The sequence below is a fragment of the Triturus cristatus genome, chromosome 8, assembly GCF_964204655.1.
Source record: "Triturus cristatus chromosome 8, aTriCri1.1, whole genome shotgun sequence".
In the NCBI taxonomy this organism is placed as follows: Eukaryota; Metazoa; Chordata; class Amphibia; order Caudata; family Salamandridae; genus Triturus; species Triturus cristatus.
Window position 1 is genome coordinate 1,509,508,326 of NC_140591.1, and position 144,179 is coordinate 1,509,652,504.

The window sequence follows — 144,179 nt, forward strand, 5'->3', positions numbered from 1 at the left end:
TCTTTATAGTCAATTTCTTACGGTACGATGAAATGGTACAAGGAGGTCTGGACTCAGGGGTCCCCTCGATTCAAGTCTCTCAAGGTGGGGAAAGGGGGTAGCGGGACAGTCTGGTTACCAGTCTGGTAGTTGAGATGGTATGGTGGATGGCTCACAATCCTCGAGCTCGGTGTTCTAGCTGGGACGGGCCGCGGCAGCGCCAGCAGGTCCCGGTGAAGAGGGTCGATACACGGTCCGCGGCAGCGCCAGCAGGTCCCGGTGAAGATGGTCGATACACGGTCCGCGGCAGCGCCAGCAGGTCCCGACGAGGATGGATGTTGCAGAAGGCCGCGGCAGCGCCAGCAGGCAGGACGTTAGTTCACAAGGTAGGGCTACGGCAGCGCCAGTAGTCCGTCAAGGCTGAGTTCTCTCGGTGTCTCTCGACTCCAGGATACAACTGTCGTCCTGCTCCGGAGCTGCCCTAGTTATAGGTCTGGCGCCCTTTGATGTCCGGACCCTCGCACTTGGAGGTCGGAGGGCCCGGGATGAAGGTGTCCAGACACCCAGCAGGGGGTGGAGCCAGTGCCTGGGGGAGCTGGAGGCGATCGGCACCTGGCGGGGGGAGAGCCCTTGACACTTCGTTCTCCCATTGACCTGCCAAGTGGTCCGCTCACCTCCTGGGTGGATGGTGGTGCCGGGATGTCGAGGCCGGCCAGGCCCAGGGCTAGGGTCGGGTGGAGGCCACGCGGCCTCGTGGTGCAGGGCCCAAGATGGCGGCTTGATCCGGCCGGGGGAGCAGGTGGTGGCTCGGTCCCGTGATACATGGAGGTCCGGGGGCAGGAGTTCCGTCGGGGGACGGGGTGCGGGTGATTCTTGTGGGTCACGCCTGGCGGGCCGGGGCTTGGGCCCTGTCGTGCGGGGAGGGAGCAAGCCCTTCGTGTGGCCTGTCCAACACTTACCCATAGGACTTATGTTGCCGATCACTATTGCCACCCCCACCCATAGGGGACTTGTTGCCCAGCACTAAAACCACCCCCACCCATAGGGGACCTGTTGCCCATCACTACTGCCACCCCCACCCATAGGGACTATGTTGACCAGCACTCCTGCCACCCCCACTCATAGGGTACATGTTGCCCATCACTCCTGCCACCCCAACTCATAGGGCTTATGTTGCCCAGCACTACTGCCAACCCCACCCATAGCGGACCTGTTGCCCATCACTACTGCCACCCCCACCCATGGGGACTATGTTGCCCAACACTACTGCCACTCCCACTCATAGGGTCCTGTTGCCTATCACTCCTGCCACCCCCACTCATAGGGCTTACGTTGCCCATCACTAATGCCAACCCCGCCCATTGGGGACCTGTTGCCCATCACTCCTGCCACCCCCACTCATAGGAGAGCTGTTGCCCATCACTACTACCACCCCCACCCATAGGGACTATGTTGCCCAGTGCTCCTGTCACCCCCTCTCATAGGGGACCTGTTGCCCATCACTCCTGCCCCCCCACTCTTAGGGCGTATTTTGACCAGCACTACTGCCAACCCTACCCATAGGAGACCTGTTGCCCATCACTACTGCCACCCCCACCCATAGGGACTATGTTACCCAGCACTACTGCCACCCCCACCCATAGGGGACCTGTTGTCCAGCACTACTGCCACCCCCACCCATAGGGCAGATGTTGCCCATAACTACTGCCACCCCCACCCATAGGGTTTATGTTGCCGATCCCTCCTGCCACCCCCACTCATTGGGGACCTGTTTCCCATCACTCCTGCCACCCCCACCTATAGGGCTTATGTTGCCCGTCACTCCTGCCACCCCCACCCTTAGGGACAATGTTGCCCAGCACTCCTGCCACCCCCACCCATAGGGACTATGTTGCCCATCACTCCTGCCACCCCACCCATATGGGACCTGTTAACCAACACTACTGCCACCCCCACCCATAGGGACTATGTTGCCCAGCGCTCCTGCCACCAACACTCATACGGGACCTGTTGCCCATCACTCCTGCCCCCCCCCACTCACAGGGCTTATGTTGACCAACACTCCTGCCAACCCTACCCATAGGAGACCTGTTGCCCATCACTACTGCCACCCCCACCCATAGGGACAATGTTGCCCAGCACTACTGCCACCCCCACTCATAGAGTCCTGTTGCCCATCACTCCTGCCACCCCCACTCATAGGGCTTATGTTGCCCATCACTACTGCCAACCCCACCCATAGGGGACCTGTTGCCCATCACTACTGCCACCCCCACCCATAGGGACTATGTTGTCCAGCACTCCTGCCACCCCCACTCATAGGGGGCCTGTTGCCCATCACTCCTGCCACCCCCACTCATAAGGCTTTTGTTGACCAGCACTACTGCCAACCCCACCCATAGGGGACTTGTTGCCCATCTCTCCTGCCACCCCTACTCAAAGGGGACCTGTTACCCATCACTCCTGCCACCCCCACTCAAAGGGGACCTGTTGCCCATCACTACTGCCACCCCCACTCATAGGGCTTATGTTAATCCATCACTACTGCCACCCCCACCCATAGGGCTTATGTTGCCCATCACTATTGCCACCCCCACCCATAGGGCTTATGTTGCCCATCACTCCTGCCACCCCCACTCATAGGGGACCTGTTGCCCATCACTCCTGCCAACCCCATCCTTTGGGGACCTGTTGCCCATCTCTACTGCCACCCCACCCATAGGCACTATGTTTCCCATCACTCCTGCCACCGCCACCCATAGGGGACCTGTTGCCCATCACTACTACCACCCCCACCCATAGGGACTATGTTGCCCAGTGCTCCTGCCACCCCCACTCATAGGAGACCTGTTGCCCATCACTACTGCCCCCCCACACTTAGAGCTTATTTTGACCAGCACTACTGCCAACCCTACTGATAGGAGACCTGTTGCCCATCACTTCTGCAACCCCTACCCATAGGGACAAGGTTGCCCAGCACTACTGCCACCCCCACTCATAGAGTCCTGTTGCCCATCACTGCTGCCACCCCCACTCATAGGGCTTATGTTGCCTATCACTACTGCCAACCCCACCCATAGGGGACCAGTTGCCCATCACTACTGCCACCCCCACCCATAGGGACTATGTTGCCCAGCACTCCTGCCACCCCCACTCATAGGGGACCTGTTGCCCATCACTCCTGCCACCCCCTCTCAAAGGGGACCTGTTGCCCATCACTACTGCCACCCCCACTCATAGGGCTTATGTTGCGCATCACTACTGCCACCCCCACCCATAGGGGACCTGTTGCCCAGCACTGCTGCCACCCCCACCCATAGGGGACATGTTGCCTAGCGCTCTTGCCAGCCCCACTCATAGGGGACCTGTTGCCCATCACTCCTGCCCCCCCCACTCATAGGGCTTATGTTGACCAGCACTACTGCCAACCCTACCCATAGGAGACCTGTTGCCCATCACTACTGCCACCCCCACCCATAGGGACAAGGTTGCCCAGCACTACTGCCACCCCCACTCATAGAGTCCTGTTGCCAATCACCCCTGCCACCCCCACTCATAGGGCTTATGTTGCCCATCACTACTGCCAACCCCACCCATAGGGGAACTGTTGCCCATACCTACTGCCACCCCAACCCATAGGGACTATGTTGCCCATCACTCCTGCCACCCCCACTCATAGGGGACCTGTTGGCCATCACTCCTGCCACCCCCACACATAGGGAACCTGTTGCACATCACTCCTGCCACCCCCACTCATAGGGGACCTGTTGCCCATCACTCCTCCCACCCTCACTCATAGGGCTTATGTTGCCCATCACTACTGCCACCCCCACTCATAGGGGACCTGTTGCCCAGCACTACTGCCACCCCCACCCATAGGGGACCTGTTGCCCAGCACTACTGCCACCCGCTCAATAGGGTTTATGCTGCCCATCACTACTGCCAACCCCACCCATAGGGCTTATGTTGCCCATCACTCCTGCCAACCCCACTCATAAGGGACCTGTTGCCCATCACTCCTGCCACCCCCACCCATATGGGACATGTTGCCCATCACTACTGCCACCCCAAAGCACAGGGACTATGTTGATTAGCACTCCTGCCACCCCCACTCATAGGGGACCTGTTGCCCATCACTATTTCCACCCCCACCCATAGGCACTATGTTGCCCAGCACTACTGCCACCCCCACTCATAGGGGACCTGTTGCCCATTGCTACTGCCACCCCCACTAATAGCGCTTTTGTTGCCCATCACTACTGCCAACCCCACCCATAGGGGACCTGTTGCCCATCACTCCTCCCACCCCCACTCATAGGGAACCTGTTGCCCCTCACTCCAGCCACCCCCACTCATAGGGAACCTGTTGCCCATCACTCCTGCCACCCCCATTCATACGGGACCTGTTGCCCATCACTCCTGCCACCCCCACTAATATGGCTTATGTTGCCCATCACTACTGCCAACCCCACCTATAGGGGACCTGTTGCCCATCAATCTTACCACCCCACTCATAGGGCATATGTTGACCATCACTACTGCCAACCCCACTTATAGGGGACCTGTTGCCCATCACTACTGCCACCCCCACTCATAGGGACTATGTTGCCCAACACTACTGCCACCCCCACCCATAGGGGACCTGTTGTCCAGCACTACTTCCACCCCCACCCATAGGGCATATGTTGCCCAACACTACTGTCACCCCCACCCATAGGGCTTATGTTGTCCATCACTCCTGCCACCCCCACTCATAGGGGACCTGTTTTCCATCACTCCTGCCACCCCCACCTATAGGGCTTATGTTGCCCGTCACTCCTGCCACCCCCACCCTTAGGGACCATGTTGCCCAGCACTCCTGCCACCCCCACCCATAGGGACTATGTTGCCCATCACTCCTGCCACCCGACCCATATGGGACCTGTTAACCAACACTACTGCCACCCCCACCCATAGGGACTATGTTGCCCAGCGCTCCTGCCACCACCACTCATACGGGACCTGTTGCCCATCACTCCTGCCCCCCCCACTCTTAGGGCTTATGTTGACCAACACTACTGCCAACCCTACCCATAGGAGACCTGTTGCCCATCACTACTGCCACCCCCACCCATAGGGACAATGTTGCCCATCACTACTGCCAACCCCACAAATAGGGGACCTGTTGCCCATCACTACTGCCACCCCCACCGATAGGGACTATGTTGTCCAGCACTCCTGCCACCCCCACTCATAGGGGGCCTGTTGCCCATCACTCCTGCCACCCCCACTCATAAGGCTTATGTTGACCAGCACTACTGCCAACCCCACCCATAGGGGACTTGTTGCCCATCTCCCCTGCCACCCCTACTCAAAGGGGACCTGTTGCCCATCACTCCTGCCACCCCCACTCAAAGGGGACCTGTTGCCCATCACTACTGCCACCCCCACTCATAGGGCTTATGTTGCCCATCACTACTCCCACCCCCACCCATAGGGCTTATGTTACCCATCACTATTGCCACCCCCACCCATAGGGCTTATGTTGCCCATCACTCCTGCCACCCCCACTCATAGGGGACCTGTTGCCCATCACTCCTGCCAACCCCATCCATTGGGGACCTGTTGCCCATCTCTTCTGCCACCCCACCCATAGGCACTATGTTTCCCAGCACTCCTGCCACCCCCACTCATAGGGAATCTGTTGGCCATCACTCCTGCCACCCCCACTTATAGGGCTTATGTTGTCCAGCACTACTGCCACCCCCACTCATAGGGGACCTGTTGCCCATCACTCCTGCCACCCCCACTAATAGGGCCTATGTTGCCCATCACTACTGCCAACCCCACCCATAGGTGACCTGTTGCCCACCACTCCTCCCACCCCATCATAGGGGACCTGTTGCCCATCACTCCTGCCACTCCCACTCATAGGGGACCTGTTGTCCATCACTCCTGCCACCCCCACTCATATGGCTTTCGTTGCCCATCACTACTGCCACCCCCACCCATTGGGGACCTGTTGCGGAGCACTACTGCCACCCACACCCATAGGGGACCTGTTGTCCAGCACTACTGCCACCCCCACCCATAGGGCTTATGGTGCCCACCACTACTGCCACCCTCACCCATAGGGCTTATGTTGCCCATCACTCCTGCCACAACCACCCATAGAGGACCTGTTGCCCATCACTCCTGCCACCCCCACTCATAGGGGACCTGTTGTCCATAACTCCTGCCACCCCCACTCATAGGGCTTATGTTGCCCATCACTCCTGCCACCCCCACCAATAGGGACTATATTACCCAGCACTCCTGCCACCCCACCCATAGGGACTATGTTGCCCACCACTCTTGCCACCCCCACCCATATGGGACCTTTTGCCCATCACTACTGCCACCCCTACCCATAGGTCTCATGTTGTCCATCACTACTGCCCCCCCACCCATAGGACTTATGTTGCCCATCACTTCTGTCACCCCCACCCATAGGGACTATGTTGCCCAGCACTCCTAACACCTGAACCCATAGGATGGGTGATGCGCCACACATCCATCATACACCAACATTAAGTATGTCACCAAAATACATCCCCCCTAACATCATGACAACAGTGTGTAATCTGTGACAAATGCCCACAACAGTGATTATAACTTCGAACATACAATGTAGCTACCATCACATGTGTGACCAAAATCTGAATGTGGCCTACACAAGGCAAGCATCACAATAGCACTGTGTCAATGTGAAGCTAACACCCCTCACTGTGTAGAACAAAAGTTAAACGTGTGGTTCCAAACTGCAGCAGATGTTGAGCATTGTGATTATGGGGTCTAAAACCCCCCTCATCACAGTGACCAAAAGGTAAGTGTCATCCTGATCAAAGCTGCAAATGCCAAACAGCATTTATGATTCCTGGTCCCTGTGAGAAGGTCGCCTGATATATGCTGTCCACTAGTTCTAGTGGGCACCTAGTATCAGTCCAAACAACCACTTATGGTGATAGGTTACAGACAATCATTATTGAAAGCTATCCTAGTGGTAGCTATGGAGAGCAGCATACAGGCTAAGTCTTGAAGGAATGTAAAGCAGCTTGTTTTACCAGTCTATATTCTATGGAATGATCAAATGAAAGGACAACCAAGCCAGCTATTTTCAAAATATATATATTTAAGATAAAACACACCCCTCTAGTCTCTTTATGAGACTGGAGTTCGAAGTACCTAATTTATAATTAGCAATCAACAGTAATAGCACAAATACACATTTGAACCCTAGGGGCGTACCAAACCATGTACCAAAAAAGTTGTATAAGAACCAAAACTTCAATAGACACAAGGCCTAGAGCCTATAGAATCGCTGGGACCCCAAGGAACCACCCAAGGTAAAGGTAATGACACAGGGGACCCACGGGGACTGTATGCAGTGTGTAAACACAACCGCGTGATCCCGTTATCTTCTATGGGCAATATCGCGGTTGGAAATTTAAAGATTAGGGACACTTCTAATCGAGTCAGGACCAAACCCTTTTGGACTTAAGAAGCACCCACGAGAGCACTGGAGTACTTGAGGTACCTCACCCAGGGAAGCCGGGTGCATAGGTGTCTTTTGGTGTCGGGTCGCGACGTCGATTTCAATGGAAGCCTGCAAAAAACTGCTGCTGCCGTGAAGAGGAAAAGTGTCCGGAGAGATCCAAGCCCGGATCTAGGATGGAAGGAACCTGAAAGCAGAGAGGACAGAGTCTGGGTTACTAGCCAGTGACCAAGGGCAGGATGGACCAATGCCCACAGATGTCGGGTGCTTCAGGTGAGTTGATGGGTGTCTTGACTCTTCAACCACTAAGCCCAGGAGGTGTCGACGAAGTCCACGAGCCGTATTCGAGCTGCCGACGAAGTCTGTTGAGGGCTGCAGTGTCGGCAACCAGAATGGACCCAACAAGCCTTGGCAATGGCAAGTCACTGGAATTTAGAGAAAGGACTGTGGTGCAGACCAGCAAGGTCTGAGGGACTGACCCAGCAAGGGTAAGTCAGGGCACGTCTGGAGCAACCAGGAAAGCCCAAGCAGAAAAGGATTCACCTTCGTGGAGACCTGCTAGCCAACGGGCTAGTGATCGCAAAGGAGCCTCGAGCGGTCGCACTTGAAACTGGCCCACGGGTCATTCATGGAGTGGAGGCCAGCAATCTTCAGTGCAGGAGGTGCTCAAGGCTGGGGCTACTCCGTGCCCAAAGCACAACTTTGAGAAATCCCAGGAAGATGCTGTTGCTGCAAAAGATCACGGTGTCCCAGGGTCACGGTTCCATGTCGCCCACGATAGCCACGGGCCTCAGCTTTGCTGTGGACTCAGGGTGGCCTCGAGGAAGTCTGGAAATCCACCTCTGATGATGCAAAGACTTTGGCGTCTGGTGGGAGCTTCAGCAATGCAGAACGGTCAGTTGCTTCTTTGGTGCCTGCCAAGCAGGGGAGTCACTCCTTGACCCCAAGGGAGATTTCTTCCATCTTCTAGTCGTGATAGAAAGTCGAAGGTCCAGGATATATGTTGCAGAGTTTCGTCCAGGGTAATCTCCAGTCCTAGGGACTGGATTCCTATACTTATACTAAGTTTTGGGATGGACTAACTCTAAGGCCCCACCTATGGGTGGGCTTGGAAAGAGGGGTGGTTACACCCATTTCCTTTGTCCAGTTTTGCGCCAGAGCAGGGGCAGGTAACCCCTGCAATCGGTTTGAACTGGACTATGCACAGGGACACCAAGTGTGCCCCCAGTGCATGACTGCAAAGCACCAGAGAGTGCTCCCGCCCAGCCCCAATAGAAATCTGCCTGTCTGGGGAGGTGGTTACACCTCCCTTTGACAACAAACCTATTGTCCAGGCCTCCCCTGCCAGAGTTTCGGTCAGCAGCAGGAGGCCTGACTCGTGTCTGTGGCAGAGGCATCCATTTTGTGATGCCAGGACTCAGGAAAGTCCTACCGGGTTTAGCCAGTGTGAACATGTCTCTCCCTATAGAAGGGTGGAATGCTACCCCCGCCGCCAGAATTGGCAGGGGGTAGTATTCCAAAGCATTTGACACCAAACATGACATGTTTTGATGCAGCCATTCCAAAGTTAACATTTACCACAAGGTTATAATGCACTTAAGAGTATATGGTATGGCTGTATCACAGAACAGCCATAAGGAAGGATTTCCAAATGCTGCAGAGGGGCTCAGATCATGCTGGGGCACCCTCTCACACGAAGCCAAGCACTCTGCCTTCCAGATTGTCAAGTCCTGCTATTGGAGTGGCTTATAGGTTTATATGTGTCTGTATATGTATGTGGATATAGGTAGCCTATACCACTGTAAGGGTTGCAAGCACACCCTTGCCCAGGCTGCAGTAGCAGACCTGTGGTGCCATTTTGGAGTGCTTCCCAGAGGTGGCATAATACATGCTTCAGCCCCTGGTAGGCCTCTGAGGTACCTATGCCCTAGGTACATAGTATACCATATAGTAGGGGCTTATAAGGCGCTCCAGAATCCAATTAGATATGTACCTAATGTACATGGAAACCATTTTAGAGAGGAAGCAGCTAGGCTGTGGTCCTGATTACCAGGGCCACAGCCAAACTAAGGTCGAAAAACAGTGAACCCCCAGCAAAAAGTGGGGTTACCCATGTGAAGCAGATCCTACTCTCCTACAGACCCAAAACATGAAATACGTTTGTGGCAAAGTAGTGGTTGTGTTCCATACCCCCAGAGATGTTGTGAGGCTAACAGTGCTGTGAAAACCTAACATACTCTCGGCCATGTGCAGACAAGCACCATCCATGGGGGCTGACATTGCATACAGTGTACAATGACACAAAAGCTGAAGTGACCATCACAAAGCATACACACATCTTGAAAATAGACACACAAATCAAAACATCATGTGTAGACTGTAGGTGTCAGGTCACAAACTCCCATTCAACGGCAGCAATGCGACCTAACAACCAGGATGAATGTGCAGAATGATGTGATATGACTCGCAGGGAAAATCACAAAAACAACATCCAGCAATACCAATGCGCTGGTTCAGATGCACAAACACAAACAGGCAACCTCACAATGCACATCTGACACAACATGTGTGTGTGTGTCTCAGTATCCACAGGCAACTACACAACACATGATGGGGGCTGAACCACAGTGACACAGATGTGGACAGCAGTGCCATACAAAAGTAACACATCCTTGGGTCCCCCTTAGTGGGCAATCAGACATTGTGAGATGAGAGGGAGCACAACAGACACATGTGACAGAAGCTGGAATGAACTGCAACTAACACAGCAAGAGACTGACACACAACAGCACTACCCCCAGGGACCAGACATTGGGGTGACACAAGCATGCATGATACGTCCACTGTGATGACAAAGGTAGATGTCATACAAACTGTGAAACCCAGACTTGTGTCCTGTGCCACAAACGTACATCACACCTACACAAACACAAATCACTCAGCATGGCCCGTCATCCATGGACAAACGGGAGCGAGGGGCCCATCCATGCAAACATTCACACCAGTCCACCCTCAATACCACAAACCCTGAACTGCACCAATGTGCATCTGTGAAGCCCACATGAACAGGTGACATTACACATGCACCCATGACAAACACGGTAATGTTGGGAGGAACTAAGGTGCACAGACTCATCATACAAGGACAGTCTACAACACAGGTGAATGACAGACATGCTGCATAGTATGCGGTACATGGCCATGACGTCAAATCTCCTGTAACCTTCGGAATCCCTGCCAAAGTCCCTGGACAATGCAGAAGCTAAGGAGAACCACAAGGCACACATGCTGACACCTGCCAATATTGCAGCCCTGAACCGGACGAGTGGGAGCAGTCACACCCACATACACACTGAAAGGTACCACCTAGGGACAACTACATGATATTGCGAACAAAGAAGTGCCTTGGGGACCCCTGACTGTGTCTCGTCTGTGTCTGACCACATCATCACCACTCAGAACTGACAAATCCCAATGATGAAACACCAATTAACAGTAGAGTGTCATGCACCTACACATCTAGTAGCCGAGGGCAGAGATGTGGGATGAACACAGTACAACTCAGCAAGCATCAACAACAGGAACATATCAAGGGAACACTGCCGGTGTATGAAAAGGGATGTGGACACACACACACATGCTCACACAACACACACCATGGGCCTATCCAATGTCACAAGACAACACACTTACTTGAGGGGACTCAACTTCTGTGGAAGCTCAGCTGTGCCAAACATAGTCCCTGAAGGCCTCAGTCATGTCAGCAGAACACTTGGTAAGTCAGCCATCAGTTACCACCCAATGAAGGCTCTGGGTACAACAGCCTGGGTATGGGAGTGTCCCTTCAGTCATCTGCACATACTCAATACATATGTCTAGCAAGTTGCACAGAGGACCCAGTTGCTCCTACACCAATGATGCCCACACCTGCATGTCCAGTGGAGATGCGCCAACAGTCAGGGAAATAGACAAATTGGACAATGGGAAGCACATTGTATGTGCATGTGTGCAAGCCACAGATGTGACCATGCAAATGAAATGTTTACAGAGATGTTCACAAATTGTTAATCATGACACACCCAGTTAGCTGCAAAGGATGACATGGATACCGACCAGAATAGGATACATATCTCATGGACCACATGGAGTATCTCACATTAACACCTGAGTATTCAACATTGGACATCCAGCATTAGAACTGCAAGGTCATGGTAAACATCATCAACATAATGTACAGCTTTTGAAATTCTGCAAGAGTAGATTGAATATTTAATTCTTCCAGATCTAAAAAAAGAATAGCGTCGTCTGCGAAAAGTTTTATTTTAGTCAACCCTGCAATAGGGGCTCTAATATTCCTATTTGAACGTAAACTAATTGATAAGGGTTCTATAAAAAAAGTAAACAAGAGAGGTGACAAGGGGCATCCCTGGCTAGTTCCACGATTAATTTTAACCGTGCCTGCTTCACCCCCATTGATTATAATCAGTGCCTGAGCTTCAGAGTAAATATTTTTAATCATCGTTATTATAGATGATGGAAAGCCAAACCTTAAAAGTGCAATAAATAAAGAGTCCTAATTAACCAAATCGAAGGCCTTTTCAGCATCCACCATCGCTATGCAAGCAGAAGTCTTATTGCTATTGAAATAATCGAGAGCTTGAATCAAAAAGCGGGTATTAGTTGACATCGTTCTTCCCGCAATGAACCCTGTTTGATCGCCATGAATCACTTCCTTGGCTGCCGGGGTCAAGCGCCGGGCCCAAATCTTCATAAAAAATGTATAATCTGCATTCAGTAAACTAATTGCACGGTAAAAGTTAACATTATTAGATGGTTTACCCTTTTTTTACGAAACTAACAACTATAGCTTTTTTAAATTCTGAAGGAATTACGCCCCCCATTTTTATATAATCAAACAACTTAACCAGAAAAGGAGTTAACTCTTTCCAGAAAGTTTTAAAAAATTCATTGGGGAGTCCATCCTCACCACACGCTTTAGCTGACGCCGATGATTTTATGACTTTCTTAATCTCAGCTGCGGTTATTTGCATTTGAAGTGTTGACACCAAGCTATCAGATAATTTAAGAACAAGAAGAGAATCAAAATAGCTCTCAATCAGCTCTTTATTTATTGGATTATTAATGGTATAAATTTGTTCGAAATGATCAACAAATATACGAGCAAATCTCCGCTCTATCAGTGGTTCTTAAGTGTGTTTGGTAATCTAATATTTCGCTAATGCATGCAGATTCTTTACGAGCTCTTGTAGAACAGGCAAGCATCTTCCCCACCATTTGACTTTCCGCATAAACTTTCTGTTGGTAAGTCTGAGAGCAGTTAATTTCTTCCAAAAGCAAGAAATCCCTTAACTCCTTCCTTGCTTGATCCAACCTCGAATGATTTAAAGTGCCGTCTGCATTAGCAGCATCAATTATTGACTGTTGAAGTTGTGCTATCTTATTTCGACGTTCCTTAGATTTATTAGCCATAATAGCGATCATCTTTCCTCATGCTGAAGCTTTGAACTCCCCCAAACAGAAAAAATGTCAGCCGTTCCTTCATTTATTAAAAAGTATTCATTTATCCAAACTCGAAATGTACTAATCCAGACTGGGTCCTGTAGCAGAAGCCGGTCCAACTGCCACTTGGACCTGCCTCTCCCAGCCAGATCCAGTACGACATCTACTCAAACATAAGAGTGATCGGAGAATGCATTGGGGCCTATACTTGCATCTTTGAAATTAAAGGAGGGAGACATTAGTAAGAAGAATATGCGTGATGCGGTTTTATACTTACGAGAGAAACAAGTATACTCCCGAGTGGCAGGATTTAAAACCCGCCAGGGATCAATTAAATGAAGATCTTGAATCAGAGTGTCCAAAAGCTTCTTTGTTTTGGGTTTTAATTGTTTTTTCCCTCTGTTAGAGGTATCGAGCTTTAAATTCTGAATATAATTAAAGTCCCCGCCTAGAACTATTCGACCCGGAGCCCCCATTAATAATTTATAAAGTGTGGATAATGCAGTGTCGTCGTCAAAAATTGACCCATAATAGTTTACAAAATTTAGAATCTGATTATTAAGTGAAACTTGTACCCAGAGCCATCTCCCAAGGGGATCTCTTTGTTCATGATGAAAAACCCAATCAAAATCACGAGAGAAATAGATCGCTACCCCTCGCATAGCAACTCCAGCAGAAGCAAAAAAGGCCCTCGAAAATATTCCTGGAATAAAATAATTAGGAGTATTAGTTTTTAAATGAGTTTCCTGTAGATAAAGAATTTGGGGTTTTAAGGTAACTAGCCATCTAATCAAACCTCCGTATTTACGTTTATTCAGAATGCCATTAACGTTAATTGACACAACTCGACAATTGCTAGCTGGAATCATTTTTGTTTTTTGTAGAAAATAAATAAATCGGAGAACATTCTAATCTACCACGAATTTCCAGTATAGTCCCTAACATAATATCCCAACAGCATCTGCTCAAAATTCTTTTAGAACCCTTCCCCCCACTAACTCCCCCCACCCAATACAAACCCTCCCTAAACCCACCAGGAATTATGGATGTTAGACGGCGACCTCAGAGGAGCCCGGAAGGGGGTCCTGACTACCCTGAGACCCACCCTCGAAGTATGGTAGCCGGGCACTAGCGGGAGACTCCCCAGGGGGAGGAATCTCGGATCTAGGATCGTACTTCTGGCACCACACGACACAGAGTCACCACACCGTGTGTTCTTAGAAATCAATCTTTATCAATTAGGTTAGCACTGCAAATATGTACAAGGAGAGCGCGGGCTCAATAAGTCTCGGAAGGGATAGGGGGTAGCGGGACAGTCTCTGGCAAAGGTTCAAGGCAGGGACGTACCCGGCTCACAGCTCACAATCCTCGAGCTGGGGGATACGCTTGTTGTAGTTGGGGTCTGGCGGGACCGTGGGAGTCTGTGGGAGCCGCGAGTCACCTCAGCGGGCTCAGGTACAAGTTCGGAGGTCTTACGATCTTCAGGGAGCCGCGAGTCACTCAGCGGGCTTAGGTACAAGTTCGGAGGTCTTACGATCTTCAGGGGGCCGCGAGTCACTCAGCAGGCTCAGGTACAAGTTCGGAGGTCTTACGATCTTCAGGGAGCCGCGAGTCACTCAGCAGGCTCAGGTACAAGTTTGGAGGTCTTACGATCTTCAGGGAGCCGCGAGTCACTCAGCAGGCTCAGGTACAAGTTCGGAGGTCTTACGATCTTCAGGGAGCCTCGAGTCACTCAGCAGGCTCAGGTACAAGTTCGGAGGTCTTACGATCTTCAGGGAGCTGCGAGTCACTCAGCAGGCTCAGGAGGGGTCCAAGTTCCAGGAGCCGCGACCACGTAGGCAGGCTCTCGTTGTTCCAGCGTCGAATCTGCCGGACAGACCCAGAGCACCCCTTGTTATAGGTCGACCCCTCTTTGATGTCCGGAGTCTGTGCAGGCAGGGGTCTTGTCACCTGGGGGTCACTTGTCGGGGTTTCCTGCCATTGTCTTTTGATCCTTTCAGGGCCGGGTCGGGAGGAGTCCCAGACACCCAGCAGGCATGGAGCCAGCCCTCAGGGAGGCCGGAGGGCCGATCGAAACCCATCGTCCCAGGGGAGTTCAGAGGTGCGATAGAAACTGCTCCTCCCTCTCTCATCCCCTGGCGAGTGTGATGTCCTCCAGCCGGAGTGGCGCCTCTAGGCCCGGGTCGCGCTGGGGCCGGGCGGCCATCTTGGTGCATGAAGTGGGCACGCGGGCCCGGGGTGGCCGAAAGGAGAGAGGCCATGGACGAGGATGTCCGGGTCGGGTGCGTGTGTTCTGGTGGGAAGGATAGGCTAGGCCGTGTGCTTGGGGCTGCAGGTACCAGGGTTAGGTGGTGCGGGGGCACATAGGGCCATGCTACGAGGCCGGGTCCAACACGCGTTCCCCCCAGCTGAAAGCCGGAGAGAACTGCCCATCAGCTTGGGGGGTTCTCTTCGCTGAGGCGGAAGAACCGGGAGAGGCCGTCAGCGTTGGCGTGGTCCGTACCAGGGCGATGTTCTACAGTGAAATCCATCCCCTGGAGGGAGATTGACCACCGCAGTAGCTTGGGGTTCTCTCCTCGCATCTGCATGAGCCATCGCAAGGGCCGATGGTCGGTTTGGACTCTGAAATGGGTGCCGAACAGGTATGGTCGTAGCTTCTTGAGTGCCCAGACCACGGCAAAGGCTTCGCGCTCAATGGTGCTCCACCTCTGTTCTCTGGGCAACAGCCGCCGGCTGAGGAAGGCGATGGGCTGGTCGAGGCCTTGGTCATTCACTTGGGACAGGACGGCCCCAATGCCATGCTCGGAGGCATCGGTCTGGACTACAAACTCCTTGGAGTAGTCGGGAGCCTGGAGGACGGGGGCAGTACACATGGCTTTCTTTAGGGCATCGAAAGCCTCCTGGCAGGCAGCCGTCCACTGCACCTTCTTTGGCTGTTTTTTGGACGTGAGTTCTGTGAGGGGGCCGACAAGGCTGCCATACCCCCGAATGAATCTTCGGTAGTAGCCAGTGAGGCCCAGAAAGGCTCGGACCTCCGTTTGGGTGTTGGGTGGTTCCCAGGCTAAGATGGCGTCGATCTTTGGCTGTAGAGGGGCGACCTGGCCGCTCCCGACCTGGTGCCCCAGGTAGACTACTGATCCTTGCCCGATCTGGCACTTGCTGGCTTTTACTGTGAGGCCTGCCTGGCGCAGGGCGGTTAGCACCCTCCGGAGGTGCTGGAGGTGCTCACTCCATTCTGAACTGAAAACGGCGATGTCCTCTAGATAGGCTGCGCTGAACTGTTCTAGCCCGGCCAGGACTCTATTCACCAGTCGCTGGAAGGTGGCCGGGGCATTTTTCATTCCGAAGGGCATTACGCGGAAGCGGTAGTGCCCATCTGGGGTGGAGAAGGCGGACCGCTCCTTGGCTCCCTCGGTGAGCGCAATCTGCCAGTATCCGCAGGTGAGGTCGAATGTGCTGAGGAACCGGGCTGCCCCTAGTCGGTCAATGAGCTCGTCGGCTCGTGGAATGGGGTGGGCATCGGCTCGGGTGACGTCATTGAGCCCCCGGTAGTCCACGCAGAATCGGAGCTCGGGGGCGACACCGGGGGCCGCTGCCTTCAGGACCAGGACCACGGGGCTGGCCCAGGGACTGTCAGATGGCTCGATCACCCCCAGGGTCAACATCTTCGAGACTTCAGCTTGAATGCAGGACCGGACCCGATCAGGGACTCGGTATGCTCGGTGTCTCACCGGCGGGCTGTCCCCGGTGTCCACGTCATGAACACACCAGTCGGTGACTCGGGGGATCAGGGAGAAGAGGTCGGAAATTTGTCTTAGGAGCTGGCGGCAGTCCGCTTGTTGCTGGGCAGTGAGGGCTGGGGAGAGGTTCACTCCTTCCACGGAGCCATCCTGCTCCTTGACACACAGGAGGTCCGGGAGGGGATCAGACTCATCTTCGGCCCCGTCATCGGTGGCCAGCAGGAGGCTCAGTTCTGTCCGCACGAAGTGAGGCTTGAGGCGGTTCACGTGAAGGACCCGAAGGGGATCCCGAGGCGACTGGACGTCCACCAAGTATGTGACTTGACTCTTCCGCTCAACCACTTTGTAGGGCCCAGTCCACCTGTCCTGGAGGGCGCCAGGCTTCACGGGGGCCATGACCCACACCTGCTGGCCCGGCTGGAACTCGACCAGAGTGGCATTCTGGTCGTACCAGCGCTTCATCTCTTCTTGGCTGGCCTCCAGGTTGGCCTCGGCCAGTTCTCGGAACTTCCTGGTCTGGTTTCGGAGGGCCAGGACGTATTGGAACACATCTCGGGGGGTGGTCTGGGGTGCTGCCTCCCACCCTTCCTTAACCACACTGAGGGGACCTTGGACGGGGTGTCCATAGAGTAATTTAAACGTGCTGAACCCTAAGGACTTCTGGGGGACTTCCCGGTAAGCGAACAAGAGGCAGGGGAGCAGGACGTCCCACTTACGCCGGAGGGGCTCTTCTAGGCCAGCGATCATCCCATTCAAAGTCCTGTTAAACCTTTCTACTAGGCCGTTCCCTTGGGGATGGTACGGGGTGGTGAACTTATAGGACACCCCACATTGTTGCCACAGGGACGCCATGTATTTCGAGATAAAATTAGTGCTGCGATCGCTCACGACCTCGCGGGGAAAACCCACCCGGGAAAAGATCCCCATCAGGGCCCGGCCCACCACGGGGGCCGTGATGGTGCGTAGGGGAATAGCCTCAGGATAGCGGGTGGCGTGATCCACTAGGACCAGGATGAAACGGTGACCTTGGGAGGTGGGGGGGTCCAGTGGCCCCACGATGTCGATTCCGACTCGTTCGAAGGGGGTACTGACGACTGGGAAGGGTTGGAGGGGAGCCTTGCACTTCCCTCCACTCTTCCCACTAGCCTGGCACGTGGGGCAGGACTTGCAGTGGGCTTCTACAGCTGCTCTCATTCTAGGCCAGTAAAAGTGGGTCACGAGACGGCTGTAGGTCTTGTCCTGACCCAGGTGGCCGGCGAGGGGGACGTCGTGGCCTAAGCCCAGGAGGAAGTCTCGGAAGCGGAGGGGTACCACCAGTACCCGTCCGGATCCCAGCTCCACCGACTTCTGCTCACTGTACAAAATGTTATTCTCCCTATAGATTCGGTGCGTTCCGGTTTGGTCACCTGCGGCTTGGCCCTCGGCCTGGCGCCGCAGCCCGACCAAGGAAGGACAAGTGGCTTGCTCCCGGCAAAATTCTTCCCGGGTGGGCCCGCCCTCGTGGCGCCATTGGGCCAATTCGGGTAGATCTCCTAACTCGGGGACCGGGGCGGGGTCGGACGGTGCGGGTTCGTCGCTGGCGACGGACCCTTCTGATGGGGGGACGGGAGGACCCTTGGCGGGGACTGTTCTGATCTCTTCGATCGGGGTGTTTTCGACTTCTCCGGGGGGGTGAGTCGGGCTGACATAGATCGGGTGGTGGCGCACACCCACTCGGGGAGTCCCATCATTCCTAGGTGGGCCTTGCGCTCGACGTGCTTCCAGGGAGAACTCTCCAGGTCGTTCCCTAAGAGGCAGTCGACCGGCTGGGAGGTTCTTACGGCAACCCTGAGTTTACCTATCACCCCTCCCCACTCAAACGGCACCAGGGCTACCTGACACATACTTTCTCTATTGTCTGCGGAAATTACTGGGCAAAAGACGTTGGGGAGGATCTGCTCCTCGGGGACTAAGTGCCTGAGGACACCGGTGATACTGGCCCCGGTGTCCCGCAGGGCCTCTATTTGGTGGCCATTGATCTTGACGAGCTGCCCGTATTTCTTCGTGTTGGAGGGCAGGAGGCTACCAGGGACCATCTCCCTATCTCCCAGGGATACTAGGGCATTAGCTGCGGGTTCCCACTCCCCGGTTTCCTCAACCTCCTCCCCCAGGGCTACGTTGGCTATCTGTCTCGCAGGGGTTGTAGGGGAGACTTGGGTGGCCATGGGGCACTCCGGGTCATTGGCGTAGTGCCTGGGTTTCTGGCAACGGAAACAAGTGACGGTTACCCGGTGTCCCCGTCTCCCGGGGGGCCCGGTTACTGGTGGGGGGGGCGCTGGGAAAGGTGGAGGTTGTGTTTTCGGGGGGCTAGGCTGGGACTCTCTCTGCCCTCCCTGGTTCCCTCCCCCTCTCTGGTGGGGTGGTCCCTGACTGGCTCGGGGGTATTCTCCTACCATGCCCCGGGAGACCCGGGTGTTGGTCCAGCGGTCGGCTTCCACAGCCAGCTTCCTGGGATCTGTGAGCTTGCTGTCGAGCAGATGCTGACGTAGTTCTACAAAGCAGTTCGCAGCCAGGTGTTCCCACAACATGAGGTCGGTGAGTTCGGCAAGGGTGGTTACTTTGCTGCCCTTGATCCACCCATCGAAGGCCCGACTGAAAAAGTTTACATACTCCACCCAGGTGGTGCCCGGGATCTTCCTGCAGTCCCGGAATCGCTGACGGTACATCTCTGGGGTGAGGCCGTATCTTGTGAGTAGAGCCTCTTTCATGTGGCTGTAGGAGGTCTGCAGGGAGAGGGGTAGGTCGAGCAGGGTGTCTCTTCCTTCGCTCAGAAACCGCCCCCACAACCCAGCCCCCCAGTCCTTCTGCGGGACCCGATAGGAGGTCATGTCGACCTCGTAGGCCCTGAACCATTGTTGAATGTCATCGTTTTTATAATATTCTTTGACCACGTCCTTGGGGATGTGGACCTTCTGTTCCGCTGGGGAGGCCGTCTCTCGGTTTCCCGGGGGCCTCCCTTCCTCGTTTCTGGCCTTGAGCTCGATTTCCTTCAAGCTGCGTTCGTGCTCCAGTTGGAGCTTCCTTCCTTCGTGCTCCCGTTGGAGCTTCTTTTCTTCCAGTTCGCCTTGTACACGCATTTGCTCTACTGCTAGCTTTTTTTCTGCTAACTTCAATTCGCCTTCGATTTTGAGTTTGGCTAACTCGAGTTCATGATTGCGACTTCTCTCTCTGTCCGCGAGTTCTTCCGGGGATAGGCCCCCGTCTGGTATGATGCCTCGCACCTGATTGCTGCTGCTTTCGCTTTGGGGGGGTTCGGCTTCGTCGGGGCGCTCCCCCGTGCCTTCCGGGCGGGAGGCCCCGGCCTCCACCCAAGCTTTCAGTGCTTTCTGCAAATCTTGTTTGGTGTTGAGACCGGTGGTAGCGATTTTAAGTTCTTTGCAGAATTGCTTTAGCTCTTTGTGTGTGTATTCTTCTAGTTGTTCCACCTGGAACACCCTGTTGGCGTTGGTTTCTGCGGGGCTCATGGCGCTTCCTTCCGCCATCTTTGTCAGTAATGCGTCCGTCGTTCACGGTACGATCTCTAGGTGATGGGCCCGAATCCCGTCGCTTGCCACCAATGTTAGACGGCGACCTCAGAGGAGCCCGGAAGGGGGTCCTGACTACCCTGAGACCCACCCTCAAAGTATCGTAGCCGGGCACTGGCGGGAGACTCCCCAGGGGGAGGAATCTCGGATCTAGGATCGTACTTCTGGCACCACACGACACAGAGTCACCACACCGTGTGTTCTTAGAAATCAATCTTTATCAATTAGGTTAGCACTGCAAATATGTACAAGGAGAGCGCGGGCTCAATAAGTCTCGGAAGGGATAGGGGGTAGCGGGACAGTCTCTGGCAAAGGTTCAAGGCAGGGACGTACCCGGCGCACAGCTCACAATCATCGAGCTGGGGGATACGCTTGTTGTAGTTGGGGTCCGGCGGGACCGTGGGAGTCTGTGGGAGCCGCGAGTCACTCAGCGGGCTCAGGTACAAGTTCGGAGGTCTTACGATCTTCAGGGAGCCGCGAGTCACTCAGCGGGCTTAGGTACAAGTTCGGAGGTCTTACGATCTTCAGGGGGCCGCGAGTCACTCAGCAGGCTCAGGTACAAGTTCGGAGGTCTTACGATCTTCAGGGAGCCGCGAGTCACTCAGCAGGCTCAGGTACAAGTTCGGAGGTCTTACGATCTTCAGGGAGCCGCGAGTCACTCAGCAGGCTCAGGTACAAGTTCGGAGGTCTTACGATCTTCAGGGAGCCGCGAGTCAATCAGCAGACTCAGGAGGGGTCCAAGTTCCAGGAGCCGCGACCACGTCGGCAGGCTCTCGTTGTTCCAGCGTCGAATCTGCCGGACAGACCCAGAGCACCCCTTGTTATAGGTCGACCCCTCTTTGATGTCCGGAGTCTGTGCAGGCAGGGGTCTTGTCACCTGGGGGTCGCTTGTCAGGGTTTCCTGCCATTGTCTTTTGATCCTTTCAGGGCCGGGTCGGGAGGAGTCCCAGACACCCAGCAGGCATGGAGCCAGCCCTCAGGGAGGCCGGAGGGCCGATCGAAACCCATCGTCCCAGGGGAGTTCAGAGGTGCGATAGAAACTGCTCCTCCCTCTCTCATCCCCTGGCGAGTGTGATGTCCTCCAGCCGGAGTGGCGCCTCTAGGCCCGGGTCGCGCTGGGGCCGGGCGGCCATCTTGGTGCATGAAGTGGGCACGCGGGCCCGGGGTGGCCGAAAGGAGAGAGGCCATGGACGAGGATGTCCGGGTCGGGTGCGTGTGTTCTGGTGGGAAGGATCGGCTAGGCTGTGTGCTTGGGGCTGCAGGTACCAGGGTTAGGTGGTGCGGGAGCACATAGGGCCATGCTACGAGGCCGGGTCCAACAATGGAATTAACCGCTGCCCATAATTCCCTCCCCCTGAACATATATTGGTGCCCTGATATTGCACCACCCAGTGGACTCACCACCCCCCGCAAGAGAAAGAAAGTAAGAAAAAAAAAACAAAGGCAGGCCCCAAAGACCAGAAACCAGAAGAAACAAGCAAACCAACTAACTATACAGTCAATATAACTCAGCAGCAGTCAAACTACATGAAAAATATACTGATACTACACGGTAATTGTTTTAAGCAGTTCCTGAGCTTCATCTAGGCAAGTGAACAGATGGAATTTGCCATGTACGAGGACTTTGAGCTTCGATTGTTGAGCAATAGAGGCTTGAGCCCCTTGAGCCTTGAACAAAAATAAAAGCTTGACAAACTCCTTTTGTCTTTTTGCTGCCGTTACAGACATGTCTGAAAAGATTCTACATCTTCCTCCATTTTCCGTTTCGAATTGACGAGCCTGAACTGCTGCCAAGAGAATTTTTTCCTTTATTCGGCAAAATTCACGAGAATAGTACGAGGAAATTTTGTGTTAGGAGGAAGGTAAGCAGGAACTCGATGAGCCCTGGTCAAAGTTAAGTCACCTGCAAAATTTTGAAGCACAGTTTTTTTAATAAACATCTCTACCCATTGGATAGTATTGGTCCCTTCAAGCCGTTCAGGAACACCAATCCGTAGATTGTTGCGCCGAGAAATTTTGTCCTCCAAAATCGATTTTTTCTGTAACGTTACTTCAACTTGCTGGAGGACAGCTACCATTTGATCTTCCAAAGTGGAAATCCTTGATTCAGCTTCAAGGAATCTAGCCGGGAGACTCAATACTGCTTCTTCAATTTTTTCCAGACGCCGATGAATAGCCTGAGTTTCGACAAGATGGATTTTCTTCATACCCCGAATTTCCTCCAAAATCAGATTCATCATAGTTTTAATATCCATCTGACATGCAAATTCCTTTTCTTCCTGAATTACCAACAGAGATTTTTGAGACTCTGCCTGTAGATCATTTTTAAATATTCAATCTACTCTCGCAGAATTTCAAAAGTTCGAACAAATCGGAGGGTATAAAATAAATACCACTAAAACTGAGATTTTGATGTTAAATACGGGGGTGGATTGTCTACCGGAAGAATTAAAATCCCAGGCGTTGAAAATCAATTCAGTTAGATATTTGGGATTTTCGTTACAACACACTACAGAGATTTATTAAAAAAGAATTATGAAGCAACCTGCGATAAGATCGCTAATCTTTTGGCTAAATGGTCCAATCTTCCTCTTACTTTGGTGGGTCGAATAGCTTTAATCAAAATGTCTATTCTACCTCTCTTGTTTTTTTTATTTAGTAATGTCCCGATTAAACTTAACGTTAGTTTCTTTAAACAAATTGATACTATGATTAGAAGTTTTATATGGAACAAAAAGAATCCTAGAATTCAGCTTCCAATTTTACAACTTGATATTAGTATGGGAGGACTTTCTTTACCGAATATTCGTTTATATTACGAAGCGGCACTATGTGACTACATGACATGTATTCTATCCAAACCCTATTCGCTCGACAACTTTTTTTTTAGTTTAATGACTCAAGAAGCTGGTATGCAACTTTCGACCTTTTTGAAAACTTCAAAATTGCCCAAAAAAAAACGTTATAAGACTCTAATTGATTTTTCTAATCGTTTATGTTTGTTTTTTAAACAAAGAGGTTTTTCTGGTTACTTTTCACTTAATTTGATTGAGTGCCACGAGTTTGGATTGTATATGCATTCGACAGAAATAAGAAAATGGAAGGAATCCGGATTGGGGATTCTGAGTAAATTAGACATTCAAGGGAGGGCAATTACTTGGGAAGAAGCCCAGGCGAGATCCTCTGGCTCGAATAGACTTTCTTTTTTGGAATATATTCAAATAATTAACTTTTTGAAAAAATATAATATAGTCCTTGGTACCCCTCCCAATAATATTGTTTCGGCACTTTATGTTGCAAGACTAACCGGCGTAGGTAATTGGTACCGTATATTGAATCATCAGGATGAATCCCCTCTGGTATCTAAGGGCCCGATTCACAGAACAAACTTAAGACAAAATCCTAAACTTAGTACCATTTAGGTATTCACAGAATGCACTTACTACTTCTGGTATTCACAGAATGAACTTACTACTTTTGCGATTCACAGAATAAACTTACTACTTTTGCTATTCACAGAATGGATTTAAGACTACTAACTTTACGTCCGCACTCGGGCCGGAAATTCCGGCCCGGAGGCGGAGCTTCCGGCCCAGAGGCGGAGCTTCCGGGCCAGAGGCGGAGCTTCCGGCCCAGAGGTGGAGATTTTAAATCTCCGCCACTGGCCGGAATCACCACCTCCGGGCCGGAAGCTCCGGCTCCGGCCCGGAAGCCCCGCCTCCGAGCCGGAAGCTCCGCCTCCGGGCCGGAAGCTCCGCCTCCGGGCCGGAATTTCCAAGTCTGGCTATCTAATAAAAAAAAAACATAATGTACAGCTAAATCAAATACACAAGGATAAATACAATTGCTTTATTCAGCCAAATTTCAATGCCAATGCAAATGTCCTTTCAAAACAAAGGCCAATGGCCAGTCCATATCCAAATGTCAACGATGTGATTTGAGTTACAACTGTCACACGTTTCTTGCCTGCACTGTTGAGGGCAGGGGACATCCCCTTGGAGGGTCATACAGCGGGGCAGGCCAGGCACCGCAGGGACAGAATCAGGGCTCAGCAGAAGGAGGCAGTGAAGGGGTGGTGGATGCAGGAGAATCTCTGGCAACTGCAGTGGAGGTGTCTGACATAGTGGGTGCAATCACAACTGCGGGGCACAAGTCAGATGGGGTGGGTGCTGGCAGAACTGCAGTGGGATGGTCAGATGGAGTGGACTGGGTCCCCAATGCAGTGCCCACGTGAGATGGGGTGGTCGTGGACTCCATTACAGCGCCCAACTGCATGGTAGCAGAATGGGATTAAGGTGAGGTCGGCAGGACAGAGGGGTGGCCATGGTCCCCACATCAGTGACACAAACAGTCTGACTGGGGGTGGTGGGGGTGGAAGAGCGAGCGGTATGTGGGAGGGCTGGAGCATTTTGGGGATGGTGTATCTGTGGGTGGGGGAACCTGGGGCAGGGTGTGGTGGGGTACCTCTGGAGTGGTGGCCTGGGTGATGGCGGATGGAGACTTTGTCGTAGTGCGGCTGGGCGGGGTCTTGCTTTTCTGGCTGCAGGGAGGCTTGCGGGTGGGGGCCTCAGTCTGACTGCGCCTTGGGGAGGGTGTCCGGGTGTGAGGGACACTCGGCTCTGCCTGTGAGGACTTCCTCTTCCCCTTGTAAGCTGGATCTGCTGGGTCAGTGGGGAAGAGGCCAAGGTCACAGAGGAAGAGCTTCTTGGGAGATGGGGTTGCAGGTGAGGCAAGGGAAAGGGTCTTGGAGGGAGAGGTATCGGAGGACTGGTTGTGGATGACTGTGTGCGTTTGCGAACCATCCCCTGTGAGTGTAGTATCAGTCCCCGGAGGTTGCTTGTGTGCACATCTGGACCTTGGTTTGGGTGTTTGTGTGCTGCCCGTGTCTGTGGGTTTGGGTGAATGTGCAATTGTGTGTGTGCTTGGGACAGGTAGGGTGCTAGGAAATGGGGGTGGGGCAGGGGTAGGAGGGCTGCGGGACTGTTGGAGGAGGGACACTGCTGCCGTCAGGGAGGAGGCCATGGACTGATTGTTCCTCTGTAGGGCAGACATGCCCGATGAAATGCCCACCATGAAGTACACCAATTGTGTCAACAGACTGGTGTGTGCATGGAGGACACTCAGCATTGATGTCTGCCCTACGTGGATCTGTCGAAGCAAGTCCACAGACTCCACACTCAGGGCAGCAGGGGACATAGGGGCAGGGGGTGTGGTGCCTGGCACAAAGGAGACATGCTCCCGAACACATAAGCCTCCACAGACTTCTGAGATGGGAGCCAATGGGAGGGTGGTGATGGTGGTGGTGGTGGTGGCGGGGACAGCCTCATTAGTTGGGGTGTGGTGGCTGCTGACACCTGCCTCCACAAGGGAGTCATCCTCCGAGCTGCTGTAGCCCTCAGCTGAGGTGGGTGGTGCTGAGGTCTCCTCAGTATGGCTCCACTCACCCTCCGTGCCACTGGGTCCCTCCAACTCCTCGCCTTCTGTCCCAGTCAGGCTCTGTGGCTCCTCCTGGTCTGTGGAGCTGTCCCCTCCTGTGGCCGTGGATGTATCTCGAAAAAATGTGGAAAAAAAGAACAACATCAGTCACCTGCACTGACCGCACACACCACAGTGAGTACAGCACATCACAGGGCAAGTCCTGGCATCATCAGCTGAACACTGCTCAAAGTGCTCACACTGTTTAGAATAAGCCAATTGTCAGTCTCATCATCAACCATGGCACTCATATCCCTCCTGGACTTGCACCCATATGTCTGTTGCATGTTGGATGATAATATCCCAATGTGCAGACATGCACCACCTACACATTTGTTGGACATGCAAGTGAACATGTAGGAGTATGTCATTATACACACATCACATCTCTTGCCACTGACGCAGTACAGGTGTCAGGATGAAGGTATGGCCAGAGTCTCATTTCACATGCTTGTGATGCATACCAGCAACACACACTATGATGCTCTCATGTCCTGATAGTCAATGCCACAATGGGGTGCATGGAGCACATTTGACCCCAATGCAGGATCACTCATAGCAAGTTAAATGCCATGGCACTGGCATGCCTGGAAAGTCAGTCATCACTTTCTCCTGTCACAGGGGCAGGGCATCCAGACGACAAGAACTATGCACTGTGTCACAATCATAGGTCATGGGTAAAGCAAACTCTGCAGCGGAGAAGTACACTTGTCCATCCACTGCAAACAACATATCCCGGACCCAGATGACCCCACATCATACAAAACAGACATATGAGTCTCTGCGAACACAACTCTCTTTACATGAGCACATCACAGTCTGCTGTGCATGAAACACAGCTGCCTGAAGTTCACAGTTGCATACACCATTGTGCACTGTCAAGTGATCGCACACCTATAAGTCACACAGGTCTTATCTCTAATAGTCACATATCAGATGTCCTGCTAAACCTCAAACTCATGAACACCACACTTGTCCAGAAAAGTAAGCCACACCACAATGACAGAGAGGCAGACACCTGAAGGCACATATCACTAAGCACAACCTGTAAGTTGATTCACAGGAGTGGGATTACAGAGTGTTTCAAAATGCCCTTGAGTAGGCATGACTGCCCAGGTCTACGTGAAACAGTGTATAGCCCTGGACAGTAGTCAGGTGGCTAAGCAGGTGTGACACACTTGATATACATACTCCTGAGGCCCACAATTTGGAGTCCCCTGCTGCATGGGTGTGTTTGAAATACCCCAGGCACATGTGGCGAGTCAGACTAGCAATTGGAACACATATCAAGGGCACACACAGATCACATGTCAGATCTCAGGATTTGTGTAAAAAATTGACCCACCCATGAAACACACAACAGAGTCACAGTGACAGATGCTGTCTGGAACCTGAAGCATAGCTGACTGCAGGGACACAGTGCCCTAGTGACACAAGCCACAGACTGTAGGGTCCTCACCTGTGGATCAGATGAGGAGGGTGCATCACACAATTGAGGGACATGAATCCTGGACTAAAAGACCTACGTAATGTGGAAGTGTGACCAGGCCAAAAGACTGCAAATAGCATGTCAGACATAGTACACAGATTAGGCATGGACTTACCCCCTCCCTGCTGCTGTCTGGCCTTCAGCTGTCCATCCAGGTCTGGGAAGACCACCGCCAGAATCCTGAGCATGTGGGGGGTCAGGGTCCAATGTCTGCCCCTCCTGCAAGGAGGCGTCAGCTTCAGCTGGACCCTTGTGATCCTCCAGGTCCAACCTTGAAGGCCCTGCCACCTCTTCTGGCAGTTTTGGATCTGGCGCTTGTAGACCCCCCCTGATCAAACTGCCCTGGCGATGGTCAGCCATATCTCCGACTTCTGGTGGGCATCAACCTGTGAGGATGACAAAGTTAAAAGTCCTTTAACACACATGCTCCATATTTGTGCTGCACACAGTTGGATATACATGTCGTCATCACAAAAGAAAATGAGTTACACAGGTAGTGCACCCATGGAAATGGACAAATGCCCTACATGTCTGACATGTTAACATTGCCTGGGAAGTTTAAGCTTGCACAAATGCACTTTAGCTGCAGAACACCTGTTCATTACATGTACCTACACACTTTGGGGTATGAAAGTACTCAGTGAGTACGCTTGCCACTGGTGTACACACTGCTAGTACTGCTAGTCACACAACATGCACAATTAGGAAGGCAGTGGACTGCACAGTCACCTGCTCCCCTGGTTTCCTATACAGCTTGCTGTACTGTGAAAGGAGCCCATCCAGCAGGGCCTGGTTCTCCTCCTCAGTGTAGGCTGGGGCCCTCTCCAGAGTAAGTGCCATAGCAGTAGCCAGGGGATGCAGAGACATCATCAGTGGTAGCAGAGATGTGGTCCAGTAGCATGTAGTGCAGGCAAGTGAGATCCCTGGGGGACAGCCAGCATTATATCTGTGCTGCAGAGGCAGAATCTGTGCCATGTGTCCCAAGTGATAGGTCCAATACAGTTGGATTCTATGAATCTGGCCAATCCATGGAATTGTACGACTCGTACACGTCTTCTGCATCATTCAAATCTTCACCTTCATAAAACCCTAGCAATTGCAACATTGTTGTAGGCATCCAACTGAATTTCCAGCGCACAACTCGTACAAGTTTTGAATCCGCAACCGTCTCCATGACAGTCCAGAGCCAATGGGTGCGCACAGCTTGGTCAACAGACTGTACAACGTGTAGTTTGATAATCCACACGCACCCGTCCCCATACTATTCAATGGCCAAGGTATGCGCAGGTCTCGGGCCAGCCTGCACGACAGGTATGCATGATAGTCACCCGCATCGGTTCGCATTGCAGTCAATGGCTAAGTGTACGCACGGCTCGGTCCTGAACTGTGCAATGCATATGCATGATAGTCACCCACGTCGGTTCGCATTGCAGTCAATGGCTAAGCGTACGCACGGCTCAGTCCTGAACTGTGCAATGCGTACGCCTGATAGTCACCCGCGTAGGTTCGCATTGCAGTCAATGGCTAAGCGTACGCACAGCTCGGTCCTGAACTGTGCAATGCGTATGCATGATAGTCACCCGCATCGGTTCACATTGCAGTCAATGGCTAAGCGTACGCAGGCTCTGTCCTGAACTGTGCAATGTGTCCCTGTAGAAGTCACCCGCGTCGGTTGACATTGGTGTGACTTTTTGACGGCTTCAAAACACAATTACTTGCCAGGGACTCAGGTGCACACCTACCACACTACAGCATGTTCTACACTGTGTCCCATGGCATGTAAGGCTACATTACCTGTGTGTTTTGGGGTTGTATTATTTGGTTTGTTGTGTGGCACTTTTGTGCAGCCACTCCCAGGTTGTGCACGTGTTCATGTTGACAGAATCCTTTGTGTGTTGTGCACATTACCACTGTGATGTGCAACTGTACAGTTATGGTCATGAGTCACGAACACAGTTGCAGGTTGGATATGTTTAGGACATGTCACATACACCCTGAGTCCTGGGTGTGAAGGTATGTACGTCACAGTGCGACCTATAGCCCCAATTCTGATGTACACCCACAATCTGTGTGCATGTTGTGTCTCAGATGTGGCTGATCAAATGTGCCCAATGGGAGACAATCTCCCCATCCATGTGGTTTGTGCATCAACATTGATGGTGTGTATGTGTTTCAGAGACGTCCATGTAGGGCCTGCAGAGACAACAGTGGCCACTACCTGTGGGACTCACGGTTGTTTTGTGGCGTGTACATGATACGCCATGTCATGCCAGTGTTCATGTGGCAATACAGGGACCCTGCTGGGTAGCTGCATGTCAAAGAACGGTGATGCCTGGGAGACATCAGGCCTCACTTCTCACTGTGGTGTTGAGGTTCTGGACTTTTAGGAGTCCAGAGGTGTCAGGGAAACAACACCCGAAGACCCCTGAGTTCCCCCTGTCCCGGTGCACAAATAAACAGAGACACGGGCTTCTCGATGGCGGCGTCAAAGACCAAGGTTTATTACTGCAGGGACACAGAAATCATAGGAACCACACAGAGGCAGAATCTAGGAGACTGTTCAAATTGCATTAAGTGGGTCACTTCTTAAATACAAGAAAAATGTCTTGGGGCAACATTACACGAATATTTCTCATGCCCAACACGGTATCCCAAACAGACAATAAATAAATATCAAACAATGATTAGTTGTAGGTTTTCGGTATTCCATCAGGTCCTCTCGACAGTTTTTCATTCTTCGGCCGATCCTCCCCATCATAAAAATCGTAACCTCCCCATTGTAAATGCCCAGAAGGAAAGGAGCAGAGCCAGGTGCAAAGGATTGAAATGTAGGATAAGAGGTGTTTATGGATCATAAACGGGCAGGGCAATCGTCTTCGGCCTTTCAGTCTGGACAACGGACACGAGAACCAGTATAGCAGGACTGGCCTCAGGCAAGGGAGGCAGCTTGATTCTGCCGAGTCATGCAGCGTCAGCCTTTCTCGGGCTCGAGCTTACGTGTCCTTAACAAGGTGATCCTGCCGGGGTCATTGTCCGTTCATTGACTATGTGAGGGCAAGAAACAAGATGGATGCCGTAACTAAAATGGATGCCGTGACTTTTACGAGAGAATGCCCTATTTTCCAGTGAATTCGTGCTAGTTGCGCAGCGAAAACACTGTCATGTATACAATGGATCATTTGCGGTTCATTGGTACCAAAATCGTGTCAGTACTACGATACCGAATTCACGGGTTCGGATCGCTACAGAACCTCAGACCGTCCTTTTGCCCTTACATAGGCAATAACTCACTCTATGTCAGAGTCCATTTCTATGTTCATCGGGTCACTGATGTGTTGTTGCAGCATTACTCTATCTCGTGGCATATCTCTGAAAACAGGTGGTCTTCTTACGCACGATGAAACACAAACGCTACATAAGGCAGGGCCACACTGAATAATGAGACAGCATGAGAATAAAAATACCAATGCAACACCAATGACCATTAGAACCTTCCACCCCCATGCAGATAACAGATTCCAGAACCATCCCATTAGTGACCAGTCACCTTCGTCTACGTGAATGGAGTCGGAGATTTTGTGTAACTTAGAGATGGCTTTGTATACTGCTGGCGCATTATCTCCGATAAAAACGCAGCAACTTGATTGGATCATCTTGCATACCCCTCCTCGATCTGCAAGTAACACATCAAGAACCATACGGTTCTGTAACGTCATGAGGCGATCCGCTTGAAGCTCAGCTGTCAGGTTACTAAGGGCACCTGTAGTTTCGGTAATGGTGGATTCAACTACTCGTGTTAGTTGACGCAAGTTTCTACTGTTGACAAATAGGCCCCCAGAACGGGAGGTAACCTTTGAAAAAGTCTCCTGCTTCTTGGCCTGCAGTATCTTCTTTACTGAATACACCTCTCACAACTCTTTTTTTGTGAAAGTCCGGTGCAGCAGTATATGTCGGAGGTAACAATTGAGCGATATAACATGAGCCTGAAAAGTCAGCGGGCAGCCATGTATATGCTCTGTCTTGGCAAACAAAATAGGTACCCTTAGCAGCTAAGAATGCAGGGGAAGATTGTGACGGGAACACGTATGTTTCAATACAATCACTCTTCCCTAGTCGAGCTTTCGGATTCCTCCCATTCCCTTGCAAACAGACCTGACCTTGGTGGGGTACGACCCAGATCGGAGTTGAGCTCTTACGTTTGTTCTCACCCAGAGTGATGCCATATTCTGTAATGTTCCACCCCATGTAAACTCGCAACTCATCCTTGGGAATGTACGGAGTATTATTGACATCTCTCACCATATCAGTGATTCCTTTTACCAAGGCTCTATTAGCAGAGTTATACCGGGTGGAACGCGGAGGTCGTGGAGGGTAGGTCTCTAGAGCATAGGCGAACATGGTCTGAAATGCCCAGAATGATCCATTATAACTGAAAGGCAGAACCAAATAAGGGATGCCCTTGTCCATGGTATGTGGTATCAGGCCACATACCCAGCAGTTTGTTGTGTTAACCACTAGTTGATGTTGGTGCAAGAGCTGAATGAAAGTGTTATTTATAAACTCAGAGCGTCGAGCTTGCTCGTGAGCAGGAAAAGGGTGGAAAGAATGAATAGTACCAATAGTCGGGGAAACAGAAATATGGGGAGATACTGTAGACGTAATAGGTGCAAAGATCAATTGAATACCAAAAATAATTCCGCCTACTAGAGTTATAAAAACAATCAGAAGTGTCAGAGCACATTGCATTAGGAAACATTTACTATACAATATGTCATATAATTTTGTCTTGTGCACATTTATGACTTTAACCCGTCGTAATTCAGGAAGCTCCATCTTCTACAACCGTTCGCAACGGATGGTTTGTACCTGTTAAAAACTTACCTCTGTTTATCCTGGGAGTTCCCAAGACGAACAGAAGAAACCGACCTAATGTCTGATTCCCTGTAAATTAAAACAAGGCACACGTTACGACCCTACGGTAACCCAGACGGCAAGGTAAGAGGATAGCAAAAACAAGAATAAAAAGCAAACTTCCTGACTGTACGGGATGCAATGCGATCAAAATAGTTTTACAGTTTTCAAACAGACATGTAGTAATGCAATGTCATCAGTTCATCACATGAGAACGTAGATTATATCTGTACTTTCCAGGTCTTGTTTGGTCTTGAAATAGCTGGTCTAGAGGTGCAGAAATGTTCGACTCCACAGGTGACAAGTGTTCACTTTGTACAATACTCGGTTCAGGATTCAAAGGAGCGGTTTCTGCTGAGGTGTCAAAGTTCTGCGTTTCAGTTCGTGGATGGTCCGTTAGGTACTCTGCATCACTGAAAGGGATGTGCCTAGGAACAGGTTCTGTCTCGGATACACCAATTCCCTGTCTAACCCAGTTGTCATAGGGGAGTGGAAGAGGGACACGCTTCGTGTGGCTGGCGTGCACCCAATTTTTCCTGCCAGCTAGGCGTACTGCAGTTCTGGTTACGAGGAGGACCTGGAACGGGCCCACGAATCTTGGCTGAAGGTTTCGGGTACGTTCAAAGTTCCGGACTACAACCTGGTCGCCGGGTTTCAACGTATGGCCTGGACTCTCCGGCAGTTTAGGCAAGGATTCGAATACCTGTTGATGAATAAGGCTCAGTTTAGCAGTCAGATCATGAAGGTAATCAATCAACATTGGGTATTCTATTTGTTTGAATTCCTTTGGCCTAGGGACTCCCCAAACATTAGCAGGGCGACCGTACACAATCTCATATGGGCTAAGCCCTACTCGAGAGTGTACAGTCACTCTGGTGGACAGTAAAGCTAGAGGCAGTGCGTCTGGCCAAGAAAGACCAGTGGAAGCTTGAATTTTCGCAAGTTTCAGCTTCAGGGTGCCATTGTACCCTTCTACCAAACCTGCTGACTGTGGATGATTCGCACTGTGGAATTTTTGTACAATTCCTAGACCTGTACTTACACTCTTCATAACTTTCCCTACAAACTCACTTCCATTGTCTGACCAAACAATCCGTGGCATACCATACCTAGGGAAGTATTCTTTGAGCAGTATTTTGGCAGTGGACATGGCAGTGTTATCCTTTAATGGGTATGCCTCAATCCATCTTGAAAAGGCACATACTACCACTAGGACATACTTAAGATTGTTACACCTGTCCATGTGGATATAATTCAACTGAATCACTTCAAAGGGGCAAGAAGGGGGAGCAAAATGACCTATTGGGGTTGGGGTTCCCTTGCCAGGATTATGCATCAGGCTTTCCATGCAGTTTTTCACCACTCTTTCCGCACACTTAGTAATTATTTCATTCTTCCATACTGGAGCTAACATTTTACAGATCCCTTTCGAACTGATGTGCGCCACTCCATGCGCCATCGTGACTACTGCAAGTACATACGCATCGGGTAACATCCAACGTTGCTGCTCAGACAGATCAACCCAACATCCACTTGAATCCTTTTTACCCGTTTTCTCCTTCCATTCATTCTTCTCATTTTCAGTTGCCTCATTCTGGATTGCTTTCACACTGTCAATCGTATTCTCACACATTCCTGATTCAGCAATCCATCTTGCAGACGTTGCAACGTACATCCGGCTTGTCATGTTCTTGGCCGTTTCTTTAGCGACCTCATCAGCAAACGCATTCCCTCGGCCAACATCATCCGTAATCTTTCGATGTGCACTGCACTTCACAATCGCAACTTCATTCGGTAGGGTCAGGGATTCTAATAGATCGCTGACTAACTGTCCATGTTGGATCTTAGTTCCATGGGACGTGAGAAAACCTCTTTCTTTCCAGAGACGTCCAAAACTGTGTGCAACGCCGAAGGCGTACTGGCTGTCAGTAAACACATTCACTCTCTTTCCCTCAGCTAAAACACACGCTCTTGTCAATGCAATTAATTCTGCTGCTTGGGCAGAATTCTGACTCACTCTTGCGGTCTCAACAATCGTACTCAAAGTCGTAACTGCATACGTGGCCGTCACATCACCATTCTGTAGTTTAAAACAGGACCCATCGACATATAACGTGCCGTCTGGGTCTGATAACGGAGTATCTTTTAAATCAATTCTACCTTTTGTCTCTTCCTCAGTTCTGAAACAACAATCATGGGGCTCTGAATCACTCGACTCCTGAGTAGTCGGCAACAGTGTTGCTGGATTCAATATGTTACATCGCTTGATCTGAATGTGACTTGCCAAAAGTGTCAGCTCATAGCCTGATAGTCTAGCACTGGTGAGGTGCTGAGTTTTCGTTCGATTCATGAGTGTATCCACAGCATGTGGAACCATGACTACTAGCATGTTGTTCATGACTAGTCCAGCAGACTGTCGAATAGACACTGCAGCTGCTGCTGTGGCTCTCAAACAACTTGGCAATGCTCTGGCTACCGGATCTAACGTGGATGAGAAATATGCACAAGGCCGCTGTTTGTCACCAAATTGTTGCGTTAAAACACTCAACGCACAACCTTCTCTTTCATGGACATATAGTGTAAACGGCTTACTGTAGTCAGGAGTACCCAACACAGGAGCTGAACACAGCGCATCACGTAAGTCTGAGAAGCTCTGTTGACATTCATCAGACCATGGCAAAGGACTCTGTGGTAAATTTAAATTACCTAGACTTAATTTATGCGGTAAAGTTCAATAAGAATAACTCAGTAAAAATAAGAGGCAGAATCCGTGGTATTTGAGGTTTTAAAAGGGGATTTATTCCTTACAAAGGAATTGGTTCGAACCAGGCAACCCGATTCCGTCACCACGAAGGTTCGGGAAGGGATAGACAATACTTTATTGACAGGTTGTCATATATATAGTCAATGCATTACAGTAAAGGCAGATGTAGAAGGCGTAACAGCTGATATGAGAGATAAGAATACACATACGTAATGAAAAAGGTGTTACAATAGGCGTGCATAAGGGCGTGTACTAGAAACGTCATTATGAGGATATCACAAGTGGGTGGATCCATAAGAGAATCCTGCAATGTCAGCAGAAATATATGGCAGAGATGCGCGCGCAGAAGCATGACGTGTGATTGACGTGTAACTGGAGGGTGAAGGGGACTTGACATTTAGCCCTACATGAGGAGACAGAAGTCTGGGATGTCAGAACAACCTAATCCCAAATCGTATCTAATATCTTGTGTTTAAGGAACTGTATTATCTGGAAGGAAAGGTCTCTCGGGCAGGGGCTATTCTATACTGACTGCTAGTGCGTGTATAAGCGTCTACGTGTCTACATGAGATGCGAGGGGGCATGGGCCTACCATGGTAACAGGAGCTATGAATTACTTCCACAGAGACAGTGAGGCCGGGCCCTTTGCTCTGCAGCTAGAAGGATGTTTACCTAAACTACTAGACAGGAATGTATTGGTCGAGGAGCGGAGCAGATAACTCGAAGGCGAAATACAGTCTTGGCAGGCAACAGGCCGAGCCAGGCACCGTTAGCCGCGCAGGGAGTAAAACAAAGGTCATGGATACAGATGCAGGTCCAGGCTGGAGCTTTCAGAGGCAGAAGGCAGGAAAAGGCTCGATGGCAGAATTCAGGGCCTACTCGCCAGAGCTGCAAAACGTGAAAGGTGCACCATATAAAGACGGTGGCCAAGCATACTTAGGAACGGAATATCCGACCCATTCATGGTGGATCTGAAAGAGGACATGTTAACGTTGGACGCACAGGTATTTGCGTCTTCATAGCTGAAAGTGGAGGGAACATACATGTACTTGTAGCACGTACATGGAGCCGTTGGGGTCTAAGATAGGGGACACAATTGATCATAAAAATCCATATTTCCTCAACTCGGAACACCTTTTCCAGTCAGGGCTACCAATGGTTTTGCCATGAGAGAAAAATTTGGGATCCATTGCCTGCAGTATGACGTAATACCCAAAAACGCACGCACTTCTCTCTGTGTGCTTGGTACAGTCATCTGCGAAATTGCTTTGATTCTCTCTGGGGTCAACCTTCTTCCCTCCTTTGACAAAAGATGACCTAAGTAGGTCACTTCTTGGCAACAATATTGCAGTTTAGAAGGTGACACCTTGGGATGTAGGTCGGACAAATGACGTAATAAAGAAATAGTAGCTGCTTTGCAAGTTTCCTTGTCGTCAGCGGCTAGTAAAAGATCGTCTACGTATTGGATCAGAGCAACACCATGAGGAAGTACAAGAGCGTCTAATTGACTCTTTAATGCTTGGCTATAAATTGAAGGGCTTTCGCAATAACCTTGTGGAGCGCGTTTGAATCTGAAACTGCGTCCTCCTAAGGAGAAACCAAAAATGTCTCTACTTTCCTCTGCTATGGGAATGCTGAAAAATGCATTTTTCAAGTCGATCACCATAAACCATGATGCCGATGCAGGAATCAACGTCAGTAATGCAGTGATATCTGGTACCACTGGAAACTGTGGAATCACAATTTTGTTAACCTCTCTGAGGTCAATAACAAATCTGTAGATTGGAGGTTTGGAAGGATCAGTACGTTTCAGAATCGGCAGAACAGGACTATTGCAGACGTTTCCTCTAGTTTCCTCAATCACACCTTTCTGTATTAAGTCTTTTACAATCAGCAAGAGTGCTTGTTCACCTTCATTTGAAATCCGATACTGTGGGATTCGTGGAAATTTAACATTCGCTTTCAGACTTACCACATAAGGGGGAATTTCCAAGAGGCCTACATCGTTAGGACCAGTCGCCCAAAGAGTATCAGGGAGAGAACGCAGCTCCGGTGGGAGCTTATCCATCGACATGTACATCGGAGAGATGACTCTTTTGCCTAATGTGAGCTGTACTCCCGAAGGAGAACAGTACAGTGTCGCGTGCAGGCGTTTCAACAGATCTAAACCACGCAGATTCTCATTACAACCGGTTGTTAAGATGAGGGGTGCTTCTAGCTCGCATGGCCCAACAGAGATAGATAAAGGACTAGACACAGGATTGTGAACAGGGGCTCCTGAGAAACCTACTGAAGTGTTCGTTAAGCCGGACAAAGGTGCGCCAGGGAGTTTCGTACGCATGATTGAACTTTTTGCCGCACCAGTATCCAACAGAAACGGTTCGACCACGCCTGATGTAACTACTGTGACATAAGGTCCACTCTGATCAACTGGAACTGATACTACTCCCTCTCTCTGCCTCCGGCTGTCCTATTGCTCGCTTCTTTGAATCTCTTCATTATGATCATAGTAATCTTCAACATGATACTGTGGAGATCTACCTGATTGTGCAGGCTGTACGTTTCGCTGATCGAAACAATTTGATTGGCGATCAGCCTGTGGTGTCATCGTACCGCGCCCTCTACCTCTAGGAGCTTGCATAAACCCAACATTACCTCTCTGAGCTGGGACACCACTAGTTTGTGGGTGTAGTACTGGACACTCATTCTTATAATGACCCTCCTTTTTACAATAAGCACACTGATTCCATGCTAACTGTTGTCGGGGAAAATTATAATTGAATCTTTGGGCCGTCCCTTGCTGGAATTGTGGCTGTTGTTGAAACTGGAGTCGCTGCTGTGAATCTGACTGATTCGAACGAGGCGGAGATGCCTGTTGCAAAAGAACTTTGGTTTTTAAATCTTTCGTTTTCTTTTCTGTTTTTTCCTTCTCTTCTTTCTCTATATTCTCGTAATACTGAGCAGTTGCAAGTATCTGTGCTGTCGTTGACACTGCCCATGCACTTTCAGAATGCTTTAACTTGTTACTAAGCTCAGGTAGTAAATTAAACACGAACTTGTCGACAAACAATCTCTGGCCTCCCTCAGTACTCATATCCTGCCCACTGTGATCTACGAAAGTCTCTTCGAATCTAGTGAAGAAGTCAGAGACGCTTTCGTCCTTCTTTTGCTTGCATGCCGATTATTTATCCCAATTGACTCGTAACGCTGGCATTAGCGTTTTCATCAGAGTAATTATTCTGCCAGGTAAGGCAGCAATCAGAGGTTCTGGTTTAGCACCGCCAACTTGTTGCGCATCTGCCGCTATGATAGCTGGCCAATCACCTCCTAAGGCGACTTGGTGGTTCTCTTGCCGAATCTTGGCCCATATAGGCTGTGGCACTATATTGCCAAATAGCATTTCAATGTCTGCCAAATTCATGATACACGCCTGGACTGTCTGCGTTAATTCTTTGTAATAACCAGCAGGATTTTTACGAGGGTCTGGTAATGCTTGTTTTACTGCTAATACTTCAGCCCGTTTCCACGGAATGTGTATCCACACTCTCTGGAATTGTGCTGGAGCAGCTGCAATACCCAAGTTCCCATCAGCGGCAACTGCTTCGCGCCATATGGGCGGAACTTCCCTCATCGGATACTGACCTCGTCTTTTTCTAGTTATCGGTGTACCATCAGGGTCTCTTGTCGCCCTAAAAGGGGACTCATCCCTATAAGCTAAAATCAATTCTATCGCTCTCCCTACTTCTGAACCTATCACCATTCCTGCGGCGAATTTCTGCTGAATATTTATTAAATCAGAGGGGACTGTATCTAAGTCATCATCTTCCCATTCTTCACGCACAAGAGAACACATCACGTCAAAAACATAACGTTGAGTTGGTTCATTCCACTGCATAAATGTGTCTAACACTCTTCGTGCATCATACTTCGCAGCTTTCGACATCCACCTAAGAGCTGTCGAATCTAACGTGTCTCGTTCCTCGGGACCAGGAAGCTGGCTACGTCTCTGTACAGAGTCAGAAACGGGGGTCCCAATTAAAGACCTGTAGAGGGGAGTTAAGATATTAGTCACAGAGTCGGTTATCTTCCGACGAACGGAAAGCGGAGTCAGAATGTTTACAGGGTTCGGGAACAGAGCAGCTGGAGCAGATGAAATAGTAAGGGTGGGTGTAGCAGGTAAAGCAGTTTGCGAAACGATAGGCAAAGGCGGAATAGGCGACCCAGGAAGAGGGGGTGCCGTAGGATCATTAATCACGGGAAAGACAGGAGCTGGATTCAAAGGAAGTGGAGCACCTATCCCAGGCTGACCAGCAGCTGGCTGTACAACAGGTAGTAACTGTGGTGCTGTAATACCCTGTGCATACGGTGGCGGTGAACTCAACAGATAAGACAACAGAGGATCCTTTTCAGGGTCCTCTATCGGCTTAGCAGGACAAGATGGCAAGTCAGGGTAGCATCTATCAATCGCCAAATTATGTTTTCTATTCGCCATCTCCATTGCTTTCTCGGTCTCGTTGACGTGCAGCTGCCTAGCAGACTCCATTAAGGTCAACCCTTTCTCTTTCTGCTCTTTCTTCGTTTTCCTAATTTCTCTCTGTTTGGCTTCTTTGCGCCACACGCGAAAAGAATCAAACATTGCCGGCCGGGCTTTTCTCTTAAACAACTTCATTTCTAGATTGTCTAGGATTTCACTTTCGAAACTACCATGCGGTGGCCAACTAAGGACACCATCTTTCTTGGTATAACGGACCCATACTTCATTATACGTAATAGGACCCACACCATGTTTACAATAGAGCTCATATGTAGGAGTTCTAATCGGAGGAACCGAACACGAATCCTCCAACCGGGAATCCCCGTTGCAACGTAATAAGGACATGAAACAATTTTTACCCTTAGTCATGACTAACGAAGACAGATTCCAACCAAAATGCGCATAGAACTTAGGCCTACCAAAATGAACCAATACCAAATACAAAGATTATCTTAACAAGAGCAACCAATGATAATCTACAAATCCAAAACAAACGTATCCAAATAACCAAACTGAGCACGACCCACTTAATACTTAACTGAAATGTGGAAGACGTCGCCAAGGAGAACCCGTCTACGTCTCGCCATACTAAGGTCTGCACCTCGGGTCCAAGACAGGGCGACAGTCAAGGCAGCGGTCCTCTGTAGCCGTCTGGGAACGGGAACCCTCGTGGAAGAGATCGTCGGGCCACTTTTACGACATGCAGGGATCGATGAAGTGGGGTACCTCCCTCCGGAATCTTCACACGAAACTTCTCGAACTTTTCAGGCTTTGGACCGGTAACGGATGACGTCGCCCCAGGTTGGGCGCCAATTTGAGGTTCTGGACTTTTAAGAGTCCAGAGGTGTCAGGGAAACAACACCCGAAGACCCCTGAGTTCCCCCTGTCCCGGTGCACAAATAAACAGAGACACGGGCTTCTCGATGGCGGCGTCAAAGACCAAGGTTTATTACTGCAGGGACACAGAAATCATAGGAACCACACAGAGGCAGAATCTAGGAGACTGTTCAAATTGCATTAAGTGGGTCGCTTCTTAAATACAAGAAAAATGTCTTACACGAATATTTCTCATGCCCAACCCGGTATCCCAAACAGACAATAAATAAATATCAAACAATGATTAGTTGTAGGTTTTCGGTATTCCATCAGGTCCTCTCGACAGTTTTTCATTCTTCGGCCGATCCTCCCCATCATAAAAATCGTAACCTCCCCATTGTAAAAGCCCAGAAGGAAAGGAGCAGAGCCAGGTGCAAAGGATTGAAATGTAGGATAAGAGGTGTTTATGGATCATAAACGGGCAGGGCAATCATCTTCGGCCTTTCAGTCTGGACAACGGACACGAGAACCAGTATAGCAGGACTGGCCTCAGGCAAGGGAGGCAGCTTGATTCTGCCGAGTCATGCAGCGTCAGCCTTTCTCGGGCTCGAGCTTACGTGTCCTTAACAAGGTGATCCTGCCGGGGTCATTGTCCGTTCATTGACTATGTGAGGGCAAGAAACAAGATGGATGCCGTAACTAAAATGGATGCCGTGACTTTTACGAGAGAATGCCCTATTTTCCAGTGAATTCGTGCTAGTTGCGCAGCGAAAACACTGTCATGTATACAATGGATCATTTGTGGTTCATTGGTACCAAAATCGTGTCAGTACTACGATACCGAATTCACGGGTTCGGATCGCTACAGAACCTCAGTGTGTGTTTGTAACGTGACAGCAGTACATAGGTACTGTGACACAGCCCAATGATTGGCCATTGCGCTACATGGAACTTATGTAGACATGTGGACTTGAGATGTGAGGTGATGTGAATGTAGGTGACATATGTGTCCATACCCAACAGCACACACCTCAGTACAATGTGTATTGTCATGATGTATCATGTGATATTTTGCTTGGTCATAGCCACATGGGTGGATGAATCGACAATCTTCCTTTGATCATCTCTGTACTGCAGGGCACCAGCTGTCCATAGACCATTCCCAGACCTTGAAACCATGCAGGAACGCGACTGCATCTGACGGTACCGCTTCACCAGGCCACTGATTGAGGAGTTGGCGGAGCAGTTGGTGCCACATCTGCTACCTGGCTGGGCATACCCTACAGCACTGACTCCAGAGGTGAAAGTGATGTCAGCCCTGCACTTCTTTACTACTGGTACCTTTCAGTACACTGTGGCTACTGCTGTTGGTATGTCGCAAACTATGTTCAGTCGTGTGCTACACGATGTCTTGGAGGGAATGTATCATTTCCTTGACCTGTACATCAAGTTTCCTAGCCCAGGTCAACTCACTGAAATAAAGTATGCTTTTTATACACTGGGGAGGATGCCAAATGTAATCGGTTCTATTGATGGTACACATGTGGCCCTGGTACCACCACGGGCACATGAGCAGGCATACCGGAATAGGAAACATTTCCACTCCATCAATGCTCTGGTGGTATGTCTTGCAGACATGTGTATCACACATGTGTGTGCACGTTTCCCCGGTTCTGCGCACAATGCCTACATCATGAGGAGTTGTCGCATTGCATCGCTGATGTCACAGATGCCAGAACAGCCTGCCTGGTTTGTCGGTGTGTACTGACTGTTTAGCATTGTGTGTGTTTGGCAATGTTGTATTACACCCCTTTTCAAAACTCAGCTAATTGTTCAATTGTTTGTATGTCGGTGACTCCGGATACCCCCACATGGCGTGGTTGCTGACACCCCTCAGGAACCCTGTGACACCAGCCAAGATGTGCTACAATGAGGTACATGGTCGGACCAGGAGGGTGATTGAGCGGACATTTGGTCTCCTGAAAAGCTGCTTCCGCTGCCTGGACAAGACCGGAGGGGCCCTCCCATATGACCCTGCAAATGTGTGAAAAATGATCCTTGTATGCTGCATGCTACACAACATGGCAGAGCGGAAGAAGTTACCTACCTCCGCCACCTGTGGAGGATACAGGCCTGGGCCACGATGCCAATGATGATGATGAGGGTGACGTCCGCACACAGCTCATCAACAACTTCTTCACTTGAATGTGAGTTTACAGGGTTGTCATGTCAATGTATTGAGTTAGCCTGAAATGTGTTGGGGCTGCTCTGTTGCTGTTTGAGTGTGTCTGACTGGATGCATGCAGTGATGTGTCCTTTCAGGTGATCTGTACTCCACAATAGTGTTAACTGCTAACTTGTTTCTGTGTATTTTTATTTTGACCTGTTTTGTGCATGTGTATTGCATTTCTCTCCTGTCCTGCTGTTCTTTTACTGTGTCTTGTGTCTGTTCTTCCCAGGGTACTTTGCCTGTTGTTTGGTCAACACTGACTCCCAACACCAGTGTGTAAGTCATCAATTCCCATCAAGTGATGTACCACACACCCTTGGACTTCAATTCTCCGATACTTTGTGACCATGTGTCCACTGTAACGTAGAATTACCTTGCAACTATTGTGGAATAAACATGTTGCTGATGTGTAATGAATCTGTGCTACGCTTTGTTATGTGCGTTGTCTGTCTTCCCACATCTGACTGACATTTGCTTACCTCACCTGTGGAATTCTTACCACTGACTGTTGATAGGTGTGGTGTCTGTGCATTCCAATGTATTTCAGGTCAACATCATTTTGTGGGATGAGTTACATGGCCATGGAGAGTATGTGTTGTGGTGCCATAGTGGTGTGTCTCCCTCACATGTGTCACATCACCATGACTCACATAACAGTGACACATGACAAGTTGGAATCACAACAGAGGCAAGTATAGTGTACTGGTGAGTTTATTTACAAACATGTGTGAGGATAGTGCACAGGATGGTGGGTGCTGTACATTGGGTTTTGAATCCAAAGTTCACAGTAGAGTTGGAAGTGTTGGTAGCTGAAATGTCCAGAGTAAAGTCCACAGTCATCTGCTACATTGGACCGGCATGACCCCTCCATGTCATGTAGGCGAGTTGTGTTAGATACGACAAGGTGAACGGTTTGCGCACAAAGAACATTGTCCAGAACAGCTTTAGAGGCCCTGAGGGTATGCATGGACATCTGCGTCTCATTTGTCCTTCTTCGGACGACCCCTCTTCTTCTTCGGGGGGGATCCTCAGGTGCAGGCATCTGCGGTGCAGAGGACTCTCTGCCAGAGTCATCCTCCCTCCCTGTGGCACTGGCAGATCGTGCGGCAACAGATGTTGTGGCCACACAGGTAGGTGTGGACATGTTGTGCTTATCTGGCGGAGGCATTGGAGTATGTCCCGATGCACCGCAGTAAGTGTATTTCACTTTGCCTCTATGCGGGCATGATGTCCAGCCTGCTCCTGTTGAATGTCCTTGAGGATCCCCACTACCTGGCCGAATCCTCCGGTGCTATCCTGGTACACATCTAAGATGCGTGCCATTTGGGGGTCATCATGCATTCCAGACGCCTCTGCAAGGCGCGCCCTCTGCCTACCACCCCTCCCAGCACCCCTATCCACACGGGTAGGACCTGCAGTGGCATGCACAGGTGACAATGGGCCCCCTTGGGTGTTGTGGACAGTGGTGTTGTCTGTAGCTTCCTGGGGGACCTGTGTCCCTGTGCTGTCGGTATTCTGTGGCCTTGGTCTGTCCGTGTTGGTGGGGTGCCCTGTCTGTTGCCAGATGCTAGAGGCATGGGTACAGGGGGTGCAGATGTTGGTACTGCTAGTGCTACATGATGACTCACACCGAAGGTGGCAGGTTGTTCGTCATCATCCAAAGAGGACGGAGACGGATCCACACCAGAGAGCTGAGGGTCCACCAGAGTCTGCGACAGGGACTCCTCTTCATTTGCTGGTGTGTCCCCAGAACCACCTGTGTTTGGAAGAGACACACAATGTAAGTTATGTTTCTGCAGGCATCAATGGTTCACATACATGACATTTTCTACTGTACATCAGGATGCGTGCCTGTACACTGCTTTGTCCAAAGTTGTCACAGACAGAGATTGATATTGTTGTGGCACATTGCCCAGCCAAAATGAAACATTTCAATGTGCATGTCGAAGTGTGTGCATGCCCAACAAATGTATAGATTTGGCTGTACATGGCTATTACTACTCAAGGTTGCTGACACAGGTGTGCCATCCCTGTCAACATTTGACCTTTAACATACGTGCAATTCCTCTGAGGATATTTTGTAAGATTGGGGCATGTGTGGTAGCAGATTTTGCTAGTCTTTGTGTGTCACATTGGTGTATTGGTACGACATGGTCACAGTCCGGTATGCCTGTGATCTCTTGGGATATATTGTTTTTTTACAGTGTTCCTAGTTCCCATCTCATTTCATACAAGTGATGATGTCACAATTGTTAATTAGTCTGGTGCTCAGTTTTGTACGTGCATATGTGATTTGACTTGTCAATGTTCTCCATGGTGACATGGATTGGGTAAGGAAGCACTCTGGCTTTTCAATGCTCATGACAGTGAGAGCCGGTGGTGTGTGTGTTGCGGTTTGGCTGCTGTGAGTAGCATGTCTCCTCCAATGCAGCTCAGGTTAGACCTTGTGTCTACAGTGTCTATGTCAGTGAGTGGTGTGTTGTATGAAGGATGCATATGTTGCAGCATGATGTAGGAGTGGAATGCATCTCACAACAGCACCGAGTGTGAATGAGACCATGCTATGGTGTCGGCTATATTGGTGTGTCCATTCCAATCACTGTCAGATGTCCCCTGTCAATGATATATATGTGAGTTCCTGTGTGTTTTGTGCAATGTACTATATATGGCTCTCCACACTTGTCATCTGCAAGACACACCTCCACAGCCAGGCCAGGGGGCATCCCTGGACACTGCATCCCCGGACAGTGACTTTGAACATACGGTTGCAATGGGTATGTGTGCGACCGTGTTTGGGTTGGCCAGTGCATATGTGTGATTTTCAGCCACATCATTTATCAGGACCATGTGTCAGACATCTTGCCCAGGCATTATCTTTGTGAGTGACTGGTACCACTTGTGCAATGTGGTTTAGCATAGAAGGTGTGTGTATGGCCAGCATCGGTGTTATTTGTTTTCAAGTCAGGACTACCTTCTCCCCCAGGCCAGTTATCCCATCATGAAGCGTGCCACCATTGCAGTGTGTGCAGGTTAACTTTCAGGATGTCAGTCAGTGCAGTCCTGGTGTTCGTTGTTGCCCAGTTCCCAGCATGGCCTTGTGCTCCCCACAACAGAGCCCAGTGTCAGACATCTTGTCAGTCCATTCCCACTCCCTGTGAGGCGAACATGGTTCAGTGTGAGCTTGCTGGGACATGTGGGTGGGTGGGGAATGTCTGTGACTGCAACTCCCATCATGCTTTTGGCTACACCCCCTTTCCACCATGCCCATACTTCCTTCCTTTTGACTCTGCTTCCCTGTGAGGGGGTGTGACAGCAATGGCAAGATGGCTGACTGTGCAGTCCAGGTTTTTGCTGGTGCCCAGTTCCCAGCATGGTCTTGTGCTCCTCACAACAGAATCAAGTGTCAGACATCTTGTTAGTCCATTCCCACTCCCTGTGAGGCGAACATGGTTCAGTGTGAGCTTACTGGGCCATGTGGGTGGATGGGGAATGTCTGTGACTGCAACTCCCATCATGCCTTTGGCTACACCCCCCTTCTCATCATTCCGATACTTCATTCCTTTTGACTCTGCTTCCCTGTGAGGGAGTGTGACAGCAATGAGAAGATGGGTGACTGTGATGTTCTGGTGTTTGTGTGGCTACAAATCCAAAGAGAGCCCCTGTGCTTCACACAGCAGCACCCAGTGCAGTGTATATTTGGGTGATATTTCACTACAGTGTGAGTCAATGCATTCTACCCGGTGAGTTGTGTGGAGTTTGTGTTGAGTTGTGTGTGTGTCTCCACATGCTGGTAAGTATGTTCAGAGCTGTCAGTCCTCCTTCCCACCTGGCCAGACATCCCACCATGAAACGTGCTTCCATTGGAGGGCGTGCAAGTTGTCTTTCAGGATGTCAGGCAGTGGTGTCCTGCTTCTGATTTGCGCACAACTCCTACCAGGGCATTGTGCTACCCACAGAAGGACCCACTGTCAGCCATCTAATCAGTCATTTTCCACTCCCTGTGATGTGGGCATGGTTCAGAGAGGTCTTGATGGGTCAATTGGGAGGGGGAGCATTATCTGTGACTACAAACCCCATCATGCTTTTGGATACACTCAGTTCACCTGCATACCGACTATTCCTTCCTGTCAGTCAGCTGCACTGTGAGGTAGTGTGTTTGTGGTGGCAAACTGTCTGACAGTGATTATTTAGCTTTGTGCCACTGCCTTGCTCTATTTGTTGGTAGGTTTGCACGTCATGACACAGTTACAAGTCATTATGAGATGGCAGGTATTGTGTTTGTCTGACTAGCATACGCATCTTGGGATGATTATCTGTTGGTTACTGTGGCTTTGCTAACGGTGCATGGTTTCACTGTCCCCTTACCACACAATATTGAGCATGTTGGTTGTGTACTCACCAGGCTCTGGTATGTCTGCTAGACCATGAACGCTCTCTGGTGGTAGGATGTCCGGTACCTTCTCCTCCCAAGTCCTGAAGTATACTGGTTTGGCAGGAGGGCCACCACCAGTGCGCTGACTCAAGGCGTGATCTTTTTCGATGAGTTTCTTGACCCTCCTGCGCACGTCATACCACCTGTTCTGGATATCATCCTTTGTGCGCAACGTTGGTGCTTGTGCGTTCACCTTGTCCACAATCCTCGCCCACATCTTTGTTTTCTGTGACATGTGGGTCCTTTGGACCAATGTACCAAACAAATGTGGCTCTACTCTGATGATCTCGTCTACCAGCACTTCTAACTCACTATCTGTGAACTTTGGATTCTTCTTTGGGGGCATGGTGATGGGTGGTGGTGGTGAGTGATGTGTGTGTGAGGGTGCAAGTGAGGGTGGGTCGGTGTCGGTTTTGCTAGGTGTATGTGTGAGTGCTTTTGGTGATGTGCTAATGGTGTGAAAGTTGTGTGATCGGTGAGTTGTGAGTGTGTCTGTGGTTGCTGTGTGATGGTGTTCTCTGCTGGCTTTTGTATTCAATTTGAAAAGGATCATGGTAGTGATTGGTGTCCTTTATATAGGTGCATTTGTGGGTGTGTCTTTGTTCAAAGTTTTTTTTTCTCATATTTATTAACTTTGTCATTGCTTGTTTGGTCCTTTTTTGTATTTTTTCCTTTGGGTTTTCTAGGCATGAAGGAGACGTTGTTCTGACCGAGACGGATGCTGATGTTGGCGCGTGCGGACTTCTCTGGGTCTTTCACGCTGACTTTCTTCTGCTTTTCATGCGTGGCGGTCACAGAGATCTCTATTGCTTCAGGTCCCTGTGCGCGTCGGTCATGCGGATTTGGCTCTGTGCGAGTCAGTCTGGTTTTACACGCATTGCATCGTACTGCGCGGATCGGACATCGTGGCTACGTGTCGGTCGGGTTCATTTCTTGTGCGTGTCGGTCAGTGCTAATCACGTCCGTTTTCTAGGCGAATCACTGTTTTCCCTACGGCTCGGTCGAACGGTTGTATTCCGTACGTGTCAGTTGTAATTCACACGCGTTGCATCGTTCTGCACGGGTCGTACGGCGCCGGTCCATGTCGGTCGGTCTCCGTTCCGGGTCTGTGTCGGTCGGTACGTTTTGCGGTCGGAATCAGAATCGGCCACTTAGAAATATTGCTCGTGTGGTGGTGTGCATAAGCTTTGGTGCGTATATCAAAACAGGTACGCTCCTGGTTGGGAAAATAGATAAATTACATCAAGTGTCGGTAAATATAGCACCCGGAGGACTGGATAATATGGGTGCCACCCATGAATGGGTCTGGGACTCCGCTGGAGATTTGCACTAAGCGCAATGTTTCTCGGGGTTTGATCAAACAATCTGCGACATTAACCCAAAGTGGGATGATGGACCTGTACAGTCACATAACATTATGTTCCCTTAGTGGAAGAAAGATTTTGCCTGGCACAATAAAAATATACCATGTGTATCCCCCTAGTGGGTGTATATGGTCCTCGTCAGTATGCATGGTGTCATGAGGCATGGAAAATCACATTGACAGTGTGTGAGTGAGAAATACAGTATAAAAGTTCTCTATTTAAAAAGAAATTTGAAAAAAAAGGGGTAGCCAAGTCTTATCTGCGGCAGTCGTTCTTCCGGGAGAATGATGCCATGAAGAAAAGGGTAGGGACCCATTCTATCGATTCCATCCAACCCGTCCCTTCCTTTCCTCCTGTGAAGAGATAGAAAGAAGAAAATAAAGGTTAAAAAGTTGGATATTCATGAGCGTATAATATGCACAACCACAAAAAATTAATAAAGAATAAATAGAACATATCGCATAAGTACACTCAGCACTTTTTGTTCACAGTTTTTTGAGCAGGTAAACATGACAGCATCAACAATATAGTACATTTATCAACATCGTTGCTCCTCGTGTACATATATTGCTATTTCTTCGTCCATGTTGTGACCTCTGGGGTAACGTGTTCCTAACTCTATAATCCGTCTGGATTCCTGTTTTCGGAGTATGAGTTCTCGATTCCCACCCCTGTGGTTAACTTCTATTTGTTCGATGATAAAGTACTGTAATTTATTGCTACCTGAGAAATGATATTTCTCAAAGTGTCTGCCAATAGGGTAGTTGGAATTTATTTTCGTTATCGCCCTCATATGCTCTAGAACGTGCTTCTTGGCCATATGTGTCGTGCTACCTACGTAGCGGAGATTGCACGGACACTCTAAAGCATAGATCACATAAGAGGAACTGCTTGTGAGGAACTGTCTCATGGGTGTCAACCTGTTACTGTTGGTATTGAGGTATTCGTTCCGCAATTTGAAAATTATATTATAATTTAAAAATATTAGTTTAATTGTACTTTTTAAATTGATATGTGTTAATATATATGTATATATGTGTGTGTTCAACTTTTTGAAAGTAATTTTATTTATTATATTTGTTATATTTTATAATAATATTATTTTTATTAAATTCATGTTGGTATTTAATATATTTTTATTTTAATATTTTCATTTGTATATATTTAAAAATCTATATTTAATACAGCTGTAATATTGAAAATAATATTTTTGTGCTTCCCTTTTTAAGTAAAAGCAGTCGCTATTTTTGTTGCGATATTTTTGTAGGTCGATTTTTTACTAGTCGATATTTTGTCAGTGTCATCCACATAGAAACATGATCCACATTAACCGACATACTGCACTGTGAATAATCAACAGATTCCCCAGAGAAGATGTAAATCAGAATGATAATATTTGTAATTTATCAATGTGGGAGTGGGGTTTGGGTGTGGGAGCATGGCCATTTATCATAATTTGAAGAAAAAATAGTTCTTTCTATCACTCAGGACTTAGAAGCCTGTCTGGCACAGTAATCCATTATCCATATAAAAGTAGTCTGAAGGAGTGTGTGTTGTTAGCATTGCTGGTGTGCTTCCAAACAAACAATACAAAGCACTGTTGATGAAGCACACTGATCTGTCATGTGACTCTGGTAGGAGCGTGAGAAGCCAATTTTTATAATTATAGAAGCTCTGCTAGTACACTTTCACTTTGAGATTGAGCTGAGTATTGCAGCAACAGGATCAACCATCTCTCTTACCATGAAACTAATTGTTGTCCTCGTTTTTATGGGGCTTTGCTGCAGCCTTGGTGAGTTTTTTTACCTTCTATACATGGGGTTGATCATCAGGCAACTTTAAATAGAGTTAGAAAGGAAGTTTACATTCTTTTTAGGTGTGGAAAATTGAGATTCTGAGCACTACCTGCCAGAATGATGCATGTATAAAAAAAATAGGCTCAGTGCACATGGATATTCAAAGCAATGTGGAATTTGTTCTGGGTTCTGATTGTGTAGATTTACCTAAAAATGCAGCCATTGTCTTTGGGACAATGAGCTATAAAATTAAGATGAACAGTGACAGCCCTTTACCTCCACATTAAAGCGCATTCTTCCTAATTGTGCCAATCCACTAAACTATATCTTAAGGCGAAAAACAAAATAATCAATACAAAATCATATTGTAATCTTTTGTGGAAAGCTACTTAAAAAAGCAAATAACAGCTGGATAAAAGAATTCCTTGAGCAAGTAAATATTTACTAATATATATGGCTTTACCTTGAAGGAAGGGGTGTCTTTTATCTACATCTTTCTTTGAATTCCACTTTTGCTTACTGGTCCAACAAAGTATGAGGTCCGACCCTTTCTCTAGTGCTATAGGTAATAGCAGATACATGTTCTACTATTTTGACATATGGTGTGGCAGATTTTCATGGGAAATTGGGAGGCGGGCTTGACTTTGCCCAGTGTCAACACACATATTGTTGTTACCCCTGCTAGAATGCACACCACTGGCACAGGTGAGTCTGGAGTTTAATTTGTGGAGGCAACTTTACATTTTGCAGGCAGCATATGTGCCATATTGTGCGAAGATGAGAGCATCCTTAGCATTAATTTTGAAGGGAATATTAAGGAAAATGTTGGTGAAGGTGAAGAATTCATGGAGTATATATCTGGAAAATGTTGTAAAAACATTACAGTTTGAGGAGATCTGAGAAAATATTGCCTGCATCCCAAATAGGATATTGAGCAATGAAGCAGGACTAGCTGATATCATATCATGAAGATCTGGTAAAATGTGAACAAAAAACAGGCATGAATGGTTTTAAATATAACATAAAGGAGCCATTCCTCAATCCTCCCTATACGTTAACACAAAAAGGAATAATACCAAATTTAGATTCCCTTCAAGGACTTATGGTATTGAAAATTTAAAGGAAGACTCTGATCATCTTTGCCTATAGGTTTCCAGGCTGCTGAGTTTCTATTGTCGATAATTTGTACATGTGAATTGCTGGGAACAGAAATAAGGCTCTTGTTAAGAGCAATTCTTCTGCAACTAAGTACTCTGAAATGCATAGACACAGTTAGTGCATGAGTTACTGAATCAGACCCCCAACTTACTGACAGATTTTTATTATTCTTAACAGTTCCTTGTATCAGAATTCAGACAGCCTCTATCAGCATCCCACCAATAAAAGAAGGGTAGGACAAGCGTGGTTAAAATATTATTTGATTTTTCGAAGTACACAAACAAGATCATTTCTCCCAATTATTTTCCTATGGTAGTTGTCTGTAACATTTTTAATCATTTGTAATGATTTTAATTAATTGTTTAATTAACACTTACAATCCGTATTTACAATCCACTTTATTCAATCCATATATTCTTGAGTGCAAGAAAATAGGCCTTTTTTAAGTGGCCCCTACTTTTTGACCCTAGTTGGATTACTAGAGGCTGATTTTTGACTCTGACATTGCACTGGAGCCTGCTAACCTGACCCCAGTGTCAGTGCTCTTTTCCCAGAACTGATAAATGTGAATTGGCAACTCGAGGACTTTACTCCCCTTATTAGCCCTTGGTATGTGGTATTAGTGGTACCCAGGGCATGGGTACAAAAGGGGTCCCCAGTGCTTGCAGAACAGTTTGCCCAGTGTAACCCAGGTAAACTACTGACAGCAGGCCTGCCATTGCTGGCTGCAGGAACAGTGTGAACTGCTCCATTTCGACTTTGCCTTCACCATGTGTAGCAAAGTAAATGCACTGCTTTTAATATTTGTCAGTCACCCCTAAGGAAGTCCTACTGAGTCCATGAGGCAGGGTGCAGTATGCTAAGGGTATAGACATGTAAGTGAAAGTTTATATGTTTCTATAGTGGCCTTTACCATTGAAGTACACTATAAGTGATAGGCGGTTCATAGGCTAATATGGGTTTTCCCGGGCAGTGCTGGGGTCATTAGCTCCATATCGTACCACCTTAGCATGTTGAGTTTGGTATCAAAGAGCATGCCGTCTAACTCCAGATACAAATCTAATGCCCTGAGCGATGTGGCATGCACACAGGTGGCTACCTTATAGGTGGCCTACCTGTTAGCGTCAGCTTTCCTACAGTCTGGCTGGCAGCCCGTACTTGCTGTCCCCAAGACAGTTTTCTGACCTCCTGCTAGGCAGTGTGAACCCTCCCAGGAGTCAGGAAGAGAAGCATGGGCAGGACATATGTCACACCTCCTCCCTCCCAGGCAGGCTAGTGAAGTGACACATCAAGGAGGTGAGCTTAAAAGGCTGAACTGCCTCTGATATGCATCCAGAATGTCTCCCAGAGAAGTAAACAGCTCTCCCCCTGCCCCAGGCATGTTTGCTCCAGGACAGGTGGAACATCAACAATGAAGGAGGTCTACACTGCCAGAAGGTTAGCCACACCTTTAGGGTGGGTTACCTGCTTTGTACAGCTAAGAAAGGCTTTGACCATTTTTAAACGTTTTAAAAACAGTGGACTATAGATAGAAAAGGTGACCATATAGCCCCAGATAGTGTCACCTCAAGGGCAGATTAGCTGCAGAGACTAGCAGCCCATTGGCTACTTGCTCCCTCTCCCATAACTCCCCTAAACCTAAGACTTAAGGGACACCCTTGAGACCAGAACCTCAGTTCCTAGCCACCTTGCATCAAAGAGGAGACTTGAGAAGACAACAGCAGGATTATTCACAAACTAACAGAGGGAGACTCTGTAGCTATGGTATTACTTTTGGAACTTCTCTATCAAGGCTTGTCTTTGGCTAAAGATAGGCTCCTGCAGATAGAGGGACCCCTGTTAGAGCCAGAAGCAATGTCAGACTCCCTAGGACCAGTAGCACTAGTCCCCTGCACACTGCAGGTAAATCAATGTTCAGAATCTAAAGAATCGCTGGCCATCGGGCCCTCCAAAGGAAATGGTTCAGTACATTGTGGGAATTGTAGTCTTGCCTTCCACAAAATATCAGTCTGCTCCTGTGTTCTATTAGACCTCCGGATGTCGAAGAAGCTCCTTGTTGAACTTACTGCTACCAAGGCTTGTTGGTCGCACCTATGGCAACTGACACCATCACTCAAAGTTGCAGCTAGAGGAAATTCCACAAGACCTTCATCCAACATCAGCAGCGATGTACTTGTTGACATTTTGCACCCTGTTCTCGTGCAACACGTGTAAGTGGTGAAAGGAACCTCCGCGTGGCTCCCATTTCGAACCAGACATAGCCAGAACAACTCTTCACATGGGCTCCATGGGCTGGGTAAAATTATACTGACTGTTGTGTCTTGGTCCTGGGACTTGCATCACCTTTACCCTGCAATGGATCCACACAACCAGACTTGCAAGTGACTGATTGCCACTAATATGTTTTACCTTTGACAGCAATAGTACATTTTCACTGTTTTATTTTGCACTGATTTTATATTGCTTCTAAAATTCTCAACTATGGTTATATATATATCTGATCAAATTCATTTGGTGTCTAAATAAAGATAAAAATGTATTTGATTTTTCAAAATTGGTGTCATATGTCTTTCGTGTTGTGTCAATTACTTATCATCCATGTTGGTATTCTAAAGTGCTTAACAAATTTTCCTTCTAATAAAGCCTGTCTGTTCTTTGCCACACTACTAGGAATGAGTAAAAGATTTATTAGTGTGAATCCAAGGACCATCTCTGGGGTTTGTGATAGTATTGCAGGGTAAAACCTAACCAACATCACCACATAATATTCCACCTGTCTACATTGGTGTTACAGCAACGGGATCCTGAACTTTCATTTCACAGTTCCACTTGTTCATAAGTGATTTTTCCACGAGAACATTTTTTTTACATTGGAATTCTAAGGCCCTCTGTAGACCACAAGTCTAATAAATACATTTTAAAAGCTTAGGTGTGTTAGGCAAGGTTTAAAGCTTTTTAAAAATGTTTTAAAGGTCCCAACTGCCAAGTAAAAAGTTAGGCATACTGGAAGCTGGTAAGGATCTCAACTTGTCAGTCATCCTAGCCCTGAGGATCAGAGATCTGAGGGTTTTGTGCAAAACAAGGGGCAGTAGCTATAGGGTTACAGCTAAAAAGGAGGAACTTGAAAACCCCCTCAGGATTTATGCGAAAGAAAGATTAGAGAGCGAGGGCCATTACTCAGAAAAAGACCATGAAGAGGGTGAAAATGAGGCCCTATCCCATATTGAGGAAGATGGGGAAGAAGGTGAATACCAGAACTATCCACCCTTTCCCAGACCTCTTTTACCAGTGAGAAGTGACAGGAATCACTCTAGGAGACCCCCCATTGGTACAGCGGTAGGAACCCCTGAGGATGAGCTTGACCAACTCTCCCTGGAAGTGAAGAAGCTTGAAGTTGAGGAAAGGCGACTAACTCCTGAGGAATGAAGGGATAAGATGGACTTGAAGCCCAAAGATGGTGGCAGCAAGACAAACAGGGAGAAACAGGATTCTTTTGACATTAAATTCCCCAAACAGATTGTCCCCAAGTATAGTGATGGAGAGGACATTGACAAATGGGTGTAGCCTTTGAAAGGGCATGGAAATTGAGACGTACAGGTTGCCAAAACTGGGGCTCTCTACTTTGGGAGTTATTCTATTCTTAGTAAAGGACAGAGAAAGACTACTGACCGTTAATTGGGATATGGCTGAGTCTTATAAGCATATGAAGAAGACATTTATAGAAGGGTTTGTACTACAGGAGAGTGTGTACTGAAGTTTAGGGACACCCATATAGCTCAAAACCATGCGTAAGCTTTGTGAGGTTGACACATATGATGCACTGTATATTTTGATTATGAAAGAGTACATTTTATCCTATTGTACCTCAGACAAGTTACACCAACATCCAGTAGATTCAGAACGTTTTAGCCCTAGGGAGTTGGGCAAAAAGGCTGATGAATGGGTAAGGAAAATAGTATCCAAGAAAACCCAGGGGGAGACCTCAAGAAGGGGGAGTGGAGTAGACCCACAAAAAGTAAAGGAGGGAAGTAGTAAGCCCACCAAAGAGACTCCCTCAGGACTCCATAACCCTATAAAGGAGGAGAGTAAAACCCACCCACTCTGACTAGCAGATTAAGGGCTTAGGAAACATTTGGATAGTAAGCTGTGCTTTGACTGACAACATGCAGGCCACTCCAAAGGGAAAGTAAGCCTGTCCCAAAATGCTGGTTAGTACTGGGCTGTCCTTGTAACCATGGGGAGGGCTCCTCAGATGAGGAAGTCCTCTTAGCTTTTAACTGTGATAAGGGTCCAGATGGTATGCTGGTGATCCCTGAGGGTGGCAGTAAACACTTCCACTACAGACAGGAGAATATGAGCCCTACCACTGCCATCAGAAACACGAATGCCAGTCATACAATAGTGGTTGACAGGTTAGTGTCCCCAGGGAAAGCCAGAAGAGTAAGGGAAGTCCCAGGGGTGGTCACAACTAGACCTTTAGCCATAGTGCCTCGGGAGAGAAGGGATACCTTTAGCTGGTATAGGGTAGTAGTCAGTCCTGACCTTCCCCTAGATTGTATCCTTGGCAATGACCTTGAAAAGGTGGCCTGATCCCAGAAGGGGCAGTGTCCCAGGGCACCAGCCAACCCAAAGATCCTGGGGATCCTGTCCCTAAAGATATGAACCTTAGGCCCTGAAAGTAAGGGAAAAAGAGTAAGAAAAAGAAAGGGAAGCCTCTCTTAACTAGAGATCCAGTAAGCCGAGGGCATTCTAACCCATTAAGGGAGAATCACAAAGTTGGCACTGGGAAGGCTTCTCCTTACCCCAAATATGCCCTGACAAGTCAGGCAATGGTTCAGAATCAAACTGTCACCCTTGAACTAACTGAGGAGGAGTGGGAGAAGGGTGTCAGAACAGGAAGTGGTTAACCCCCACACTGAACAGCGAAGGAGGTTCCAAGAACTCACAGTTAAGTACGATACCTCATTCACCTGTCTATAGAGAGCTCAGGGTGTGGTTTTGGATACTGACAGCTGTCAGTGGTGGCCTCTGATGGGTGCTGGCTTTCATGACAGCACTGTACTTGGCATGGGAGGTAGATCCCATAGTTAAAAGAAAGTTAGGTCCCACTCCTGGTGGTCATGGTGGAGTTGCTCAAGTGTTGGGTAACCTCTGTGGGTAAACTAGGGGGGATATGTACTAGGAAGTGACGGAGCATGTCGTTAGCCTCCTTAGCTTAATGACATGCTTCGCCACTTCTGAAACGCAAGCCTGCACCATTTACAAGAACGTGGTGCAGCCTTGCATTTCCCCTTGCGAAGTTTAACAGCTTAGCACCAACGTAGGCAACCCTTGCCCCAGAGTGCAAGGGTGTCTGCGTGCAGGGGAATATTGTTTATGTGTAGAAAGTGTCCCGTCCTGCACATAAACAGTCCTAAAATACAATTCTATCACTTTCATATGTGCTGCTTCATGCAGCACACATGAAAGTGACAAATTGCATTTTTTTCTAAGGTGTATGTATGTACAGGAAAGGACACCTTAAAGTACATAAACAAACCTTGGCATTTTGCTTTTTCCATGTGTGCTGTGCACACATGGAAAAAGTAAAAACGAGGCGAAATAATGCATTTCTCCTCATATCGCCAAGTTAAGACCAGGGTTTTCCTTGTCTTAATTTTGGCGCTGCCTCCTATGTATGCCACCATTGTACATAGGGGGCAGTGTCAAATACAATGAGTGTTGCGGTGGAATGCCCACCACAGCACCCACTGCACGCCCCTTTTATGCTAACCATAACGTGAAAGCGTGTCTTATGTACAAGGAAGTCTTGGGCCATGTTAAGTGGCTTAACATTGCCTTGTACAGTAGGCCCAGCCCCTATCACCACCATAACGTCCGTAAAAGTGACGTTGTGGTGGCGATAGAGGCTTGTACAAATGCCCCACGGTGTTTCTCTGGCTAAGATAGGGTTAGAATAGGTGGGCACCTCACTCCCCTGATTAAGAGGGGAAGAAGGTAAAGACATAGATGAACTTCAGTTTAATTTGGGTCCTGTTACTGTTGAGATGGGTCAACTGCCCTGTGGAAGTGACTTTGACAGGAGGATGTGAGGGAGAGCAGGTCCTGCAATCGTACAGCCTGTTTTTTTTACATTCTTCTTTGCTGAAAAGTAAGGAAGACTCTCTCAGCGTTGGACTGAAGGTTAGGCTATGTGTATCTAATCAAGTTCATTTTGGCGTCTAAATTAAGAAAAAATCAGTTTTATTTTTATAAGTTGATGTCAGATTTCTTTAGAGTTGTATCAATTACTTATCATCAATGTTGATACTCTGAGGTGCTTAACACATGTTCCTCTAGTAAAGCCTGTCTGCACTACCAGGACAAAGCTAAAGATTTATTAGTGTGAATCCAAAGACCATCTTTGGTGTTTGTGATAGAATTACATGGTGAAGGCTAACCAACATCACCACATGATACTCCACATGGAGGCTTTTCGATCCTTTCTTAAAAGAATTGCACAATCCCAACCATGGCTTTGGATATCTACGAATATTACTCCATCAGGGTGCTCTATCTGATTTGGGCAATGCACTCCACAATGCATTATATCAGAGTGACACTAACCCACACACCATACATTGACATTTTAGGACACCAACCTAGCACATTGCATTACATACTATAGCCTGTATTCCATATGCTGCACTGGACCACCACGTCTCAGTGTATAAGATGCACACTATTCTGCAATAATGCATTGCTTCCAAGAGACACTGCCAAAGCAATGCAGTGTTCAAGGGACACTAACCCCTGCACTCCAATATATATGAGGAACACTAACCCAGCACAATTTTCTGTATCCTAGAGACACTCACCTGCATACTGCAATATGTCCCAGGGAGTCTGACCCAGCACACTTGAATGTATACCAGTAATATTTACTTATCACATTGCGCTACATAATTGAGACATAAGCCACCACACTGAGCTATATCATAAAGACACTACAAAATTGGACTGAAGCCATGGGGTCTCAACAATCAATATGCAAGGCATCCTATAGGAAATAAGTCAATAAAATGGATTCTTGAGATATCAACCCAACACATTGCATTGCACCCTAGTGGGAGTAAGTTGTGACAGCGAATCCCATAGCAACTATTTTTCACCACACTAGGTATGATTGCACTGCATGCCTTCTGAGGATACTAAAGCATATGTTACTACATTCTAAGTACACTATCTTCTGTATCTTCTGGCATAAAAGGAATGCTATGATTGTCCTGGGAGCTTCAGCACATGCCAAGTGCACCCTCATTCAGTGCACCAGCTGGAACTCCCGGGCTTCCATGAAGGTCGAGTATGTCAGGGTAGGTAGGACAGAACTAAGGATTCCAAGCATATCGTCACCCTCCATGCCCACCGGAACCCCACATAGGAAACACTGTCCCCCAATTCTGAAACTTATCTTTGTAGTTTCTAAATTTCGACCCCTCAGTCTGGATATTGGCCATATAGTTCATTTACGTTCTTGTCTGTAGAGTCACAATACAGGTGCCTTTGTGAGAGGTTGTACAGCAGGGATTTGATATTGGAGGCTATGGTAGTGATAGTGGGATAAAAAGTGGACATTGTCTGGTCACCTTAGAGTCAGATACCAGTGAGGGTAGGGCATCTAAGGCAGAACAGCTCTATTCGGATGAGGTCCGCAGGCACTAGCCCCACGCAACCATAGGGGATCTAGGTCATTGGTGTAGTGAGTAATGGCAAGACGGGGTCCGATTTTCACAGGGCATGCAAATTGTGAGAAGGACCCTTACCGGAGGCAAGTATAGCTGGGCAACAGAAGGCCATCACCTCACAAACCTTGACGCAGGGATGAATTCACTGGGGACCAGTAAGGCAGTGACAATATGACCCTGTTGCAGGCCGACACTCTGCTGGTAGGGCCCAGGTAACACTGGGGGTGGAGATGAGTGCTCTAATGTCTGGAGGGCATGCAGAAGCAACAGACCACAGGTTGATGCTCCCTAGTTCCAGTGCATGTCCAAATCCCCCAGTGTCCTCATAGGCCCAGTCCCCAGGAGGCCACTACCGCATAATGACGTCATCACCAGCGGCAACCAGGGGAGTAGGACAGGTGAGTGCTGATACCTCCAGAAAGTAGCAAAGGTGTGGAGGCATACAACACAGGGGATGACCAGCTGACAACTCTCTAGTCCTGCTGATCCTCCTAAAGCCATTTGGCTGAGTCTGGGTCCTGCAGGGCTACCGGAGTCTCAGAAGGCGACAATCACCTACCAAGGTGGGTAGTGACAGGGTGGGTCAGGCCAGGATAGGTCCATGAGGAATAGTACCTCCCAATGAGGGGGGGTTTCAATGAGTAAAAGGAGTAAATCCACTGGGCCTCTCAGGAGTAAATCTGTGGGGCTTCACAATCCCACAGGCCCCAGTGTATTATACAGGAGAGGCATTAAGGCAGCGTATCCATGCAATCTAAGGTCAGTCATTTTCTGCAGCCTCAGCACAGTGGGCACCCCACCCCCTCTCCTGTCTCCTCCAGGTCCTACAGGATTGATTACAAGCACCCGTTCTGGCTGCTGGACTGAAAAGCCAAGCCAATGCTGGGACAGATGCAGAGCAGATGTGCACAGCGCCTGTCTGCACCCGTCTGCGCTTGGACGTCGCCAGGAGCCAGGAACCCTGGTCCGTTTGAGGTTAAAAAATAAGACCACTCAGCGTCTTTACTACTCAGCAGACACCTTACACCTACTGAGAGCAAAGAATAAGGCTAGCACACCATTACAGTTTCCTTGCGCCAACAGGTATCCCCATACCTTAAAGGGCCCGGTGGCCTGTTATAATTGCCAGTTCCAAAGTGACCAGGATACGGGGACATCAATGGGGAAAACATCCAGCCCTTCTTGAACCAAATGTGGCCGAAATAGTTTTCTCTGCAATGTTCAGTCATTGACAAAGCACTCAACTGAGATATGGGATGTGATTACCTTCCAGTCTCCTGATATTTGCTTCCTAGTAGAGCATGGCTAAACCCATCCAACCGTCCAACTATCGCATTAGCTATCCCTGATAACTACAAATTAATAAATCTCGATAGAGGGGAAAAAATGGGCAGAGAAATTGCCATAGCTTTTAAAAATACAATCAATGTGACATGAATTTCATCTACCTGCACTGACTCCATGGAGTTAGTTATTTTTAAGATAACAGTGTCTGCAACAGATAGCTGGAAAGGTGCACTCATTTATCGCCCCCCGCCCCCAGGCCTAAGATCATTTTCAGCCACATTGGTAAAACACATAGAAACGCATGCTCTAGCCTCAAATAAATTTCTCCTCCTAGGCGACTTTAATTTCCATGGGGAATATCTTACCAACTTGGAAGTTAGGAAGCTATTAACAGACCTCGAAACATTAGGACTCTCCCAAAAAGTCAGTGGCCCTATGCACACAGTTGGTCACACTCTTGATCTAATCTTTTCCAACATGGAACAGCTGGACTGCAAGACACCTTTCCATCTTACAAGGACTGACCACTTTTTATTCACTTTCTTTCTACAGTACCCCCACTCCCTGGGTACTACTATGAACTGCAAATCACAACACGATACCCATAGACTTTGGCACAAACCTACTCCTGAAGCCTTTCGCAAAGCTTTTTATCCTAAGTCACCTAATATTAGCCCCGAGGTCTCAGAATTGCAGAACTCCTTTAACACTTCCCTTACGGCGGTGCTGGAAGCAACTGTTCCACTAAAAAATCACAGGTCCATACATCACCGACCATCAGCCTTGTGGTTCACACCACAACTGAAACTAGAAAAAACTAAGTGCAAGAACTTAGAGAGACGATGGCGCAGAAGGTCCAAAACAATGACCAGTACAAACAAGCGCTGTCTTGCTATCATCATAATATCAAATCTGCTAGGCAGAGTTTTATTATTAACCAAATAGAATGAGCCAACAATTTGCCTACAATCCGTTTTAATATAGTACATGATTTCATTTTCCCACAAGTGTGCACTCAGTCTCCCGTGGAATCCCAGGACCTATGTGACTTCTTGGCCAATATTTTCCAGGAGATCATTTTTCACATTTACTCAAAATTCGCTACTGCTCCCATGCCGGTTATAGAGACCACCATATCTAAAGAAGAGCAGTCTAAAGCAACCTTCCATGCATTAGACAGTTTTCAGCCTATCAGTTTAGAGGAAATACACAGTTCCCTCGTTGCAGCCAAGTCTGGGTACCCCCAGGATATCTGCCCTCCAAAAATAATGTCCCTGCTAGCTACCTGCTACCTGCTGCGCTCCAGTGATCCGACAGAGTGGAAGGCAGCATGCGTACGGCCATTTTAAAAAAAAACAACGTTGGACCAAAAATTTCTCAGCAACAATCACCAAATATCCCTTTTACCTCTACTGGGCAAACAGCTCAAAGCCCTAATAAACAAACAGCTGTGATCTTATCTTGAACTTAACCAGATCGTTTATCACTCACAATCTGGCTTCCGCCCAGGGTGCAGCACAGAGACAGCGCTTCTGAATGTAACCGATTCATTGAGACTGGGGGTGGATGCAGGGAAGCTGGTAATACTTGTGTTATTAGACATCTCCGTAGCCTTTGACACCACCTCCCATTCAAGGCTTTTGGAGAGGCTGAAAGCAACCAGAATACAAAGTCTGACACTTAAGTGGCTTCAGCAGTTCCTAACAGATAGACAGTAAACTGTCATCCTGGGCCCGTAATCTTCACGCAAAATGATCTTAGACAGGGGTGTCCTGCAGGGCTCATGTTTGAGCCCTACCTTGTTCAATATCTACATGGCCCTGCTGGTAAACAGACATAATATCGAATTAAAAATATCGACAGGACAGAATATCGAGTTTTTAATATAGAATGGACAGAATATCGAATTGCCAAATATAGTGGTGAAGAATATCGAAAATCAGGTAAGAAATAAAATATTGATTTAAATAATTTAGAAGTAAGTAATATCGACAGTCATAATATAGTTGTTAAAAATATCGATTTTTTTATAGTGTTTTAAGTGTTAGTATATGTGTTAAAAGTATGTATAAATTTTGGAATGTATGTTTGAAGTAATGAATTTTATGTTATTTAATTTTTGTGTAATTTAATTCCGCAGCGGGTTGTGGGTTTATAGGGGATTAGGGTGGGAAGTAATTTAATTATAGTACATTCATTAATAATTTTTAGGAATTATTAATTATTATTAATTTAATTTTGCGTTTTACTTCTGTAGCGGGTTGTGGGTTTATAGTGGAAAAGGGTGGGAAGTAATTTAATTGTTATTAGGTAATTATTAATTGGTATTGAAAATTAATTGGTTGTTGATTAATTATTAATTGCTAAATAATTTGTATTAATTGGTAATTAATTTGTATTAATTGTTTAATTGATAATTATGTTAATTGTATTAATTTATTATTTGTATCGGGGTGTGGGTTTATAGGGGAATATGTTGGGAATTAATGTAATTGTAAATAATTAATTATTGAAATAATTTTTGTATATTGCTAATTAATTTATTCTTAATTAATTATTAATTCGTATTAATTTTATTCATTAATTTTTGGTAGTGAAAATTAATTGGTTGTTAATTATTTATTAATAGGTAATTAATAATAAAAAAAATATTGGTATTTATAATAAACTAATTATTAAATATTGTGTGATTGGTATTTTTTTTTGGTATTAATAATTTATTTATTTTCAATAAAATATTAAATAATTATTTTCCCTACTATTGCACTCACTGGAGTGGGAATAGTAATTTTTACCCCTACGCTATCCAACGCTTTCCCTACTATTGCACTCACTGGAGTGGGAATAATAGTTTTTACCCCTACGGTATCCAACGCTTACCCTACAGTTGCACTCACTGGAGTGGGAATAGTAAATTTTATCCTCCCGCTATCCAACGCTTTCCCTACTGTTGCACTCTCTGGAGTGGGAATAGTAATTTTTACCCCTGCGCCATCTGACGTTTTCCCTACTGTTGCACTCACTGGAGTGGGAATAGTAAATTTTGCCCTCCACAAATGCCATCCAACGCTTTCCCTACTGTTGCACTCTCTGGAGTGGGAATAGTAATTTTTACCCCTACGCTATCCAACGCTTTCCCTACTGTTGCACTCTCTGGAGTGGGAGTAGTAATTTTTACCCCTACGCTATCCTACGCTTTCCCTACTGTTGCACTCTCTGGAATGGGAATAGTAATTTTTACCCCTACGCTATTCAACGCTTTCCCTACTGTTGCACTCTCTGCAGTGGGAATAGTAATTTTTACCCCTACGCTATCCAACGCTTTCCCTACTATTGCACTCACTGGAGTGGGAATAATAGTTTTTACCCCTACGGTATCCAACGCTTACCCTATGGTTGCACTCACTGGAGTGGGAATAGTACATTTTATCCTCCCGCTATCCAACACTTTCCCTACTGTTGCACTCTCTGGAGTGGGAATAGTAATTTTTACCCCTACGCTATCCAACGCTTTCCCTACTGTTGCACTCTTTGGAGTGGGAATAGTAATTTTTACCGCTACGCATCTGACGTTTTCCCTACTGTTGCACTCACTGGAGTGGGAATAGTAAATTTTGCCCTCCCGCTATCCAATGCTTTCCCTACTGTTGCACTCTCTGGAGTGTGAATAGTAATTTTTACCCCTACGCTATCCAACGCTTTCCCTACTGTTGCACTCTCTGGAGTGGGAATAGTAATTTTTACCCCTACGCTATCCTATGCTTTCCCTACTGTTGCACTCTCTGGAGTGGGAATAGTAATTTTTAGCCCTACTCTATCCGACGCTTTCCCTACTGTTGCACTCTTTGGAGTGGGAATAGTAATTTTTACCCCTATGCTATCCAACGCTTTCCCTACTGTTGCACTCACTGAAGTGGGAATAGTAAATTTTACCCACCCGCTATCCAACGCTTTCCCTACTCTTGCACTCTCTGGACTGTGAATATTAATATTACCCCTACGCTATCCAATGCTTTCCCTATTATTGCACTGTCAGGAGTGGGAATACTAATTTTTACCCTCCCGCTATCCAATGCTTTCCCTATTATTGCACTGTCAGGAGTGGGAATAGTAAATGTTGCCCTCCCGCTATCCAATGCTTTCCCTACTGTTGCACTCTCTGGAGTGTGAATAGTAATTTTTACCCCTACGCTATCCAACGCTTTCCCTACTGTTGCACTCTCTGGAGTGGGAATAGTAATTTTTCCCCCTACGCTATCCAACGCTTTCCCTACTGTTGCACTCTCTGGAGTGGGAATAGTAATTTTTACCCCTACGCTATCCTACGCTTTCCCTACTGTTGCACTCTCTGGAATGGGAATAGTAATTTTTACCCCTACGCTATCCTACGCTTTCCCTACTGTTGCACTCTCTGGAGTGGGAATAGTAATTTTTACCCCTACGCTATCCAACGCTTTCCCTACTATTGCACTCACTGGAGTGGGAATAATAGTTTTTACCCCTACGGTATCCAACGCTTACCCTATGGTTGCACTCACTGGAGTGGGAATAGTACATTTTATCCTCCCGCTATCCAACGCTTTCCCTACTGTTGCACTCTCTGGAGTGGGAATAGTAATTTTTACCCCTACGCTATCCAACGCTTTCCCTACTGTTGCACTCTTTGGAGTGGGAATAGTAATTTTTACCGCTACGCCATCTGACGTTTTCCCTACTGTTGCACTCACTGGAGTGGGAATAGTAAATTTTGCCCTCCCGCTATCCAATGCTTTCCCTACTGTTGCACTCTCTGGAGTGTGAATAGTAATTTTTACCCCTACGCTATCCAACGCTTTCCCTACTGTTGCACTCTCTGGAGTGGGAATAGTAATTTTTACCCCTACGCTATCCTATGCTTTCCGTACTGTTGCACTCTCTGGAGTGGGAATAGTAAGTTTTAGCCCTACTCTATCCAACGCTTTCCCTACTGTTGCACTCTTTGGAGTGGGAATAGTAATTTTTACCCCTACGCTATCCATCACTTTCCCTACTGTTGCACTCACTGGAGTGGGAATAGTAAATTTTACCCACCCGCTATCCAACGCTTTCCCTACTCTTGCACTCTCTGGAGTGTGAATATTAATATTACCCCTACGCTATCCAATGCTTTCCCTATTATTGCACTGTCAGGAGTGGGAATACTAATTTTTACCCTCCCGCTATCCAACGCTTTCCCTACTGTTGCACTCTCTGGAGTGGGAATAGTAATTTTTACCCTCCCGCTATCCAACGCTTTCCCTACTATTGCACTTACTGGAGTGGTAATAGTAAATTTTACCCGACCTCTATCTTACGCAAAAAATATTGCATATTTTTAATTAATATTACGTTAATATATATGTATTATTTTTTTTTATTTACTTACATTAATTATTTATTAATTTTAAAGTTATTTAAGTATTTTTAAGTATGTTTCAGTAAATTATATGTTTTATTTCATTAATTTTACATTTATTTTAAGACATTTAAAATTATTCGATATTGTGACTAACTATATTTTTTACAACGATATTTTGGATTCTATATTTTTGTACTTACCTGTTTGGAAATAGGGCTTCAATATTTTGGCATTCTATATTTTTCCTTCGATATTTTGGCAATTCGATATTCTCCTTCTCGATATTTTGTCAGTGATCCGGCCCTGCTAGCAAACATTGTAGAGCACTTCGGCTTTGAGATAATATCATACACAGATGACACCCAGCTGATATTTACTCTAGGCCAAGACCTGATAACAACAAAAGAACGTTTTGTATCAGGTATGTTAACAATCTCCAACTGGATGACTGAGAACTGTCTCCAGCTAAACACAGAAAAGATGGAGATAATGCTGCTTGGCAAAGCCCCGTCCATCTGGTCGGATGACTGCTGGCCTTACCAATTGTGAGCCACCACCATGCCCAAAAAAACAGTAAAAAATCTGGGGATAAAACTAGATCAAGCATTAACGATGAAAGATCAGATTGTGGAAACTACGAGCACATGCTAGTACAATCTGCGCCTCTTGAGCAGAATGTCTCCCTTCCTCCCTACTACAGCACATAGAACAGTGGTCCAGGCCATGGTGATAAGCAGATTGGACTATGGAAATGCCCTTTTGGCAGAGGCTAGCGAATCACTGCTCTCCAAGCTCCAGGTGGTCCAAAACACTACAGCCAGTCTCATTCTGAATCGCCATTCAGGAACCTCCTCAGCCCCCCTGCTGAAGGAACTGCACTAGTTGCCAGTGAAGAAGCGCGCCTACTTTAAGATCTGCTGCTTCACGTACAATGGCTTAAAAGACAAAGGCCCATTATATCTCTGGAAAAAAATAACAGCATATTCTCCTAGTCGCATTCTTAGATCTGGCGATAAAGCCTTACTGTGTGTTTCCCGCATCTGCCAAACGTGCACTGGGGGTAAGGCCTTTTCCTATCTTGCCCCAAGGTACTGGAACACACTCCCCTTGCCCTTGTGATCCACTCCCAATTACTGTAAATTTAAGAAACAACTCAAAGCTTATCTATTCCAAAGATCAGCTATGTTTATACCTGTTCTGATTCGCAGCAGCGCCCAGATGCCCCCGGGTGAGTTTGTACGCTATAGCAAATAGCTTTAACATAACATAACATGCCATGAGGAGATCCGTGTGTACTCTAGCTCCAGACGGGGTGGTAGAGGGAAGAAGGACACCAAGATCGGCAACAATGAGGTGGCTCTAGTGGCATCAGTGGGGGATTAACCTGAGCCATGCCGCTCCTGTATATCTCCAGCCCTGGATAATCATCAATGAACCATTGGTAGAGCAGGAAAAAACTGCTTTGGAGTCCCCCAGCACCAGAGCTTTTTCACTGAGCCACCATCTTGCAATGTGACGTAGCTCCGCGCCACATTACATGCATTCTATAAACACTAACTAGCAATCTGCAGTTCATTGTGAACAGTTACCACAATACATTTTCCAAAAATGAATCCTCCATATTTAAATACAAAACTCTCTGTCCACTAGCCCAGAATACTTCCTCCCACGGATGCTAACACTCCACTTTTCACTGTATCCAAGGGATATCAGCTCACTTTAGAGCACTCCTTGGGCATTGTGTAACATCCCAGAGGCACAAATCCTCTCTGATGTAGGGCACCCTAGGGACAGCAGCAACCTCACTGCATGACATCTAATGGACACAAATGCTAGGAAAGCTAGCAAATAACAACTCACAGCATTTTATGAAATCTAACACATCATAGCACCTTGCCTGATTGGGGCACTAACGTACCAAAATGAGCCACATCCTGGAGGTGATAACCAACCACACTGGACTTAACCCAAGGTGCATAGGCTGATCATGCTGCCATGCTTTTCTGGAACACCAACCACTCAAGCTATACTTTCGGTTTAAGAAATTGATAATAACTCAGAAATAAATAATGTATCTGGGGAATACAACTAAAGCAAACCACGGCATTGCATTTTATTGATACTAAACGGACACTCCATATTGCATCCTTGGTACACTAAACCAAAACCCTCTAGTGGACATGAATGACATTAATCTTCACACTGTAGAGCAGCTTATGGCAATCTTTACAGCATACCACAATGAACCCTATTGGTGCTAACACATTGCAATGCAGTGCATTCATAGAACACCAACAGTCCATTCTAAAAGCAGTAGCTCACCACACTGCATCATGGAGTTAGTAACTCACCATGCTGTTCTGTGTCCTAGAGGCATCCATTCACTTTATTGTGGTAACACTTACCTCCATGCTGCACTTCAGTCTGAGGATACTATCCATACATGCCACTGCCTCCAAGAGACAGTGGTAAAGGCCACCTTGAGGGAATCCACTGTTTCGCACCCTCAGGAATCTTGGAAACGGCACCATACTATATTAGAGAGGTTTTCCCTCCAGGCAGTGCTTCATTGTAGAGACATTGCTCAATCGCAATGCATTGCAACCTAGTAAGACTAATCTACTACTATACTATATTGTTCCATATGGATATTACCACAGCACACTGCTCAGACCCTCGCAGCATTAATCCACTACACTGTAGGGATAGCTGCTCTTCTGAATGCACAGCTTGCTAGGGACACTACTCAACACAGTACAGTGCATTACAAGGATACTAAACCACCATACTGGAGAGCACCCTTAAGGTACTAAGTAATTACACCAATTCCCATGCAGGTTAACTCACCAAATTCCTCTGCATCCTTTGCTCACTGCACTACATCCAACTATTATTAACACACTACAATGTGCTGCATCCTAGAGATCAATAAAATCACTAAACCGGAGAAATTGATGCACAACACAACACTGTATTTAAGGAAGATTTTCCCATCACCTACACTGCATCCCAGGAACAGCACACCACTGCACTGCATTCAAGAGATAGATAGCACCCACAAATGCTAGACTCAACACTAAGGAACCTAACCCACTAGTCTACAATGCACCAGAGGATCAATAACCTTCTGCACTGCACTGCATCCTAGATCATTCAGCTCAGCACAGTAACATATGGTATCTTATATAAAGGTATGTAGTTTTAGAGGGATTCTAATATGCCACACTTTAATAGTGAAATGTCGGGATTCTAGCTATGCACACTGGACAACGCGATTGTTTGGCCCTCATCATCACAGATTCAAATCCTAACAGGTGCAATCAGCCTTTTATCCTCCCATTGTCAGTAAAATCAGTACTTTTCATTGGTTAACAAGACTATCTCTTACCTGTTAATAGCTCCATTGCCCTTTTTCTGGTGAACTTGCATGCTAAAACGTATCCTGTTATGTGAAAATACTAACCCTTGACACTGAATTGTGTAATAGGAGCACTAACTGCATGCATTGTATAACAAAGACAATATCTTACCATACACTACTGATATATGACACTACACTGCACCGTAGGAACACAAGCTGTCCTCAGTACATCACAGAGATGCTATCCTAATACACTGCACTGCAAACAACAGACACTTGCTCACCAAAATGTATGGTACTGACATAATAGACACACTTGGGAACACATTGTAGTTAGGGGTGGGCAAAACATTTTATTCTGTAGGAAAGTGCCTCTTTTGGACAGGTAAGCCCCCACCTTTTGCCTGGAAAATGATGTAACTTCGACTGGAAGTGCATAGGATCCATGCCAACCAGGTCCCATGTGCCAGAGCTCTTTCCCTAAACTGTACCTTTTTTTTATCAATTGGCACAACTTCAGGACCTCTTGTACGTCCCTAGTAAATGGTGCCCCTGGTACCTAGGGAATGGGCACTGAAGAGGGACCCCAAGGGTAGCAGCACAAATTGTGCCAACCTAGGGTCCCATCACCAAGGCCATGCACACTGCCATTGCAGATTGCATGCCTTGGTGCAGACAAAACTGAAGAGTCGACATGGCACACATCCCTGTGTGCCATGCCTACAGGCACTGCATGCAATATAGGTAAGACACTCCTATAGCAGGCCTTATGGTCCTAAGGCAAGGTGCACTATATCGCTTGTGAGGACATTTCTGCAATATGCCCTTGCAATATCCATGTCGAATATTGTAAGTGAAAAAGGAAGCCATAGGGAATACATTGGCTAGACGTGTTCCTCAGCTCCATGATGGCTTCAGTGTATAGTGGGATGTTTGATACCAAACAACTCATCTTAATAAACCAGCACCGATTCCAGTGTCAGATTTATTAATAACCGCACACAGAGGACCCTTTTGAGAGGTTGCCTGAAACCTACCAACCCTTAGGGTCCTGACTTCATGGGGTGGACACCTGCATGCCCAGAGGTCAAGAACAAAGCCTGCCCCTCCTGTCCTTTCCCATTTTGGTGGGGAGACAGGCAGGAAAATGAAGACAGAGTAGGAGATGTGCCCTTCTCTGCCAACTCTATCCCTCAGGTGCTGGAGCAAAGGTACATTATATTTTTCAGTGCTCACCAACATGAAGATGGTGGTAATTTTCCAATTAGGGCCCGGGCTATGTCCCTGACCCTCAGGAGGTGGTTATAATATAGGGCTTAGACACTCCAGGTAAGGAGCTCATTGGATACTACCTGTCACTCCCTTGTAAATGCCCCTAAATGTAGTATTTAGGTGGCATCCCCAGACCCTAACAGCCGTATCCATGGACACAAGAAGAAGACAAACAAAGAAACACTGTTGGACCGAGACCTGCAGACCTCGTGGTGGACTTTGGGCACAAACTCCTGCCTGCCACCACAGAGCTTAAAAGTCGCTATCCTCCAGCTCATCTCATTCCTGTGTGGTCTCCACAAACCCTGGAGCATCATCAGCCCTTCATAAATTGCTACAGTACTCCCTTGAGTTAGAGGAACTATATCCCTGCAGCCGCAGGCACCAAAAACAGCAAAGTCAGTCCAGTGTCGTCCTGCTCCCTAGCCCGACCAACATATCCACGTGCCAGCCAAAGGTACTCTTGCTCTTTTGGGTCATCTCAGCCTCTGCACCAAGTCTTCAGGTCCAGGACCCACCGGAGCTTAAAGGCACGAATACCTCGGGTACCAGACCGCTTGCTCGTAAAACCTATGAAACCAAGTCCAGCAGGGCTCAAACTATACAGTGAACCAGCACCTGACGAGGGACATGACGGCTCTAGAGCTCCACCTCAGTCGTGGCCCAACAGCTCCAGAATCGATGCTTCAAGGTGGTAGCCTCTGACAGAGAGGTGTATCTTTGCTTGTCTTTGCCAGCTGCACATCTTCACTGCACCCACCCCGCCCGGCTGGGGAATTTTCAAAACAACTGTGCTCCAGCGGCCCAGAGCCCTTGCAACCTCTATTCTCCCTTGAGAGGCCTCAGACGTTCCTACAAGTTCCTCTTTGCTTTGCTTTTTCAGGTGGTCCCTTTCTTCGTAGCGCCCCAGCTACAAATCCCCTTGCTCCTGGTGAAATCCAGGAAGCTCCCAAGAAATTGGCTCTAGAAATTTGGACCTTGGCTTCTGAACCTTACAATTTCCAAAAGGTGATCCATAAAAGTAAATGCACTGCATTGATTTTCCAATTGCCTTTTTCCTTCCATAGGGAATGTGTTGTGTGTAATTGCGCACAACTGTGAATCTTGCAGTTACTCTGATATTTCTATTTTGCATATATATTTACTTTGCACCCAAAGTTCTTGGCATAAATATTTATATATAAAGAAGTACTATTTTTCAAATTCGGTCTTAACTTCGTTCATTGAAAGCGTGTATCATTTATTTCCTCAGTAAATACAACAAATGCTGAGCACTAACCTCTGATAAGCCTATCTATCCACCACACTACCACAAAATAGAGTGCTAGTATAATCTACTTTTACCTCTGTAAACCAATAAGGGTCTCCTCGACCTCTTTATACAGTGTAACCCATTGTGGTGCACTATATAGAAAAGTGGTTTCCTACGCATTCTGGCTATGGAATTGGCAAAATTTGATGATTCTTCTTATGCGGAGTTCCTGGGCAAATTCTGTCAATCCCTGTGTGGCAGAATCTTTTCCATGGATGCTCCATAAATGCGAGCGTAAATTAGATTTTGCGTCCCTTAGACAATTTTCAAACGCAGACTGTTCTTGAGTTGATTTGCTGCCCCTTTACTACTCAAGTGGCAGCAAAGTCAACTCACACGGCTGTGCGCTCTTGCGCACTGCATGGTGCCATTCGTGCTGTTTTTTCAGCGCAGCTTGCACTACTGGTACTAAATTGTAACATAAGCCATGTGACATGCATATTTTCCACCCATTATTGGAACTCAACAGAATCTTGCAGAGTATTTATGTCACTCCACGGAATTCCGATGAGTGAAACTCCTCGAGTTCTGCCTAATTTTAGTGACAATCTAGGTGAACTCTTCCAAGATCACTGCATTTAATAATCCTGATGACTGATCACATTTGAAATATTGTCTTTAAAATATGCCCTCTTCTTGAAAGAGCATCATAGTAATGTTATTTTTTTTTTTAAATCATTTTGACTGTCTTCTATATTACATTGCAGCAGGCAGTATTAGTGTGCTGTACACCCAAACATCATGCTCAGTGTTATTATTATAGAGTTGTTAACAAATGCTTGAACAAGCAACTGATTTACACTTCTAGAGCATTGGAAAGCAAGTCATGAGACTGAGTTACAGGAGTGAGAGTCTGTGCAGCTATAGAGATCTTAGGGGAGAAGTGAAGAGATTAGAGAAGTTGAGTTTAGAGAGACTTGCAAAAACAGCTAAACTCTTTAATCTAGATAATCTAGATGCAGTTGAAACAGGTGAGTCTTCAGATTCCTATAAGATGAACATGTAACAGGCTACCAACAAAAACCCCACAGAACCATGCACTCTACCTTTCGATACCTAATCCAAACATTCAGAAACTGTACAGCGCCCTCTAGCCCTACTCAGTGCTCGCGATCAATTTTACTTCGGAGCTCCCTTGAACGGTTGTACCTTCTCCGGAGAGAAATTCAATGTCAATGACCCAGAAACAAAGAATGTGAAATTGAACCTCAAGTGAAAGACACTGGTACACTCCACTTCAGAAAATGTGAACATAACCGATAAATAGCATTAGAATGGAAAATAATTTCAGCAGATTGTTCTAAAAACTCTTCTTAAAAGAACAAAAGGGGAGAACAGCTGGATCTATATGCCCTGGAAAATATCCTTCAAGCACAAGAGAACTCCATCCACAAGGACCAGATCTCACCAATCTGACTTTCAGCGACCTCAGTGCTGGTGATTAGGGTAAAATATGCAGGGCCCAATTCACAACTGTAAACTTACACTTCTGTGTAAGTTTACTACTTTTAGGGATTCACAAAGGTAAACCTAGACCAAAAGTCTAAGTTTATGACTTTTGGTATTCACAGAAGGCATTTACGAGTAGCAACTTTACCTCCGCATTCCACCCCGAGTGCGAAGATTTTACACCGGATGCGAAAGTACACTTTGGGTCAAGATTGAACACTCCAGGTGAAGTAGAAGTTTACCTTTGTGAATCAGACCCACAGTTTTTCCCCTTTTTCTGCAATAAACGCTAAGTTACTTACCTTCAGTAATGTCGCATCTGGTAGAGACTCTATCTAGCCACAGATTCCTTACCACAGAATTATCCCCAGGCATCACACTTGATCCGGAAAGTTTTTTGTGAGCAGTACCCCTGCACTTTGGTAGTTGGCATTGTTCCTCTCTGCGTGGCATCGTCCACACCAGAAGTGACATGTGCGGTGACTATATATGCACCACCCCATCACACTGAAATCAGTTCTTTCATTTCCACGCCAGTCAGCACAGATCCAGAGAAGAGAAACCTTTTTTCAACTTTTAGCGCAGGTTTTTAAGGTTTTTCCTCCTAGTGTGGCAGGAATGCCATCAAGGAAGGCCAGGTTCAAGCCCGACACCTGTTGCTGATCAATGTCGATGACAGACCCGTATCTTGTATGCCTCTGGTGTCTAAAGCGTGACCACAACCCAAAGTCCTGTACAGATTGCCGCACCATGAACCTGAAGGGCTTAAAGGAGTGATCCCTCAAGCTCCTTGTGACTCGATGCGCAACGCCATGACAATCGAGGTCCCGGTCGAGAGGAAGGTTCTGTGAGCAGTTGTGGAGTTCGAGATTCTCGTCTCACTCTAAGTCCATGGGTCACCACAAGAAGAAGAAGCTTCAAATTCTCTACGTCCTTAGGCCGACGAGATGAGCGAGGATCCACATTCAGGCCTGGTTCCATGGTAGAGATAGTGTCTGGGCTGTCTCCATGCCACCATGAGTTTCCGGGAGCAGGAATGACCCCAGCCCACCTATAAGAAATCTATGAGACCATTCAACTCATATTTGGTCAGCCCACTCTCTCTGGCGTGCCTTTGGGCCCCAGTGGTTCGACAAGGGCCCCTTCTGTTTCTGTGCTGGTTCCTCAAGTGCAAGTCAGGCCATTTGGATCCAGACCCCCTCCAGTCATGTCAATATAACCTTGCCTGGCACCAGTCTCGATGTTCATGCTCCCAACACCAACTGGGCCGCCGACCTCATTTTAATTCCTGACTGACACAGAGCCACAGGGGCATCATCCAGTGCCAACTCCAGCACCGACTGAAGCCATGCCTTCCAGGCCGGAGCTTGAGACCTATTCTTATTATAACTCAGGAAGGGGTCACTAGATTCTGAGGAATACCAGCCTTATGACACCAATATAGACTAGTGTGAGGATCTGGGAGAAGATAGTAGACTGGACCCTTCTCAAGATACTGGCATGCTTTCTCCCCCTACTGTGGCTATGGAGGAGGGAGTGTCCTTTGCAATGGTAGGGTGGGCAAAGTCTTAGACCTCAGCTTGCCTTCTGTGGCAGTCAAGAGGAATGGTATCCCCATGATAACCACTTCTCCTTTCAATGAGGCACTTACTGACATCCTGCTTGGGACTTGGTCCAAGCCCAGCAGAGGGACTCCAGTGAACAGGTCGATTGTCTGCAACCCCACTCCATGGGACCAAAACCTCCCCACAAAACCCCCTATTCTGGAAAGCTTAGTGGTCCAAGCCTCCATCCCCCATGTAAATCCTGGTGCATTCCCAACCACACCACAGGATCTGGAATCCAAATGGCGAGATAGCCCCCTGCTGCCGCACACACTTCCCAGCCTCTGCCTGGCTGAGGCCTCAGTACCCACAGGCACCTGGAGTCAGACAGCCAGTGGTCGAAGCAGGCCACCACCAGTTGGGAACCTGCAGCCTACAAACTCTCCTAATCTGCCTTCTTACCATCACGGTCACCCAGTGTGCCACAGGATTTACCATCACCTGTCCTACTGGTGGTCCATAACATCGTACCAGTGGGTTTTGCAGATCGTTCAAAGGGACTATTCCCTCCCCTTCATAACTACCTATCCCCCAAGCCAACAACTTGTGACAGGTTGATGGAGGATCACCTATCCCTGCTTCATCAGGAAGTGATGTCTCTCTAAGCCATAGAGAGGGTGCTGATGCCATAAGTGAGTCATGGTTGCTATTCCCAGTAAGTTCTGCATCCCAAAAAAGACAGAACTGTGCTCTCTTCAATTTCTTCCTCAAGAAGGAGCCATTCAAAATGATCACTCCAGCTCATGTCCTGCCTGCCCTTGACCCAGGAAACTGTATGGTAGTGTTGGACTTGCAGGACGCATACTTTGATATCCCCTGACCTGCATGCCTACAGGCTTTACCTGTGGTTTTATAGTGGGCCATGAGCACTTTCAGTTCGCCATGCTTCCCTTTGGCCTCCTCAGTACCCCTGGGTGTTCTCTAAAGTGATGGCGGTGGTTGCAGCCCATCTCTGGACATCAGGGGTGCCAGTCCTCCCTTACCTTGATGACTGACTTTTGAAGGCAGGCTCACCCCTGGACGTTGTCTCCCACCTCTAGACTATGGTGAACCTCTTCCAATCACTGGAGTTAACTATCAAAGTGCCGAAGTTACACCTGACTCCCTCTCAGATGCTACCTTTCATTGGAGTTATTCTGGACATGGTGCAGTTTTGGGATTATTCTCAAGAATGGCAAGTCCAGGATATTCCAGCTATGATACCAATGTTTCAGCCTCTATCCTAGATTTCGGTGAGACTAACTCCGAGGCTGCTGGGACAAATAGACTCCTGCATCCTGCTTCTGACACATGCCCACTGGCATATGCTGGCTTTACAGTGAGACCTGAAATTCCAGTGAGTGCAACATCACGGGAATCTCTTTGACATGGTCCAGATTTCAGAGGGAAGTGCAAAAGACATGTTTGTTGACTAACAAACTGCGATTGGGTCAGCGGCATACCCCTCTCCCTTCCCCAATCAGATCTGACAGTAGTGACCGATGCGTCACTCCAAGGAAAGGGTGGCCATCTGGAAAAGGTGGAGAGTAGAAGACTCTGGTCTTCAGTGGAACCTTGTCTCCACATCAACCTGTTGGTGCTCGGAGTGATCCGATTGGCATTGAAAGTCTTTCTACCCTCCATCAAGGGAAGGCTAGTGCAGGTGTTCATGGACAATACCACCGCCGTGTGGTACTGCAACAAACATGGCGGGCGGGTTGGGTATTCTTTGTCAAGAGGCTCTTCTTCTCTGGACATGGCTGGAACATCAGGGCATTTGCCTGAAGATTCACCATCTGGTAGGATCTCTAAACACCAGAGCAGATGAACTCAGCCGAAGATACCTAGCAGTTCATTGAATGGTGTCTCTAGCCAGAGGTGGTGTCAGGTCTCTTTCAACAGTGGGCAGAGCTTTGTTTAGATCTGTTCGCCTCTGCTGGGAAAATGTGCAATGTCAGCAGTTCTGCATGCTGAAGTTTCCAAGCAGCTGTCACTCTGAGACACTTTTCATCTTGAGTGGAGCTTAGGTCTCTTACATGCCTTTCCACCCATAGCACTCCTGCCCAGATTTCTCAAGAAGATCGGGAACGACTGGGCCCAAATCTTCCTTGGGGCTCTGGAGTGGGCACGGGGAGTTTGATATCCCGAGCTGTTGAGCATGGCCATATGTCCTCCGATCAATGTCCGTCTGCGGGAGGATTTTCTGTTGCAGCATCAGGGGAGGGTCCTCCACCCAATCCAGTCAACTCTTAGCCTTCTTGCATGGAGATTGACCAGCAACAATTGTCAACTTTTGACCTTCCTCCTGAAGTCTGTAACATTATCTTGACAGCCAGGCATCCCTCCACCAAAATGGTAGATGCCTGCCATTGGGGAAAATTTGTGGCAGAAAATGGGACAAAGGGGAGTAGTTCAGAGAAAAGGAACCCCTGCAAGGGGAGTAGTTTCTTTTTTAAATGGGGCCCTCACATACCCTTGTGGGTGTTAAGATTCATCATCGGGCTTGCTTCTCGTCAGGCCGGCCTTGCAGTGCCTGATGAACACACTCAAGGGGGATCTTTATCAGAGATCTTTTTACAAAGCGGTGAAGTGAAGTGCAAGTTAAGGACCCTTTGTGTAGATTAAGGAAACATAGGTGTCGATGTAGTGATTAGTGACTTAAAAAAGGCAAGGCAAGTCTCAAATCAAATTTCCATCCATGAGTATGCCTGACCTATTAAAATGTGATGTCACCAGTGGGGACAATGATCCCTGGTCACTTATAAGGTCAAGATGTTTCATGCTTTCAATTATTCAAGATGTGATCCTGGGAAATTCTTCAGGACCGTAAAATGTATAACTAATCTACACATTGTCTGGGACCAAGGATGGAACAAGTAGTGTCCAAACACTAAGTACCCTGTAAGTGTATCTGCAGAATGTAAAATCACTGACCCAGTGAGGGTGATGTCATCACCTCCTTCGCAGGTTTTGCTGTTCCCTGCAATACGTGGCAGGCACCATGTGGTGCCTACTGCATGGTGCAGGGAAATGTAGGGGGGCCCAAGTGCAAAAACGAACTGCCCCTGAACAAGAAGAGCTCCCTAAGGCCATCCCCACCAGCCTTTCCATGGCGGGTGAACTGCCATGGAAAGGTTGGTGGGGAGCCAGAATCGAAATCTGACCGGTGGTGCCTACTAGGCACCGCCGGCATGCATTACATGGTGAGGGCCTCGGCAGCACCGGCGGGCTAAAGCAGCCCGTCATATAACTACAGTCTGTGTACCTGCCACAGTACAGCCCACCATCATAATATGGCGGGCAGAAAATGGCCCCACGATGGCCTGTCGGTGGCGGGTTTACCGCCATCATAATGATCCCCATAGTTGGACTTTTCATTTTAATAATATCAGTATTCATTTATGATATGCATTTGAGACTATGAAAAATATTACATTTGATTATTTTGAGAAATATATGTATAGAAGTTTTTTATTAAATATCTATATATTTTTTTATTTATTATAGTTTTGCAAATGTTTTATTTTCTTGAAGTTAATTAGTCTGTTTCTAATGTTGCATACAGTGCTGTGATGGCAGTAGTTTTAGTTAGTTTAAGTCAACTTTATTCAGCTAAGAAATAGTTGTAAAAGCACACAATTTATATATACGAACACTGTGCAAATAGACAAGAGTACCAAAATACATAAGCCAATGATAAATATTAAAACACATAAAACCAAATAAGATTAGCAGCAGACTATATTGTAATGAATTCACATGTTGCGAATGTAATTAACTGAAGCATAAGCGATCAGTAATTAGTAAGATCAATCCTATTAACATCGTTTTCCCGGAGGATACCGCAGCTTGAAGAAACATAGCTACACAACCGCAGGATTCATCATCAGTCCGGTACGTAAAAACACGATATGCCTGTGTACAAGACAGTATCTTTCGAGATCTCATAAAAGGCAAAATAAACCTAATTGTATATAGCACATAAAAACCGCAGAAAAAGAGACAGTGCATCATGGTTTATTTTGACTGATTGTTACATGGGCATATTCTCAAATCATGCTCGTGCTGATACCTAGTGGGGAAACAACAAAGATATTTTATTATACCAGCCCTAAAGCTAAACATTAAATCACTTACTCAGTTCCAATTTGTGTTCTGCAAATAGTCCAAGGGGAACTCCCCTAAGTTACAATACAAGTAATCTTTGACACTCATTTTCTTCCTTTCTGCCCGCATTCTGTCAGCTTTCTCCAATAATAGAAGCTTCCCTTGCTTCCTACAAGCAACAGTCCGGGGCCTTCTATCCAAAAACAAATTAGTTAGGCCTATTCCTTCTAGGGATTTTTTTTAATGTAGGCCAACCGAAGGATGGAGAGGCCCTTCTCACAAGCCAGGCAGTCATTAATTATATTCTTTGTTAATGTGGCATCTTCCGAGCTCCATATGGACAGCCAAAAAATGGATGGACGACTGTCGATATGGTGGCTCAAATAATATATGCCCAGATCATTATGACTAATAAAATGGGAGGTAGATACAGGGGCTGATAACAGCCTCATACAAAAAAATTCTCCTCCCTTTTGAGATTTGTGGGATCACTCAAGCCCGAAACACCAGCTTCATATGTTGCAATGGGGACCTATTGTGCAACGGTTTCAAGGGCCTCCCACGCTTTGGTGATGGCAAGCTGAGTAATGACCCAATTGCTCCTGAAAACGTAGCTCTACACCGTTCAATGTGGGGGGACCATGAGTATTAAGAGCTGAAATTGATCACCAAATAAGAAAAAGTGCCAGTGCTAGTTAATGTGTTTGTGCCAACAGTAATTGAATGTAATTTTGTATGCTTCATGCTGTCTTGGACCACCAGACCCATGGTGGCGCATTGGCGGGGGTCCAGCATCTGCCCTATTCTGTGGCAGCTTTTTGGACCATCTACCGCTGCATCAGCTTTGCCAGCTGCACCAGGGAATCGTCTAGCAATGGCGCAGCAGGGAGGGCCTATATAGTATGCAAGGCTGGATCACCATGGTCTGCCGAGCATATTATGAGTATCCCCTCTGCCAGCTTTTTAATGACTGGCTCATTCAACAAGGCCCACATGCCACCGCCACCATGGGGATGAATTCAGTGGGCACAACATGTTCCCATTTGTTTGCATACACCCCTAGTTTTAGGACAGTATGGACCTCATAGTCCATGCCGTTCTGGAACCTCTTTTGTGTTCCCATTGCGGTGCCTGTCTTCAGGGCACCGCTGTGAGAACAGCAAAAGAAAAGACAGGAAAAGCCCACCCGACATGAGCTCCATGGCAGGCAGTCCTTGCACAGCTTTGGCGGTGCTGAGCTGGCGCAGACCCATTGCAGCACCGCCAAAGTCGTAATCGGCCGCTAAGTAAAATTAGTCGACCATTAAGAAATTCCATAAAATTAACAAAGAAGTGTGCTAAAAGACGCAAGACTATAGGAGTCCGAGCAAATAAAACGGCGTCATCTGCATAAAGTAACGCAGAAAGAAGGAAGGTACCGCAGTCATCAGGGGGTGTTATTTGTAAGTTCTACACTAAGCTCAATTTATGTATAGGATAAAAAGTAATGGAGCTAATACGCACCCCTGGCGGAACCTTGTTCATTACTAAGCTCATCCAAAACATCCCCCTTGCTCCCAAACCTGACAAGCTTCAGAACCTCTATGAAGGGAAATAAATGGGTATGCTACAGATTTATCCATTTTTAACTGAACTGAATTTAGAAAGCAAATGCCAATGCTACAGGAATGATTAATATAAATGGGGTGACCCAGAGAAAAAGTCAAAGGACCTGGGTATCAATTAGTACAGAAAACAAGTGATCCTAGACCATATTCCCAAATAGTACAGTCAATGATAATAATAATTCTTATTTATAAATGTTTGAATCCTGAAATAAAGAAGAGAAAAACAAAGCCAAATACATTCAAAATGAGACAGTAGCCACTTTTATAATTATGCCGATGGTATATTTAATTTAATTGTAGGCAATTATTCAATTCAAAACATACAATTTATTTGAAAAGAAGAAAGGGGGGTTACTACCAGGAATGGTGAAGAACGTGAAGGATTGGTGCTCATGTGAAAGGGAAAGAGTCAAAGTGATTAAGAATACAATAATTTCACTATCTAAAACATCCACTAAGGCCGAAGTACTTAGTATTGACAGGCCTGCCCCTATTGTCATTCAAAAACTTAGTCGTTCTTATTTTTTAGTCCAATTACAGTAATACTTCATCCGTAATCGTGGTTGGGGGATGGGGGTACATAGAGTACAGGCCAAATGGAAGGGATTCGTCGATGTTTTGACCCAGACGCAAAAGGGGTGAGTAATCTCCTCCGCTACGGGTCTTCCTCAGGACAGGGATAGGGGAACCTAAGTTCAAGGATGTAGCGCCCCGGCGGTAAGGTGGGCAACCCGTCAATGGTGTGCCATAAATCACAATTCCGAAGTAAATTCCAAATTGGTGGTTATGTAAACGTCCAAAGGGTAGGGAGTAGATCCCCAGAGAGCCACTTTGATCTAGCAGCGAGAGACTCTCAAGAGTGAAGTTTTAATTATTACGAAATTCCGCCATTCGTGTGAGTTATGCCTTCAATGAATCAAGGCACGTCCGCAACCGCTCCGTTGTGCAACTAAATGGCCTTAGTTGCACCACGGAGCGTTTACGGACGTGCCTTGATAATGTTTAATATGTGTCAGAAAAAAGTAACATACAATATTTTCCATGAAGAAAATAAAGGTTAGGGATATATTATAGTTAAGAAAACGTTATTCTTTCCATATAAACCATACTTAAATTACACTTACATTAGAAATTCTGGAAATATAGTTAGAACTTTAATTTAGAATTTACACACAACCTACAAATTGAACTACTGTGTTTCTAAAGTGACGGAGCATGGTGTTACCAATTTTGGAGCTAACCCAAGCTTCTCCACTTACTTGTAAATATGCCCCACAATGTTCTTACCCCACTCGCCATACTATACACAACTGTAGAGTCAGAGAGTGGAGTGTATGTGGAGAGGGTAATGTAGAGTCTTGCAGAGTGCCATAAAGTGCAGTGTACAAGGGAGGATTGCCAAAAAGTGTGAAACTGTACACTGCAGTGGAGTACAGTGGAGTGGCATACAGTGGATTAGGGTACAGCAGAGTAGCATACAGTGGAGTCGCATGCAGTGGATTAGTGCACCGTGGAGTAATGTACTGTGGAGTGGTATACAGTGGAGTGGTGTAGACTGGTGAGGAGTACAGTGCAGTGTGATAAAACTGGAATACCACATAACTGTGTGGCATACAGTGGAGTGGCGTGCAGTGGTATAGTGTAAAGTTGAGTAGCACACAGTGGAGTTGCATACAGTAGAGCAGCATAGAATGGATTTGCATCCAGCGTGGTATGTACTGTGGAGTGGCAAATAATGCAGTGGCATTAAGTGGAGTGGGGTAGCATGGAATATCATATACTGAAGTGTGGCAGATTGGAGTGTTGTCCAAGGGTATACCGTAAAATTGAATGGCGTAGGGTGGAGTGACATACAGTGGAGTAGTCTGTATTGGAATGCCATGTAGTGAAATACCATAAAGTGGAGTGTTGTAGAGTAGAGTGAAATACAGTGGAATAGCGTAGAGTGGAGTGGAATAGCATATAGTGGAGTAGCGTACAGTGGAGTTGTGTACAGTGGATTGGTGCACACTGCAGTGGCATACAGTGGAATAGCATAGCATAGTTCTGAGTGATGTATAGTGTATACCTGTACAGTTTAGTGGGGTACCGATGTAGTTGACATTTTGGTGGACAGTAGATTATAGTGTGCAGAGTAACGCAAGGCAGTGGCTTACACGGAGTTGCGTTTCTGTCGCTGCACCAAGCAAAGCATGGCGCCGCATGCTGGTCTTGCGTTGTTTGGTAAATCTTGCATAGGTATTGCTTAGCCCTTGCAACACTCTGCGTAACGCAATGGTAATGCGATAGAATTCCAAAGTTTCCCGTAGTGACATATTGTGCCATGGTATTCCACTGTATGCTATATTATAGTACCTGGCCAGTTTATAATTGGCTAATGTCTAGCTTCACAAATTTAGAAGGCAGCCATCATCTTTTTTAGTACACTTTTAGTATGTTGTGGCTTAGGGCCTTAAGCATATGTAAGTAGAAGGTTTTGTTGTTGTTCCCAACCAATTACAATGTTCCTAAAGTATAATTTTCTATATATTTATGTAACCAGTTTAAGCAGTACCACTCCAGTACTCAACAGATACTGTGTTTTTCAAAAAATGCACCTTTTCTTGTATTTTTTTAAAGTAACGCAGTAATTTGTGGGCAATAGAACGGTAATGTGTAGACATTTTTTGGCATAATTAAATATATAAAAAATCGTCAATGTTTTTACATATTGTTTTTTTTTTAACATTGTTTAGGGTACAGCAATACTACCTAGGTAGTACCTCAGTACTCTGTTCTTTCTTTTTTTAATTTATAGAAACCTTTAATTGTATTTCCCTACCTATTATCACAAATAGTTGGTACTAGGTATGGAAACATAAAGGGCCACCTCTATCAAAATTGGAAATTGTGATTACCTAATTTTGATTTCCTGAGAATCGCAATTAGGTAATCATAATGTACAATGAATGAAACTCCATGAGTTTCATATACCGATTTGTAGTGGGTCACAAACCGAACTACCTCATTAATATTAATTAGGTAGATTGCAATTTGCGACCCCCTAGAAATCGCAAAAATCACAGGGATGGAGGCCTGCTGAGGTCTGCATCTTTTTTTGTAAAGCAGCCCATTTTCTTTGAAGGAAAACGGGTTGCGTTTTGAAAAAAAAGAAGAAAAGTTGTCCCTTCACTTTTTAAGAGCAGGCAGTGGTCCATGAGACCACTGCCTGCTCTTAAAAAATGCTTTTACAATCATTCACAAAGGGTAAGGCTGTACTTGAAGTAGGTGGTAAAATGTGAAAGTTCCGCGACCGCATTTCGGTCGCAAAGCATTCTTACATACTGATGCCATTCGGTATTATAAAGTGAAGCCCTAAACACGACCCTTCCTAATACCGAATCGCAAAACCCAATTTGTGATTTGGTAACAGGTTACCGATTTGCAATTTGGGTTTGACACATGTGAAATTACTTTTTTGGGTTTGCAAAATCAGCTAATTTGCAAACTCCAAAAGGCTTCATACATGTGGCCCATAAACCCAAATATTTACCTATCTTTAAGGCACCATGCCAGAACTCCCACAAAGTGACCTTAGAACAACATGGCTGCCTTGAAATTTTGCAAAGGCAGTCAGGATCCAATCAGATAATTACTTGTCATTGCTATGTACCACAGTACTACCTCAAAACCACTGCAGCAAAAAGTATCTTTAAGTTAAAACTGCTAATAACTCTAAAAAGACTTGCCCTTTTTTGATGCCACCACAAAAAGCATCATCTGCATGCCATTATCTACAATACAGCCAAATTTAATCAAATTCCGACTGACTGTTTTTGCTCTACTTGCAATACAAAAAGTCAACTTTTTTAACCAAAAATGCTCTTTAAGTGTGGTTTGCCTTCATATTTGCATTTTATTCTCCCTATTAATAAAATATTTCAGAACATATTTTTGGAAGAGCCTTTTGTACAGTTCATGTGTTTATATATAAATGTTTTTATCATTGATCGTTTATGAAAATACCAAACGTTTCTAAAATAAACTTAAAAACAAGAAGTGGGCACAAGTATTTAAACCTGTCTGGGCATGAACAGAAACACATAATGAAGGTTACCTATCAAAATGCAACGAGTTTCCTCGACATACATGAACCCATTTAGGAGAGCCACTTACTATCCATCTGAGTTAACATGGATGAGATGACTTGGAACGATTTCAGATCTTAAATCTAGGAATGTAGGTGTGGTGCACTTTGATAACTAAAGCCTGAAGTAGTCATAAATGATAAAACACGTGTTCGCTCGAGACAACCATATGTTAGCAAAATATAGGAAGAATTGCAGCACTTAAGACTACTGGATTGAATCACTTACTTCTGTGGCAAGCGGTGCTCGGGACTAGGTTTAGCGACTTGTTGGGGACATACATAATAAACAGGTAGAGCCTGAGCTCGGGCATTCGTTTCTGAGAATTTATTTCAGTAGATTTTGAGAATAGTTAAGCAAAGGGTATTCATGAAATGGACATGGGGTCATTACATATTTTGGGTTCGTATCCTCAGAAGTAGAAGGTAGCTCTTTTTTGAAAAGTGGGGTGTCATGCATAAGTTTATTTCTGCTGCTAAAGCAGTGTTCCTTTTTGGAGGTGTTTATATGAACAGCTAAATTCCGTTTTGAAGCAGCATCTAAACTCAAAACAAGTAATTCACATTGGCGAGGGAAGGAGTGATGTGTTAGTGAGGAAGAGGCATGCTTCATGGACAATATATGATTATATATGATTGTTACAGTTGGTATGTTTGCTCTTATGGTGTGATTATTAAATCAAAAAGGAGAGTTTCCTCCTGCTGATGGTAACTGGGAATTTTCGAATTCCTTCCTGTCATTGAGGCAGTTGGTAAATTCCTGGTTGAGATGTTCATTGCTTTTCCATATTATCGATACGTCATTGAAATAATATTTCCAGATTCTGATGTGTTCTATGTATGAGTTAGAGATATTTAACTCATTCCTCAAATCAAAGTCAAACACATAAAGAAAGGCCACACTTGAGACAAATGTGTTGCCCATTGAGGTACCATGTGTCCGGAGAAAGAATGAATTTTCAAACCAGAAGAAAATGGGAGAAATGGGCATAATTGAGTACAAAGTATTTTGGAGTCACCGAGTCCTCATTATATTGGACAATATTAAATATATTACTCACAGGGATTCCTCTTGAGGAATATTTATGTACAATGCTTCCACGTCCATGCTTATGAGCAGTTCCTGAGATGAATGAAACGTTATCCCCTCAAGTATACTGATCATGTCCTTCATAGCTGTTTAGTAGGATAACTTCTTTTTACTAATATTCTTCAGAACCAATCTCAAACTCTTGAGAGAGGTTATAAGGTAGACCCAACGCCTGAACAATTGTGTTTCCTGGAGGCAAATATTTATTTTTGTGTTCCTTTATGTACTTTGAGGAGTATACAGAAAAACAGTATATGTGGTCGTTATTCAGACAGAAAGGGATAGAACACCTCCTAGTTCTGCGTGACTAAAGACATAAGATGCTGGCGCTTTCCGGGTGACTGAAGAGAAGAGACGCTGAAGTAGCGAGCCAGGAGCCGCAGAGCCAGGAGTCACGAGCTGGAACCATGCTCGAGGTTAGCAGAGGTCAGCGGTGGCTCACTAAGGTCACAGCTGTCAGCGGGCACAGTGGTCAGCGGCCAGTAGTAAGTGCAGTGGTCTGTGATGTGTGTCGCTGCAGTTTCTGGCCTTAGTCCGCCTGCCCTTGCTCCTGCTGCTACCGCCACTGACAGAGGGTGCTGTCTTTTGGGGGCAGCCAGTAGCCCATCCCATGGTTGCTGGAAAGCGACATCCCCCCTTCTCCCCTCCTGCAGTGCATTACTGAAGAGGCTCAAAAGTCTTTAAATGATAACGGGCGCTGCAGCTGTAGCTGATTGTGAGTGTGCGAGCCTAGATTTCCCCCATGAAAGCGGCCAGGCTAGTGCCAGGTGCAGCTTGCGGGGTCATAATCAGAAGGCCTGCCCGTGTTTCCAACTCATCCCAGGAGTGGCCTCATCCGCACTTCGTCAAAGCTCACTGGTGCCTACGAAATCCAGGTCAACAAACCGGTGACACCAGCCGACTGAAGCCCACAAGCCCAGAGTACCCCGAAGGAGACCCGCAGATCTACCTGGTTTGCATCAAGAGTAGAATGATTGCTCCCAGGACATCAAAGTCCCAAAACACAATTCAGCAACTTGAGACTGCCGACTAGTGCCTCCAGGGAGCCAGAGAGGTTGAGAGTGGCCAGCAAGGAGGCAGCTTGCCCAGCCCCACACCAATCTCCAGTGGCAGGGACCAAACCAGCTGCATAGGACCCAAAAACCATCAGCCTCCAGGCAGCTGGTGGAAGGCCCCAGAAGACAAGTGGCCAGAGACGGCTGGTAGGGACCCCCAGGAAGAAAGAAGGCAGTGAAGAGCTGAGGGGGAGGGCCCCTAAAGTTGATAAGCCAAAAGATTTCCTCAAGCCAGCCAGCTGACATCACTGCAATCTGATTCCCCAGCTCCTACACAGCCCAGGGCACCACTCTAGCGCACAGCAAGTCTAAGGAGGAAGGAAACACCTGCAACGGTTTCCTCCAGCCAGTAAATATCAGCCCCCCCATCGCAGGATGACCAAAAAGAAGGCCCTTCAGCTTCTCAAACCTGTCCTAAACCTGTCTTAAGAGGACTTAAGAGACCTTAAGAAGTACACGGAATGCAGCCCAGGCAGTCTCTGCCCCAAAGATGCCCCCTAAAGCCCCAACAGCAGGACTTATAACACACTTCTGATATAACCCCCCCCCCAATGGAGGCAAACCCCTTGCACCGAAAGCTCCACCAGCAAGTGCCACAGCCAGCAACGAGAAGGAGCACCTCTCAGGCAGTCTCTCTAACTGCAAAGCCCTTGCAATGTATGACCCACGAACACACATTGGGAGACGCCAGTCCCAATCCTGCCCTTAGCTGGGTAGCCCCCCCCCCTCGGAAACAAACGAACAACTACATGGGATCCACATGCCAACACCAACGATGATTTTAATTCAGCTTCTCCAAGTTAGACTGAAGGGAGAATGAACAACGGAGACCCAGAACAAATGGGAGGTTCTTTAGCGAGGGACCCACTAATTTTACCCAACTATTGGCCATCGAAATTGTAAGAGCTCCAGTCTGTGATTTTGATCAACCACACTTTCCCCTCCAAACTTCCCGTGGTACCCGAGGCATCAATTTTTGATTGTCCCTTGTTTGGCATAGCAAAGGTTGGAGGATGGATACAGATTCCCAGGCAGTACAAGTGTGTTTCCTGAATCTGGAGACCCAGACACTGACATGATCAAGGATGAACACTCAGTTTGCCTTAGATATTCTGTGAGGACATTTTTGTAGAGTTTCTGATTAACCCTTTTTTAATCCCTGCTCTTTAGTGGATGTTGTGGGAGAGTGGGTGAGTCAGCAGATTCTGTTGTTAAGGGTGAGAAATTTTGATGGCCTGGAGTGACCTTTTGCCTTTCTCTGATTACTGCTTCAGTAAGGCTAATGACATCCAGATGCAAAGTTTTCACACGTCATTGTACCAGTGTTTTGGGATAATCTTGATTATTATGATTAATTCTAAGTTTGTGCTTCTCAAGACCAGGCACTCTTAAACTATACTGCCTACCATTATGGATGACTTGTGACACCTACACCTTGTAGAGGAAGTAACTAGAAGAAATAAGGATATTTGTACGTGTTATGCCTGTCCTGTGAAGGAGTTTTTTGGCACATTTCCAGGTGTACCAATTCTGGAAAATCGGGGAATCCGTCAAAAACCATGGGAGCTGCATGGGAACAGCCACGCAACGCCCCTGGAATGCTTCCTTAATGCAGAAAAAGATAACACAGTGATTTGTGCTAGGTTGCTTTAATCAAGATTCATAAAGACACTCAGCGCCATGCTTGGTGGCTATTCATGGCTTCATAAATCTTATTTCTGAGCTTTTGTTGCTTTTGCACCACGTTGTTTGGTGCAAAAGCGATGCCACAGGCTTCATAAATATGCCCCATTGATTACTACTTGCATCAGTGTGCAGGACTAGGAGGCGATGCTCATGTAGCTAATGCTTTAAGAAGTCACAGGCAAAAACAACAGTTGATGGACAGAATGCAGAACAATGTCATACATTCACCCCAGTACAGAGATCTGGTCCTAAATCCATAATTTTTTTGCTCGCCATTCCAGTTTGAACCCAGTCATATGCAAATCAATTTTGACCCTGTGCCTCATGGGAACAGTCCAGCCCGAACTGCCTAAACAGGTCCTCCCTGGACTGGAAACAAGCATCCTAGGACCGGTTTCGGGGTTTCACCCCTCTTCAGCCAGGATAGCTTGATTCCAGTGACATGGAGAGCACGGGACCCACATCTGGGCATACCCGTCCCACTCAGGGTGACAAATGCAAAAACAACAGTTGATGGACAGAATGCAGAACAATGTCATACATTCACCCCAGTACAGAGATCTGTGCCTAAATCCATCGTTTTTTGGTCACCATGACATTCCAGTTTGAACCCAGCTAAATGCAAATCAGTCTTGACCCTGTGCCTCATGGGAACAGTCCAGCCCGAACTGCTATGCCAGGTCCTCCCTGGACTGGAAACAAGCATCCGGGGACCGGTTTCGGGGTTTCACCCCTCTTCAGCCAGGATAGCTTGATTCCAGTGGCATGGAGAGCACGGGACCCACGACTGGGCATACCCGTCCCACTCGGGGTGACAAATGCAAAAACAACAGTTGATGGACAGAATGCAGATCTATTTCATGCATTCACCCTAGTACAGAGATCTGGGCCTAAATCCATCATTTTCTTGCTTTTGCCTTGTGCTCAGTCTAATCATGGGTGTTTCAAAAGTACAACAGTGGGTAGTTTAAAGTTAACTTCAGACATTATCTATAAAGATGCCATCAGCATTTATCTGCTAATCAACTCCATGATCGGATTTTTAGTTTAACAACTTAACAGTAGGTAAGTATGCCCCTCTTGTTGTTATTTTTAGGAGCAAGTCAAAGGGAAAGATGACTTCAGTTAGACAGAATATGCAAGAGATGTGATTACTTTTGGCGATCAAATTATCAACAATCAACAAATATATTAACTGAAGTATTTATTAACCTTCTTTGTGTCTGTTTTCCTTTTGTTTTCTTTTGTAGACTTTGTCGACTCTCGTCCACAGGTAAAAGGATGTGACAAATGTACTGCTCTTATATATTTTATGAAGTGCTCTCTGACTTTTCTTGTAGAATGAGATTTCTAACAACAGTGCATTGGATGAACTATCGGTTATTTTAGAACAGACAGACTCAGAAATGTCTGCACCAAAGCACCTGTCTCTAACTTTAGCACAAATTCATTTAAGGGGTGTAATACATTATATTGATATTTCCGTGACCAGGAAGGAAGGCACACGAAGGAGAGGAACTAATTGGAGAGGGAAGTTGAATGACAAATATCAACAAATCTTTTGCATATTCAAACTGAATGCATCATTTACAAAAAAAGGACGTAGCATGGTGCTGCAAGCCATTTTGCTGCGCCGGGCTGTGTTTCAAACAATATGACGCATCTGTGTCCTTCCCCCTGCACAGGAGCACAACTGTCTGCCATGCGCCAGTTCATGCATCCTTTCGACATGTTGAAAGGGTGTCTACATTGCAGGGATGATTCTTATTGTCCCTTCCTGCACAAAAACAAATCTGATGTCATTTTCCTCTTTCTATGCATTTAGAAATAGGAAAAAACCAGGAGAAGTAAAAGTATTTCTCCTTGTTGAGCCACTCCTATGCCGCCTCTGGGGAGGCATAGGATTCTGACACATTCTCAGCTTTACAAAACGTTTTACATCTGGGACTGTGTCAGGTTCTATGGATGCTGCATGGGAACACCCGCAGCAACACTCAGAGTAGTGCGTGAAAAGGGCCCATATTTTCAAGGCAATGAAAAGTCATGCAGGGTGACTTTACGTTGCCTTGTAAATATGGGAAGGCACACTGCGCTACTGGTGCATCAAAAGAAGTGCCGCACCAGCGGTGCAATGGGCTTGTAAATGAGGCCCTGAGTATTTAGGAAGGTAGAGAGTAACAACAATCAGCATCCGTATATTGTAAAGTGCAGATCTGAATGTTGGATAGCATCTGTATCTGTGTGAAAAAGTGAGGGTTCAATCTGACTCAGGGAGCCTGGGGCACTAAACCCTACTTTAAAAGCGAATTTCTGAGTGCTGCTCTCTGATGATTTATTGTGACTACTTGTGATGTCCCTGGGCTATTATGTATTCAATGAAACAACCCACAGCTCCTAAAACCCTGAGCTCTGGATGAAAAATTCCTAGCCATGCACCCGGGGCTATGATAATGACACCCAGGGATTGACACATCACTTCATCCTGTAGTCTGCTGATACCCAGGTTAAAGTGTCCTTCGACACCCAGAACGGAGTGCTTCAATACCTACACTCTGATAAAAATATCCCCTCACAATGGGGAGTACTTTACCCAGTGGTCTCTCAAACAAGCATCCTGGATGCTCCTAACCACCACAGGCTTGTCTCTCCCAGTACCTACTAATGCCCCAATGATCTCCTCATCTTGAACCTTGAGGGCTTCCAAAAGTGAGAGACTCCTCATTCCTTGTACTCTCAGTGGACCCCCCACACAGACACCTGGTGCTGGAAATTTGCCATTTTCTTTTCTCTCATCTGATTTTCTTTTTTTGGGCCTTTTTACTGAACACTATTTTTGCTGGCAATGCATGGTCGGGCACAATATATAGTTATCACAGAGAACTATAACTGATGAATTTCAGACTTTTTTATGTTAACAACATAATTATTCTGGTGCAACTTGACACCTAATTGTCCCTTTAACTTTAGGCTTTTTTCAGTAAATTTCTTTGGGTTTTTAAACATTTAATATATAAATATACTTTGCATGTACACCTAACTAAAATTTTACTTTAACCTTTAGGTTTTTTCAGTTAATGTAATTTTTTTTTTAAATATGCTTAATGCAAAATCACATATTATTACAATACCTAACTATAACTTCACTTTAACCATTGCTATTTCCAAAGATGTTATAGTTTTTTTTTCACATAAATAAAAATTGTATTACCATATGTAACGCCAACTCCGTGGTGCACTCAACCTTCACTATGTGCAGCCTGGGGTTGGCCACAGAGTCTGCCCTACAACCAGTCCCTGTAACATACATCAATGTCTCAAATGGTGTCAGTTGGAGGTCAATTACAATTAGCACAATTAATTACTGAGAAATAAATCAAGAAGGGGAGAAAACCAGGGAGACAAGATTCTTTGCAATATAAATTGTATTAGTGCATTTACACATTTGACATATTCAGTTTCATATGATCAAACAAACGAAGAGTTACACTGCGTTACATTGAATGACATGTAACCTGTTGGATACTGTGCACAAGTGCTCATGAAGGATTGTGACGGCGCAAGTGACACATAAGGTAGTATGTACAGCGACGGTGAAGGGCGCAACGAAGAACAAGCGATGTTTAAAATTATACAGAGTAAGGATAGCCAAACAATAAATGATAATAAATACAAAAGTAATCAAGTAGGGTAGCCTTGAGGGGAGAGCCGAGAGTTCCGCTGTGAAAGTCAAAGGCGTTTCAGCCTGTAGGGGTGTTAGGCCATCATCAGGACCAGGATCCTCTAATTTATATGGCAGTGGCCCGGGGGCGCACCGTCAGAAACCTGTGGTGGATGGGCACAAGGTCCTAGGAAACCCTAGATGTAAAAAGGTTAGGTTGTAAGGGACTGAGTGGAGGTCCCAAGCGATAACAAGGGCACGCAGAGTAGCGTGTGTGGAAGAGCAGGAAAACACGGCTGCTTGTAAAGAGACTTGGTGAAAAGCATGGCGCTTGCCGGGACGAATCACGGGGCCGGCATCAGTCAGGCTCTGTGAAACGACCAGTCCCTGCGTGTAATCCCCTGTTTGTAACCAACTCTCTGTCAAGCATGTGGTATGTTTTCCATTTATTTTCTATAATTCAATTTGATTAAATGCATTTTTGTACTTTTTTTTAACCTATTATATGTTATAATAAGTCCATAGGGGCATATTAACGAAATTCTGATACAGCTCAGAAAGTCAACTTGCTGTGCCACAGTGCGCCAGAGGGAAAGGTCAAGGATGCATCATATTTATGCAAACACAATGCATTCCTGTCCTTTCCATTGCGCTGGCTCCATTTAGGCAGCCTTGTGGCAACAGAGACACCATTGCACCATGGTGAAAGGATGCCTGTGTAGTAGTCAGGATTGTTTTGGGCAGGAAGATGCTCCTTACTGCACACAAACATCCTGAGAGGCTTTTTTTTTATCTTTCTTTGTGTGCCACAGAATGCAGCACATGTAGAAAGATGGAAAAAAGAGTAGAAATAGTGATATTTCTCCTTGCTGTGCGTCCCCTGAGGAGACGTAAGGTTACAGTGCATTCTCAGGGGCAAATCTGCAAGACGCTTGCGTCACGTTTGCACCATGCAACACTGGGGATGCACCAAACCTTACGCCTCCTCAGGGGATGCGCAACAAGGAGAAATATCCCAATTCTCCAAATTTTTCCTCTGTCTATGTGTGCTGCATTCCTCAAGTTGACTTGCTGCACAGCATTGCATCAGAATTTCATAAATGTCTCTGGGTTTACAAGGTCTTGTAAATATGGGGATGTTGGGAACACTCACCACAATACCCATGGAATGGCTACACAGGGCAGAGAAGTGCAACCCAGCGATTTGAGCAGTGTTGTGCTACTCCAGATTGATGAGGCCACTTGAACCGATGCAATGTGGCATTGTGTGGCTTTAAAAATTCGACTTAGAGGCTTGCGTAATGCATGTACAACTTTGCGTAGTGCAAACGTGACACAAGATTATCATAAATATGCCCCTTAATATATATATGTATGATTTTTCTTGGGATCTGATGTGTCAGAAGCATGGCCAACACAAGAATAATGCTTTTCCTTCCTGTTCTGGAGGGCGGGGTTGCTCCACAGATTTTTTTGTTTTGAAAGAATATATATTGCCTACTATTTGTCCTACAATTGTATGATTTCTTTTTTTTGTCAAACATATCTTTATTGGCATTTAGCATATACTTCGTATAGTATATCAAAAGCAGTATCCAAGCCAAAATACAAATCATCGCATTGTTAGAAATAACAAAGTTGAATTTGTATATTCAATCCAAGTCCAGGCCATGTGCGTAACAAACCTTGAGGAAGAAGTACATTGTCTGGTAAGATAAAGGCATGGGGTGTCCCCACCTTAAGGATGCATATGTTCAACCTGTCTTTCTTTTGCGACAGGATTTTACTTTAAACCTTCCAACTGGGAAGGTAGCCATAAAATAACAACAAAAACCCACCCCCCTCCCAACAAACAACGCTGTTGTTGGTGGCGTGTAATAGCGGAGTTTCATGGTCTATTCAGGCGGTATACATTTAAAATTGAAAGAGATGCATACCCCTAACTGAGGGCGGAAAGACGGTCAGAGGCAACCCTCGTGTAAGAAAGGCAAACAGAGGTCCTCACTTGTAAACTTTTATAATCATGGCGGAAGATATCTGTCATCGTCTTGAGACAGAGTAGTTTCCAGAGCCGGGAAAGCCATAGTGACAAGGTGGGAGCTGCCTTTTTTTCCATGCTGCCGCGATTGTTACTTTTGCGCCCCCTATGCATGTCCATATAATGGCCTTTTCATCCTTTGTTTGGTGTTCGAGAGCTGGATCATGGATGCCTAAGAGGACCCCTTCTATGGTAGTCAGTATGGGGTGGCCCAACATACTCTTAATTTGCGCTAAAATTTCCCACCAAATGTGTTAGAAATCGAGTAGTAATCCGCAGCCCCTCCAGCATCTATCAGATGTATTCAGAAATATCTTTTTAAGCTTAGTGGGGTAGAGGTACCAGTTTATCAATGTTTTCAAGTGGGCTTCCCTGAGTTCCAGAGAGTGATTACATTTCGTTATATCTGACCACAACCGGGCCCATTCCTTATCGTGTATGTCCCGTTGTATTACCCTCTCCCACTTTTCCATGTACCTAGGACATGGAGAGTGCGTGAATGACAGAAGAAAATTGTATAGTAATGAAATCACCCCTCTCATGGAGCCTACCTTCAGGACAAATGTCTCAAAACGTGTTATCTCTCTTGTAGCCGCTTCGCGAATGTGAGGGGTAAGGTCCCAGTGTTAGAGTTGGAGATAATGGAAGTGTTCATCAGGTTCTAAATGAAACTCTTGTCTGCAATTGTCGAAAGTGAGAATGTCATAATTGTGAAATAGATGGAAAAGTACAATGCAACCGCCTTCTCCCCAGTTATCAAAGGGTCACTCTTGAAGGGCAGGGGGAAGGCCGGATTGAAGTGTATCGGTGTATAGGGGGAGGGAAACGTGGTCCAGTGATCATCCCTGGATATAGAGTCCCACACTTTCAATGTAGTGCGGGTGGGAGTGCTAATATAAGCATTCACTGGTCCGTCCTTCTTGGGCTTCCATATGAGGTCCCAGATTGTCCTCCCGGCAATGGCTCGGTCCATATGGAGCCAGTGTTTCTCCGACTCCCTTTTCGACCATTCCACCACAATCTGTAATAGCGCAGCTTTATTTTAAAGGCCAAGGTCTTGCAATCCTACTCCACCTTCCGTTCTAGAGTGTCTCAATATCGAGAAGGATAGTCAGGCCCTCACTCCCTAACCATATGAAACGCAGTGTGAGCAGTGATTTAATATTAGGTAAAAATTCCTTATCAAGCTCAATAGGCAATGCCTGAAAAAGATATAAATGTTTGAGGAGTACCGTCATTTTGACTGCGTGTATACGGCCAAGCCAGGAGATCAAAAGGGGTTTCCAGCATTGCAGATCATTTTGGAGTTGGAGAAGAGCAGCCGGAATGTTAGCTTTGTAAAGTCCTTCCACTTGCAGACTCAACTGGATTCCCAGGTACTGAAGAGAATGGCTAGCCCATTGGAGTGGAGAAAGTGTCTGCAGTATGCCAGCCTCATCATTAGAGACAGTTACATTAAGTATATATGATTTATCGAGGTTAACCGTGAAACCTGCTACTGCCTTATATCTGGCCAGTTCTAACTGCAGTGCGGAGGAAGAGAGCGACGGGTCTGTGAGAGATAAAAGCACATCATCCGCAAAAAGCGATATTTTGTGGGTATCCCCGCCAAATAGAATCCCTATAATCGCCAGATCCTCCCGAATGCATGTCGACAGTGGTTCAATGCTAAGAGCAAACAACAGGGGTGACAACTGGCTTCCCGGTCTAGTGTATAATTTATTTTTGTATAAACAATTATAATTAGTTTCAAGTACTATTGAGAAATCCACAGTGGTACCTCAGTGCCACCGCAAAGGCATTGTGAACCCAAGGACACATCAAAAACGACAGTTCTGATTGGTTATAAACAATCTCCAATATCTAGAACAGGAGAACTCTACCCATCCTTTCTTGATTGGGTGTTTCAAGGCCTGGGAGTCATTTATCTGTGACCTAAACAAAAAAATCGCCAAACAGGGCAACGATCACAAAGCGCTCAGACCAACTGGGGCAGCTTGGTACACTAACAATTTAAGGACAAAAAAAACAACTGAATAAACTGCTAAGGTTACTGTGAACTCAGGGCCCAGAACCCTCACAGGAGATCCTCATGTCAATTACAAGAATAAAAAAAGGACTAAAAAAGGACATCAAGTTGGCCAAGCAAGATTACAAAGAACAATTTTGGGCAAAACTTTTCCACCCCAGCATACAAAGAAACTTCAAACTTCTCTGGGAAACCATCAACCTACTATCAAATGGCAAGAACCGACACCACAATTTGGATATAATGGAGAGTCCATATCGAAGTTACATACAACACGATCTCACTTCCAGGTGAGCAAAACACTACTAAACCTGAAAAACCGACGGGGAAGGAGGATAACTGCAAACCAGCAGTTCAGGAGATAACCAAGTTAGAGTCATTGGAACTTTACCCGTGGATCACACAAGAGCAGGTACCGACCACCATAAAAAATATGAGATCAGGCGGAGCACCAGGGACAAATGGCCTTCCAAACGCTCTATTCAGACAAAATCCTTCTTTTTGGCCTGGCCGTCTCACCCCTCTGTTCACACATATTCTAGAGACTAGCACGATTCCTGACTCCTAGCAAGGAAGCATCCTACACACAATATGTAAATCGGGTGCACGCTCGGAGCCGACCAATTGCAGACTGATGGCACTCATTGACATTGAGGCAAAAATCTACGCATAAAATCTCTTGGCAGACCTGGAGGACTGGGTCAGCCAAATAAACCTCATTCCAAATACACAAACAGGATTCCGGGAAGGGATGGGTACCCTCACAAACACATCTACAGTCACTCTTTTAGCCAATCAAGCCTGCACAAAATCTCGCACTCTCTACACGTGCTTTGTAGAACTTAAAGCAGCATTTGATAAAACACCAAGAACCGAGCTATGGGCAAAAGTGAAAAGACAGGGAGCCCCAACAAAACTCTTGGAGGCAATCACTAACCTCTACTCACAAACATGGGTTCAAATAAGGAAAGGAGACAGACGAAGCATTACAAACAAGATTCCAACCAGCAACGGACTAAAACAGGTGTGCGTGCTGGCCCCCTGTCTATTTAACATCTATACAGCCGACCTAGAGAAGACACTTTGCTCAGTACAAGCTGACCCCCCCAAAATTGGGTAAAACACCAATAACTAGCCTCCAATATGTGGACAATATCGTCCTCTATTCCAAATACCCATAGTCTTGCAGTGACTGATTTCCCAACAAGGTGCATATACCACTTCTGCTCACTTGATAATCAATCATCAAAAAACAAAGATCATGTGCTTTTCCAAATGCCATAAAAAAACGCCCCAAATTCATCTGGATGTTAAATGGAGTGGAGAAAGTGTCTGCAGTATGCCAGCCTCATCATTAGAGACAGTTACATTAAGTATATATGATTTATCGAGGTTAACCGTGAAACCTGCTACTGCCTTATATCTGGCCAGTTCTAACTGCAGTGCGGAGGAAGAGAGCGACGGGTCTGTGAGAGATAAAAGCACATCATCCGCAAAAAGCGATATTTTGTGGGTATCCCCGCCAAATAGAATCCCTATAATCGCCAGATCCTCCCGAATGCATGTCGACAGTGGTTCAATGCTAAGAGCAAACAACAGGGGTGACAACTGGCTTCCCGGTCTAGTGTATAATTTATTTTTGTATAAACAATTATAATTAGTTTCAAGTACTATTGAGAAATCCACAGTGGTACCTCAGTGCCTCTACTCACAAACATGGGTTCAAATAAGGAAAGGAGACAGACGAAGCATTACAAACAAGATTCCAACCAGCAACGGACTAAAACAGGTGTGCGTGCTGGCCCCCCGTCTATTTAACATCTATACAGCCGACCTAGAGAAGACACTTTGCTCAGTACAAGCTGACCCCCCCAAAATTGGGTAAAACACCAATAACTAGCCTCCAATATGTGGACAATATCGTCCTCTATTCCAAATACCCATAGTCTTGCAGTGACTGATTTCCCAACAAGGTGCATATACCACTTCTGCTCACTTGATAATCAATCATCAAAAAACAAAGATCATGTGCTTTTCCAAATGCCATAAAAAACGCCCTAAATTCATCTGGATGTTAAATGAGAAACCACTGTCCTAGGTGGAATCATATAAATATCTGGGGTTCCAACTAGACCGCCACCTCAATTTTACGCAACACCTGGAACGAGGAAAAACCAAAGCCAAACAACTGCTATTCGCATTCAAAACTTTACAGAAACAACTCAACGGCTATTCTAGAAGTCATCTGCTTAAGGTTATTGCATCAAAATTTCTGCCATCCTTACCATACGGAAAAGTTGAACACAAAGGACTCAAAGGTTTTAAACACAGCTCAATCTAGCCTCTTCAAGAAAATGTTCCTAATCCCACGATACATCTCACAGGCACAAATCCTCTAGAATACGGCCTAAAAAATCAGCTAAGGGCAAGACTAGGAGCCTTGGCCAAATATTATTGGAGGATGAGGACAGCAGAAGATAACACCTTAGCCCATTATTGTTGGCAGGAAAATTCAAATCAATCTAGGCTGAGCAAATCCATTTTTACATGCTTTAAAGAATCGCTTACCTCATTACAGCTAGATGAGGCTTGGCTTACAATAACTACCTACTCTGGATTTAAACACAAAGCCAATATAGCAACCAAGCGGATCTCTCTGTTACTGGAGAAAGCCACCTTTGCCCACAAACAGCGTGCATGAGCCGTGATACAATCTTACAAAATGCTGAAACCCCAACCGTACTTGTCCGAACATTTTTCACACCATAAAAAGCAAAACCTGACACTATTGAGGCTGGGATCATTCCCCTCAAAAGATCTCACCCCAAAATGGAAACAGACATGGTTGACAAAGGAATGCCGCCTCTGCGTACAAGGTGACAAGTCACTATTACATCTTCTGTGCATCTGCCCTTCACTACTAGATACCCGGAAAACCCTCCTTTGGGAAATGCTGAAGAGAGAACAAATAAGGACTTGCAGAGTGGCCGTCCTAAAATGCCCCAGAGGCTCGTCTGTTCAATTGTCCTGCAGAGCTATAAAACTTTGGAACATTGCGCCAAAAGACTTAGACAAAAAAGAGAATTTATCCGAATCTGTCAAAATGGAACCGCCTTGGTGATTTACATTTTAATCTTCTTGCTCAAAATCTTTTTTTGTCACATTCTGTATAAGCAAGTTAGTTTTAAATCTACTCACTTAGGAGATTATTCCTCCTTTATATGAATTTGATGTGTTTTTATTCTTCGTTTTTTAATAAATGAGTGCATGATGCTTCATGTACCTCAGTGGCTTGTCCCACCCTCTTACGATTTCAACAAACTCAAATAAAAGTATAAATGACTTCACTTGACTTGGTGTGGTGAGACTTTTTTGATTTTGATGGCTTATATTTTTGGTTGTTAAAATAACTCATCTTAAAATGGCTTCTGGAGAACCATCTCAACATCCAGAGATGGAAGAAGAGGATGAAGAACAGCAGGAAGCGGCACAGGAATCAATGGTGTGAGAGTTTTTCTCCATACATTCTGAAGGAAAACAATTATTGCAAAAATTGTTTGGTGTACAATTTGTAATCGGAAGATCTCCAGAGGAACAGGAGAACATATTTTCTTGGCACATCATCTTCCATGTGAAAACATATGAGTATCATCCATACTAGAGCCATAGCAAGAGCAGAAAGAGAACAAGAAGCTGCAACTCCATCCATTTCTGGTGAAGGAGCAGCACTTACTCCTGGAAACCCCCATTCTACCCACTATGATGTAGGCACTTCCACCACTCTTCCTAAGATGCAGGACATGATGTTGGTGTGCGTAAAGCTCAACAAGGTGGTTTCGATAGCAGAGCAGGCAATGCTGCATTCATTAAGGTTGTTAATCAGCACAAAAGTAGAATACTTCATTATTCTCTTTGGACTTCTCAACTACCAAGGTGTCATTCACTTTTCTTTCCTTTTGATCATTCAGTTAAAAAATACCAAAAAACCTAAAAGGTTTAAAAACATAAAAAACAGAGGTTCAGTTTAGAACCACTATATTTTGGTTAAAAAAAAGAATTAATATATGTTGTTTGTGTTAGTGGGTTTTTATTTGTGTGTGTGCTTATGAGTACAATTGAATGTTTTTAGACATGCAACCATGTCCATGCCTTTTGTATCTGTGTCTGACAGAGTGTGAGGTTGTAAATGCATGCATATGAGCCAGTGAGCTAGTGTGTAGGGGGTGTGAGTGCATGTGTCTGACTGTGTGTGTGAATATGTATGTCTGTGTCCAAGTGTGCATCTGCATGAGTGAGTGTGAGTAAATGCCTGTAGTTGTGTGGAGAAACATGATGAAAATGGGGATTCCAGAAGCTCTTTTTCAGTCTAATTGTCTTCCTACATTCATCAACTTGGTGTAGAGTTCAGATGGGGGCTCATGGGACTGACACATTAGATACCCACTCTGAATGGCCTGAAACAGAGATGTTTACTAGCCACTCTTTTGTTTTCCTTATTCCTAAGTGATCTACCAGACAAACGAGGTACCGTTTAAGGAGAGAAAACATCATATCCTATTTTACTGGAAATTGGGTGGGAGATCTGTAGAGGTAGTAAACATGTATACTTACCCGGGAAGAGTATTCTCACAGACACTGAAAACCACTTCCCATTTCCAGCATATGAACTTAAGGCTGCAGATCACATACGCGCTTTAAACAGATTTTACTGTGCCTCTGGAAGAGACATTTTAAATCCCTCCCGGAAATCCATTGTGCTAAAATTCCCCCTACCCTTGTCATATGCACTAAAATATGTTTCCATAAACAAATGGCAAATCTTGAACACAAATGAAGTGAAATTATGCCACAAAATAACCAAAATGAGTCAAGCTACACCAGTTCAAGCACTACCTCTAGAGCTCTCGATAGCAAGTGCCTACTCGAGAGCCTTGTCCAACATAAATAGATGGGCATATAAACTATTGCATGCAGAAAAAGGCTCTTTAAGAGCCCTCTTAAAGCAAGAAACGTTTAAGGTCAAAACAAGATATTATACTTGTAATGAAAATCTCACGACAGCTTTAGAGCACTTTGAATGCTTCATAACACTCTTGCAGTTTTAGTCAACTGTGCATTTGAAGCTATCTTTAAAAACATGACTCAGCGACTACGTTTCGACCTAGACATTGCAAACTGTTCCCAGTTATCACACTATATGCCTTTCATAGTTACTATAGAGTATAAGCCTTACCAAAAATATTTGATATTCACCCTAGAACACAACGTCCAGTGCTGCATCATTATGATTTGTTTAGGTATCTTACCAATAAATGTCCACACAAAATACTAGAACGAAAGAGGTGACAAGACAAGATTATGCAAACTATGTAGAGGAGTTCAAGATATAGTTCATGTGTTATATGTCTGTCCCAGCAAAGTCCTAGTGGAAGCTCAGCATCATGTTTTAAAACCTTAATGTTTTAGATATAACCTATTTACTATCAATGACCTGATCTCCTTAATTAGATCACCCCAAATTATGTTGTTTGTTACAATTTGTATACATCTTTTAAAACTTTTTATCACTATTTTAAAAAGAAACTATGTATGTGGTTTGCTATATTTATAATAATGTATCAATTTTGTATTCATTTTAAATTGTTGATCTCTGAAGAAGTCTAAATCAATTAATGCACTGAAATGTTGTGGATGTGTGAGTACATGTGTTTGTGTGTGTGAGTGTGTGTCTGACAGAGTGTGGAGTTGTGTATGTGTGTATATGTAAGGAGTGAGTGTATACGGAGTATAAATGCATGTGTCTGCCTGACTGTGTGAAGGTATGTATGTTTGGACCCAGTTGTACATCTGTTTGAGTGGATGTCTTTTGTGACAGTCAATGGTTATGTATCTGTATATATGAGCAATTGAGTGTGTAAGCAGTGTGAGTGCATGTGTCCGATTGTGTTTGAGGCTATGTATGTCTGGGTCCAGTTGTGCATCTGTGTGTATGAGTGGATGACTGTGGCTGTGGGAGTACATCTGTCTGTGTGTCTCAGTGACAGTCAAAGGTTTTGTATATGTGTATATGGATGATTGAGTTAGTGTGTAAGGAACAGTGAGTGTATGTGTCTGACTGAGTGTGTAAGTGTATATATATCTCGGTCCAGTTCTGCATCTAGGTGAGTGTATATCAGTGGTAGCATGAGTGTGTACATGTCTGGGTGTGTGTAACGGTCAAAGGTTGTTTATGTGAATATATGAGCGAGTGAGTGAATAGGGAATGTAGGGTCCAGTTAAGCATCTCCATGTGTAAGTGTGAGTAGATGACTGTGGTAGTGTAAGTACATGCATCTGTGTGTCTGAGTGACAGCCACTGCTTGTATATGTATGTGTATGAGCCAGCGAGTAAAGGTGTAGGGTGTGTGTCTGACTGAGTATGCAAGAGTATGTATATGTGGGTCCAGTTGCTCATCTACATGAGTGAATGTGAGTGGATGTCTGTAGTATTTTGAGTACGTACATGTCTGTGTGTTTCCAGAGGGAATAGTTGTGAATGTGTCTATATGAGTGAGAGAGTGAGTGCATAGAAGGTGGCAGTGTAAGAGTATGTCTGATTGTGTAACAGTATGTGTGTGGGAAACAGCCTTTACAAATCAGCCATTACCACACAATACCATTACTATGCATCCATTGCAATGCATATGCCTTTACCATGTATGTCTTTACCACACAAGATTTTACAACGCATATACACTTACCACGCATGCCATTACAGCAAAAATGAAAGTATTTCACATATATGTATGAAAGCCTTTAAATATATCTGTGTATATATATTATCTACTGGCGGTCGCCAGTAGGTAGTTATAGTTAGGACCGTGTTTCCATAGGAAATCCGCAACATTCTATTTGGAATAACTTTGGCGCCGGTTGACGAATCCTCGCAAAATTGTCAAAATAGGTGGGGCGCTCTGCTCCGCTCCTACCCTGAAAGTCTCGTGGTGATTCGTCTAGCGGGGGCCGAGATAAAAGGGGGGTCCCAAAACGCGTTTTCCCCATGCATTTTTCCATAGGACCTTTAGTCGAAGGTACAGCCCGAACGGCTGAACAGAATTACTTGAAATTTGGCAGAGAGGTAGTCCTCAGGTCAAGGAATTGCCTTTTGCAGGTCTGGTGTCAATCTGTTCAGTAGTTCCTGAGAAAATCAAAAGTAAAATCATATACATATGTGGGCGGAGCCTAACCACACATCTCATCCTGAGATCTGATTGGCTGTCAGCACTTCATCCAAGAAGTGTTGGCAGCCATCTTGGGCCCAATATACATGATAGCACCTCATTAAAAAGCATTGCAGTTAATAGAAGGTTTTAAAACTTTAGTTGCATTATAAATCATTTGTTGATGGTACCATACTCATTTTAGGAATTGTGGTATGTTCTAAGGTGATTTCACCATGTGAAAAAGCCTTCTGCTGGGATATCATGATTGAGAGAAAAATATTTTCTCATGCTTTTCCCACAGAGCTTTGGAAGGTGAGCTATAAGCTGAACTGAGAGCTTATTTTCTGTAAATTCACATTATCTTTCTCAGTCATGTGAGAATGAAGTCTGACATTCTCAGTAAAATATATACATCCAACAAGGGCAGAGACTGTCAGTTGATTCCTTTGTGTTCTACTGCAGCTTCCCAGAGTGTTCCAAAGAACAACTAGAGCGCTAACAGTCCTACTTATGATAAACGTATGGCACACCTGAAGCCATCTTGCTTGGATTAAAGTGGTAACTCTTAAAACATTTAATTTAAAAAGGAACAAAATGAGGGGGTTCATTTTTCCATAAAAAGTATGATTAGTGCTGCAGAAAGAAAAATTAGGGCACATTTTGAGTGACTTCTCAAATCCTCTTCTATTTCATTAAACAATTCTGACATGCAGACTGAAACATGCACTTTCAATACCAGCAGCAGTTTTCCGTGGTGAGCAGTAGCTTTACTACAGTGATCTAATGAGCAAAAAGAGTGCTAACATTCTGAATTTATGGGAAATGTGTGACACATCTGAATGCCTTCTTGATGGAATCAAAGTAAAAAACTGAAAGTATTTCCTACTGAGGAAACTGCAGTAAATGAGGAAATTAGGAAACTTCATAACAAATAAGTCTCCCAAGATGGCCACCAGAGACAAAAGAGCCCAAATGTAGCCCAAATATCAATCAGATGTAGCCCAAGTATAGCCCAATGACAGAATGTCCCAGAGTGTTCTTAAAAACAACTAGAGCGCTTACTGTCTTCATTATGACAAAAGTACGGCACACCTGAAGCCATCTTGATTGGAATAAACGGGTAACACTTAAAACATTTAATTTAAAAAGGAACACAATGAGGGGGTTCATTTTGCCATAGAAATTATGATTAATGCTGAAGAAAGAAAATGAGGGCACATTTTGAGTGACTTCTCAAATCCTCTTCTATTTCATTAAAAAATTCTGACATGCAGACTGAAACATGCACTTTTAATACCAGGAGCAGACTTCCACGGTGAACAGTAGTTTTACTACAGTGATCTAATGAGCAACTAGAGTGCTAACATTCAGAATTTATGGCCAATGTGTGACATATCTGTATACCTTCATTATGGAATCAAAGTAAAAAACTGAAAGCATTTCCTACTGAGGAGACTGCAGTACATGAGGAAATTAGGAAACTTCATAACAAATAAATCTCCCAAGATGGCCACCGGAGACAAAAGAGCCCAAATGTAGCCCAAAATCACCCAGATGTAGCCCAAATATAGCCCAATGACAGAAGTGTGCAAAACACTTATTATTTTGTGTTTTTGCAGTGTTATATAGTGCAGACTTGTCAGGTATTGGAGTGCTTTACATGAGCATTGGTTACATCACACAAGAACAAATTCATTTTGGTTGTAGACATGGGGAGACTAAGTGATTTGACCAGAATCACAGAATGTCGAGCTGAAGCAGAAACTCCAACCTGGTTCCCCAGTTGCAAAGTCTGCAGTTCTGGAAGTAACACCACATCCTCTCCCCTAAGTGCAACATTTAATCAAGTGGTCAACTGGATAAAAAAACATAAAGGTAACAAATAATTTTAAAAGTGCTGTGTCGCTATTTGAAAACTCAGAAAATATGTCCTTATTTTAGTCTTTTAGAGCACTAATCATAATTTTGATGCCAATAAGAACCTCTCATATATGTAATTTCTAAAGGAAATGCTCTAGGTATTACAGTTTTGATTACATCAAGATGATGTCAGGCGTTCCACACTTTTATAATAAATATAGAATGTTAGCAATCTAGTTGTTCATTAGGATACTGTTGAGAGGCAGAGGCCAGGGGCACGGACTCTGAAAATTGAAGGCAGGTAGGAGGGTGCAAAGGCAACAATTTAACCACACTGAGCAGGCAGGAAGGGCCGTGGCAGCACAACAGACTATGGAGGGCAGTGGAATGGGGGGCAGGGGCAACAAACCAACAAAACAGGACTTGCAAGAGAGGCTGTGGCAATGTAATAGACCATTGTGGGCAGAAGGAAGAGGCAATGGTAGTACAACCATACATGCCAACAGACCCGATTCAGCCAGGAAACGTCCAATGTTTTTAAGCTCAAATGGGCTTTATTTGATCTGTCTCCTGTCTACAATCTCCTCTTTTTCAACGTAACTCAAAGGGGAAAATCAATACCCCAGTTTTTCAATATCTCCCTCTTACCAAGTTCAAAATGCTTCTAATTATGACGATCCTACAATGTTTAATGACCTCGAGATTGAACTCTCAAGCTGGCCTCAGGAGCTGATCTTTTGTGGAGACTTTAACATTTCTTTCCCTGGAAAAAATACACTACAGACACAAAATGAATTAATATATGCTGGTCATAAGCCAAGGGTATTTAATGCCGCCGTCCAATTAAAAGAGAGTTTAGGCCTGGTTGATTTATGGGATTTGAAGCATGGTGTAGACCCTGGATATACATATTTTTCTTATCCTCATCAGAAATATGTCCGCATCGATTATATCTGGATATCAAAAACTCAGTCGAGTACTGCACAAATTAGTAAATTACCAAAGATTATCTCGGATCATAATCCTCTAATACTCACCGTATATATAAATAACATGTACAGACCCCGCTCAACTTGGTCTTTTGACAGGAAGCTACTGGTAAACAACGATTATGTAGTTTATCTGAAAAATTGGGCGCAGAGATTTATTGACGATAATTGGTATAGCACGTCCAGAGGCATGGTGTGGGATTGCTTCAAGGCTGCAATACGAGGGGAGACAATTAGTTATGTAGCCAGACAGAAGAAAGAGGAGGTAAACCATAATCACTTACAGCTACGAAAATTAGCGGAAATAGAAGAGAAACATACTAAGCTTATTGCTCAAGGTAGAGATGGTGGTCCAATTGTAAGGGAAATGGCGCTACTTAAAGCTGAGATTAATAATAAACTCACCCAAAGGCAGGCTGAGATATACCAATCACATCGAAATAAAATTTATGAAATGGGGGATAGGGTGGGTAAGCAGCTGGCACTTCGAACTCGCCAGAGCCAATCTATTAATTCTATCACGCGTATCGAACAAGAAGGCCAAGATTACACTACACCAGAATCGATTCTAGAAGTTTTTCAAAATTATTATGATAAACTATATAAAAATGAGGATTCTTTAAATTTTCACACAATACATTTTTTTTTATCTAGATGGGCAATCGAGCATGAAATCGGACCAGGTATAGATAATACCACGAGGTTTGAATTAGATCAAGATATAACCCAAACTGAATTGGAAATTGCCCTAGCAGAACTCGCAACGGGAAAGGCAGCTGGGCCGGATAAAATACCCCTTGAGTTCTACAAAATTATGGGCAATAGTTTAATGTCTCTATTACTCGACTTATATATTGGGATTCAGGTATGTGGAATTCCACCTAGGTCTTGGCAAGAAACGAACATAGTAATCTTCCCAAAGAAAGATAAGCCGGCTCACCTCCCCTCCTCGTATCGACCTATTTCCCTTATAAATTCAGACTCGAAACTTTATTCTAAGATCTTGGCTAATCGGCTCAGGGGGGTCGTCGAACGCTTGGTCTCTCCGTGGCAACACGGCTTTATTCCGGACAAGGGCACTACAGATCACATCCGACGTGTTATTACACTGTTCAATGCTGCGAATGCTGTGGGGGATCAGGGGTCGATGATCCTCATAGACGCCGAAAAAGCCTTCGATAGGGTATCATGGGCTTTTTTGTGGGCCATATTAGAAAAAACAAACATCAGACCATGCTTCATGAAAGCTATTAAGGCAATGTATGTCTCACCTAGGGCAAGGGTAGTGGTAATGGGGCAAGAATCAGGACTCTTTGAAATATTTCGAGGGACTAGGCAGGTATGTCCATGCTCACCTATCCTTTTTGCCCTTTATATAAACCCTCTTATCCTGAAATTGCTAAAATCAGAAGCTATCAAACCAGTAATATTGGGTCATCATCACACAAAAATATTAGCTTATGTTGCAGTATTGACACCACAACCAACTGAGGCTATACTTGAAATAGAGCATATCACTCAAATATTTGGTAAGCTATCTGGGTATTCCTTAAATAGGGATAAAACGATGGTTATCTGCACTAATAATATTAACTTTGCTGATTCCAGAAGGGTTGACTCTGCTGTTTATCTAGGAGTTCGAATAACCGCCAAAATAGATGAGATAGTTAATATCAATTATGAACCATTGCTGTAGAAAGTAAAGATAGACCTGAAAAGGATTGACGGACTACATTTATCGATCATAGGAAGGGGTAACTACCTTAAAATGAATATCTTGCCACGGATTCTCTATCTTTTCCATGCGGTCCCTCTTTTAGTTGATGAAGTAATCTTAAGGGGCTTCGAATCCCATATGGGTAAATTCATGTGGGGATATGGGAAGATTAGGAGATCTACACGGAAGCTTTGTCTACCTATTATCAGAGGAGGGTTAGCAATTCCGGATTTGAGTTTATACCTATGGGCTGCACTTCTTCAACAGATGAAGCCACTATTCGAGGCTAGACCAACTGGAAATGAAGGAGCGACAAATTGCATACACTCAATATTTGAATTATCTATCGGAGAAAGGGCCAATGGCTTGTTAATAAAACAGATTGAACCGTCCTACTTCAAGAAAGTGAAATTTAAGGTTGTAACAAACGCCTGGTCTTTATGGAGAAAAATTATGAGACACATGAAAATACCAAAATATAATAGATATATTTCCTTATGGCATTCATCAATATTACCACCTCATATGTATGACACTATCTCGAGACTTTGGGAAAATTTAGGAGTATTAACGATAGGAGATTTCTTACTTACCCCCGAAGGGCCTAGATTTCAATAACTGCAATCCAAATTTTCGATCCCAATGAATAGTATATTTAAATTCATACAAATCAACTCAATCCTAAATCGCAAAGCCGCTGACATATCTTTGGATACTATCGCTTTAATCGACTGCATGTTAAGATCTAAGTCAAAGATTGGCACTTTGTATGATATATTATTAGAAAACAGACAAGATGATCTGGAATACACCGAAGTAGGTTGGTCTCGGAAATTAAATAATCCTAATGTTGATATTGATTCATCTCTGACACTATCAACCAAGGTGTTTATGTCATCTAATTTGAAAGCTCAACTTTATAAAACCATCTTTGACTTATATTTTACTCCGGCCAAACTTTACTCCTGGGGGAAAAGTCCTACATCAGACTGTCCAAGATGTGGTAGAACAGCAGCTAATCTAATACATATGTTATACGAATGCGATAAACTAACAATGTTGCGTACAATGATCGCTGGATTCTGGCAGGAAGTGTTCGGGCACCCTATAGCGGAATCTCCTACATTATATATTTTGGGTAAACATAACACACCTAATCATACTAAGGCTGAAGAAATATCTCTTTTTCTGGGTACTTCAGTTTATAGAATAATAATTACCACCCGGTGGAAAGATACCGAGCCTCCAAATTTTCAGATCTGGCTCTCTAGGCTATTAGGGATGTATAACCAGGAAAAGGCGATCTTTGCTTGTAAAGGAATTAAATCGAAAGTACGTGGTACTGAAATTTGGAAACCAATTGAGGATTGGAAAAACGATAATATAAATTGTATATAAATAAGCTTAAATTGGAAGTAGCTATTTTTCATCTTCCCTAATCATACCCTTTCTTTCAGTATAGAAGCGTAAAAATATGTATTTCATTGGTTATTTCTGTATGTTTGTGCAACTGTGATTTTCAAATAAAAAATTAAAAAAAAAAAAAAAAAATGTTCGCAAGTATGGTACATTGGATCATGGAAGGAAATGGGGTAGGGACATGGACTTGGATAACAGAGGACAGGAGGGACATGGAGAGGTGCACCAAACTGACCCTGCAGGGCAGGCATCAGGGTTTGCAGCAGCACAATACACCACACAGGGCATGCGGGACGGGAGTGCAGCACAACAATCCATAGAAAGCAAGAGGGAGGGGACAGGACCATGCACATGGACAACAAAGAACAGAGGGGCAAGAGGCAATGGTAGCTAGCTGACCATAATGGACAGACAGGAGAGAAAGCTGCAGCATAACAGACCATAAAGGGCAGGAGGGACGGATCAGGGGCATTACAATGAAACAGACAAGCCAGGAGGGAGGGAGTAGGGGTCTGCACATGTAAACAGAGGGCTGGGGCAAGGGGGCAGGGCAGGAGCAGCAAGATAGCCATGGAGGTCAGGCAGGATGGGCACTAGAAGCAAGACACACAATGAAGAGCAACAGTGAGACTGTGATGGCATACACACAGACCATGGAGGGAAGGTGGGAGGGGTTTAGGGGCAGCTAACTGACAACACAGGGAAGGTGGGAGGGGCCATGGCAGCACAGAAGACCATGCATGGCAAGTGGGAGGGTTAGTGGCAGCACAATGACTATGATGGGCAAGAAGGAGGGTGCAGGGGCATGCACAAAGGACGATGGAGGATAGAAGGGAGGGTCAGGACCTGTGCACCGACAAGAAAGTTCAGGGGAAGGGGCCTCACAACAGACCGCACGGGGCAGGCAGGAGGAGCATTTGCAGGACAACAGACCAGGGAGGGCAGAAGGGTGTGGCAGTACAATGGACCATGTAGGACAGGAGGAAGAGGATAGGGGCATGGCATGTGGACAGGCAGGGTGGAGGTGGCAGGGACAGGTTACAGTCATCTGACAATGCTAGGCAGGTGGGAGGGGAGTGGCAGCTCAACAGAACACTCAGAGTAGATAGGAGTGGCAGGTCCATGGAACATGGTGGGCAAAAAGGATGGAGCAGGGGCATGCACAAAGACATCGGAGGGCAGGGGGAAGGAGAATAGGGGCAGCAAGCTAAGCACAGAGTTTAAGCAGGAGGTCAATGATGGGGCATAGAATTGGGCAATGGAGGGCAGGAGGAGTGGACTGGTACATCATACTAAATTGAGGGTAGTGGCAGCACATCAGACCATGCATGGCAGGAGGGAGGAGGCTAGTCCATGGATTCACACAACAGAGCATAGGGAGGAGGGGATGGGGCAGCAAGCTAACTGTTCAGAGAAGGTGGGTATTAGGAACTTTATTGTTTTTAAAACGTGTGTCTGTGCGAACTACTTAAAATATGAACAAGTATGCAGCATAATCTCACTTTTATTCAGGAAGAAGAGGATGTTTGTGACTGTGACTCTGGGCTCACTTGGCAGAAACACCCCCTGACCCTCCACCCCCTATCGCAAAATGTAATGCCCGTGAAAAGGGTAGGTGAACACAGTGTTATGTAGAACATAGTCCTGAGAGCACGATTGAAAATGAAAACTAGATATAGTGTATGGTATAAACTATGCACCAAAAAGTGTGATATAAGATGAACCGGGCGTGAAATATAATATGCAATACATTGTGCGCAATGACAGATTCATTGGAGAGCGCGAGATAGCACAGGCACTAGCGCGTGCTACGCGATATGCGCCTTGGAGTGTAAAATGCACAGGGCAGTGTTGTGTAACCTAACTAGTCTCTAAAGTTGTAATATAAAATATTTGCTGGGAGTGTAACGTTGCATATGCACTGTTGTGGAAATTTAGCTTGCGAACTGAACATTATCTGCGCCATCTTGTCTCTCCCCAGCGCGACACACAGGAAAGCGCACGGCAGCCATTTTTAGGCACCCCACTCTCTCTCCCCGCTCATCACCGATCACCAGCGCGCCCCTCAGGCGCTGCGAACATCCCCCGCGGGCTGGCCACCCCCGCTCTCTCGTACATGGGCTGTAAAACCTCTCCTTCTGCGCAACCCTGCCATGGAATCGCACCCCGTGCCTGACCAACACTTCCTTTTCATCCCATACATGGTCATACATCCTTTCTGATAACCCCCTTCCTCCGCGCCGATTGTCCGAACCGATTCCAGGCCATCACCCAACCCTGCGGATGCAGTTTATTGCCCCTACTGTAAAGGAAACACCCCACATCAAAGGGATTACAGCAGATCAAGGCCCCCCCACCCCCTGAGACCCGACCGGTCGCACACACCCCCGGGAATTGGCGGAGTGTCCAGCTGTGTGATAGCCATCTCCCACTGTGGGTGGGGTGGGGGCTTCCACTGTAGATATGTGTGGGAACGAGCATGAAGTGGGGATTTTGAGGATGTTCTTTCATGTATCAAAGCGACCTCAAGAATGTGCCATGTATGATAAGCCTGCAATAAAGTCATAAACCTGTGTATAAGAGGCCAGGCCTCAGAGATGTGGTTAGAGCACCTCGTGACGATACCTCGCTGTCTGATCTGATGAGTTCCACTCCGACGGAATAAAACTTTGTTTCCTGCCTTTCAGTCTCCGGCGCCTGCCTCTTTATTGGTTTAGCATCGAATGGTATAAGAGGCGATTACCGCCGGGCAATACTTGAAAGGTTATCGACTACGACTGCCGCTACCATTTAACAATTGGCGTCCCAAGCGTGGGGCCCATCAGCGACACGTGGATCCAGTGAGAGAGGTCCCGACGACAGAGTGAACGACTGCAACGATCGGGAGAGCTCCTGCCCGATAGACTCTCGTCTGGCAGCCGATCATCCGAACTTCACTGGTTCCGAGCAGACCTCTCTCGAGTGATCTACGGTCCTGACTGGGAACCATCAGGAGTGCCGCGGCAAATACGGAGAGTAGAAGACTATCGGGCGCTGGAGGCGGAAGATGAGAAACTGTCCACGCGGTCCGGGTAAGGTCGTGAAACACGATAAATTGCGAAACGATTGATTGATTGATTGAAAATACTAGTATTGCTTATTGATTGTTCTCTTTGAGATATTCGCTGTCTACAAACGGGGAGGAGTAGAAATACTCTCTCTCTCCCTTTGCAGATAGTGAAGGGTAGGTAACGCAGACTTTTGTCCCCATTGTAACCCGTCGTGCCTATTTTTATCTCCCCACTGATTGATTGTCCGAATATTGATTGTTTTGAAGGATAGTGCTCTTTGAGATATTCTCTGTTTGCAAATAACGTAGAATAGAAATATTCTGTCTAGTCTTTGCAAATAGTGAAGGGTAGGTAACGCAGACTTTTGTCCCCATTGTAACCCGTCGTGCCTATCTCTTTCTCACCATTGATTGATTGATTGTCCGAACACTAGTTGTTCGATATTGGTTCTTTGGAGGTATTCTCTGCTTACAAATAAAGAGGAATAGAGATATTCTATCTAGTCTTTGCAAGCAGTGAAAAGATAGGTAGTGCTGACTTTTGTCCCCGTTGTAACCCGTCATGCCTATCTTCTCCCCACTGATTGGTAGTTGGTTCTGCCCGGACCGCTTATTAGAGGTGGACCACCCGGCTCCACTGGAGGGCAGGGCACCCCTAATAAGGACATGTTCACTAAATATGGACTAGTCGCCGTAGCTTATAGCAAGCTATGGCATAAATATACAAAGAAGGACCCCGAGAGTCAGTGGCCACTGATGGGATCCTTCGACGACCATAAAATAGAAATGCTAGAAATAGCTCTGCGTAGTAATAAAACGACGCCTACTATGCTTGACAGTATCGGCATGTGGCGCAAAGAAGCAACACAACGGAAAAAGAGGGAAGAAGTAAAAGCAGAAAAGGAATTACGAAAGGCAGCTCACCTTGCCGCTAGAAAGTTAGAAGAAGAAATAAAGGAGAGAAGGGAAGCTAAACTAAGACAGGAGCCTGAAACATCAGGCCAGTACCCTGTTAGGACCCCCTCTATGCTCTACCCTGAGTTGTCTTCTAAGCAACGAACGAATGACGAATTGCTATTAGGTCCCCCGATCATTTACATGCCCCCTCCATACTCACCCTCCCAACCGGTAGTGCAATACCCACAACCCCCAAACACAAGCGAAAGCAGTACAGGGGCCTCGGTCCTCACGGCCTCCGCGCCGGCCGAGCCTCTTGTACTGAACACAACGTTGGCAATAACGTTGGATGACCCTGAGATGAGAAAGAAAGATTCGACCAGAATGAATCGACTAACAAAGGATGAACGAGCCGGAATCGACAAGATAGTAAGGACACTGGTGGAGCGAAAGGAAAGTGAGGAGTATATAACAGACGTGTATAACTCGTATGCCGACAACCGCAGACGACACTTTGTCGTACGGCGTTATCACGCCCTGAATACATATGAGGATAGGTACCACGATAAAGGTCCCGAAGGCTTAGCGGCCCTATATAGGAAGGTAGACATTGGGGAAGAAGGAGAGGGCGATGTGACGGACCTCTTCACTCGTACACTCGAGGTCTACCGGCACCTTAAAGAGCACAGACAGACAACCAAAGAAGAAACCCCCATAGCGACTAAGCCCCAGGCAGGAAGGGCTGATACCATGATGCCCATCAAAGAGGCCGCCCCCTACTGGGTCCCCCCACGAGGTCAGGGAACACATGACGACATCAACCACCAAGATGCGAAGTTAAGGGTTGTATATAATTGGGTCTACCAGCCATGGGACCGACAAGACATTTTGACCTTTAGAAAAACCCTACCCGACTTAAGAAAGAACCCGACTGCCTTCTACACCGAACTAGGTACAGCCTTAGGTTCAACAATAATGACCTTAGCAGATATTGACTTGTTCTTCGGGTTATGTCTGCCGGCTGATGTGTGGAAGCAAATCCGGAAAGTTGACCACGCTGAGCCGTTCGGATATACTTGGGTACAACTTGATACCATAGATAAACAGCGAGAACCGGGACAGAAACCCCCGAAAGCCATATTGGAGCTCCCAGACAAGATTGTACAGAAGTTGAAGACTCTAATCCCAGAAAGAAAGGTAGACTGGTCGATAGTGACGGCTTGTCGCCAGAAACCCCAGGAGGATGTGTCTGAATACTTCTCTCGATTCGAGACCGTGTTTTCCGATTATAGTGGCCAGGACATGACCACCGCAACCGGACATCACCTCTTTGTCCAGAATTATGTGAAGGGTCTGTCACAAGAAGTCTCCCAGAAGCTACAGACCAGCGAGAGTAGTTGGGCAGCCTCCAAACCCGCAGCAATCCTCCAGATGGCCCAATACTACGAAAACAAAAAGAATGAGAACGATAGGGCGTCAGAGAGGAAGAAACAGGAACTCAAGGAGAGGGTAATGATAGCACAGTTGCAAGGGGTGACCATAGGAAGGGAACCCCCAAAAGGGAATTACCAACCAACCGCCTCTAGAAAGCTACCCCCTAGAGACCATACACCTGCACCCTACAACGGACGGAGAGACTTAGATGGGAACCAATGTGCGTTCTGTAGAGGGTTCGGACACTGGAAATCCCAGTGCCCGGTCCTTCTGGAAATGAACAAAAATAGGGACCCCAGAGACACAGCATATGACCCCAGAAATAGAGGACAGGGACGAGGGTACACGAACGACGCCATCAACGACAGGCCAGGCAGACCAAACACCTTTGATCGCCCCCGACAAAACCAGTGTCAGCAGTCCGACTACGAAAGCACCCATGACTTTGCATAGGACCGCCAGGGGCAAGGGAGGGATCCAGTCGAACTCCGTGTTGACCAGCAAGGTCCTTACGTCACTGCTAAGGTCTTGGGCACAAAGTATCCATTCCTGGTAGATACTGGGGCGACACGTAGTACGTTATCTAAACGACTGATTCCTAGGGCACCCTTGTCTGGCTCAGACGTAACCTCAATAGGCTTCGATGGAACGCCCTCCACTAACCCCTTATCAGCACCAATCTCCTTTGACTTAGAAGATAACGCCACTGACACAACCTTTCTGCTCTCCTCCAACACCCCCGATGCTATTATGGGACTCGATTTGCTAAAACATTTCCGAGCTACCATCAGATGTTCCCCAGACGGAGTTTGAGTCATCCTGCACGATAACCCAGATCTGTTCAGACCTTGTCACACACGACGTATGCTCTCTATAACTGATGCTAACCTGTCCCTACTCGACACGTTACCCTCACATCTATGGGCTAAAACCGACTCAGATGTAGGGCGCATGGTGATCGACCCAGTACACATAACCGTCCGACCGGACGCAGTGCTACCAAAGCTTCCACAGTATCGAATATCGCCCGAAGGTGAGAAGGCATTGGTGGAAATCATCCAGTCCCTAGTCAATGCAGGAGTAGTAGAAGAAGTAGTCAGTAATGTTTGCAACAGCCCTATCCTACCCATTGTAAAGAAGCAAGGCGAGGGAGATGAGAAAGCATACCGCTTCATTGTTGACTTACGAGAAGTTAACAAAGTAGTCATACCTCAGTACCCCATGGTCTCAGACATCACCACCATCCTCACCCTAATTCCGTCCACTGCCACCACCTTTACTGTTATTGATCTCAAGAACGCATTCTTCTCCATCCCCATCCACCCAGACAGCCGCTACCTGTTCGGCTTCACTTTGAAAGCCCGGTCGTACAGATTCTGTAGGGCACCCCAAGGCTACACTGAGAGTCCCAGCATTTATAGCCAAGCCCTCAAGAGACAACTAGATACAGTCCAATTACCCGATGGAGTGGTGTTAATACAGTACGTCGACGACATTCTTTTGGCGGCCGACACCACCCCACTTGCTGTCACGGCCACCCTTCACCTCCTCCACTTCCTCGCGGAGAATGGTCACAAGGTCTCCAGGAAATAGTTACAGTTCTGCCAACCCCAAGTGACATACCTAGGCCACCTCCTATCCAAGGATGGGAGGAAACTTACCCCTGACCGAATTCAGACCATCCTAGAAACCCCTGTTCCCAAAACTCAGAAGCAAGTGCGGTCTCTAGTAGGCCTCACCTCCTTTTGTCGACAGTGGTTGCCAAACTTCAGTCTTATTGTAAAACCTCTGCTTTCCCTGTTGGCTAAAGATGTCCCCTTCCCCCTCCCCTGGACACCCGAATGCCAATCCTCCTTCAAAGAATTACGAGACGCCCTCTGCTCGGCCCCAATCCTAGGAACCCCAGACTACACTAAACCTTTCTCCCTCTACACCCACGAAAGGGAGGGATGCGCGTTGTCTGTCCTAACCCAGTCCATAGGTCCTAAACAACGCCCTTGTGCCTACTTCTCTGCCACTCTTGACCCTGTAGCCAGAGCATTGCCCGCCTGCCTTCGAGCAGTAGCCGCTGCTGCTGTCTCTATCCGGCAAAGTGAGGGGATCGTGCTCTCGAACCCCCTCACTGTATTGGTACCCCATGCGGTTGACACCCTCCTGAACCAGACCAAGACTCAACACCTGACTAGCACACGACTGACTGGCTATGAACTGACTCTGCTTGCACCCCACGTCACATTGAAACGATGCACCACTCTGAATGCAGCCACTCTACTACCTCTCCCTGACACTGACCCCAATGCGCCCCCCATACATGACTGCGTGACTCTCACCGACGAACAGACCAAGAGTAGGGTTGACCTTCGAGATACTGCCTTCCCGGACCCTGACAGAGAACTATGGGTGGATGGCTCATGCATCAAGCTCCCCGATGGCACCACTTCCGCTGCCTATGCAGTCACCACAGCCCGAACAGTTGTTGAGACAGCCCGCATCACACAGCGATCCGCACAGGCGGCTGAACTGATTGCTCTCACACGAGCATGCATCCTGGCAGCAGGGACAACCGCAAACATTTACACAGACAGCCAATACGCCTTCGGGGTAGTTCACCACTTTGGGCTCCTTTGGAAGGAGAGGGGATTCTTGACTTCCCATGGCACACCCATCCTGCATGGAGATCTAGTCTCTGCCCTGACCGAAGCAGTCCTCCTCCCCACACGGCTGGCTGTGATCAAATGCCAGGCACACAAGAAAGTGACAGACATTATAGGACAGGGAAATGCACTAGCTGACATTACTGCCCGAACCACAGCCGAGAATAGGTCCACGACCCGTATGTACGTAACCAGGTCACAAACTGAGAAATGGAAGGATGCTAGGGAAACGATTAGGGACATCCAATTAGCCAGCTCACCACACGAATTAACTGTATGGGCACGGGTGGGATTGAAGGACGATGACGGTTGCTGGCGAACTAAAGACTCGAACAAATGGTTGCTACCTGACTCATACTTGATCCCCATGCTGACCATGGCACACTCCCCCGCACACATAGGGTCTGCTCCCATGATCGAACTCATCTCCAAAGTCTGGCACAACGACAGAATCTCAGACTCAGCCAAACGTCTGGTCCAACAATGCCTGGTCTGCCTCCAACACAACCCTGGGAAAGGAACTGCTGTACCCCGGGGAGGGTTTGGGGTTCCCAATCACCCCTTTGAAGTCCTACAAATGGACTACGTCCAGTTAGAAAGGTGCCAAGGTTTGAAGTACGTACTTGTCGTTGTGTGCGCCTTCAGCAAGTGGGTGGAAGCCTACCCAACCCGCGACAACACCGCTATGACTACCGCAAAAGTACTACTGAAAGAATTCTTCCCCCGGTACGGCCTTTGTCGAATTTTGTGGAGCGACAACGGCCCCCACTTTGTAGCCGAGGTTATCCAACTCATCTTAAAGGGGCTGGGTGTAAAACAGAAGTTCCATGCGGTCTTCCATCCCCAATCTGCAGGCTTGGTTGAGCGACATAATGCCACATTGAAGCTTAAGATAGCAAAAATAGTTGCCACCACAGGACTGAAATGGCCAGACGCTCTCCCGCTAGCATTGCTATCAATGCGTTCCACCCCCACCAAACACCACTTAACCCCCTACGAGGTCGTCTTCGGGCGGCCCATGAACCTTTGGACTGCACCGAAACCAACATCCATCCACGACGTCCCGGACGTCCTCATGTCTGACTATTTGTACAACCTAACTAAAACGTTGTCTGTTATCCATCAGCAGGTGCTGCAAGCCATTCCCGACATTTCCAGAGGCCCCGGGCACGACATCCAACCGGGTGACTTTGTCTTAGTGCATAACTTCCAGCGCACCAAGAGTCTGGAGCCCCGGTGGACGGGCCCTCTGCAAGTCCTGATTACCACCCGAACAGCTCTTCGAGTGGAGGGGAAGCGCAATTGGCTGCATGCACACCACTGCAAGAAGGTATCATCGACCCTGACGACCACGGACATCATCACCGCCCAAGAGGAACTACTGGACAAAGACCGACCATCCCTGAGCCACTGCCCGGATACAGAGACACTTGAATTAACGAAATATCCCAATACCACTGTCCCATCCAAAGAAGGGTATAACCTACGACGAAAGGAGGGAACTTCGGCTAAGCAGACCACAACCTAAGTTGAAATCTCAAGAGCGGTTGCCTAGCCACCTCAAAGGCCACCAGGAGAGAAACTAAACAAAGTCTGTGGTTCTGCCCGCTACCGAGTCCCTTGAAGGTGATGGAAGCATCCAACATGAAGATGATGGAAGCAACCGGGCGCCCAAAGATCCACTACAAAATCCCAAAGACTGACAAAATGCACAGCTCAAAGACTATTGCACTTTTCATTACCCTTCTCTTTTGCCTTCTCCTCATGGTCACCTTCTGGATCATGGAGAAGAGCGCACCCGCCCATAAGATATTGCTGACCACCGTTCCACCTACCACCATGAGAGAACACCATCTGATCTCACTTTCACCCCAACTCCGAGAAAGGCGTAAGGAGTTCTGGAATAACTCTTTTGTGCAGTTGCTCCACCAACACAATCTTGCCTCCAATGCCACTAATTGCTGGATCTGTGGATTGCTACCACATGCCACCGGACACTCTATCCCTTTCATCCCTTCACCTTTTTCTGTCCATGGTTCCTGCCTCGCCTGGCTAATCCTCCTGCAGGAAAGCTACAAGGACAATGCCACTTCCGGCAAAACTGTGTCACACTTCTACCATGGGTTCTGGCTGAACAAAACTGGAAAAACTTCTGCCCCCTTCTGTGCTCTGAGATCAAACACTTCCTTTCACATGGACATCCCTGCCAAAGAACGAGTTGAAATGCAGGTGTTTAACAACCCAGCCAGACCCACCTTCTCTTACCTCCGGAAACGAACGCCCGCCACCCTAACAGTGGCCCTATCCGTCATCAACATCACTGGACTTGTGTGCCTCGAAGGCCTGGGGGCGCAGCTGGTGGGCCACAGCTCCTGCCTCATCACCCGAACATTGGACTCAGTTGATCCACCCTCCTTTGTTGCCTCCCTGAATATGTACTTCGTCTGTGGTACTAAGGCCTACACCTGGCTTCCGAAAGGTTGGGGAGGCACCTGCTACATCGCTTTTGTCCTTCCTCCAACATATGTGGCCCAGCAAACCATCACCGACAGAAACGTGCCAAAGACATTGCGCAAGCCGACTCCACCGGAGCACAGTTCATGGACGCAGTAAAAGGTCTTGTTCCACTCTGGGGTCCAATGGCAAACAGCCGTGCCATCCGCCACTTAACCCAGGCAGTCGAAACGGCGATGAACATTACGGCTGGCATCCTCGCCAACAACACTGCCGAGCTTCAGGCCGTCCGCCTGGTGGCTCTTCAGAACCGCCTCGTTCTAGATGTGGTTCTGGCTGATCGTGGAGGAGCATGCCGCATCATTGGGTCCAGCTGTTGTACCTACGTACCGGATAACTCACCCTCAGTCTACAAAGCAATTGAACACCTCCACAGACTTTCCGCAGAGGTTCATCAGGAGCAAGAAGAATGGTCACTGGGAAGTTGGTTTTGGGACACTATTAGAAGTTGGGGATGGAGGCTGTTTTCATTTATCCTAATACCAATTGTGATACTATGTGGATGTTGCTTGGGGATTCAGTGTCTGCCACCTTTATGTTCGCTTTTTATGAACTGCATCTGCCCTAAGACTTTGAACTTTGAAGCGGAGCGAATGAAAGCTTTGTATGAGGTGGAAGTTCGTAGTATTATGGGGATAGATCCGAACTAAACAAGCTGGCGAGATATGTTAAAAGGGAGGACTGTGGAAATTTAGCTTGCGAACTGAACATTATCTGCGCCATCTTGTCTCTCCCCAGCGCGACACACAGGAAAGCGCACGGCAGCCATTTTTAGGCACCCCACTGTCTCTCCCCGCTCATCACCGATCACCAGCGCGCCCCTCAGGCGCTGCGAACATCCCCCGCGCGCTGGCCACCCCCGCTCTCTCGTACATGGACTATAAAACCTCTCCTTCTGCGCAACCCTGCCATGGAATCGCACCCCGTGCCTGACCAACACTTCCTTTTCATCCCATACATGGTCATACATCCTTTCTGATAACCCCCTTCCTCCGCGCCCGATTGTCCGAACCGATCCCAGGCCATCACCCAACCCTGCGGATGCAGTTTATTGCCCCTACTGTAAAGGAAACACCCCACATCAAAGGGATTACAGCAGATCAAGGCCCCCCCACCCCCTGAGACCCGACTGGTCACACACAACCCCGGGAATTGGCGGAGTGTCCAGCTGTGTGATAGCCATCTCCCACTGTGGGTGGGGTGGGGGCTTCCACTGTAGATATGTGTGGGAACGAGCTTGAAGTGGGGATTCTGAGGATGTTCTTTCATGTATCAAAGCGACCTCAAGAATGTGCCATGTATGATAAGCCTGCAATAAAGTCATAAACCTGTGTATAAGAGGCCAGGCCTCAGAGATGTGGTTAGAGCACCTCGTGACGATACCTCGCTGTCTGATCTGATGTGTTCCACTCCGACGGAATAAAACTTTGTTTCCTGCCTTCCAGTCTCCGGCGCCTGCCTCTTTATTGGTTTAGCATCGAATGGTATAAGAGGCGATTACCGCCGGGCAATACTTGAAAGGTTATCGACTACGACTGCCGCTATCATTTAACACTGTGACAAAGATATGGATCCCAGATTTTAATGTGTATGGAATAGCACTGTGCGTTATAACATAGGCATCGAGGAAGGCACGTTAGATGGGGCAATATAGCCCGTGCGAAGACAAGAGTGGCATGACATATTCACGGGGTGGTGTTACAGTGCACATGGGCTAGAGAGTGTCATAGCATATGCACTAGCTAGTGGAATACAACACAGAGGTGTGTGGCACTCAGCAGGCAATGGTGGGTGTAACACAGCATTGGGCTCTGCCAGGAGCGCGCTGTGACTCTCAAGTGATGTTCGTCCCCTTTCCAGAGAGTAAAATAAAAAGTATTACACATCCGGCAGTGGATGTGTGTTTTATTAACCGTGAGGGGGGTTCCTTGCATAGTTTTAGTCGAATGTTTGTCGAATCCCCTTTGAATGGCTTGGTGTGCATGTGTATTAAATGTGCCCGTCAATAGCTACCCATCTTTGTATAAATAAATGACAAGGGTGTCTACCGGGATTAGGCACGGTAGGGCATCAGACATGTCAGAGCTTCACTAGTGGTGTAAATACATTCCACGTGGAATCATTGTATGCATAGTCGCCTTTTAATGAATATCACGCAAATCGTCATGGTGATAGGTACGTACGGTTTTTCCAGCATGTCATAGGTGTGTCTATAAATATATATTTTTTAAAAATAATAAAAAACAGTGGCCGGCCCTGGGGATTGGGGTCAAAAAAATATAATTAGGAGACAGGCCCTGGGGGATGGGGTCATCAGGGCCAATACATTAGAATAAGAAGGGGAAACCACACAGCCCCCTTCTTAAAAAATTTAAATAAATAAAAGACTGGCATCGTGCCGGAGGCCACGCCCCCTCCTTGCAGCACTCTGCAAACGCGCCCCCTGGCGAGTTGTAAGTTGGGGAATTAATTCCTCTTCAATACTGAAGGTCCCTGGGGGCCAACTAGCCCAACAGGCATCTCCAGTATGCTCCAGGGAGCTGCGCTGCAGACAGGTGTTCTGAAGCCAAGCCCCTTTTTACACCTCTCTGCAACGCAGCTCTGTGGCGCTTACTGGAGGTACCTAGTGGTCTAGTTTGACCCTAGGGACCCTTTGGATTCAAGGGGACTTAATCTCTCAACTTAGAACAGCCACAGGGCGCGTTTACACAGTGGTGAAGGGAATGGACGGGGCCTGAGGTGACGTGTGCTAACACGCACTATGGCACGTTTTAAATTGGGGATATAATTTTCCTTCAATACTGAGGGCCCCTGGGGGCTAACTAGCCCACCAAGTGCTTCCAGTAAGCGCCACTGAGCTGCATTGCAGAGAGGTGGTCCAGGCCGTGCCACTTTTTACACCTCTCTGCAACACAGCTCTGTGGCACTTACTGGAAGTACCTAGTGGGCTAGTTGGACCCTAGGGACCCTCAGGATTCAAATGAACTTAGTCTCCAAACTAAAAACGGACACAGGGCGTGTTTACACAGTGGTGAAGGGAGGGGACAGGGCCTGAGTTAACGTGTGCAAAAACGCCCTGTGGCCTGTTTTAAGAGGTAGTTTTAATCCCCCTGCCCTATTATATACTAGGGGCTTACAGAGGAGGTCATGCTAATCACAGGGGGACCCCAACGCATAATGTTCCCTAGTGTAAGTAGCTGTTTTCACTGTATTCTAAGTGTCTTTTAACATAGCACCGGGTCTAGGACTGGTTAGTCAGACTCAGTTACTACCAGTATCCGTCTGAAAAAGTTGAGGGTACAGGATGATTTTGCAACAAGGCTTCTTTCTGCTATTCTTTTTGTTCTTTCTGCACGTTATCCTTCTTCCTGCACTTTTCTTCGTCTTTGAGGACTTCTGTTGCTTCTTTCTGCACTTCTTTTTTTTCTTTCTGTGCATTTTTTCTTCTTTCTTCACATGTCCTATCTCTGTAGGCATAGTTAGAAATTAGCATTTAAAAAACCTTTGAAATTCACAGAAAAAACCATAGGTTTCAGGCACGTTACAGTTAGGAATGAGCATTTAAAAAACCTCAGAAATTCACTGAAAAAACCATAGGTTTCAGGGGTGTTATAGTTAGCTGGACTTTTCACTTGTACAAAACCATTGAAATTCCCCCGTTATAGTTAGTTCAGCTAACTATAACTCGCGCGCCCGCAATGCACTGCTGATGACGTCACATATTACATCACTCATGACATGGTCAGTGACATCACTCATGACATCACTAATGACATCTCAAATGACATCACTGATGACATCACTGATGACATCATCCTTGTGATAGAGTGGAAGACCTCCTCTCACCCTAATATAACCTTTGATACACACATTCAAAAATAGAGACTAAACTATTCAAAACAATGGACATACCAATACCAGTTACAACAACCTCTTCAGTAATTCTAAGATCGACATACACATCCACTCATTCACCAACAGTCCTATACAGTCACACATACATGTACTCACTCATCATATGTACTCATACACCTATACATCCTGTTACACAATGCCACTCATCCATAGAGTTACTCACACACATAGTCACTCATGCTAATAAAGAATCAAACATACATTTACTTGCATATACAGTTATACACACACCACCACACTTACTTCTACTTATCACTTATAGAAACACATACTTATTCATACAGGAACTCTTTCAATCTCTCACTCTCACATATACTCACTTATATACACGAATAGTCACATATACTAGTTTAAAACATATGTAGTAACTCATAAAGACACTATTGAGACAGTCATTCACTCACTAACACACCCATACACACACTCATCCACCCATACAGTCCTGCACACATGCTGTCTTCAACACATACAAACAGTGAGTCACTCATTCATGCACCTATGCACTACGTAATACCCCCCACCGAACCATGCAGACACTCAGACTGATACTCAAAAAACCAACTAATAACCTATATAGACACCCATGTAGCTACTCACCAACCCATGCAGCCACTTATACACAAAGTGAGAGACTGATACAGATATTTACATATTTAAACATTACTCACTAAGCCATGTATTCACTATGATACACTTAGTCAGTTACATAATCAATTTTTCAAAAACAAATCATCCATTTAGACACTTATATACCCATTTATTCTTCCATCGACCTTGAGATATACATATATAAAACATATTTAATTTTCAGAAAAACACACATTCACTGGATGATGTCATCAGTGATGTCATTTGAGATGTCATCAGTGATGTCATGAGTGATGTCACTGACCATGCCATGAGTGATGTAATATGTGACTTCATCATCAGTGCATTGCGGGCGCGTGAGTTATAGTTAGCTGAACTAACTATAACGGGGGAATTTCAATGGTTTTGTACAAGTGAAAAGTCCAGCTAACTATAACACCCCTGAAACCAATGGTTTTTTCAGTGAATTTCTGAGGTTTTTTAAATGCTAATTCCTAACTATAACGTGCCTGAAACCTATGGTTTTTTCTGTGAATATATATATATATATATATATATATATATATCTCCTCCGTGCTTAGGTTACAGCTTCCGCTGCTCCAGAACAGAGGGTGCATTGTCGTAAGTGGACAACCCAAGCAAGGTCTGGTAACATAAACAAATACCTCATGACCCAAGGAATGATGACGCCGTGTTCTGGCAAAATTTTATTCATTTAGTCAGCTGGTAGGACTCGTTTCTCCTGTCCAGCAGCGTGATCAAGCCTGCTGGACAGGTGAAATGCATCCTACCAGCTGACTAAATAAATGAAATTTGGCCAGAACATGGCGTCTTCATTCCTTGGTTCATGAGGCATTTGTTTATCTATATATATATTCGTAGAAAAAAAACATAGGTTTCAGGGGTGTTATAGTTAGCTGGACATTTCACTTGTACAAAACCATTGAAATTCCCCTGTTATAGTTAGTTCAGCTAACTATAACTCACGCCCCCGCAATGCACTGCTGATGACGTCACATATTACATCACTCAAGACATGGTTAGTGACATCACTGATGACATCACTGATGACATCTCAAATTACAACACTGATGACATCACTGATGACAGCATCCAGTGTCTGTGTGTTTCTGTAAAGTTTAAATTTGTTTATTATATATAGGGAAAGGCATATTGAAGAAGGAGTGGGTGTATAAGTGTGTGAATGGATGATTTTGTAGGTGCGTGACTGACTCTATGGATGAGTGTGTGCTTGTATCATTGATTGTATAAGAGCGTAAGAATGTGCTAGTATTTGTATGAGTAATTGAGCTGGTGTGTGTATAACTTTATAGGTGAGTAAATGGCAGTGTGATTAATTATTTGCATGACTGAGTAGGTGTGTGAGTACCTCTGTGTATGAGTGGCGGTGTGTGAGTGTCTATATAGGAGTATGAGTGCATATGATAGTCCTGTACTAAGTGACCATAAGTATGAGTGACTGTACGGGTGAGTGAGTGGATGGGTGTGTAGACGTAAGAATCAGTAAATGGGTATGTAGTTATTGGTGTTGGAGTGTCTATGGTTTTGAAAATGTCAGTCTGTAATTTAGAGTGGGTGTATCAAAGGTTATATTAGGGTGTGAGAAGATGCATCAAATTATCACATTGATGATGTCATAAGTGATGTCATCAGTGATGTCACTGACCATGTCACGCGTTTTGGGACCCCCCTTTTATCTCAGCCCCCGCTTGACGAATCCCCCCGAGACTTTCAGGGTAGGAGCGGAGCATAGCGCCCCACCTATTTTGAAAACTTCGCGAGGATTCGTCGACCGGCGCCAAAGTTATTCAAAATAGAATGTTGCGGATTTCCTATGGACACGTGGTCCTAACTATAACTACCTACTGGCGACCGCCAGTAGGTAATATATAGATATATATATATATTATCTACTGGCGGTCGCCAGTAGATAGTTATAGTTAGGACCGTGTTTCCATAGGAAATCTGAAAATTCTATTTTGAATAACTTTGGCGCCGGTTGACGAATCCTCGCGAAATTTTCAAAACTAATGGGGCGCTCCGGTCAGCTCCTACCCTGAAAGTCTCGGGGTGATTCGTCAAGCGGGGGCCGAGATAAAAGGGGGGTCCCAAAACACGTTTTCCCCATGCATTTTCCCGTAGGACCTTTAGTCGAAGGTACAGCCCGAACGGCTGAACAGAATTACTTGAAATTTGGCAGAGAGGTAGTCCTCAGGCCAGGCATGTGCCTTTTGCATGTAAGGAGTCAATCTGTTCAGTTTTTCCTGAGAAAAGTGCAGTTAAAAATACATAAATATCTATAGGCGCGCACGGTGCACGCACCCTAACGTGCGCGAGCGTTATTCTGATTGGTGGTTACATGTCAGTCAATGTTCGAATCGGTCGAAATCAGGAAGTGTCGGCCGCCATTTTGTTTGTTTTGTGTGCGAAAGTGAAAAAGAGAGGTGGCGAACGTGAAAAGGGGGCAGGGTAGAGAGTTCCTGACCCCCTAGCCTTTGTCAGGGGGTCCCTAAAGGACCCCGAAGGGTGAAAAAACATTTTTTTTTTTTTTTTTAAATATCGCGGGGTTTGCGCACGGTGCGCGCATGGTGAAAAACCTTAAAATAAATAAATAAATAATACATACATAACTTTTAAATAAAAAAAAACTTACAAATTCACTTAAAAAACCATAGGTTTCACACACGTTATAGTTAGGAATTAGCATTTAAATAACCTTGCAAATTCACTTAAAAAACCATAGGTTTCACACATGTTATAGTTAGGTGGACATTTCACTCGTAAAAAAAACAATGAAATTCCCCCGTTATAGTTAGTTCAGATAACTATAACTCGCACGACCGCCACTCTATCACAAGGATGATGTCATCAGTGATGTCATGAGTGATGCCACTGACCATGTCATGATTGATGTAATATGTGACGTCATGAGCAGTGGATTGCGGGCGCGCGAGTTATAGTTATCTGAACTAACTATAACGGGGGAATTTCATTGTTTTTTTACGAGTGAAATGGCCACCTAACTATAACATGTGTGAAACCTATGGTTTTTTAAGTGAATATATATATATATATATTCACTGAAAAAAACATGGGTTTCACACACGTTATAGTTAGGAATTAGCATTTAAAAAACCTTAGAAATTCAATGAAAAAGCCAAAGTTATTCCAAATAGAATGTTGCGGATTTCCTATGGAAACAGGGTCCTAACTATAACTACCTACTGGCGACCGCCAGTAGGTAATATATATATATATATATATATATATATAAAATGTATATATATATAGAGAGAGAGAGATATGTAGACATGTATATATATATATGTATATATATATCAACCAACAGCCTGTGGGACTGGCACTGATGACGGCCATTCCGGCCAGTAACGCGTCTGCCATAGGTGTTTCACGGACTGCAGGAAAGCGTTTCAACTATGCTGAATAAATCCTTGTTTGTGCCCAGAGCATGTGTCCCGCTGACTTTTCTTTAAGGTCAGCATTTGGTGGCGATGTATAGCCGGTTTCTGCTGATACCGGCAGGGGGCATGCCCTCTCGTTCTGGAGCTCCGCGTAATCAGCAATTGTTGGTGGAGTGCGAGGAGTACAATCGCGGCGCCCCCCCAAGCAGAGGTATTTCCATTTGGAGAGTATTAAAGCGAGGGGAGAGAGGAGGCGGCAATGTGCTGCTTGATAAGGGCACAAACTAAGGTTTTAGCGGGACCATCATATCCAGGACTTCTGTGGTGGAGTGCAGCCCAGCGCCAAGAGGGGACAATATCGCTGTTCAGAGTTCCACATCACTGTATGAGGAACCTCGTGTGGACTGCAATTACCATCATGCAGTGGACCTGGGATTCCTAGCGCAATCAACACACCTGCCTGTGGGAGGAGGAGTCGAGAGTCTACTTCTATGGGAGTGGTCTCTGAAGTCCACGAGAAACCAACAGCCTGTGGGACCGGCACTGATGACGGCCATTCCGGCCAGAAACACGTCTGCCATAGGTGTTTCACGGACTGCAGGAAAGCGGTTCAACTATGCTGAATAAATCCTTGTTTGTGCCCAGAGCATGTGTCCCGCTGACTTTTCTTTAAGGTCAGCATTTGGTGGTGATATATATATATATATATATATATATATATATAATTAATTCAAGGGAAGAATCCCACTATAAACGAACAGAAATTCACGAGCCACATCGATCAGCTGCTTGAAGGTATTTAGTCAGAATCAAAATAGAATGTTTCAACCATAACTGTGGTCTTAGTCTATATATATATATATATATATATATATATTACCTACTGGCGGTCGCCAGTAGGTAGTTATAGTTAGGACCACGTTTCCATAGGAAATCCGCAACATTCTATTTGGAATAACTTTGGCGCCGGTTGACGAATCCTCGCGAATTTTTCAAAATAGGTGGGGCGCTACGCTCCGCTCCTACCCTGAAAGTCTCGGGGGGATTCGTCAAGCGGGGGCTGAGATAAAAGGGGGGTCCCAAAACACGTTTTTCCCATGTATTTTTCCATAGGACCTTTAGACAGGGCTACAGCCCGAACGGCTGAACAGAATTACTAGAAATTTGGCAGAGAGGTAGTCCTCAGGTCAAGGAAGTGCCTTTTGTAGGTTTGGTGTAAATCTGTTCAGTAGATTCTGAGAAAATAGCCTTTAAATCAATATATATATCTGAGCCAGCTTACGGTGCGCTTACGGTACGCTTACCGTACGCGTACGGTGGCGTGCGCGAGCGCGATTCTGATTGGTTCTTAGATCTTAGTAAACATTCGAATAGGCCAAAACCAGGAAGCGGCGGCCGCCATTTCGTGTGTTTCACTCAGAAAAAAAAGAGTGATAACAAGAAAAGGGGGCAAGGAGGAGAGTTACAGACCCCCTAACATTTGTAAGGGGGTCAAAGAAGGACAGAAAAGTACAAAGAAAACATTTATTGATTTTAAAAAAAAATCGCGGGGTACGCGTACGGTAAGCTCACCGTACGCGTACGGTAAAAAAAAGAAAAAAAAGAAATGAAATTCAGATTTAAGTGTTTAGATATTAGGGGGCTCTAAAAAGAGCCGTTGTGTTTATGAAGTGATTTTTTATTGGTACCTACAAGTAAGTACCGATGCAGAGTCTAAGGTTCAAGAGGAAGACTCTGTTTCCTTCATCATTGAAGTGCACACCATCTCCTCTATAAATGTCTTGCATGTCGTAACGCAAGTTGTTGTGGTAAATGGAACCCATACCATAGTCACGGAGGAAAGCAGAAACAGATTTGTTGACGTGCTTTCTTGCTTTGTCAATCTGTGGACAGAAATGATTGGACCAGTTCCATTTTTGCCTTTGGCATATGTTAGAAAACACAAAGGCAGTTTTAGGGAAAAGTGAAAACAGTTGTGCAAAGGTGTCCTTCATAAGCATTTCCAGACCTACCCCAGTCAAAGTGCCTAGGTCATTGCCACCACAGTGCACTATTATGAGGTCAGGGTGTTGGATTTGCAAGAAGGATTTCACCAATGGCATCAATTGGTGCCACTTTAACCCTCTCTGACCAATCCATTTAACGTCTACATTTGGCAAAGCAAGGTCTCTCACCATACCTGTTTTCTCTGCAAACTTTTCACTCCAGAAGACATAGCTGTGTCCTACAATCCACACTGTGAACATCTTCAAAGGAGATCTGGATGCACTCAGGAGGTGTATTTCAGTAGAATGGTAAAAAGAAATGAAAGACAGTTTGGAAATGGAGGCATACATATTTTTTTTTAAAAAAAAAGAACTGATTGGGTGTTTCATACCATTCTACACTAAAAACTAGGCTGTATGTGTAAATTTATAGAAGCATGTTTTGTATTGGTACAGAAAAATGTGTTACCAAAGAACAGTACTATGGATTTGCTGTTAGGTTAGAAAAGTCAAGCACTCTTGCTCTGTGGAATTGAAACATTGTTTGGCGAACCTCTGACCTAACTCTACACAGCAGTGTTCCATGAGTTGTTGCTATGGTAGCAGGCAGAAGTCAAGTTGGGGGAAGGGTACTAGGCAGAAGTCAAGTTGGGGGAAGGGTACTTTTGGAAAAGGGTTGGTTTTCAACCAATAGAAATGTGTGATTACATTTGATAAAAAGGGGGAAGCACTGAGATTTGAAATTAACATGTATATGTGTGGAAAAATAGAGGGAAACTTTGCCATTATCTGGTTCTGCTGAGAGGAGAGAGGTGTAGAGAACAGAGATCCTGGCTCTGATAATCTGCTGTTTGAGTGCCACATTTCTTTCACAACTAACTAATTTTAAAGGTGAGTTTAGAGTTTGAGAGGAGATGTATATGGTAAATTAAGAAATGAATAATAGAAATGTAATTCTTTTTGTTGAAGTTGTGTTTATTATTTTCTGTTTTGGGAGAAATTTAAATGTGAGGAACATGTAAAATAATATGGACTATGTTTTCACGATAAATTAAGGTGTATTGGTATAAAAAAAGAATAGTTTAAGGGTTTGAGGTTGGACTCAGTAATGCAAATACATTCAGCATCACTAAGGCTGGTTGCCCTTGCTGGAATGTAGGCAGTCACCCAGGTTACACATGGTGGGAAATACAGGCAGAGATTTATTGTGTACTACTCTGGTAATTTTATATTTGCATTAGTAGGAAAAAGGGGAGCCATTTTTTGGTGCAGAAGCAGACTCTTAGCACACACCCAGCTGCTTTCCATGTAGAATCATGCACATTATTTACAAGCGAGTGGGGTTTGAGGTTTCAGTCTGTAATGCAAATACATTCAGCATCACTAAGGCTGGTTGCCCTTGCTGGTATGTAGGCAGTCACCCAGGTTACACATGGTGGTGGTCTGAAAAAGCAGTCTGGACATGTGCTTTTTAAAAAATCTGAAAAGTGGATTCATAATGTGTCAGTCTGTAAAAGTGATTATCACTTGTCAAAAAAAAGAGCAGTAAGTGTGCTTTCAAATTGGCAAAGAAATTTCGTTTTGTGACTAATGTGAAAACATGACTCTGTGTACAAATAGGAATTACAGGCAGAGATTTATTGTGTACTACTCTGGTAATTTTACATTTGCATTAGTAGGAAAAAGGGGGAGCCATTTTTTGGTGCAGAAGCAGACTCTTAGCACACACCCAGCTGCTTTCCATGTGGAATCATGCACAGTATTTACAAGCGAGTGGGGTTTGAGGTTTCAGTCAGTAATGCAAATACATTCAGCATCACTAAGGCTGGTTGCCCTTGCTGGAATGTAGGCAGTCACCCAGGATGCACATGGTGGTGGTCTGAAAAAGCAGTCTGGACATGTGCTTTTTAAAAAATCTGAAAAGTGGATTCATAATGTGTCAGTCTGTAAAAGTGATTATCACTTGTCAAAAAAAGAGCAGTAAGTGTGCTTTCAAATTGGGAAAGAAATTTCGTTTTGTGACTAATGTGAAAACATGACTCTGTGTGCATATAGGAATTACAGGTAGAGATTTATTGCGTTTTGCTCTGGTGATTTCACAGTTGCATTAGTAGGAAAAAGGGGGAGCCATTTTTTGGTGCAGAAGCAGACTCTTAGCACACACCCAGCTGCTTTCCATGTGGAATCATGCACAGTATTTACAAGCGAGTGGGGTTTGAGGTTTCAGTCTGTAATGCAAATACATTCAGCATCACTAAGGCTGGTTGCCCTTGCTGGTATGTAGGCAGTCACCCAGGTTACACATGGTGGTGGTCTGAAAAAGCACTTTGGACATGTGCTTTTTTAAGAATCTGAAGAGTGGATTCATAATGTGTCAGTCTGTAAAAGTGATTATCACTTGCCAAAAAAAAGAGCAGTAAGTGTGCTTTCAAATTGGCAAAGAAATTTCGTTTTGTGACTAATGTGAAAACATGACTCTGTGTGCAAATAGGAATTACAGGCAGAGATTTATTGCGTATTGCTCTGGTGATTTCACAGTTGCATTAGATGGAAAGGGGGAGCCATTTTTTGGTGCAGAAGCAGACTCTTAGCACACACCCAGCTGCTTTCCATGTGGAATCATGCACAGTATTTACAAGCGAGTGGGGTTTGAGGTTTCAGTCTGTAATGCAAATACATTCAGCATCACTAAGGCTGGTTGCCCTTACTGGTATGTAGGCAGTCACCCAGGTTACACATGGTGGTGGTCTGAAAAAGCAGTCTGGACATGTGCTTTTTAAAAAATCTGAAAAGTGGATTCATAATGTGTCAGTCTGTAAAAGTGATTATCACTTGTCAAAAAAAAGAGCAGTAAGTGTGCTTTCAAATTGGCAAAGAAATTTTGTTTTGTGACTAATGTGAAAACATGACTCTGTGTGCAAATAGGAAATACAGGCAGAGATTTATTGTGTACTACTCTGGTAATTTTACATTTGCATTAGTAGGAAAATGGGGGAGCCATTTTTTGGTGCAGAAGCAGACTCTTAGCACACACCCAGCTGCTTACCATGTGGAATCATGCACAGTATTTACAAGTGAGTGGGGTTTGAGGTTTCAGTCAGTAATGCAAATACATATAGCATCACTAAGGCTGGTTGCCCTTGCTGGAGTGTAGGCAGTCACCCAGGTTACACATGGTGGTGGTCTGAAAAAGCAGTTTGGACATGTGCTTTTTAAAAAATCTGAAAAGTGGATTTATAATGTGTCAGTCTGTAAAAGTGATTATCACTTGTCAAAAAAAGAGTAGTAAGTGTGTTTTCAAATTGGCAAAGAAATTTCGTTTTGTGACTATTGTGAAAAGAAATGTAGTAATATATTTAAATAAAATAAAGGATTTTTTTTTTAGTTTTTTTCAGGTATTGCTGAAGAGCAGTGAACAAAATTTAAGATGCCTACAAAATCCAGAGTTAAAAAAGACCACAAAAAAAACCTATATTTGAAGACAACTGGAGGACCTAAGTTAGTAGAAGATGCTCATGTTGGGAAAAAGAAAAAATCTTCTGGTAAGCAGACAAAAAAATGTCTAAAAAACAAATTCAAAAAAAGGAAAAATGTACAAAATGTCTGTACTGGAAAGAATGTTTTGAAAAGAAAATGACAGGAAACAATTGAGAATTTAGTTAATGCAAATATACCTTCTGCAACTGAAAAGATTTACATAAACAGAAAAACAGCGTTTAAAGAGATACGTAGAAAAATGTTTCAGAGAAGAGTTATGTCCAATTTGATAAAGGATGTGAAGAAATATAAGCAAAAGGCAAAATATTACAAGAGAAAAAAGAAATTGAAGCCATTGCAGCAAAGGCATTAGAATTAAAAAGGAAACTATTCATTTTAATTTTGAATAGGATGCGTACATTAGACAAAATGGTTAATGTACTGAAATCACATAGCAAAAGGAAAAGAGTAGTGAACAGAACAAACTTTTGTAAAGTGTTTTTAGGAAAGTGGATGCATAGTTCAAGAAGTGAACCTTTTTTTAATGAAGAGAGCTATTTTCAAAGTAATAGTTTGCTGCATGCAGTTGACACCAGAGGTCGTGCTTACGAAGTGAAAAATGGTTGCATAATGGAGAAGGAGATAATGGTTCCAAGAGATGAGGTACAAGTGATGGCGGATGAGGCTATGGGGAGACGTCCTAAAGCCCCAGTGTACACTTGGAATTGTAGTAGTATTTGCACTGTGCGTCAGGAATCTATTGATAAATTTTGTGAGTTTCTAAGAGAATATAGTAAAAAAAGTGTAAAACAGAAGATTAAGGTGCTTCAAAGTCTGGCTCCATGCAGAGTGAGAGAGAATACTGGTTTGCAGGGTCATTCTCTGGCTTGTCTATCTAGAAAAGTGTGTAATAGTGTTTTCCATCATTTTAGAATGCTGGCTGTTCATCATACTGAAATGAGAAAGTTTGTGAGACGGTTGTATTTTGCTAAAAGTCCAGCAATAAAGTTAAATGAATTGAATAGGGCTCTGTTCCGAGGAACGGTATCAGATGTAGAGAAGGTTGTTGATGAAATTCAGTTTTGTTACTTTGGTCCTGAACAAAACAGTGCAGAGAAGGACACAGTAAATGAGGAAGAAGTGGAAGAGAATGTAGAACCCTCTGTAAGTAAGTCATTTAATGATCACATAACAAAATTTGCAAAAATCTCTAATGAAAGACCAAATATTACTTGTATTTGTTGCCGCAGAACTCATTATAGAAAACAAACTAGGAATGTTGATCTCTACAGAAAGAGTGAAAATGAAGATAATTATAAGTGGAAGGATTTTGCCACATATATATTTCTTGAAAATTGTTTTGAATTGGGTGAAGATCAGCGTATTTGTAAATACTGTTACAAAAAGTTAGAGGAAAATAGAATGCCGACCAGAGCTGTACATAATAATTTAGAATTGGATGCTATTCCTGCTGAACTTTCTGAATTAAATACATATGAGTCTATACTCATTCAATGTGTTCATCCGTTCCAGACCATAGTACGTATGGAGCCCAAAACTGGTAAATTACCTCCTTCAGATTTACTGAGAGGTTTAAAAGGTAGAGTGGTGTATTTGCCCTTGAATTTGAAAAAAACTATGGAAACTATTGATGCGGATACTTTGGAAACTGAACCATTAATTATTCTGGTTAATGGTGTACCTACAAAGAATAAGAAGATTTGGCAGGAGCTGGTAGATGTGCGGAAAGTACAAAGAGCAAATTTGTATTTGAAAAGGAATAACAAATGGTATGAATCAATTTATATAGAAGAAGAAGAAGAAGAAGATTTACAAGAAGACACAGAAACACCAACTGGACAAATTGAAAAAGTGGACAAGTCAAAGGAAGAAGAAATTTATGAACATTTTAGCATACATCCTCTTCATTCAAAAGAAGTTATGGGAGACAATATTGATCTATTTCAGATGAAGAAAGCAAAAGGAACTCCTGTGAGTGTATGGGAGGAGAGCTTGGAAGCTCGATGTTTTCCCCAGCTGTTTCCTAAAGGAAAAGGAGGACGATACGATGAACGTCCGGAACAGATTCCAGCTTCTGAGTATCGGACTACAAGACTATATGCTGAAGATCCCAGATTTCGACAAAGTATTCCTTATTTGTTCCATCTTTTATTTGAAAGCAATTTGTCTGCACTGTCTTATGCAGTAAATCACATTTTAAAAAGTGGAGTACATTTACAAAATGTGTCTGCTAAGGATTTTATGGAGAAAGTGCAGCACCGAGATGATCATTTGGAAACACAACTGATCAATCTGATGGCTTGTCAGCGTGGGACAAATGAATATTGGTACCGACGCCATGGTGAATTAAAATGCATGTTACGGAATTTAGGAACACCAACATGGTTCGTTACCCTAAGCTGTGCCGAGTACGCTTGGGATGATTTACTGGATTTTCTACGAGAGGCAAATTGAAACATTAAAAACATCGAATACAAGACAGCAGGAGAACTGTGCTCATTGGATCCGGTTAATGTTTGCAGATATTTCAATCATAGATTTGAGGCTATGATGTCTTTCATCTGCAATAAAAAAAATCCACCTCTAGGAGAAGTAGTGGATTTCTTTTGGAGAAAAGAGTACCAGGCAAGAGGTGCTCCTCATATTCATATGCTGTTGTGGATCAAGGATGCCCCAAAGTTTGGAACAGATACTGATGAAGCAGTGTTATCTTACATTGAAGAATATGCAACATGTGCTATACCAAAAAGCACAGAAGAGAAAAAGTTAAAGGAGCAAGTTTTACGTTTCCAAAGTCATCGGTGTGGAAAATACTGTCGACGGAAATACAAGAGCAAAGATAAATACTACACTAAATGTCGATTTGGATTTCCTAGACCTGTTCTTTCAAATGGAAGAGTAAACAGTTTTATGTCAGCTGTGAGACATACTATCACAAGAAAATCACCTAAGAATACCTACAACCTTAAAAGAAAAGAAGAATCAAAAAATATAAATGACTACAACCCAGTCATTTTATCAATGTGGAACGCTAACATGGATATACAGTATGTAGCTGACAATTCCATTGCTGTTGCTCGATATGTAACATCTTACATTACGAAATCAGAAAAAACAGAATTGAAGGAAATGTGGGAAGAGATTTCTCACGAGAAGACTGTCAGTAAGAAGCTGTACAGTTTCAGTTTGAAGATGTTATCGCATCGAGAAATTGGATCCTACGAATGTTCAGATAGGTTATCTTCTGCAAGTCTCTACTCGAAATCAAGAAGAATAATTTGGGCAAGTTTAGGCCTTGCAGCAATGAGAAATCGGGTACTGAAATCTGTTGGAGAAATTGAATATTTGGCCGAGAATGACCCAGAAAGTACAGATATTTTGAAATCAAACATGTTGGACACATATTATCCCAAGAGAAGTCATCATCTGGAGAACATGTGTCTCTATGAAGTGCTGCAGAACTACATTTATTCACGGAAAGCCACAGAAGACATCAACAATGGAAAATATAAAGTCATTGGTGAGGAAGGATGTTTGGTGAAGCAAACAAAAGGAAGTTTGATAAATCACAGGAAGCTGAGTTGCGACACTACTGACAAGAAGGAATTTTACTACTTGGCTCTTTTACAGCTGTTTAAACCATGGCGTACAGAGGATGAACTACTGGGAGAATTTCAAAGCTATGAAGATTCTTTTAATGCTTGCAAAGACAGCATACAATGCAGTACATTCTCAAGTTATCTGCAAATGTTAAATGAAGAAATTGAACAGGAAACTACAATTGCAGCAGAAATAGCTAGAGACAGTTCTCAGGACAGCCAAAGTTCAGGAACACTCAGTCAAGATCCCCTAGGACAACCAATCGTTGAAAATGAAGCATCAATAGCCATGAATGAAGTGGAAACGGCTATGAATCAAGCTCAAGAAGAATTTATAGACTTACAAAATTTGGAAAGACAACTGAATGAAGAACAGCAACAAATTTATGAAGAGATCAGAAACAAAATTGATCACGGATTTCTACATGAAAAAAAAGAGTGCTCATGCACATCATTTCATCCAATCAGGATGTATGTAAGCGGACAAGCTGGAACTGGAAAAAGTTTCCTTATAAAAGTCATCAAAAGCTATCTACAACAAAAAACGGATTCTACTTTGTCTTGTGTGGTTACTGCTCCAACTGGGTTAGCAGCATATAACATAAAAGGAATCACTTTACATCGTTTGCTAATGTTACCAGTGGAGCATGAGAACAAAATACAATACAACAAGCTAACTGGAGAAGCATGCTTGGAAGTTTCAAGAGTATTGAAGAAGATGCAAGTTCTCATTATTGATGAGGTGAGCATGGTATCAAACTTAATGCTTGCCTTTGTGCATTTAAGAATGCAGCAAATTCTGAAGACAGAATATGACATGTTATTTGGAGGAAAACACGTCATAGTTTTTGGAGATCTTTTGCAACTTACTCCAGTTAAAGGACAACCAGTGTTTAATACTGTGACACATGAAGACACGAAGAAGTCATTGGGAAGCATCGGTAATACAAATATTTGGTCCTTCTTTGAGTACAAGGAACTTACTACTAATATGAGGCAAGCAAGCGATGAAGAATATGGAAGTATTCTGAAAGATATCAGAATTGGACTACTCACTGAAGTTGGCAAAAAAGCATTACAGAGTCGGCTGCTACATAATTTATTTCCAAATGAAGAAATAGTTGCAGAGAAGATATACAAGAACATTGCAGAAAACAAAAGTGTCATCTGCTTAATGCCAACTCTACGTGAATGCTCAATATTCAATGAGGAGCTTTTGAAATTGGAAAAGGAAGAGATCAGGAAATTGGAAGCAGTGGACAAAATTGAGGATGGAAGAATTACTATCACATTAACAGGCACACTGAAAAATAAATTGGATTCACTAGAGAAGAACATTTCCAAAACAGCTGGATTAGAAAAAAATCTATATGTTTGCATGAACTGTAGAGTATTTTTAAGGAGAAATTTGGATGTTGAAAAAGGTTTAGTTAATGGAGCTATGGGAAGAGTTGTGGGTTTTATTAATTATCAGAAAAAAGATGGAATTGAATGTTTAAAAATAAAATTTGATCAGATAGAAGAAGTTAAAGACATGTGTCGTTGTTCAGTTCGTTTCATGCTTGTGAAAGACTTATATGTACGTAGGAAGCAGTTTCCGTTTTCGCTAGCATATGCTGTAACTATTCACAAGTCTCAAGGATTGACTGTAGATTGTGCATTTGTGAACATTGGTTCAACTGTGTTCAAAGAAGGTATGGCATATGTTGCTTTGTCACGAGTGAAAATATTATCAGGTTTATTCATGATTGACTTTGATGATTCAAAGGTTAGTGCTGATGCAAATTGTGTAAAGGAGTATAATAGATTAAGAAGAAGCTATGCTCCTCATTTAGGTCAGTATCCTGTGTTGGAGAAACGTGTAGTTTCTCGTAAAAGGAGAAATGAAATATCTGTAATGAAGATGTAGAGAGGAGGAAAAAAAAGAGGAGTGATGTAATTGCAAGCAAAAAGAATAAGGAAAATGAAGAACAGGTTGTAGGATGTCATTTTGAAAATAGCTCTGGTGTCAACTGCTACGCTAATGTAGTGCTGAATGTTGCATTTTATCTGGAAAGTTTGCAGGAGCAGATAATAGTAAATCAGGGAAAAAGATTCTGTTCTGTGCTGAGTCTCCTTTTTGAAAAGCTGAGTATTGATAAAACTAAAATAGAAAGTGCTACTGAAATTAGAAAACTTTTAGATGTATGTTCAGGACGAACACAGTTTTCTCAAAATGAACAGCAAGACGCACAAGAATTCTTGATGTATTTTCTTCAGGTACTGGAAGAAGAAGAAGTTGCCATTGATAATTTATTTGGTCTCTCTTATAAATGGGAACATAGTTGTGAAAACTGTTATAATATATGTGGCTCTAATGTTGATAATGAAAGGTTTATTTATTTGACATTGCCAGAGAGTAAAACAGTCACTTTTGCTAAATTAGTTAAAGATGCTAATCATAGCATGCAATGCGGTGAGTGTAAATCTGACATGTTTTCAACGTTAATTTTAAAGGAATACGGACAGTATGTAATTTTAATGATGCAACGATGTAGAGCTGATGGTTCAAAATTGGATACTTTAATAAAGAAGTTTACAGGACAACAATTATCAATTTCAGGAAAAACTTTTGTAACTGTTGCAATAATTTTCCATGAAGGACCTACTGTTACTTCTGGACATTACACAGTTTATCTTAAATCTGAAAAAGGCTGGACACTGTGTAATGATTCCCAATTGATTTTTAAGCAACGTTTGCCTTTTGATTTAGCAAATTCCTATCTAATCTTCCTGAAACCTAAATTTTAGAGAGACTTGGCAAGATCTGTACAAAACAATTTTACCATTTTATTGGATTACCATTGGAATTTTCAAAAAAAAAGATTTTTCAAATTATCATTTGGCCTAATGGAAAGATAACCAATTGTAATGTGGACTTTTTATTAATTTTTAATGAAACTTTCGAAAACCAAAAATTTAGAGAAAATCGGTAACATCTGCACAATTTAAATTTTGGAATGTTATTGGATTGCCATTGGAAATTTTTTCAAAAAAGATTTTTTAAATTACTATTTGGCCATGCGGAAAGGTAACCAATTCTATTGTGGACTTAATAAATTATTAATAAATCTTTCGGGAACCAAAATGTTACAGAGAATCGGTGAGACTAGTACAAATTAAACTTTAGAATTTTATTGGATTACCATTGGAAATTTAATCAAAAAAGAATTTTAAAATTACTATTTGGCCTAAAGGAAATGGAACCAGATGTATTGTGGAGTTATTTGTGATATATTTTTGTGATTATACTTCTGAAACAAAAATGTCAGACGGTATTTTAAAGAAATAAGTATTGATATTAGTTGATATTTTTTTTAGAATATTATGCATTTCTATAATGTTATGTTTCAGTTAAAAGAGATACTGGGCTTTTTTTAAAACAATCTTTGAGATTGTTAATTTTTTTTTGCCTGCTGTTAAATGATGAATGCAATTGCTTTCACAATTTATAGTGAAATGCAATATATTCTGAAAACAGCAAAAGAAAGGCAAAAATATTTTTTCATAAATATGTAAATATGTGTACTCTATTATAAAATGTTTTATTAAATATTAATACTTTTTTCTTTTTTTTCAGATTGAGATAGAAAATTTTCGAAAACTAGGACCATTTTTAAAGCAATTAAAAATGTTTTTAAATGAATAAATATTTTTTTGAGTGAGTATGGTAAGTCAATAATATCATGGTCCCTTTTTTCCACTTCTCTACAATCACATTTTCAGTTTTTAATTGTAGTCTCTCAAGGACCTTGTAATGTGATAGTTGATTTTTAGTGTTTTTTCTAAAAAAAAAATAAAATTAAAAACATATATAAAAAAAAGATGAAAGATAAGGTTGGCTCTTAAAAGAGACGTTGTGTTCATGCAGGGAGAGAGGAAAGAAAGATTGGGAATATTAGACGGTACGACAAGTGTGCTGATCTATTTTAATGTTCACTAGGGAAATACTGGTCTCCCTATAAGTAATTAGATCATGACAACAGGCGCACCGTACTTCAACCCTCGCAAACCGAGGGTTAATTTCCAGAGGACCAGAAAAAGGAGATGCTCCCCCCACAGATGAAGGGCTCACCTGACCTGCAGAAGAAGGACTCGGCCCTGCAGATGATGGTCCAGGCTGAGCTGCTGTGGATGTGCTTGGTTGATTTACTGAAGGGTTACCTCCAGTAAGTCGAGCATGTGTCCTTCTGTGTACATCCTTGAGGTGTCTCATCATGGTGTGATTCCCAAAGGAATACTTCCTGTCAGGATTACCTCTTGAAAGTACACGCTTACACAGCTTACAAGTCACTAAGGGTGCATTTACCTTTTGCTGGCCTTCAGGAAAAGTAAAATAATCCCATACGTAAGAGGTCTTTTGTTTCCTCGCTCTCTGCCTCAAGGTAGTGCTGCTAGCCTCACTCTCAGAAGAGCTCTGCTGTTCTGCCATCGTATCACAAAGACAACCCAGCTCCTTCTCCTAAGGGATCACAAGCAGAAATGAGGGGAATGGGTGTGGTGTAGGAGAGTTCTAGAACTGAAAGTAGTTTCAACCAATCAAAAGTTGTGTTTCATGATCACATGACCTACCGTACGCTTACGGTACGCTTACGGCAAAAGTACGCATGCGCGTAAAAAAGACACGTGCTCGCGCGCATGCGCATAACAGTCACTCCCCGACACTTCCGCGTAACGTGCGCGTGTAGCGTACACGCGTACGCGCCCCACGCGGAGTACGCGCGGCTACGCAAATTGCGTAACTATACGCAAACAGCGTAGATAAATTACGGACATTGCGTAAACCGTACGCTTACCGTAAGCTTACGGTACGCGTACTAAAAAAAAAAATTTTAAAAAAAGGAAAAAATGTATTGCTAATAAATTTTACCTGTTTTTTATATAAAAAATGTTTAAAAAAACATATTGTATTATTTTAAAAATTTAACCATAGTCTTTAAAAAAGGATAGAAAATTAAAATAAAAATATGTAAAAAAAAAAAGAAGAAAAAAAAAAAATTAGCATTTAAAAAACCTTGCAAATTCACTGAAAAAACCATGGGTTTCACACACGTTATAGTTAGGAATTAGCATTTAAAAAACCTTAGAAATTCAATGAAAAAACCATGGGTTTCACACACGTTATAGTTAGCTGGACATTTCACTCGTAAAAAACCAATGAAATTCCCCCGTTATAGTTAGTTCAGCTAACTATAACTCGCGCGCCCGCAATGCACTGCTGATGACGTCACATATTACATCACTCATGACATGGTCAGTGACATCACTCATGACATCACTGATGACATCTCAAATGACATCACTGATGACATCACTGATGACATCATCCTTGTGATAGAGTGGCAGACCTCCTCTCACCCTAATATAACCTTTGATACACACATTCAAAAATAGACACTAAAATGTTCAAAACAATGGACATACCAATACCAGTTACAACAACCTCTTCAGTAATTCTAAGATCCACATACACATCCACTCATTCACCAACAGTCCTATACAGTCACTCATACATGTACTCACTCATCATATGTACTCATACACCTATACATCCTGTTACACAATGCCACTCGTCCATAGAGTTACTCACACACATAGTCACTCATGCTAATAAAGAATCAAACATACATTTACTAGCATATACAGTTATACACACACCACCACACTTACTTCTATGGAAACTTACACATACCTAGTCTTTTAAACAATCACTTATAGAAACACATACTTATTAATACAGGAAATCTTTCAATCTCTCACTCTCACATATACTCACATATATACACCAATAGTCACATATACTAGTTAAAAACATATGTAGTTACTCATAAAGACACTATTGAGACAGTCATTCACTCACTAACACACCCATACACACATTCATCCACCCATACAGTCCTGCACACATGCTGTGTTCAACACATACAAACAGTGAGTCACTCATTCATGCACCTATGCACTACGTAATACCCCCCACCGAACCATGCAGACACTCAGACTGATACTCAAAAAACCAACTAATAACCTATATAGACACCCATGTAGCTTCTCACCAACCCATGCAGCCACTTATACACAAAGTGAGAGACTGATACAGATATTTACATATTTAAACATTACTCACTAAGCCATGTATTCACTATGATACACTTAATCAGTCAGTTACACAATCAATTTTTCAAAAACAAATCATCCATTTAGACACTTATATACCCGTTTATTCTTCCATCGACCTTGAGATATACATATATAAAACATATTTAATTTTCAGAAAAACACACATTCACTGGATGATGTCATCAGTGATGTCATTTGAGATGTCATCAGTGATGTCATGAGTGATGTCACTGACCATGTCATGAGTGATGTAATATGTGACGTCATCAGTAGTGCATTGCGGGCGCGCGAGTTATAGTTAGCTGAACTAACTATAACGGGGGAATTTCATTGGTTTTTTACGAGTGAAATGTCCAGCTAACTATAACGTGTGTGAAACCCATGGTTTTTTCATTGAATTTCTAAGGTTTTTTAAATGCTAATTCCTAACTATAACGTGTGTGAAACCCATGGTTTTTTCAGTGAATATATATATATATATATATATTCTAACTCAAATCCTCCTGACAGGAAGAAATAACGGGCCGCACTCCCGAAGTACTATTAACACTTTTTTAAATGTATTTTTCTCCTTCATTAGAAAGGGCATTAAAAGCAGGTTTGATCAACGCGTTTCGATGTCTCCTGACACCTTGCTCACGATCAACCGGCCCCTGTACGAGTCTCTCTAAAAATGCATTCGAACTGCTTTGATGTCACTTCCTGTTCTCCTTGGCCCTTTGCCTTCTGGACAATGTAGTATCCAGAAGCTTTTCACTGAAGGGAATGTTTTTTTCTTTATTTTTATAGGAGCGGATACTTTCCGAGTATTCTTTCCACTTTACTCTCATTTGGGAAACACCTTTCCTCTTTATTCTTTTTTCAATTTTACCATGTCACTATTTTTTTCCCAATGGGACTGTTTGTTTCCACTACTATTCTCTCACTCTATTTTCCATCTTGACTGCGTCATTGAGGACAGTTTTTCTCTCATAAATGAATGTACATCTCCTCTGATTTATTCAGGCCGTGCGGACTTAAAGTTCTCAAATTTAAGATGTAGCGCGATTCCTTCTGGCGCAACATCTTTTCCCGATCTCCGCCACGATCTTTTTTTGGGATTGTCTCTATTCCAAAGAATCTCAGCTGCTTCCAATCACCTTGGTGGAATTGCTCCATGTGTTTTGACACTGCATTTGATCGGTCTTTGTGTATGGTTGCCCTTACATGCTCCAT